Genomic DNA, 121,896 nt, shown 5'->3' with positions numbered 1-121,896 from the left:
GCGTGGTTGAGTCATTATAAAAAAATAGTTTTAATGACAGTAGTTGGCGCAAAAATAATTTATTTATAATAATTTTTTTGTACTTCATCGGGTGAAAGGGGTTTCAAATGTTAGTATGAAAATTCGGATGTTAGGCCTGCTATATACGTGTGCCTCTAGCGGTGAGACTCGCCACTAGCAAACCGTTAATCCAAACCAATCCCTGCTTGCCGTATCTTATATAAATACAATGTGGACGAATGTTATTGATTGCTGTGTCTGTTCATTCAGCGTAGTGTGATTTATCTTCGAAGGGATTGTTAATTGCTGATATTTTTCACTTTTACAGTGAGCATTGCAAGTTTATTTCTTTCTCGTAAATCATTTAAGTGAATGCAGTTTTCTAGTTGTTTGCTGCGATCTTTGTTAGTGCAGTGTTGATGTTTTCGTTGTCGATTGAATTGGTTTGAAGATAAATAGAATTCTTGAAATTAAAGAATGAGTCGAACCACCGTGATTGTCTCGGATTCTTTAGAAATGAATTCAGAGAGTACTCTTTGTAGACTTTGTATCAAGAATAATGAAAGTTGTTTCAGCATATTCACTTCAAATGTAACATGCGAAATGCCAGTGAAAGATGTTCTACAGGATTTAGTCGGTTTACAAGTAAGTGGCAAGTTCCATTTATCGATCTTCTGAAAGCATATTTTCAATATATTCCGTGTTATGGACATAGTTTCCAATATTATTGCGAAATATGTTGAGGCATAGTGTGTTCATTAACATCTCAGGTTGCTTTGGGAGATGGCCTGCCTGGCGTTATATGTCCATTATGTTTGAAAAAGCTCATGGAATTCCGTGATTTCAAAAGGATTTGTTTTGAATCGGATGCAGAACTGAGGAAATGTCCGTCGAGAAATTGCTTCAAGGTAAGCACTTTTAATTTTATCGCATTTGACATCTGGGGCATGATTAGTTCCGGAGAATGATATAATAGTGATTAAGAAGTTAATTATGGGTTGCCTCTACTAGACATGGGAAAATTTTTATGAAAATAACTCAATAGTGTGATTGATCAATCGCTTGATGCCACGAGAAGAGAAATACAGTGAGTTATGATTGCGTGAAACTAGTAAATCCGACATTTAAGAAACAGCACTGAGATTGACAGCGATTACAGATAAAAGTTAATAGCCCTTTGTTTGTCTACAATTTTGCGAATTTCCAACACAATCTGCCTGCTTGTGACTCAAAAACCCCGAATTCACTTCCTATTCTGCAGAAAGAATCGGTCAATCGCACTTCGATCACATTTTTTTTAACACAACGCCTTGGTGTCAATAACTTACCTTTGTAATTAAGGCCTTCCTAAAGCAGCATTACAATATGAATATTCTCCGGCCTGAAAGGCTCTCGGACTAGGTCGACGAAATAGAGAAACAAGTCCAATTTCCAACGATGTGTTTCCCTCTCTGTGAGTCCTCGACGAGGTGCTTTGTAATCTCGCAGTTTTCGTTTCAGTCGCGTCAAATGAAGGAATTTCGCCTTTTGGTACAGTAATGTATTTCCAAATCAATGATGGCTAATAATTAAACCAATGATCTATTCGTAAAGCCAATCCATTACCCAAATTATAGCACCATGCTAAAGTATTCGCTTTGTAAGGTGGAGCATTTTAAAATGAACGCAAAAATTCATTATCATTTGCTGCTAAATAATTAAGTAGTGGAGTTGTTGATTATTCGTTTATTGGCTGCCGAGAATGTACACGAAAACGTATTTTTTTCTGGACCCCCTTTTTTTATTTGTAATTATGGACTGCGGGGATGTAGGTCATTTATTAATAAACGTATATTGCTGATGCTTCTTATGTTTATTTTCCATTTTCAAGGCTTATTATATGAGAAGGTGAGAGGAACAATAATTTCGAAGGTAACCAAATATTTACATGAAGTTGCAGTGCAAAAAATATCCTAGGAAACATTCGATCTAGTAGCTTTTAAAAGAAATACAAATTTATTTTTCATATCATTAATGTAAATATGTATTTAGCTTTTTGTTAGAATGTGAAACTTAATTTTTTTATTTGCATTCCAATATTAACTAAAACACACTCAAATGAAAGAGGCGAGGTTAATAGAGCATACATTTTTTGTGTGAGCTACTAACTTTGGCTCTCTAATGAATGCATGTGGAGCCACGACGTGTACAACTAAACGCCTCTTTTTCCATTACATGACACACTTTTATATTTCTGTTTCGTCACAACTGCCATTACCTCTACGTTTCAGTACAAATATCTTGGATATCCGTGAGATGCTACAGGAAATGAAAGAAAGTCAGAGAATGCTAAAATGAATAAACAAATCCCTTACTCCTAAATTATTAAGTGAAGAGACCTGTAAAGTTTTTGATGTTTTTGAGTAGTATGCAAAAACCTATAACATTTCATTTGCTTTTTATCTAGCTCCTTTGCATATAAATTTGAATTACATATTTAAAAAAAACATTTTGCCTTCTGAAGGGTTATTCTATAAATGGAAGATTGGTGCATGAAATGGAAAAGTGGCCCAGTATTAAAAATAATTTTTATAATGCAAAATATATCCTGTAAAATCAAAAGATACATTGATAAGAAAACATTTTTTAAATTTATGTGGTGTATTATTTTTGCAGCTGTTTCGTTTATTTGTTATTTGCCACATTAGGATAATAAATTTGCATCATTTTTGATCAAATTGCTATACATTTTGCTAACACCATCTATATCACTTCTTGAATTATAATTTTTAGTTTTTTTTCACACATAAAAACCATTTATAAATTTTTTTATGATTTATATTCTGTTTCTTAAGTTTTGGTGTTATTATTTGGGAAGTTTGGTTTTTAATACTGTCATAGCAAAAAAAACACCGAAATATATGTTATTATTTAAAGAGGATTTGTGTGGTGAATTTCTTTTGTTAGGTATTGAGATGTTTGTTGATGAAATATGTATTGTGAGCATCAATAAGGGTCCCAATTGTGAAGTTACCTTTTTCAAACAGTTTAATGAGAGGATGCATGTACAATAGAGCTTACACTTTTTATATTCAATTCCAACTAAATTTAAATCCAACTGGTTAGGAAAAAAATCATAAATGACCAATAGGGTAGTTTCCTTCATCAAAGAAAACGAAAGTCATTGATTGCGATTCGTTACCCACCATTACTGTATTCATAATATACAAATTATTTCGTTTTAGAAATACCAGTTTAGACGAATGGCAATGGTCCATTTTTATCCTCATTTGAAAAGGGCCAGATTGGCGCCCATGCAATGCCACTCCACGTGACGTCACAGGGACCTAGTTTCTACACAAGAAGATAGGAGTTATACGTCGTCTGAGGTTACCAATGCATGCATGAGGCGCAGAGCTCAGGGAAACATGTCTTAATAATCACTTATTAAAACTGGCTATGGTCGGAAAGTTTTCTTCATTTGATAAGGTATTAATAATCCTTATTTAAGCCAAGCGCTACCAGCCAGCAGGGTACTCAGCTACCCACTAGCAGCCTGCGTTGTATCAGCGCTCAACTCGCCTCAAGGTCACCTCACAGGGCGGCAGCGGGAACCAGAAATACGTCACATGGAGAGATTTCCCGGCATTCATACTTACGAGTCACGTTTTCGCACGCTAAAAAATTTTCACTTTTCATTTAATCGCGAAAAATAGATATCGTCATTTAAAAATCTAAAAGCGTGAAATACGTACTCCAGGAGTGATAATCTTTCGATTTAGGCAGTAAAAAAATAATAGGAAACCACCCTATTGTGTGACAACCAACTAATTGCAAATTGCTATATTGACATCCTCCCAACTTGGCAATTCTTGTGACTAATTTAGGGAGTAAACATATCAGCCTTTTGTTGTATCAGTTTCACATATTTTGCATTAAAAGTCATTTTCTGAAATAGATCCAAGAGAAAATATTACTTCACCACTACATATATTTTTCATTCTACAGTGCTTATGTTTCAACAATTTGTGAAAACAGGACTGTTATCCTCGTATATGGTTGTTAGCTTTTTTATATCTATACACAAGTCTTCTAAAAGTCATTTTCTGAAATAGATCCAAGAGAAAATATTACTTCACCACTACATATATTTTTCATTCTACAGTGCTTATGTTTCAACAATTTGTGAAAACAGGACTGTTATCCTCGTATATGGTTGTTAGCTTTTTTATATCTATACACAAGTCTTCTAAAACTGGAATTGTCCACTGTATCTCACAAAAACCTTCGCTGATAAGTTTCACTTCTGTTGAGGATATTGATGCAATTGACTGTTTTCTTGTACTCCGTGACACAGTGCAGTGAAATGCTTCCACTTCAAAACCCAATGTAGACTTTTCATCTTATGAAACTGTATTCAGCCCATTCGGTATCAGCAAAAACTCAGGGCTGAATCATTCCTTGGAAAAAACTTGCAATCAAGTGCACCTTTAATATACCAAAGTGCTCTTTGAACACATTCACTAGGGCTGATGCCGATTGGTGTCACGCTGGTGTTGTTCCCAGAGATCCCTGGTACTACTTGGCGTAAACCGAAGAGACAAAAAAAAGAACGTGAATGTGTTAAGATCTCTCCATAGTCCTACACTGGGTCTTTTCTGATACTTTCTAAATGAAGCAACACCCAGAGACAATTAACTTCTAGAAATAGACATCAAGTACGTATAACATCCAATGAGGTCATTTTGTGGTTTGTCAGTTATTGTAGGCTCATTCTCAAAATCAGTAGCACAAAATTTTTCTTCAATTGGCGATTTGCCATCAGACATATTAAATCTACTCAGCATATCTCCCAGGCACTTCTATTAAGATAAGTACGCACTAGGTTTATTCATGTCTATCTTAATTCCTAGGTAGAATTTTAAATTCTACAGATCAGTCATCTTAAATATTCCAGTAGTTTCCTTTTCGCAAGACTAAACTCTTCATCACTCTTTCAGCCGATAAGCAAATCATCAGCATGAAGTAGAATATAAATCACAATACGTAGCTACCTCAGTGTAGACAAGAAGACATTTATCATGCTTTGAGTGAACCAAACCAAGGCTTTGTACTTAGTTATCAATGCAGCTATTCCATGCCTTGGGGGCTGGCTTTTGTCCTTACAATGGTTCATGGAGTTAGCACACCAAGTTTCCTTTGACAGAAACTCCTGCTGGCGGTTTCATGAATATTTCATTCTTTGAATTCCTTTGCAAAAATGCATTCTTGATATCCATTTGACGTGAAACCAATGATGTGTGGTTAACCTTTAGTCTGCAGGATCATTTGTAATTGTGTCATATGCTGACCTCTGGGAAAACGTTTTTTAAGGTTTGACCATTGCTCGACTGCCTATGGCAATTTCCCAAAAATTTTATTGCTGCCTAGGTGGAGCGGAAATGCACTTTTCCTCACCCTAGGGTTCGCTAATGCCACTTAACTCTCCCCAGCCATCCCCAAAGGTGCAGAATGCCTCCAAGCATTTCCTATCTTACTGCCCATTTCGTATCGTTTCCTTCCTGTTCCATGCTGTTAATACGCCTATGACAAGTGCCTTAATGAAGGCCCATTCTTAGGTAAGAAAGAAAGAAGGGTTTGCCTGAATTTTAAGAGTTCATTCCTCGCGAGACACTCGGGCAGGCTAGAGGGAAGGATATTTATCGGTTCTCTACTGCATAGGGTGTTAGTTAAAATCATGTACTACTGCAGCTAAAAGAGTAATTACAGACAGTTACATAAAAACTGTAGATGTTGAAAGTCAAGGAAAAGGGGCATATGTTTCATCATAATCAAGTCCTTGTCATTAGCACATCCCATGATGACTGATCGTGCTTTGTATCTTGATTTTTTTTTAATTTTTATCTTTTTTCATTTTCAAGAACCATTTTGCATCAATAGGTAGTCTTACTTCAGGCATTTCACATAGTTTCCAAGTTTTATTTTCTTCCAGTAATGATAATTTCTCTTTGTTGGCTTCCTTACACAGTTTTGCATCATTCTTCTGCTCCACATCTTCAAGTTTGGCTGGTAAATGACTAACATACTCTTCAGTTGTTAGCATATTGGGTAGCGCAATATAGCATATTGCTCCCCTGTTGCAATACAATATTCTAATTGGGTGTAATCTGTGTTTCAATTGCATCGGAAGGTGTAATTATAAGTATATATATATATGTATAAAAATATCTACTGCACTGGTGCAATTCAGTGTTCTGAACGGTAAATTGCATGCAGTAGGGGTGAAATGATGTTACACTGTTCCCCGAAGCAGGCTATTCCGTATTACACCCTGTATAACGTGCACATTGTGTTGTCGAATTGTTTTTTCTGAGATTGAAGTAACCTAATCACACGTTAAAAACATGGAATAATATCTAAGAATAAAATGAAATCTGCTTTATTTTAATTAAACAATTGCAGCCTGCGTGATGAATATTTAATTAGTTTAGAGAATAGGGTAGTTTCCTTCATCAAAGAAAACGAAAGGCATTGATTATGATTTGTTACCCACCATTAGTGCATTCATAATACACAAATTATTTGGTTTTTGAAATACCGGTTTAGACGAATGGCAAGGGTCAAATTTTATCCTCATTTGAAAAAGGCCAGATTGGCGCCCATGCGATGCCACTCCACGTGACGTCACAGGGACCTAGTTTCTACACGAGAGGATAGGAGTTATACATCGTCTGAGGTTACAAATTCATGCATGAGGCACAGAGCTCAGGGAAACATGTCTTAATAATCACCTATTAAAACTGCCTATGGTCGGAAATATTCCTTCGTTTGATAAGGTATTAATAATCTTTATTTAAGCCAAGCGCTACCAGCCAGCAAGGTACTCAGCTACCCGCTAGCATCCTGCGTCCTATCAGCGCTCAGAGTCTCGATCAAGGTCACCTCACAAGGCGGGAGGGGGAACCAGGAATGCGTCGTACGACTTTTTCCCATCATTCCTCCTTATGTGTCGCGTTTTCGCGCGCTTGAAATTTTTCACTTTTCATTTAATCGCGAAAAATAGATATCGTCATTTAAAAATCTAAAAGCATGACATACGTACTCCAGGAGTAATAATCTTTCGATTTAGGCAATAAAAAATAATGGGAAACCACCCTATTGTGTAGACGTTAACATTCAAGCTTAATATGTGGAGCACAAGCTTGGTTCATCAACAGTACATAAAGAATAACAATTATTGCAAAGGATTACTACAAATAGTTTAAACTTTCAGCGGTGCATTCATATCAACCATTTATTTCAACACTTTGTGTGCGAGGAAAACATCCTCTATGTGGTCAATTCCCGCCAATTCTTGAATTTTTTTAAGCTTGTGTTAACCTGAAGAATGATCGTAGGCTTTCCCGGCATATAAAACTGTGGAAGGTTATGCGGGATTCCCCGATCTGGTGGTTTATAAAACTTCGAAACCAGTGAGTCAATTAAATTGATTTTTCGAGACTTAACTTAAGTTAGCAGAGGTTTGCGTTGTTTACAACAACTTAGTTAATTTTTGTGGTATAAAAAATTTGTTTTCAACAAACTGCTAGTAATAGATGTGGCTTCTTTACATCAAAATTGTAAGTTATAGGAACAAAAACTGCGGAAATCCAAGCGCTCAAAGTTGGGCACCTTGATTTTACGCGCAAAAAACGGGTACTTTTTTGAGAAAAAATTAAGTACAGGAAATACTATTTAGCGGAAGAATTTTTAAAGTACATGATATAACATAGAACTAAATTCTCTTTGGTATGCTTTTTATTGCACTGAAATCGATTGCTTCGTCTAGATGCTAGAGCTCCTCAAACTCGAGTATCTTGCTTTTTTTTACAGACAGTAAATTAATCATCACCTGCTCCTGCTTTTTCCTCATCTACGACTGAAACATAAATATTATTCCATCACAATACAAGAAAGCATGGCTGTAACGTCGTAACCTACTAAATTTCCTAAACAAAAATAAATACTGAAATTTAGCGAGTCATAAAATATAAAGCTTTCATAAGAAAGGAAAGCTAGTTCATCCAGTAAGCTATATCCTCAGGAGCAACACAAGAAAAGTTGACATATATTTATTTTGACATGCAAAAATAAACAAGACTTAGAAAGCTAACACAATCACAAAGAGCTTCAAGCATATATAGCTTCCAATGATTACTTGGCATAGTATACACCTTACATCAGACAAACTGATTTGGGTAAGATGTTCATTATTTATTCCCAATAAATCATTATTATTACTATGAAACAATGACATAACCCATAACTGTATGTATTGTGAAATATGTCCAAACCAACAACAAAAAGCCGATATCCTGAATGAAATTTGTAAAGCATATAATATGTGTCCAAGGTTATGAATAAAAAATTTAATCGTAAATAAAACCATATCTTATATTTGCAAGTCACTGTTCCATAGAAAACAGATAAATGTATAAAATTTCCTATCCCTAATTGGTTGAGAAAACTGTTCAGAAATTTTTTCATACGGGAAAAGGCTGAGCTTCAAAATTCAAGAAAAAGCACGGTGCAATTCAGAAGAAAATTATTATACCCCATCATTCAGAACTCAGGGTTGGTGTAATTATGACTTGCAGAATAGCATCCAATATTTATTACACCCCTAATTTAGAACAGCAGCCTTGAGTTCCTTGGGCCTCTCCTAGAAGCTCTTTGTAAAAATTTGTCCAGGGATTTATATATCTTTTGGCTCTGCATTGGGTCATTTCATCTATCTTGTCATTGTTTCTTTTTTCGTGCCGTCTTAATAATTTTCAGAGCCAGTTTCGATGCATGGCATATTGAGTATCCCGTGTCGCAGTTGAAAATTTTGTCTGTCTGCCTTCACGCAATAGCCTTCTTCCTCAACTGGTCCCCGTATCCTCTCAATCTTCAAAGGAGTTTTGCATCGTCAAAAACAATATTTTTTGACCGCTGACTCCTGGGGGTGAGTCAGTCTAATGCAATTCTTGTGCTCCTTAATGCAGGCTTTCATGGTCCGACCAATAGTCTCCCCAATACAGACTTCACCACACTCGCAGGGGTTTAGTTGTACTCCTGGAGTCTTCAGTCCAAGATTGTCCTTGACTCTAATTAATGTACTGATTAGTTTCAAAGGTATCTTATTGTCTCAATTTGATTTCTTTCCCAGAATCCTCGATATGTTCCTTGATACATATAGTGTAGATGAATGGGAGGCAAGCCCTCACGACTGGTTTCCTTTTTTATCCACTGTCCAACTAAGGACGGCCATGTTTTCGTGATAGGGTTTCTTAAGAGCACGGTGGATGTCTCTTTCACATCACCCATTCTGCCAAAATGATTTATGCAGGTGTTTCAATACACTGGGCAGGCTTTCTTCATTGGCTTAGGCATGCTGTACTAAGTTTTTCAGGATCCCTTTTTTTTCGGCTGGATGGTAATGAGTCCGCCCATTCAAATAGAGATCTGTATGAGTGGGTTTATGGTATTATCAGCCTTGTTGATGTGTGTAGAATGTTTTCTTTGGGTGGGAAAGTTTTGGGTGAATGCTGCAGTCAGCGTACAAAATGTACAAAAATGTTCCCGCACTCTATGAGTTAAAAAATGTGCTATGGCACCATAGATGTTTAGACTTTATTCCAAGGGGATTCCTTCCTTCTGCACAAATAATTTTCTATCGCTCGTAAAGTATGATGTTGTCAGTACATGATGTAATAATTCTACGATATTGTGGTAAAAAGTCACTCTCAGGAGCTGAACCATGTCATTAAGGGGGAATGGTTTGAAGAGGTACACAACGTCAAAGCTCATCGTGATGTCCCTCTTTTGATGACCGTGCGGACAATTGTTTGGTCCATCAGTCAATGCTCTGAGGATGATGGCAGAGCCAGCTGTTGAAATGTGGGCTCCGACTGAACGGTTCATCTGGTTGGAATGACTTATTTGTTTATTTTGAAGAAGGAGACTTGTTAATAACTTTTACTTTCTGCACAGAGTATCAAAGAAGAGAGGACAGCTGATGACAATATGGGGTCATCTGCTGAGACAAAAGAATGCATTCAAGATACGATTGAAGGAACTTCACAGTTTGCATGCTCAGTTCAAAGGACTGAAATATTCATTCCTTTGGAAAACTGCCAATTACCCCAAGCCAACATGTTGGTAAGTTTTATTCTCATCTGCAATTATACGGTAATGTAATTGCCTTCAGTTGAACAAAATTATGGGTTGCACTACAGAAGTGGGTTTTCCTAGAGTATACTTATGCATTGGTAAGGGAAGTCACCCTCAAATGTACGAAGACCAGTTGCACAACTTTTCCAGTGGTACAATATATAGCAAAACCCTTGATATCTTTATTTGTTTGCGTGTAAGTCAATTTCTTTTGTATGACATCACTATTCTTCTGACAGATATGTCATTCATTCAATTGAGTAGGCCTGTGGTTAACTTGATTTTGTCTACTGTCTAAGTAATAGTCTTTGCTAGGCTAGAAAGCCTAAACAACGAGTATTTTTTCATGTAATTCGATCCTCGCTGTACAATCCTGCTAATCTTCTCACAGAAAGGTCGTTTATCCCATTCCTCAAATAATGGGAGTCCATGTTTTGCTCAGGTTGAAGCCTGCATCTCTATTAATTTTATTTTTTGAGAGTCCTATTTCAATCACCTCTTTGTTAAGACGATCCCAATATCCATTTGCCTAGCACACGAATATTGATTCATTAAACTGAGTGGCCTGATCGTATGCCTCACAATTGTTGGCTTCGTTACATCTCCCAGGGTATCTAAGTCTAATGCAACGTTTGTGCTCTGTGATCTTGGCTTCAATAGGTCTTCCAGCTACTCCTATATATATATGTCTCCACACTCATGAGGCATATGATAGTCACCAGAGGTCTTGAGTCCTTAAACGTCACACGTTTCCTCCGTAGATTTTCAGATTTCCTCAGGAGATTTTCATTTTTGTGTATTGTCTCAATGTTGTAATTTTTGTAGAATGCATGACAACTTCCCAGAAACGGTGGAAATAAATGGAAGAGCATAAAGAGAATTAGAGTCAAAACCTCCAGCATCTTTTGCATACCTTGTGATGTTGAGACATCTAAATTGATGAAACAATTGAAGAGCAAAATCTACCACCTCTGAGTTCCAGGTGAGGATGTTTGCTAGTTGTTACTGAGTCAAGCAAATACTGAGCCATTCCAATCCAAATTAGACAAAAAGCACCTATCAAATAAACAAGTGTATTAAAGAAGCCATAAAAATCTCAGGCATACGTTTCGACTGGGTTGTGTGGTCTCCATTGAAAGACAGGGTTTTGTTTTTTATCATTAAAAAGGTTATAATTATTTATAATATTGCTGTTATTGATTGACACTCAACATTCTTTTTTAGAGTAATGTGAAAGAGGAAAACGAACAGCTCTTCAGTGAAGGGAATTATCCTGCATTTAACTCACCGAATACAGCTGGCATTTCAAGTGAGGCTTCAGACCCTCTGGCAACTCATGACTTGGTAAGTGTACTTTTGCATTGTTAAGTGATTCAGTTGTACTCTGATACAAACCTATCCTTGATGGAACATTGCTAACATTATTTAGCAGAAGCTCATATCTGTTGTCCCACAAGTTAGTGTAATCTGCTCCATTTTCTTCATTACATTCATGTATGACCTCTGGTCCGGAATCAGCAGTAAAATACATTTATTTGATGATGGAGATGTCATAAATTGCAAAATAATGCTCACTCTAACTTTTAAACTAAGTCGTTGGAATTAAAATACTTTCATTTAAGGAGATAAGAGTGGGGCATAGAACTTAATCTGAGCAAATCCCACGTAACTGATTGAGCTGGGTCAGTGAAAGCTTGCAAGGTTGGCACATTATCAACCTGCATCCTTTGCCTTCAGAGCACCAGGAGCTAACGAGGACAGATGAGACTGAAATAGAGGTCTGAAGCTATAGTTGCACTCTTGTGACAAATGAAGCTCAAGAGAAAATTGCATAACTTTATCAATAATTTAACTTTTATTGCTTAAATTTAAATTCTCTTGATTATTATATTGCTTTTATTGATTGACACTCAACATTCTCTTTTAGTGCACTGTGAAAGAGGAAAACGAACAGCTCCTCAGTGAAGGGAATTATCCTGCATTTAACTCGCCGAATACAGTTGGAATTTCAAGTGAGGCTTCAGACCCTCTGGCAACTCATGACTTGGTAAGTGAGCTTTTTCCATGTTATGTGCAGGTTTGCTATCACAAAAAATTCAGTCCTCCCTGGAACTTTCCAAACATCATTCATCAGAAACATGCATCTTTTGTCCTGCAGGGTAGTGCAATCAGCTCCTTTTTGTTCATTGTATACATCTCTGACCTTTGCTCTGGATTTAGCAGTAAAATACACTTATTTGCTAATGAAGATATCATAGATATCAAAATAGTTTTCGCTCTGACGTTTAGGTTCTATCATTAGATTTAAACAACTTTCATGTGAGGAGAAAGGTGGAACTTAATCTGGGCAAATGCCTGGCGGTGCATTTATATCATGTGTTGTCCAATTATCCTTTGCCTTTAGAGCACCAAGAGCTGACGAGGATAGATGCGACTGAAATAGAGTTCTGAAGCTGCAGTCGCAATCTACTGACAAATGAAGCCCAAGAGGAAATTGCATAACTTTGTCAATAACTTAACTTATCTTGCTGGAAAATCTCCTCTTATATATGCAGAAGCTTCTATGGTGTGCATTATCACTCTCATTGTTGCAAAATGATCATTTTATTCTGTTCTTCACACTCCATCTAATCATATCCTCACCAAAAGTGCCTACCGTAATTTGGTGGTAGCATTACTAACTACTGTTATATGTATAGGTAATCAATTCTTGTTCAGCTGATGGTGTAGGGCTAATGTGTTACTGATCTTGATTAGGTCTGAGTTTGGGTGAACAATTAATGAATCATGAGGTAGTTACAACTTTTTTGATGAATGAAGGACCTAAATTAGTCATCCATGTGTAATTTACGTTTACTTAAGTTAACTTGGTTTTAAATAAAAGATAATATTTTTCTCTACTTTTGGGTGGTTATTGATTTTTAATAATGTAAAATTTACTGCAATGTATATAATTATTTCTTCTTAATCTTTTTACATTTGTCTAAAGTATAAATTCTTTTAAAGTAAAATATTTTCTTTTGAAGATGTTGCTATTTAACTTGTTAGGCCATTGACTTGTAAATGAATGATTTTATTTATAATGATAGCTTTTTCCAGTTGTATCGAGGGCCAAATTGTAAGAGTTGTTGCTTTTTTTTTACTCTGAGATTTAATTTGTTGGCTGTGATGTGTTACTTTATTAAAAGATTACCTTGTTATTATGAATAAAAACTTTTGGGACATGTCACTGTGTCCCTTCTTGGGTGGCCCCAACGTTTGCTGACTGATGTTGGTCGCTTTCTCAAGGGATTCTGAAGAGTTGGGAATTTAAATTCTTGTATATAGGTATCCATGTCATGTAGCGGGGGAAGAGGAGCGGGAGGTTTGAGGAGTGGGTTGCTGATTGTTTTTCCTCACTATGGGTTGCCAAGTACGGCTAATTTTAATGCCGGTGTCCGTGTTGAAATTTTTCTTTTCTTCTTTGGATATTTCAATGGCTTCTCTGACGAGTCTCTGTTTAAAACCTTTAACTTTGGCAAGGATTTTGGCTTCCTTGAGGTTAGTACAAAAGGATGGTGACAGAAATAATAAAGACTTATGTATGGAATCCCGCCGAAAGATGAAGAATCAACCCACAGGATCCGAAAACTCCTTGCATCTACGGCCTGCCAAAAATTCATAAGGAAGGAGTGCCCCTTAGGCCAATTGTCAGCGCCATTGACTCACCAACATATAAATTAGCAAAAGTACCTGGCACCGATTTTACGGCCTGCAGTAGAAGAGGCAAAGTCACACGTGAAAAACTTGCAACATTTTCTTTGGAATAGTAGTGGCATCAAGGTCAAAAAAGAAGACCTCCTAGTCAGTTTTGACATGGCATCGCTCTTCACAAATATTCCTTGTGAGGAGGCGGTAAATGTCATCAAAGACAGATTTGGAGAAAAAATCGCAAAACTGGCAGAGATTTGCCTTGAGAGCAATTTCTTCTGGTGGAGGAATAATTTTTATCTACAGGTGTCTGAAGGAGCGATAGGTTCCCCTCTCTCCCCAGCAATTGCAAACATATTTATGGAACACGTAGAAGAAACAGTAATCCACAAGCCTAAGATTTGGGTCAGATATATCGACGACACTTATAATTTGGACACAGGGAAAGGAAAAGCTTCAATAATTTTAACTTATTTAAGCAGGATTAAAGACAACATTTTTACAATGGAGGTAGAGGAAGACGGAAAACTTCTAGACTAGTCGGAAGACTAAAAGGTTTTAAACTGAGACTCATCAGAGAAGCCATGGAAATATCCCAAAGAAGAAAAGAACAATTTCGACAGTGACATCAGCATTAGAATTAGCCGTATTTGGCAACCTGTAGTGAGAAAACATAATCAACAACGCACTCCTCCAACCTCCCTCGCCCTTTCCCCCACCACCTAACACAGTTACCTGTATAAAAGAATTTAAAGTCCCAACTTTTCAGAATCCCTTGAAAAAGCGACTAGCATCGGTCGGGAAATGTGGGGCCACCCAAGAATTGACGTGGCGATATAGCCCAATAGTTTTTATTCATAATGACAAGCACCCGCAAAAGTTTTAAGGAAGGATCACCTTGTTCTTGAATGTGTGGAAGATAGTTCTATTTTGTAAAACAAAATATTTCTGTGGAAAAATTCTAATTTTAATATTATATGGTTTTAAATTCAGTAGCAGTTGATAATTTCCTTTAATAATGTTAAAAATCCTGTGCCATCATGATAAATATGCTGATTCTTAATTTCAGCCTACGTTTACCAAGGATGAAAATCTGATTGATGATTGGAAAATGACCAATGACTCCACGGCCGAGGCTACAGGTGAGTGCATTTAAAGGATTACAATTAAATGTGTGGAGAAGTTGTCGGAACTTTTTTGAAGGATTAAGGACCTAAGTTAGTCATCCATGTGTAATTTTTGTTTACTTTAGTTAACTTGGTTTTAAATAAAAGAGAATATTTTTCTTCACTTCTGGGTAATTATTGATTTCTAATAATGTAAAATTTAATGCATTGTTTATAATTACACTGTTCTGAAAATAAATAGTTCAAAAAATGCCTGGCTACAATTTAAGGTGTTTCTGGTTAATTTTGGGTCGCTGAATCCGAAAATGACCTCCGCTTTTTCTGTCACCCTCCATTTTTACGGGCAACCCCTAAATTGGGGAAAACAACCCCTTATCTAAACTTATCGCTTTTCAAGGGACTTTTACAAATTTTATATTTATATTTTAATATATATATTAATGTTTTAAGGGTCATGAGAGAGATGAACTTGACTGGAGTTGAAAAGATTTAGAGGGTGAAAATTGAAAAAAAAAGCTTTAAAAACATTGAAATAACCATTTTTCTTCGCTTTTTATTGCATATGATATAGTAGCTATTAGAAAAGATTTTAAGGGACAAATACACTCTTCATCCCCCCATTTTGTAAAGGATTAATGTAACATAAAATATAAGAGGGGTTTACGAGTGGTATAGGAGGGGGTTTAGGAGGTGGTATAAAGAGCTGCCACAAAAATCTAGAATATGGGTTTCCTTTTAAACAGTGGCATATCCAACAGGAACCAAAGGTAAATCGTGGCCGTTGTTCAGTAAAACAACCATTAAACTTGTCTTCGACGAGTCGATGAATAGCTTCCATTGGTCTGGATCATTCGTAATCGCTTATTCCCTCATCAGTCCTTCAATATCAGTGTAGAAAATCAGATCTTCATTTTCATCATCTGTTGAAAAAAATTGAGTAAGATTTGACTGTCTGCCTCTGTAGTAAGAAACATTCACCCTATCGGCTAAAAGATTCCACTGCTGCAAATGCAAGCCAAGAAGTTGTGCTTTACTCTTTGTTAAGTTTGAATCTTGTATTAGATCACTTAGGTCCTCGTGTTATGGGATGAGGTGCCCTTTTTGACTAGTTTGGGGTTCTTCTACATCAGGGCTGTAATATTCATCTCGGTGGCTAACACCTGCTTCCACTTCCAGTGTAGCTTCGTTCACTAAGGCATCAGAATCATCGAGGGTGCTTGTTGCTGGAGCTTTAGGGATAGGAATATCATCACTATGCTTCAGCAGGCGAATTGCTGACGGCAAATTCAGATAAATCATTTCAGGATTGTTTTTTTTTAAACCCATGGTGTCAGTTTGGCAAAAATAGCAATCCGTTAAACGGTAAGTGGGTTCAACTCAAACCATTGGCACTCCAAGATTTAGGGAACGATTTCCCCAGTTAAGCCATTCACAAATACTTCTATGACAACCACTTCAAACAGAATTTAGGGGCCCACGATTTGTCGAGGTCACCAATTTTACACCCGAAATAAAGGTCATTAGATTTCTACACAGTTGCAGTTATCGCTTTCCTTTCGTCTTTAAACACTAAATCTCTACAGGTGTTACAAAATAATTGGGGTGATTTTTGCAAGATCGTGGAATGATCGTGAGAAAACACTTTATCGCTTGCAAAATAACATGCTAAATCAAACACACGCAAGAAAAATAAAGAAAGAACTTGGAACATTATAATCTGACATGCAGGAAAAAGTGTGACGTACTGATTAGACCACTGGTTTATTTAATAGATGAACATCAGCAAGTGCGACTGCCAAGACACATGAAAACATGTTAAAACGTGTCAAAGCGTGTCAAAACATGTGGTGAGTAACTTTTACTGTGTATTTCCCAATTTTTCCCATGGTATTTCCGAGCATTTTTCAATGTATTTAATGGAAAGGTGTCAGCTCTTACTTCAAAAGTAAGGAGGACAACGAAGTCAAATCATGAACCCCCAAACGCTGTTACAATAATATGTTGACAAATCTGATTTGTATTCAGATTTTTTTGGCAGCTCTTTATACCACTTTCTATGCCACTCGTATACCCCCCTTCCCCTCTTATATTTTATGCTGTATTAATCCTTTACAAAATGGGGTGTATTCATCTCTTAAAAACTTTTCTAATAGCTACCATATCATATGTCATAAAAAGCGAAGATAAATGGTTATTTTTATGTTTTGTTAAGGTTTTTTTTTTCAATTTTCACCCCCTATATCTTTTCAACCCCAAACCCTTTCAAGTTTATCTCTTTCCTGACCCTGATAGCCTTAAAACGTCAGTTTTTTTTCAATCAGAAGCAGATAACATTAGTGAACATCCCTTGAAAAGCGATAAGTTTAGATAAGGGGTTGTTTTCCCCAATTTAGGGGTTGCTCGAAAGAATGGAGGGTGATAGAAAAAATCGGAGGTCATTTTCGAATTCAGCAACACAAAATTAGCCAGAAACACCCTAAATTGTAGCCAGGCATTTTTTGAACAATTTTTTTGCAGAACTGTGCTATTATAATATCTTTTTACATTTGTCTAAAGTATAAGTTCTTTTAAAGTAAAATATTTTCTTTTGAAGTCTATTGCTATTTAACTTGTTTGGCCATTGACTAGTAAAATTTCATTTATGATTTAGTGACATACAGTATTCATGGCTGTGAAGGATTCATATGCGATTCCATAATTTTGTTCATTCATTTATTTTTTCGGGCTTAACAACTGTACTTGGCTAGGTTGAAGAGTGAATCATGTCAGAAAATATTTAGGAATTAGAAACGAATAGGATGTAATATGGAATACAGAATTAAACTCTATAAAAGAAATAAATACAGCTAAGATACAGCACAACTCAATTTTAACATGTTATGTGGGACAGTTTGATGTTGTAGTTCTAAAGAATTATGATAGTGGGCATCCAGGCCACGCTAGTTTTTCTAATTATTGAAGGTTTCAGGCCTGTAGTTTTATGCACCGCTTCATGAGTGGTGAAACCTTGCCATTATTTTTTTCCATGATTGTAAGTATTTTGCCGCTCAACCCAAATTGAGTGCAGAAATTATAAGTTTGAATAAATTGGGTTATGGCTGGGTTAATATTGGGTTAATATGGTATGGCTGTAAGTAATTTATTTTCCATAAGAATAATCTTGTGGCTTTACACTTCAACCCTTTGCTCTCAGCCCGTGTACCAGTAGTTCGTTGAGAATTTATTGTTTTAATTTTTGAACGGAAAAGTATGTTAGTGGGACGTTACTCGACACTTAGGTGATAGTGATAAGTCAACCTGGAAAAATGTTAATGTTACCCTTATAACATTCTTTTACAATGGTGGTCCCAAATGGACAATATAAGGGAATAATTTAGATTTTTTAAGAAATTTACTTTTTAATCATACTTGAATCATCTCAGACTTGATTCATGGTGGTTTTATTCCTTCTTTTTCACTGAAAATATGTTGTGAATTTGGAGATAAAAATGCAAGAATTGTCACCTCTTCCATGGAATATGTGATATCAGTTGCTACGTAACTAATTAAAAATTATTTCCTTATTGGTGTCACAATTAGTACCCACCAAAGCAAAATCATACTGAAATTCTGTAGCAATTTCATCATTCAAGGATTAATAATACTTACAGATTTTGTAATGGGGCCTCTCGTCTGGCAATACTTACTAGTCTTATTCGACCAGAGTCCCATCCACCACTTGGGCTCACAGATAGCCAACAGTGGAGAAATTAAGATAAGGATGAAAGAAAAAAACTGTTCTCCAGACTTCCTCCTGTCCATCAATAAAATACACAATTTTGGTGATACGCAGTAACAAAATTGAGGAAATTTATTTATCTTTAATGTGATGCAGAACAAAAAACACCACAATAATGCATTTTTTCCACATCAGACCATTAATAATCCAACCCACAGGCAAAAGAAATAGCTCTTGCATAAAAGACACGTGGCCCTACGGACCTTGCACAAATGCCAATGAATTGGAAGCAATTCAGACAAAAATGTGCAAAGAATTGAATATCCCACATTCGGGTACTCCAAAAGAAATTGCGAATAGGAAAATTCAAGAATGAATTCACAATAGCCTCTAGCCACATACCTCAAACCAAATCACACTTGTATCGGCACACACAAACCACCACACAATGACTTTCAGTATCAGAGCACATTTTAAGGAGAGATGTTGTTCCTTGGAACTTCAAAGGCAAAGAGAGCAACGGCTTACCAAGCTCTTCCCTCCTGCAGTTTTCCCAGATGGCAGCAGCAACGTTATACTAGCAGACGACGCATTCCGGCTGCAACAAGGGAGTACTGCTCTCCGGCGGGAATCCAAATCGGTCAGGCTGGCAGTCTGCACATCACACAAACACCCATCCTTTATTTCCTATGTGGTCAGACATTGGATGCAAAGGCAGGTTCCTTCTAGCCCACGGCCAGGGATGACCAGCCCCTCTAATGCAGACCTGCGGTTCACCAATCGATCCTTTGTGTTCAAAAGTCTCTACACATTCACTCCATAATAAAGAAACAAAACGCAAGATTACATTCATACACTCGATGTACGTGGCTATCAATACTTATCTCCCCAATTGTGGGGACAACGAACAAAGGTATAAAAAAGAATATGGGATTTTTAGAACCTTTTGTGGATTGGATTACGGATTTATACATTCATCATTCAAAAATACGCTCCAAGAATACCCCAAAAATAGCAACACTATAAATGGCAACAAAAAAATTCACATTACTTCATGATTTACTTACTAAAAGGATCTTATTATTATTACAAACAATAAAAATTGTTGAGTTTTTATTAGCCCTATTACCTCCCTCCTGCTCTCATCTCCAAACTTCCAGGAGTCATTCTCCAATCTAAATACCCGTTACAATTTAAATTTACTGTTGTGCTCTTGTGTAGGAGGATGAAAAAACTCAATATTTTTATTGATGCACACCTGAATACTTCTACTTCTACTAAAGCTTATCATTTAAATGGATACTAATGTATTTACCATCAAAAACATTGGTCTATCCTAGAGTATTCTGTAAGTGAAAAATTATTTGCCATTTTTAAATATCAACTTAAGGAACATAACAGTATGTGTAATACAAAATCACTAAACAAACATTTTTTGTCTTTTAAATGAGCAAATCTTTTAAAGGGCCTGATTTGGTTTTTCTTCAGCAACTTTAAGCTAGATGTGTGATAATTATTGATGACTGCATTTCATGTTAGACAAAATTGTAACAATATTTAAATGACCAGAAAAGACTGACTCCTTTTCTGCTTGCATAGTAGTCAGCTTAAAGGTTTTTTGAAAGGTCTAAGTCTTTATGTATCAAATGTTTTTTTTAATTAGGTAAATGAGTCCTAGATTTCCTTTTTGACTCAGAAATTCGTAATAGGAATTTCTTTTCCAGGGCTGTCAACTCCTGACAAAGTGCTGATGGAAACAACACCAACTTCATGTATGCTGAAGGGAAGAAATGTAAGAATTGATGTTAGCAATGACTGCATTGCTCCATCCATCTCAGTGAAGCAATTTCAATCAAAGGCTGTAGGATTCCATGTGGAGAATGGAAGGAATGTGATAGATAGAGATTTTGAAGAAAGGAATACTCTTCATGCTGATGAGATAACATATAACTCAATTCCTGACTATGCACAAAGTTATAAGAATCACATTCCAGCATCTAAAAACAGTGGAAACAGTGGAGCCACAATGACTGTTGTTGGGGGTATAGGTGACGCACCAAATATCACAGATAGCCTGAGGTTAATCAGAATAGGTGAAAGCAGAAGAAGTGGCATTGAGGCAGTCATGGAAGACAAAGAAGAGATAAGTAATTGCCAGATCAAAAATCCTAGTAGTAGTTTCAAATCAAACGAAAAGTTATATCATTGCTCCCACTGCAGATATAGATTCAACACCAATGATGATCTGATCAAACACATGGAAATTCATTTTGGTGCCAGCAATTTAAATCTTAATGATGAATCATTTATTGGAAAAGATGAGTCTTTAACAGTCCCTGCATCAAGAGAAGAAAGTAGTAATTCTTGTGAGTCATCAACCACCTCTGAGACATTAATAGGATTGAAAAGGAAAAGAGAAGGGCCGATGCAAAAAGTAAAAACGCCTGTCACAAGAATCTCTGGTGGAATGGGAGAGAAGAAAACTGTGGAACGAATGAGAAGTTCTGGTGGAGATGGGAAACAACACACAAAAAATAAGTCCTCAAAGTCCACCTCTTGTGCTAGTAACCTCCAAAATCACGAAGTAGGAGGCACAAAAGGATGGCCTTTCAATTGCCGTTTGTGCAATAAGTCGTTCACACTGAGAGGTAGTTTTGCCAATCACATGTATACGCACACGGGGAAAAAACATCCGTGTGGAATATGCAGCAAGTCTTTTGCCACAAAAGCTCACCTCACTCAGCATATGCCTACGCACACGGGAGAGAAACCTTACTCATGCAGGATATGTAGTAAACCTTTCCGTCAAAGATCACATCTCACCGACCACATACGCTCTCACTCCGGAGAGAAACCGTTTACGTGTAATGATTGCAACAAGTCTTTCACTAGAAAAAGCATACTGATCCGGCACTTGCGCACGCACACTGGAGAGAAACGTTTCTCGTGCAAGACATGTCGCAAATGTTTCATTCAGAGTGCGCATCTCGCCTCCCACTTGCAAACACACTCGGGAGAAAGCCCCTTTTCGTGCAGTGATTGCGCCAAGTCTTTCTCCACTAAAAGCACACTCATGGTGCACCAGCGTTTGCACAAAAAGGAGAAACCTTATTCTTGCAGTTATTGCGCAAAATCTTTCCCTACTAAAAGCAGACTCACTGTACACTTGCGCTCACACACGGGAGAGAAGCCTTTTTCGTGCGATTATTGCGCAAATTCTTTCACTAGAAAGGACACACTCATCCAACACTTGCCTGTACACACCGGAGAGAAGCCATTTTCTTGTAATATCTGTGATAAGTCTTTCTCTAGAAAGAACATCCTTACCAAACACGTACGCACACATGCAGAAGAGAAACCTTATTCTTAATTAATATGATCAGATATCTCTCCCTCTACCAGGAGTCCATACACTGTCATGCACACTAGGCCGGACCTTATTTTTCATAATTCAGAAAAGTTTTGTTTTCCTGGTCTCAAAATGATCCAAATGAGGTTTATATTCACGTGCTAAAATTTGGTTACTTTAAAATGAAGGGAACGCGTGCCCCAAGGGCCCTAAGTACTGAGGACCCTCAGTTGGGTTTTTTGGGGTCAAAAAAGTGCTATCCTAATGTAAAACGTAAAAGTCAATTCTTCTGGGCCCGATTTTCTGTTTTTTTCACCTATCTCTAAGCGTTTACGAGATATCGTCGGTCGTAATGCAATCCACCCCCAATGCACCACAGAGTTTAAACACAATCACACAAAAACGCAGTTTAGTCCAGTTACAGCACAGATTTAGTGCAGTCACAGATAGATTTTTTTGAATGGGTTGGTTTTGTTGCATTTGGTATGCTCTCACCGAATGGTCATCATATCATGATCAATTAATCTATGCACCCAATGATTGGTATTATCAGTCCGAGATGCAATTGTTCAATATGAAGAAAATCATTCATGATGAACGATTAATTCGACTCCAGTTGTGTTTGTTTGCATGTCCAGAGAACCAAGTGATGCAGCTGATGGCTGAATCCATCGAAAATTAGTCGTGCCTAATTATAGATTTATATTCAACAGGCTCATCTTGTACTTCATTTGATTGTACCAACAACAGCAGTACTTTACGTGACCACTGGTAAATAGATCAAAGCTTTGAGTGATTAATAGTCCCTGACTATTTAATGGTTGCATGAAACCAATAAAGGTGGGCTTGCCACTTCCCAAAATCTTCCGTAGCCATTCCAGCATAATAACAACAGGACCAACTACGAATGTCATTTCTCAGAAAAAAAGGCATCGTGTCTGCTCCCCTTTCGTTTTTTCGAGAAGGGTACACTGCGTTCCACATCCTGTTGACAGTGTGGGCTCTTATGGAGATTCGTTTCCCTCTCTCCATCTGTCTAACAGCCATTCTATGTTAATCCCCATAAGGCCGGGAACGCAGTGTTGTCTACAGCAGCATGAAAACTATTTTTGCGCTATGCACTGTTTCGATAAAAATTATAGCATTGGGCGAATAAAAACATTTTCTTAAATTTCTGTTACCAAGTTGTGTTTTTTTTTTACTTTATCTTCTTCTCGTAATTGTCGCCTAACCATTGTTTATGATTGAATCTTCTACGAAATATTCTTCATACTCTTTTCTCTTTGAAGGTCTTCGCCATTTTTACAAGAATTATGTTAAAATGTTGTTATTACGACGTACCTCCCTCAAGGACAAGAAAATTTGGATGTTCGCAAGGTAAAAAGCAGTCGGTTACTAACTTACGTTTCTTTACGTCATAGGTTTCTTTATGCTGCGTATCGTATTTGATAAAATGCAAATTTATTTTTAGTGAAACAATCATTAACTATAACAATTCTGAAGGGAGTTACAAGGTTTTGATCTTAAGAAAATAACTATGGCGCCTCTGGGACGAGGAAAAAATTTCAGAAGATAAAATTGTTGCATCGTCGAATACAGTGAATCGAGATATGTGTGATAGAGGTGTTTGTTGTATAGAGATATGTTGTGGAGAGTTGTTTCAAAAAGGAAACAATATTTTTTGATCGGAAAGCATATTAATAATGCCATACGACAATCTAAAAGACATTAATAGAATCCTTTGAATATACATTGCAGATAATTTAAAGAGTATAGATTAAAATGTGTATAATAAGTTATTAATTCAGGATTCCCTGTGCTCTCCTCCCCTTCTTCCTTATTTGTGCCTCTGTAAATAAGAGTGGTATCTTTGGAACCATTTTAAGTGGGAATTTTTGTTATTAAGAAATGTCTATAAGCGAGTAAATAATACCAGTCCCTTGATCTCTCATTTCCAGAGGTGTTCGACTGAACTTACATTTTTCTCGTTATGACTGTAAAAAATAAACCACTGATTTGCTGCATATTAAAAAAAACCTGATGAAATACAGTAGATTCCGTTTAATGGGTCTACCTGTTACAAGGGTCAGCCGCTTAATTTGGGCAGATCTTGAAGAACAGAACCCGATAGAGGAATATCCCAAAGTACTTTCCGCTTAATTGGGACAGCATGCCGCTTTATTGGGCCATGAGTCGGCGACATAGACTCTATACTCGCGACGAATTAAAAAAAAATTCCTACGTTTTTTTTAACGTTTTATTTTTGTCGCCAGAGCCTCTGAAAAATATTTTCAGCTAAATTGTTATAATTCTTAAAAATGAAAATAAGTTAACTAAACTCGCTCAATTAATCAAACTAATAATTTACTAAACTTAGGTGGCATTATAAACATTCTTCTGTCTTCTTTCATCCATTTCAAAGTTTTTTTATGCCCATATATGTCCATACGAGAGAGTTCGCCTAATTGGGGCGAAGTGCGTAAGTCCCGATACGTCCCAATTAACCGGAATCTACAAAGCGTATCCTGAATGCTATGCAGACAAGCATTGCCTACGAATATAAGTGTGTTGCGTTTTATAAGGATGACCACTCATGGCTGGAAATAGGGTGGTTTCCTATTATTTTTTTATTGCCTAAATCGAAAGATTATTACTCATGGAGTGCGTATTTCACGCTTTTAGATTCTTAAATGACGATATCTATTTTTCGCGATTAAATGAAAAGTGAACATTTTTAAGCGCGCGAAAACGCGACGCGTAAGTAGGAATGATGGGAAAAAGTCCGTGTGACGCATTTCTGGTTCCCCCCCGCCTGCTGAGGTGACCTTGGGTGAGACTCTGAGCGCTGATACGACGCAGGATGCTAGCGGGTAGCAGAGTACCATGCTATCTGGTAGCACTTGGCTTGAAAAAGGTTTATTATTACATTATCAAACGAAGAAAACTTTGCGACCTTAGCCAGTTGTGCGCGCCGATTCTGCAGTTTTGCAAATGGAACCAGTATCTCGGAATACGCTCGAATATTTTAAGGATTAGTATTCTGTGGTTGAGATAATCGAAATAATTTCACTTAATTATAAAACAACTAAGTATATTCGTGGTATAAAGATACAAATTGACAAAGCATTACAACAAAGAGCTTTTTCACATGTGGCCGGATCGACGCCTTCTCCTTGGAGTAGTCGAGGCCACAGGTAAGTCTCTCGCTCCACACAACCTTATCCACGGAGCGATCGTAAGCAAGTGAGAGCTGCTCAGTCAGTCAGTCGTCGAGCAGCATGTGACGTGCCTCGAACAGTTGCGCAGTGATATTCGAACACCAGTTTTAATAGGTGATCATTATGACATTATTCCCTGAGCTCTGTGCCTCATGCATGCATTGGTAACTTTAGACGATGTAAAACTCATATCCTATCGCATAGAAACTAGGTTCCTGTGACGTCACGTGGAGTGGCATCGCATGGGCGCCAATCTGGCCTTTTTTCAAATGAGGATAAAATTTGACCCTTGCCATTCGTGTAAAACGGTATTTCTAAAACCAAATAATTTGTGTATTATGAATACACTAATGGTGGGTAACAAATCGCAATCAATGCCTTTCGTTTTCTTTGATGAAGGAAACTACCCTATTGCAGGTCTGTTTGTACTTGTATTTTTTTCAATAAAATGCTACACATACAGAAGGACTCACCATTTGATCCTTCAACGCTGTGATGCATACCCAGTACTCTAACTGATGTTCTTCATGCAAACATTTTGAAGGAATGGTTTTATTTCCCATAAAATATTCGTTGTGATTTCATTTCTTCAAGTTTTTGGTAATGCTTCGATTAAATTCCGTTTTATACCGGCGAGTTGACGAATTTGGCGCCAAAAATAAACTACATCTGGTGCGGTGAATTAAATTATCTGCTTCGTGTTCTATAGCTCTTAAGAATTAAAATTAGTGCCTCCTGTCCGACACTCAGTCGACGATCACTTGTCACTGCGGGAAGAATATTTTAGATGCAAAATTGTTCCCCATTTGAATTTTTAAGCCATGGATAATGCAGGAAAGATTCATTGGTAAAGCACCGATGTTTCTATTATCGTGCTAATAAATGTGAGGAATACATCAAATGAATAAATTGTTGATAACTGTCTCTTCCTGAGAATTCTTCGCCAAAACAGTAATTCGCCGTATGCCAAGCAGTGGCAGTGGAACGGAAAGTGAACCTAGTCTCCGAAGCGGCTAAACATGCACGCGGCATTAACGCCAGTGATTGCGTCGTCAGATCCCCTTTGATTTCGCGGCAAGTTAGGCCAAAATTTCAATCGAAATACCACAAATAAACCCATTTTCTGACCGCAGGCGAGGTGAATTTGATCCTTTAGGGACATAAAACCGTCATAGGGAATCCCGAATCATAATTTAAGCAATTATATAGCATGAAAATTTTCAAATTATAGTAATAGAACGACAAATCATTTTTGTTAAAATTATTTCAACAATTAAGTGAATTTTTATTATAATTTTTCATGGTCTAGAAGTCATTTAAGAAGACTCCATTGCTAAAATTGATTACATATATCCATCAAATAAAATTTTAATCAGAAGGATGAGCTTGACGACATGATACAAGTTTTCCAACGTCCAGTTTAATGCCACTTGGCAGAAGTCTTAAATCACCGCGTTCGCAAACCTCAAGTCTGTTTCTCTGCTTGGAATAAGGTGAGTGACTGCACTAAAACCACGTTCCACCAAATACGAAGTCGGAAATGCAAGGAGTGTTTTAACCACCATCCATAATGCAGGATAACGATTGAAAATCTCCTTCCGTAGCCAAAACTCTTGATAATTTATCTTTAACTTTGGTTTCAATTCAATGTCATTTTTTTGTCCAATTAATTCTTCCTTTAATACCCCACCTTGAAGAAAGGCTTGGAAATATTTTCAACCCTTCTTAATTTAAAATGTAAGAAAACACATGGTTTAAATGACTTCCATATGCGGGAAACAAAGTAAACTTTAGAAGCGAAGACAAAAGATAGGTTGCGGTACCTTCGGATTTTTCACATTATCAGGACCCTCCGGCGCCCTCCTGTCGCCCCCTTGGTACTTTTCGCCCCCATAGACTACAGCAACGCCCCCAGGGGGCGGTAGCGACCACTTTTGGAACCACTGGTCTATAAAAGTGATCATGTCTGAAGTTGTCAAGGGTAGTCACTAGGATGAGTGCTTGCTCTTTTATGCCATTTTAAATGACGATATCTATTTTTCGCGATTAAACGAAAAGTGATAATTTTCAAGCGCGCGAAAACGCGACGGCTAAGTAGGAATTATGGGAAAAGCCCCTGTGACTTATTTCTGGTTCCTGCTGCCGCAAAGTGAGGTGACCTTGGGGGGAGGCTTGAGCGCTGATACGACGCAGGCTGCTAGCAGGTAGCGCTTGGCTCAAATATGCATTATTACTTACTTATCAAACGAAGGAAACATTCCGACCTTAGACAATTTTAATAGGTGATTATTAATACACGTTTCCCTGAGCTCTGTGCCTCATGCATGCATTGATAATCTCAGACGATGTAAAACTCCTATCTACTCGTGTAGAAACCAGGTCCCTGTGATGTCATGTGGAGTGGAATCGCGTGGGCGCCAACCTGGCTTTTCTCAAATGAGGTTAAAATTTACCATTGTCATTCGTTTAAACTGGGATTTCTAAAACCAAATAATTTATAAAATGTGAAAACCCTAATGGTGGGTAACGAATAGCAATCAATGCATTTCGTTTTCTTTGATGAAGGAAACTACCCTATTCATGCTGTGTGGTGTTCTTTCAGGGAGTTTGTTGTAATTGTGGTCGGGTGTACTTCCTGTGCGTGCATATTTTTACAATTGGAGTTCCGTGCAATGGCTTCAACAAGTATAAAAATATTGCAATTTCCAATTTACAACAAAATACTGGAGAATTACTAACAAGTGAGGAGTCGAAATCGTAAGTTCGGGAATTGATGGAGAGAATTATATGAAAGATCGCTCTGAAATTGACCCAATACGGCCGAAACATCTATCAATCAATATATCAATGGCGCCTTGTTGTAATGTTCAACGTTTATAGTTCTCCTGCTCAGGGGCGAAGCTAGGAATCAAGGCGCAACTAATACTGGGGGGTCTGGGGGCATGGTAAGCGGGAGTTTTTGGGACCCACCCCCAGTACTTTTTTTCAAGATAAATGATGAGTTTAACGGCTTTCTTAGAGAATTTTTAATGATACTTAAAATGTTCTGTAAATAGTATTAATCCAATTAAGTATCTCGTCTCGCTCACCCCAAACATTTGTATGAGTGAATGAATGAATGAGTGGTCATTAAGGGGCTTTATAGTATAAAGATTGAAGTTTAACCTAAAAAAATCTACAATTCTTCCATAAGTTTCATTGACGCACTAATATTTTTTACATAAAAGAGATTAAACTTAAAAATTTCTCTCAGCTCTGGGGGGGATATCCCACAAAACCACCCCCTCGCTGTTCTCCTGCTCTTTCAAGACTTAAGAAATGTAAATACAAGACTGTTGAGACGTTGATGTTGATCCGAAAGGATGTCCCAAAATATGTAAATGAGAAGAAACTGCATTGGTACGAAATATGCTAACATCAATCTGGGACTTTTTGTTTTCAAATAAAAATTTTATCCATGACGTCCATATTCCACAACGGCGCAATGGGAATAGTATTTAAAGACAAATAAGATACTCTGTAAGAATTACGACCGCTTCTGGTCCGTCAGAGGAAGTAAAGGGACCAAGGGAAAGACCATTCTTTTATTTATCCCAATTAAATGTTGCAGTCTACATCCCGCTGTCGACTGCCCGCTGCCAAGCTGCTTGCTCTACCTTAGGCGTCCCCACGTGACCGGCATTCACCTCTCCGATTCGTTGCCATTGCCGTGGCGTGTGAGGCTGATGTTGCAGTACCTATTGGTGGGAAAGGAGCGACCGGAAACCAGAGGGATGTGCAGGTAAGGTGCAAGCAGAGGAAAAGAACGGAGAGAGCGTGGGATACTTAGGTAGGTACTTTGGAACATGACGAGCCAGCATCCGGCCTCTTACATCTCGCAAGTTTTTTTGTGAGTAGAATAAATTAATCGGTGTGGTGGATATCAAGGGCCTGTTATTGTATTCGTGCTTAATGGAACGAAAATAAAATAAAATGTGGTGTATGATGTTATTTAGAAGGCATTGCGTTGTTTTCAGGGATAACGCGTTGAAAAATTGGCCCTCTTGTTATTTCGCCTGCAGCTAGTCGAGGTAATATTTTTAAAAATTTCAACGACTTACGGACATTTTGGTATTGAACAGGCATTTTGGACACTCATTAAACAATTTAGTGCCATGACTTACCGAAATATATTTCCTGAGAGAGCTCCTGCATTTGGGATAAATGAAAAGCTGCAGAGGAGGTGTGCACTTCGTACCAAGCTTGGGATAAGAGGGGACGGCATCTACTAGCACTTACAACATGATTATATGTATGATACAGTAATATCACAGAAACCGACATATTTTTGACAAAACATAATATAATATTTACCAGATACTACTGTGGAATTGAAACGAGGTACACAGCATTTCATGGCATCATAGCGTCCCACCATGTCATTCGCTCATTTGTACACCTTTCTAAATCATGTGTAACATATTTTGCACTGCTTTTGATTTTCATTGCAAACTGCAATGGAACAAATTTTTAGATTTGGAAGAGGGTAGTTTCCTTCATAAAAAAAACGAAAGGCATTGATTGCGATTCCTTACCCACCATTAGTGTATTCATAATACACAAATTATTTGGTTTTTGAAATACCGTTTTAGACGAATGGCAAGGGTCAAATTTTATCCTCATTTGGAAAAGGCCAGATTAGCGCCCATGCGATGCCACTCTACGTGACGTCACAGGGACCTAGTTTCTATACGAGTAGATAGGAGTTCTACTTCGTCTGAGATTACCAATGCATGCATGAGGCGCAGAGCTCAGGGAAACATGTCATAATGATCACCTATTAAAACTGGCTAAGGTCGGAAAGTTTTCTTCGTTTGATAAGGTATTAATAAACCTTTTTTAAGCCAAGCGCTACTAGATAGCATGGTACTCAGCTATCCGCTAGCATCCTGCGTCGTATCAGCGCTCAGAGCCTCGCCCAAGGTCACCTCAGTAGGCGGGGGGGGGGAGCCAGAAATGCGTCACACGGACTTTTTCCCATCATTCCTACTTACGCGTCGCGTTTTCGCTTGCTTAAAAATATTCACTTTTCATTTAATCGCGAAAAATAGATATCGTCATTTAAGAATCTAAAAGCGTGAAATACGCACTCCAGGAGTAATAATCTTTTGATTTAGGCAATAAAAAAATTATAGGAAACCACCCTACTGAATACCAAATTTATCGCAATCAATATTCTCGGCACGTAGTGAAGATATTTTGTCGCATTCCAAAACGGCCCCAAAAATACGATTTAAGCTACAAAGAAAATAGAATTATTATTATTATTTAAACTCATTCGAGTGAACATTTTGAAGATCCGTTTCCTTAACTTACTTACGATTATTTCGTCAATCGATGATGGATTTCTTTGCAAATACATATTAGAGAATTTTCGTTTTCTCGAGCAAAAAAATCACTTGGCCGTGGTATGTCGTCGCGTAGGAGACAGCTCCAAAACAAATGATGATGTCTATAAATCGCATTGGAATTGTTCACAAAGAATTGCAAACGTATGGAAAGCAGTTAAAAATCAATCTTCTTAGTACACAGCAGTTACAGTACGAATAATGACGTCTGGAAATCCTGTTGAATCGTTCAAAAGGAAGTCCAAATGTGTAAAAAGTTCTGCACGAACACACTCGGTACGAAGGAGTTCGTAAGGGGATTACAAATGTGTTACAAATTTCTTCATATTTCCAATTTTTAGAACAAATGAGTGGAAATAAGTCCCATACTAGTTCTATGACAGATTTTTGTGTTTCAAAAGAGTTCCAGAGCAGTTGGAAAGCAATTATTTTTCCCAGAGATGATAAACTAATATCACGGAATCCGACAAATGATTTGACAAAATGTAACAAAATATTTATCAGGTAGGAAAAAGCCTGAAAAACATCTATTTTTGTTAACTGTAGCACAATATTTAGCTCACTTACCAAACGTAATTCACTTGTAACAATATTTCAGTATATTTTTAATAGAGTGGTTTCATATTTTTTATTGCCTAGATCGAAAGATTATTATTCGTGGAGTACGTATTTCACGATTTTAGATTTTAAATAACCACATTTATTTTTCGCGTTTCAATGAAAAGTGAAAATTTTCAAGCGGGCGAAACCGCGACGGTTTAGTATGAATGCTAGGAAAAGCCCTTGTGACATCATTCTGGTTCTTGCTGCCGAGCTTGACGGTAGCGTAGAGTACCCTGCTAGGAGGTAGTGCTTGGCTAAATAAGGATTATAAATGCCCTATCTAAGAAAGGAAACTTTCGGACCATAGGCAATTTTAATAGGTGATTATTAAGACATGTTTCCCTGAGCTCTGTGCCTCATGCATGAATTGGTAATCTCAGACGATGCAAAACTCCTGACAACTCGCATCCTAGGGTGCGGTCCATTGAACGCTAACTTAGTTTCGAAGCGGGCAGACCCTAGTTTTCACGGGAGCGTCCGGAGCGATGCGGGAAACGTGACGTTTTCCGTGACGTCACACCTTAACATGCTGCGATGCTCCCAATAGCTCGATAGCTCCGCCCCAAGTACGCAACGCCGAGCTGTGAAGGCACCATGGTGCCTCACATGTACTGGCCTGTATTAAAGGTGGCCATGGCCTAGGCTTTGAGTAGATGACAGTTCCAAATAGATTTCATAGCATACGCGTTTCCCTAAGCTGATATTACAGATTTAAATGGAATATTACTAAAGAATATTGAAAATTTCATACCCTTAATTTTTACCAATAATATTCTACATGAACAAATAAGATTTCTACTTCCATTATTTGTGCTGGCAACCTTTGTTACGATATCTTCAGAATTTTTGATCACCAAGTGTGAATGGCTGTGAGCTGACGTCATATTTCCGTCAGCCAATGGAAATACGTATTGAGGTGGGAGTGTCTGCTGATGAGAAAAGCTTCCTTTTATTGCGATTAAAAAACATTCCATGGAAAATTATTACATATGATAAACGTTTTACGTATATATTTATCCTTGTTGATTTTTTTGAGCATATTTGAAGGCAAATTAAAATTTTGTCCAGAGGTCTATTGTAGTTTTTTTTATTCATAATAAATGCGTTTTCGTTTTTCAAACATGCCATCATCATTGCACCATTTTACTCCAGAATTTTTCGTTCATCAAATAATGCTATTACTTGTTTGCATTTGTATTTTCGCCTGCGTAGGTATGTGTGTTTTATAATTTATGCAATCCTTCCAATTTCGCCACTTCACTTGAGATTTTTTGCAAGTTCAGTTTTACCACCTTTTGCTATTGCAGTTCAACAAGTCAATTCCAGTGAAGTAAATTCAAATTATGGGCTCCACAGATAGCTATTTACTAACATCTATTTCGTCGTGTGCGCGGAAGGAAAATTGACAAATTTTTACATTCGCGACGATAACTTTCATATTTATTATTATAGTATTCTACCGATTAAGGTAGGTTTCCATGGAGTACTAAAGAGGTGATCTGGGAGCCTCCCTTTCCTTCCAGCACTGCCTTCCTTAATTCACTGTAATGCCTACTCTCTTTCAATCTATCTAAAAACCCTATTCTTTTCCTTCCCCTCCTTCGTTTCCCCAACATTCTACCCTCCAACACCATTTTCAACATCCCCTCACCGCTAAGCACTAACTCCATCCAAACCTTCTGTCTCCTGCGTATCTCATCTAAAAGCTTTCTCTCCTCGCCAACCATATCCAGCACTTCGCCGTTCCTTTTCCTCTCTGTCCATTTCACCCTCTCCATTCTTCTCCATACCCACATCTCGAACGCCTCCAATCTTCTCTCGTCTTCTTTCCTCAGTGTCCACGTTTCTGCACCGTAGAGAGCTACACTCCAAACCAAACTCTTCACTAACCTTTTCTTTAAACTCTTACACAACGATCCTCTCAGAAGCTCCTTCCTGCTTATGAACGCCTCCTTCGCTAATGCTATTCTCTTCCTGATGTCCTTACTACTGTATCCGTTTTCCTCTAACGTACTGCCTAAATAGTTGAATTGCTGAACCTGCTCAAGTTTTTCACCACCCACCTTTATCTTGAGTCTCACATTCCTGGCTCGTGATGCTTTACAAAACCGCATTACCTTAGTTTTCTTGTGATTAATCCTCATCCCAAACTCCTCGCAACGTTCGTATAACGCATCCACTAGGGCCTGAAGCCCCCTTGCTGACTGACTGATCAACGCCTGGTCATCCGCGAATCTCACTGATTTGAACATCATTCCTCCCACTTTTATCCCAGCTTCTAACGAATCCCACGCTTCCCTTACCATCTCTTCAGCATACACGTTAAAGAGCAGTGGCGATAGAGGACATCCTTGCCTCACACCTCTGCCAATGGTTGCCCACCCAGATTCTCCGTCCGCTATCCTCACTTGCGCAGTCTGGGCCATATACAGATTACAAATCAGTCGTCTATCCCTCCAGTCTACACCTATTCTCTTGAGAATATCCATTAACTTTACCCAGTTCACCCTATCAAACGCTTTTTCAAAATCCACGAAACACACATATACGTCCTGCTCACATTCTAGGTTCCTCTCCACGAGGGCCCTCATTATTGCTATTGCATCACGAGTTGACTTCCCTTTTCTGAAACCAAACTGATACTCGTTTGCCCTCGCCTCCATTCGTCTGTTCAATATCCTCAGCACTAATTTAGCCGCATGGGATATTAGGCTGATAGTCCTATAATCTCCGCATTCCACAGCTTTCTTCTTTTTCGGAAGCGGAATTAAAACCGTCTTCACGAAATCCTCCGGCCAACATCCCTCCTCATAGATCTTGCGCACTACATCGAAAAACCTTTTCTTACCTTCCTTCCCTAGATTCTTCAGAAGCTCACACGGGATGTTGTCCACGCCTACGGCTTTCCTAGCCTTCATATCACGGAGTGCTCTCTCTATTTCTGAATCTTATATCTCCGGCCCAAGATTATCCTCCTCCACTGCACTTTCCTCCTCTAGAGTCAATCTCTCTGGTCTGTTCGTTCCGTCATACAGGTCCTCCACGTATTCCTTCCACCTACCCTGTACCTCTTCTCGCTCGGTTAGCATCCTCCCATCTTTAGCCTTAATTTTAGACAGGTCTTGTCCTCTTTTGCCGCCCGATAGCGACTTAACTTTGGCGTACAACGCGCCTACTTCTCCATCCTTCTGGAACTTTTCCATTTCCTCGCACTGTCTTTTCCACCAAGCCTCCCTTGCCCTCTTAGTTTCACGTCGTAATCGATTATTCAATTCCCTATACATTCTTTTGCCCTGTTCTGTGTCCACGTTCTTCCACTTCCTCCTCTCCTCCATTTCATTTACCATTGCCTCCGTTATCCACGGCTTCTTTATCCTTCTACTGTCAACGTAACCAATTGACTTCTCCGCCGCTTTGACTATTCCCGTTTTTATATTATCCCATCTTTCCTCTACCGTCTTGGTACTTTCAATCTCCCGTATACTAATGTCCACTAGCTCCTGATATTCTCTCCTCATACTCCCTTTCAGGGCTTCTACGTTCCATTTCTTCGCCTTCCTAACTTTCATAAGTCTTTTGAATCTTACGTTGCATTTCATGAGCACTAGATTGTGGTCCGAATCCGCATCCGCTGCAGGGAAGCTGCGCGAGTTTTTCACACTGTTCCTAAACCTCTGTCTTACCATAATGTAGTCTATTTGATATCTCCCCGCATCCCCTGGACTTTTCCACGTATACCTTCGCCCTTTATGATGATTGAACCACGTGTTTGTGATGAATAATTTGTTTCTCCTACAAAATTCTGCTGCTTTCTCTCCCCTGTCGTTCCGTATTCCTAGACCAAAATCTCCTATTTCGTTTCCATCCCTCCCTTCCCCGACTGAGGCGTTCCAGTCCCCCATCACTACCAGAATTCTTACCCGGTGTGTCTCTAATTATTTCCTCGAGCTGTTCATACACCTCGTCTACTTCTTCCTCCCTATGATTGCTAGTGGGCATGTAAACCTGGACCACCACAAGGTTGGTGGGCCGCGCCTCAATTTCTACCACCAGAATCCTATCGCTTACCTGGTCTATACCTACCACACGCTTACCCATCTTCCCGTTTAATACTAAAGCTACCCCTCGCTGGCTTTCTTCCCCTCCACTATATATAACCCTATACCCATCACTCCAATAGTCCCCCCCATCCCTCCACCTCACCTCGCATAATCCTAAGACGTCTATCTTCCCTTTATCCATTTCCCTTTTGATATTTTCTAATTTCCCCGCCCTCATCATAGTCCTCACATTCCACGTCCCTACATTTAAAGCCGACTTCTTCTTCTCCATCTTCTTGGTCTTCTTTTCTTCCTTCTTCATTGCTGCTGTTGATGATGATGATGATGATGATAAGTCTCTGCAAGGATTTCGCATGTTGACGACCCCGAGGACCTTGCCGACCTCGCTAACGTGCCCGACACCCGCCCTTTGCGGACGGGTCCCGGGCGATGAGATTCCGAGGCTCATTTGGTTGTACTCCATGTTTACAGGGAAGAGATAGTTGGTAGGGTTTCCCACTTCCATTCCAACAGTGTTTTTCACGTGACACCATCACGTGGACTACCTTTCGTCTGGCTCCTACCCTTCGACCTATCTGGCATGGGTGGCCCTACCGGGAATAATTTAGAATTAATCCCGCCAGTGCAGCTCTAGGGGTCATAGGAGCGCGCAAGCCTTTCCACCGCGACAAGGTTGTAGCCCAAGGGAAAGGAACTTTCATATTATTGACCTTTATTACAAAACAATTAGTATATTCGTGTTTGGTAGTATTAGTATATATAAACCTTTTTTCACAGTAAACATTAAGGTAAGTTTAATTCTTATTTATTACAGTAAGACAATAGAGTAGTTTCCTATTATTTTTTTATTGCCTAAATCGATAGATTATTACTCCTGGAATACGTATTTCACACTTTTAGATTTTTAAATGACGATATCTATTTTTCGCAATTTTATGAAAAGTGAAAATTTCAAGCGCGCGAAAACGCGATGGTAAGTATGAATGCCGGGAAAACTCCCGTGTGACTTATTTCTGGTTCTCGCTGCCGCAAGTGAGGCGACCTTGGGGCGAGGCTCTGAGCGCTGATACGACCCAGGATGCTAGCAGATAGCAGAGTACCATGCTAGCTGGTAGCGCTTCGCTTACATAAGTATTAACGCTTACTTAAAGGATTAACATGAAAATATCTCTCCTACCTTAATAAATGCCCTTGCGAGCATTGTATCAGACAGCACCGCTGCAATTGAAAATGCATACTAATATTAACTAATAAGTACGTACCGTGATTTCCAACGGAAGAAAGGGGCAAATAAACAGAATGATTGCTCGAAACAAGGAAACATTTAATGAATTATTCATCATAAAACTGCATATACTTCATTTCAACATCATTCCTCTTGCGGCATATCACAAATTTACACTGTACTAGTATATTTAGTCCGAGTTGTTTGAATAGTAGTTTAGCTAATAGTTGTTTGAAGTAACATGGAAATGGTATCCAAATGCAAACATGATAACACTTCCATAATCATTGCTCGAGGAATTGGTATTAGAAACCGTAAAGTATGTCACACGAGTTCACAATCACAACACTCGCGATGATTCCTTCCATGACATCCGCGTAATCTAGAAAACATCTGTAAACAGATGTATTTAAAATGGCCTAAAATGTGATTTCAAGTGACAAAAATGTTTTATAATTAAATAATTACCCATGTGGACAACTGTGGATTAACTGTGGACATCGTAGAATTACGGTGAGCAATGAGACAAACGATGTAAACAAGCCGTGGCTGAAGATGAACGTACTAGTAAAAATAATTTCGTCACCAGTAATCATAAGAGTATAATCATTACAGGCGTAGGTGAACGAATAGTGCGTAGCGGACGAAGTCCTCTTCAAGACAATTATACTTGTAAATTCCGATATATTAAGCTCAAAAATTGGCGATATTCTTCCGTCGTCGACTGTTGAACCCTTGAATATAGACGCTTATTAGTTAGGCTAGAAAATATCCGATAGAAAAAGAGCAAAATCTCCAAGCACAAGCCACATCGTATTTTTAACTTCTTCCCGGGCTCCCGAGTATCCTGCTGCGTTTTCGGAGTGTCTCATTTGTTTATTGCAAAGAATCGAGAAATATGATTGGACGTGTACAAAACTCCGCCCCTGGTAGGGGCCGCTATCGGAATAACGCGAGCCAAATGCTGGCGTTATTGTCGATGCTATAAAGCGACCCCAAATTCCGCTTAGGGGCCGCTACTTTGAGATAGTGAATCGGGAGGGCGTAATATTGCGCCAGAAATAGCATCTTCGTCGTGATAGCGGAGCCGCTATCTGTTACAGAATAGCCCTGTAAGTGATTTCAAAAGGATTTGTTTTGAATCGGATGCAGAATTGAGAAAATGTTCGTCGAGATATTATTTCAATGTGAGTACCTACTTTTTATTTTTTCGTATTTGAGAGTTGGAGCATGATAAGTTCCGGGGGAGAAAGGTTATTATATGTGGCCTCAACTAGTAAGTGCAAAGTGTTGAAGTGAATAACTCAGTATTGTAATTCATCAATCGCTTGATGTTGCAGGTGGAGAAATATTTTGAACCATGACTGCGTAAAACTAGCAAATCAAATATTTAAAACAGCACTTAGATTTGCAGCGATTAGAGATAAAAGTTAATAACCCTTTTTTTAGCCTACAGCATTAGGGGATTTGAAAGGCCGTCACACATGGTCGACGAAAAAGTGAAACAAGTCCAATTTCCAGCGAACAGTTTCCATTTTATTTTAAATAAAACCTTTGTGAAATTCTACTTATGACATTACTAACGACCAGTTTCGTCGCTTTGCGACATTACCCAATCCTCTAGTTACCGGTTTCCGGTTGGTAAAGTCACATGTGGAATTTTACAAAGTTTTTTTTATTTAAAATGAAGAAATTCAATTTAGTCACACCTCAAACCATCAATTGATCTGTTTCACAATCCGTGAGTCCATTGCAAGGTGCTGGAAAAAACTGGCAGTTGGGGTTTCATTGGAGTCGACTGAAGGAATTTTGTTCTTCAGTCTTCTGGTGCGAGTATGTTTTTCCAAATCAGCCATAGCTAACAATTTCACCAATTATCAATGCATAAAGGCATTGTACCCTATACATTGTACCACCTAGTAGGAGCCTGTCTTCATTGGCTATGGTTAACACCCTGTGTACGGATGACCAGAATTCTCGTCATTTTTTCCACGAACGCTCTGGACGGATGACGAAGATTCTCGTCATTTAGGCGCGTCAATCAAAACAATTTTAAAGAGTACAATACGTATTCGTTAGTACGTTTTCAGTTGTTCGTTATTCATAATCAATTGATTCATCACAACATTTGAATGGGTAGTTTTATATACTAAACATTAGCTTTTTAACCATGTTTAAACCATAGGCATTACGCCCTAATCGGCACATATTTCCTATCTCAACACCACCTAGAATTCCTAGGAATTTAAATACCCCGGTGCACAACGTGTTAAGGCGTGCTGTACTAAATGTACCAGTTAAACTCTTCGTTGGGTGGTTTGGTGGTGACCCCGACCATTCAAATAGAGATCTTTATGAGTGGGCTTATGGCACACCCAGTGTCTCAAAGATCAGCCTTCTTCTCGAATGTCAAGGAACGGCAGATATCCATTTCTCTTCTGCTCCATCGTAAACTTGATTTTGTGGTTTTCGCCACTCATGTGGTGGGGGAATTCCTCGAGAGCCTCCACCAAATTTCACAAAAAAAATAGCAAAAACGTGACGTCAGGGGTCTACTCTGCACATCGCCTGGGGTCCGGTGGATCGGCCTCTCAGCTGTTGACGTTGTGTGATGTTAATACGGATGGACCTCCGTTCACCTTCCCTAAATTTAAGCTAAAAACTACGGTATGGTTGAGTTATTCGAGTGGTTATATTTCGTATTATAATAGCTATTTATTAAAGTAACTGTGATAACAAATAACAAGGCAAAGGATACAAGAGATTAAGCACGGAAATAATTTTAAGTGCTTATGGTGACCCAGAAGTTCAGACCAAGAAGGAAATACCGTTTAGTGTACTAAGCCATTGGTTCATTTTTATATAGAAGAGCACCCTATAAAATTTATTGACTTAAAAATAAAGAGCGGATTTAACCCTTTCGCTGCTGTTCAATCTCCGAAAACCTTCTCCTCACATGCGGCGAAAAGGTTAAAATGCGTTACGTGGGCCCATGGAGCAGGTGCTTAGATAATAGGTTTGGTACACTCTCCAAAGTTTCGCTAATCCAGGACCCTATACTCGACGAGCTAACACATGCAGGACCATCTCATCTACCCCACCAGCCTCCCTCCTGAAAAGTGACCACTCAGACTGCAATTTGAAAATCAATCAATCCATATCTTACCAAACGATTAATGTGTCATTAATGTAGCAGTTTCAGCATTTAGGTTTTAGTGGGCACTGGTTAGTAGGGTGGTGCGAAAAAACTCAAGTTCCAAATTTCGTTTCGTAATAGTGCGGAAAAGTTGCGATACGTTATTACAAGAAAAACAAAAAAAGAATTATTAAAATCAGACATCATCTTCCGATCCCGCAAAGCACCTGAAAAAATGGCAAAAATGAAAAAAATGTTTTTTTTTCGTTGTAAAAAATTAAATTAAATTAATACCTTTTAACGCTGGAGCAAAAAATGATTACAAATAGCATAGGTTATTATTTATATATGCATATTTATGGCTTTTAACTGTTATTACCGATCACACAAGATCTTTAAAAATGTATAAAGTTTGCAATTTCGCCTATTTTTCAGAGTTGTGTAATAATTACTTGAGGATGATTTTTGAGAAGTTTTAATTAGCTCTTTAGATAAAAAATGACAATAAAACTGACCACTAGAATTGAAAGGCAAAATTGCACTTTAAAAAGGCAGCATGTTAACCCTATTGAAACCGAAAGTGAAGATGTTGAGGTTTTAAATGACGCAACGCAAAGTTCAACAATCAAGGAGAAATTTGTTGACTAGGAAGATTATATGCCTAGTACATCCAAAAATACATAAATCGCCATGGCAAATGAGGGTAAAATTCCAAAGTACAGCTTTTCATTGTAATCAATACGGGGTGTCTCACCGTACAGCTGCTGCTATAGCATCAAGTGTACTAGTAGACATTGGTGTTACAACTGAAGAATATACTTCTAAGTTCATTGACCGATGTGGAATTGAAAGGGAAAAGAAAAATATTATAAGCGATTTACAGCAAATCCATCTTGATTTAGGTGAGCTACACGGTTATACTTTGACGGAAGGTTAGACAATGCCATAGTAATAGAAATTATTGAATCGAAGGAGTACTGTCGGACAGTTATAGCGGAACACCATTCTCTACTAAAAGAACCGGCTTTTGTGTATTTGAGTTATGTTTCTCCAAGCTCCGGGTCTGCTAAAGATATAGTGGTCTCCATACTATCTTATCTCTCTGATCAAGGAGTATCATTAGAGTTCTGAGAGTTAGTTTGCTGTGATGGCATGAACATCAACATTAGATGGAAAGGTTGCACTATTAGAAAGCTCGTAAAACGCCAATGATACCCGCTGCAGTGGGCAGTTGGGTTACTTCATTTCATTGAATTACTTTCGTCATATTTTTCAGTATTTATCTGGTGAAACAAGTGGCCAAAAATCATTTAGTGGGCCAATTGGACTAATATGAATGGTTATGGAAAGCTTCCAAACTGCATTTCCAAACAATTGAATGTGAAATTCTACAAGTTGATAGATAAATTTTGAGCAAGGACCAAAGATACCTTATAGACATTAGTCAAGCAATCGCAAGTGGCGACTTTCCAAATGACTTAGCAAACCGGGATACTGGACCATTTTCACATGCTAGATGGCTCGTGTGAACAGAGCAAAGGAAACCTCTCGATACATACCTGGATATTAAAAAAAAGTAGTTTTCTCTGTTATTGAACGGAACTCTAACTTTGATCACGAAGAGAATGTATTGATGGCGATGGTTTTTGATTACAGAAGGCACATTAGAGAGCTAGGGCTAAAAAGAGTATTTAAAGCCAGACAGACTTAACCAAAGGGCAAACCTATCGTAAACTTCATTATTCCTACCATGAACTTCGGATTAACTGACCATATAGAATTGATTGACATGAATGTAGTCAAGCTATCTACTCCACCTCTTCTTATGAGAATAATTACTAATGAAGAAATAGCTTCCTTCATTGAATCTGGCGATAAACAAGATTGGGATATTATAACTTCCCATATCACCCGCAAGCAATGGAGCCGTGTGTGAAATTGGTAACGGAGGTATCCCTTAAGCTTTGTGGCTATCGATATAGAGATGGATTTTTAGGGCTAATTCAAATCAAGGTCCATTATGCCAGACCTTACCACTAAATCGCAGTACAAAGTAGTTTTCAAAAGTTAAAATTTAAAAGTAGGACAAAAAATGTAAATATTGTAGAAGCAGTAACCTTCATTGGTTGGATGGATGGAGGGTGTGGGTAGAACTCAAATTGCAGCCACCTCTCAGCGTTGAGTTCTGGGTTGTTTAAATATTATTAAATCATATATAAACAAAGGAAGAGCTATGCATAATCAAACATGTATTTTAGACTAAAATATTACCTTAAGTTATTATGACACAACTCTGAAAAACCGGCTAAATTGCAAAATTTATACATTTTTAATGATCTTGTGCGATCGGTAGTAACAGTTAAAAACCATAAATATGCATATATAAATAATAACCTATGCAATTTGTAATCATTTTTTGCTACAGCGTTAAAAGATATTAATTTAATTTAATTTTTTACAACTAAAAAAAAACAATATTTTTCATTTTTGTCATTTTTTCAGGTGCTTTGCGGGATCGGAAGATGACGTCCGATTTTAATAATTCTTTTTTGTTTTTCTTGTACTAACGTATCGCAACTTTTCCGCACTATTACGACACGAAATTTGGAACTTGAGTTTTTTCGCACCACCCTACTGGTTAGTCTCCTCAAAATCCTCCATTAACCCTTGGGCATTGGGATTGCACGATTTCAGCCGCCAGCCAGTGCAAAAGAGGCCACCAGTGCCAGAGGTAACTCCTGTTACGAGGGCCGGTCTGGTAGAATTGTGAACCTTAGTAGTCCTTATGGTGAGGGAAAGTGCCCAAGTGCAAGATATTCAGGTTGCCACAAAAGTTTTGCGTAAATGCTTCAGTCGGCGTGCAAAATGTATGAAAATGGTCCCTCACTCTAATGGTCAAAAATTGTGCCATGGCACCAGAGACATTCAGACTTAATCCCATGGGGGTGCCTCCGTCTGCTCAAAGTATTTACAATTGTGCGAAAGATCCACAGAGAAAAAATCATTCGCCTTCACCAGGGCGGTGATTCTCGTTCTCCCTTCGCTCGGGTCCTCGCTTCGCTACGGCAACTCGAAGCGTAGCTAAAATTTTCTCCGCGATTATTCTCGTTCTTTTCGCTCCTCCTATCGCTACAGTTCGGGTAACTTCGTTCTCTTAGCGAAATACTGTGACGTAGGTAATAAAGAATACCCTAATGCCGGTCTAAGTCATCCTAATGCCGGGTCTACACTAGTAACTTAAGTGACTACTTAAGTTGGCTCTGTATTTAAGTTGGTAGTGTAGGTGTCACCAGCTTCATAAGTACACCTCCACTTAAGTCATCTTAGAACCCAACTTAAATTGCGTAGGCAACTGTTTCCGCACGGTTGAAGCTCTTCATGTGTTGTAAATGGCACATAGGGCACATAATACCCATCTCACATAATCCCGTTGATTATGTTCTAAGTTGTGCAGTATTGTATGATGTGGTTATTATGCGTTCTATTTCGTTAGTTAATTTCTAGTGTTGGGGATATTAATTCGACGAATTTATTTTGTAGTGTTTCTCATCTTATTGTTGGTTTTATTTCCGTGAAAACTAATTGCTATGCCTGTTGCTCACGGTGAAACTCGATTCATAAAACTTAGAAACGTTTTAAGGAATTTTAAGACTGACAATGAGACGACGGCAGAGGATCCGGTAAAACAGTTTATATTCCATGGTGTCATAATCGAAAATAACGTAAACGAATGCACTCAGTAACTTTCCACACACTGTTATTGAAACTATTGCATAGGGCTTTAATGTTAGTCCTAGGGATGCCGAGGGAGATAAGATGTGGCGATTTCATTGGACGTGGGAGGAATTAATGGTTGAAATTTAACATCAATGGTTTTAATAAAGCAGTGGAATTTGACTAGCAATAAGTGCTTTTGTTTACGTTATGAATATGTCATTCCACGAAACCACGCTTAGTAATTCTAAATTCCTCTGGCTCCATCACCTCTCGCCATATAGCGTTCCCTCAGGAACTGAAATCGGTCTTTCCTTTTAACCTTCTGAATCCAAAATGGTTAATTCACGGAGTTTGGAAGTTTATTTCAAATAACAGTCGCTTTGGATCAAAGAATCACTAATTGCTCTCCTAGACCTTCATCTGTCAACATAACTGTTTCCCGATATAGACAATCACGGTGCTGAAGTCAACTTAAAGCTCAAGTGTAGCTACCGCACCACATTTAAGATTATATTGAAGTGAAGTCACTTAAGTTAAGTGTATAGTGTAGACAAGGCATGCGTCGATAATTCTCATACCAACAATTGAACGCGAAAAGTGAAACAAACGAAAGTCGGAATTGGAAAATCGAGTGTGGAGTATGGTGAAAGGTTTGTTTACGTTTGTTATGAAGTGATGGTTAGCCTTAAAAATGAAGATGAAGCCAATATTTTCGGTTTTAATCGTTGACGATTAATATGGTCAATCATCTGTGTGTCGTTAAATAAAAGTACTCGCGTCGATTTGTGAATATTTAGTAAGTAAAAGTGTTAATTTTATGAGTGCTGCGATACGAGTAAACCATAAATTACACGGAGATAATGAATGACTATTTGTGGATCGAATGAAATTGGAGTTCCTTTGCAAGAAATAGTGGTAAATTAACCCTGTTTGTGCTTATTACACGGGAACGAAGATTCTCATTTGTATTGTGAAACCAATTGAAATGGCTTTCTATTGAGTAGACCACCAGAGCGATTTTAGGAACATTTTGTGGCTACAATGTAATCAATGACGATAAATTTTAATCATACTTTTGCAGTAAGATATATCTTCTTAGCGTTAGTTTGGCCCCTACGCTATCATATCATCATCTCTGCGTTCCTTACGGAATTAAGAACACCTTGCAAGTTGTGAATAATCAAAGCCTTTCCTGTTTTCAAAGTACTCACCATGGCCATAATTTCAATAACAGAATTTATAACCAACCACCGTCTAATAGACAAATTAATCTGTGTTCATTATAAATGATAACGTGCAGAATGACTTCTGTCACACTGAAGATGTCATTGTTATGAATAATTAATTCATAAATAATTCATTGTAATTCCTTTGATTATTTTTGTGTTTTTATAGAAGCATTTTCAGTTTTATTAAAATGTTCACAATAAGGAGGTATCTTCAGGCATATGCCACTCATGTAACAGACACAAAAAGAATTGAGCCATATAATTGTCAGCTAGCAGCAGATATTTCATAACTTTAAATTATCTCATCTTATTTATTACTGTTGATATACTGTTGAGAAGCAATATGTTTCATGAAATCCATAATCTCTGGCAAATAAAATTTCAATAAGGGACAGAACTAAGTTTAAATTTATTCATTAGAGATACAAAAACCTATTGCATGACACCAATTAGCCCTTACCATCGAAATATAAGGTGAAACATATTGTGATACTGGCTATCAATAGTGTAGTTGATATTGTAATAGGGAGGACTGAGTCTTAAAGGTAATGCCGTTGAGAATGTATTCATTGACATCATAAAATTGAATTAATGTTCAGAAATCACTTATTATGAACATAACTTCACTGTCTAAAATTAAAATTAGAGAAGATTGAATATAGTTTGAATACTTATGCATAACCCTACAGCAGTTACTTCAAGGGCTCATGGCCTAGTAAACTTGCCATCCAATTATTAAATAAATGTAAATTTTGCAGCAAACCTTTCATACTTTACAAGTAGGCTGCATGTTGTTACAACAATATGCTTCTGTAACAAAATATTGCTACTCTTTTTGGCTCATAGCTTGGGATGGGGGATCTATTGTTTATGTAAAGACTATTTTTGCAAACCTTGTGTTAGAATATGTTTTAAGTGCTATCGTAACTAGACTTCATATCTTATCAACAGCAAAGGCTTGTATTCTATTAAAGATTTAAGGAAAAGAGATGGGGTGCAAAGATATTAAATATAAGACACGGTCTCTGGTGTTATTTTGTGGAATTGCTTCATTGCAGAATAAATTAAATAACTTTGTTTTATTCCACACTTTATTTTAAATAGCATGACCCCGGTTCCAGCATCTAATGTTATCATCAGGTGAAAGTACCTGCTTTCATCTGATGATAGCATGAGATGCTGGAACCCGGGTGGTGCTATTTAAAATAAAGTGTGGAATAAAACAAAGTTATTTAATTTATACTATAAGATATTAAAGTTGCTGGGTTCAATTTATTAAAAAATCTGTTGAAAAACATATCTAATCAGAATGAAAGCATGAAATTTCAATTCTCAGTGGTGTTTATGGATACTATACTATACATGTGATCCATATTTTCTTTTATTCTCAGCCCAAATATATGAAGCTTTCATTGAGCATGTTTGAAATATTTAGCTGAGTACTAAATTATACAAAGACAGTAGTGGATCCAGGATAGGGACAACAGGGGGAGGGTCTAGGTGAGGTTAAAATCCAGCTGTAGCGGGGGTCAGAAAAAATCACCATTCCCTCTAGTGCAAATTGGATACCCAAGTGGAGTAAATTGGATAGCCCCCCCTCCCCCCATAGATCCGCCTCTGTACAAAGATACAGTTATTTATATAGCATTTGAAGAATTTATTCGTATCAAATGTAAAGCATAAGGATTCCATCATGATGACTCCTTCATTGCACCTGTCCTTTTGGGATGTGGGTTTTCAAAGGAATTATGTTGTTACCTGGTGTTACAGTAAATAATTTTTTTTACTACCCTTCCCTTCTGGGGTCATTCTTTCAAATGCTGCACCAAGTAATCTCTGAATGCATCACATTGACATCACTCACTTATAATTAATGTATGTGCCTCCATTATCATAAATGCGATAATATGAATTCCTCAAACAATTTTATCGCAACATGTTCTATTTATGAAGTGATTATAGAAGCAATTTCCCTCACATCCACTCCACTTTCATAAATCTATTAAGAAAATTTGCCTTTTATGTGACATGATCATAGACTGATTCTCATTACATGCATTGCAGCTATGCATGTTAAAATATATCTCTAGCAATGCAGATCAGAGCGAGACAGATAGGGAATAAATAAAAAGAGGAGAATCACAGGGAAAATAACAGCACCAAAGTGCAAAAAGAAGTTGATTAAGAGATATGGAGTACGGTTTAGTATGAAACTGGTACTTTTGACCCAGAAGAAGGATAAGAATAGAGGTATACAGGAATGTATAGATAACATTGACATAGGAAAAGAAAGAAGAAAGTGATAGTAGAAAACCTGATAAGTGAGGAAAGGGAATAATTGCAGGAGATAAATTAGATATAAATTATGTAGATGAAGTGTGCATCAAGCTTGAAATGCAGACAAAAGTGATTAAGGTAAGGATTTTGAGTAACAAGCAAGGGCAGGGAGACAATAGTTCTGGAATTAATGGAAGAACTATGTATGTTACAAAGAACTATGTCAACCTTAATGAGTAGATCACTTCTAACAGTATGTAATGGAATGAGATATCTTGTCATACATTGTTATAAGTGTTGAAGATATTATACCTAATGGATTTTTGAAATTTTGCTCTCATTAGTGATAGTCCAATGGATGGAAAATGAAAAAAATTAATAAAAGCTATGTATGGGATTGAAATCCCAAGAAACTAACATGTGTACCAGATATGTGATGTAAAATGACTTATAGGAATATGTCTTCACTTATCCTTTTGAAACTTATTAAACATATTAATTAGTAAAATGTCGACAAGTAGTAGTAAAGGTTAATATTTTAGGAAAAAACCACGCCAAGAATTCCATTCAAGACTTTGAAAGAGTTATTAGTGAAATTAGAAATTGCAATATTTCCACTGACAATGAGTTTATTATGCTAAAACTCAGAAGAAATATTGCAAACTCTAATTTTACTAATATGAAGAACTTCCACCATATCTTGCCCAACGCCATACAACATACTTTGAAAGAGCTTATCGATGAAAAATTTTCAGTGGTCACTGATGAGCATGGAAAATAATGGGTGGTGAATGCAGTCATTTCCTGTAAATTCAGCCTCATTAGCAAATACATAGGTATACGGACAACAGCTTCACCCAATTTTCCAGCTGGCTCAATATTATAAGAAATACAACTGACTCTGATTGTTTCAAACATTCCATTAGCAGACGAGGATTGAGAAACTTAATATAGTATTTCTTTGATTAATCTGGCTTTGATGTTCTATGATTCTTCAGGTGTAAGGGTCCACATTCTCTCCTTGAATTAAGGCTCAATTATGTGGAATAAAATCAAACTTTTTCAGGATAAAGTATCATTTTGTTTACTTTCACTATATTAAAATATTCAAACCTGAAATAAGATAACTAAGTATTGGTAACCAAACTGGCACTCTTATGTATTAATCTGAGGTATCTAGATAGGCACCACTGATTCTATGACTCGGAAGCTACTTTTCATGGTAGATAATTTGCTAGGAGATTTTAACAGTAGTACATAACCTGTGTTTGGCTACGAACAACACTTAGGTTATGAATTTACTATTTTTCCGTTGAAGGCAATGCATTGGAACAGAAAATTTGCATAGAAGGGAAGACTTCTTTTGCTTAAGGTTCATCAAAAGGATGAGAGGTCATTACTTAGTCACAAAAATTACAATAATTAGTAAACTTCCACACTCTAAATGCTCATTTGCCAAACGAGTTCATTTATAATTAATATGTCAAACCATCTTGTGAGCAAATCAGTCATTCTTACTTTTTTTACCCACACGAGCTGTATTGACTGCATCAATTTGCATTTCTCAACTTCCAAGGAAAACTCAAACAGTATCTACTATAAACTACGTACGAAATGTGCAAATTCCTTTCTTTTTCACGCAATCTTTCACTAGCCCCACTCATTCCCATATATTTATCACCAAGAAATACCAAGCCGTACGCCACATATTGCTATTGGATTATTGTTATGGACCTGTAATTTTTATTTTAGTACTTTGACAAACATATCTGTTGGATATATGTGTGGTACATCTATATTGCGCAAAACTGTTGATGCGCATGCGCACGTTGGTGTGCGCACGTTGGTTACGCACGTTAGTTGGCGGGAGAGCCAGACTCAGTCAGTCTCTCGCAGTCACTCTGTATGTGTTGGTATGTGAGCCTGGTGTGTTACCATGGGCCCAGGGGGCCATGGTGTGTAGCAAGGGAATGTATTTTCTTTGTTGGCAATAAAGCCCAATTACTTAATCAATTAAGTTTTACTCAAATCTGTTAACCCGAGAAACCTGAACATGGTAGCAGAAGTCCGTGGTTCACGTGGTGGTTTCTTGGTTGTTGTACGAGTGACGGTAAAATGGCGAAGTACGGTGATTTGGTTATACCGGTGTTTGACGGAGAAGAATACGGTATGTGGAAGAAACGTGTGACATTATTTTTGAAACTTAAAAAGTGTGACAATGTCATAATGAGAGGAAAAGTTTCATCGGACAAAGAGGATTGGGATGAAAATGATTTAAAGGCAATGAACTATATATACGGCGCTATTTCAAATAAGCAATTGGAATTTGTATGTGATAAAACGACGGCGTACGATATAATTAAGAAGTTCGATAGTTTATATCTGAAAGAGTCAACAGCACTGCAGATTGTGTGTAGAAATAAATTGGAAAGACTGAGACTTAGAGATTACAGTGACTCGGCGAAATTTTTCAGTGACTTTGAAAAATTGGTAAATGAGTTGAAAACCGCTGGCGCGAGTGTTTCAGAGAAGGAAAAATTAAATTATATGTTGAACACGTTGCCTGACTCGTACAGTTACATTGGTGATTTAATTGACACGTTAAAAGTAGAGGATCAAACAGCTGACTATGTGAGGAATAAAATTCAAATGGCCGAGTTGAAAAATCAAAGATGCGAGACTTCGGCTAGGAAAAGCAACGCATTCGCGGCGGATAGAAATAGGCAAGAGCGAACATGCTTCCAATGTGGTGAAGTGGGACATATACGAAGAGATTGCAGAAGTAGTGGACAAATGACAAGTAGCAGAGGCACATGGCGTTCATCACGATGCAGACAAGGATCCGGAAGAAGAGGCTTTGTAAGGGGGCGTGGCAGCTTTCATCGCGGGCAGCGCGGTGTATGGCACGGAGCATGCGCAGACCAAGGACAGAAGAATGAAGAATACAGCGCATGGCTTACAACGGTTGCTCATCGTGCGGTGCATAACACTGAGATAAGTAATGTAGATCGTAATGAAATAAAGTGGCTTCTTGATAGTGGCTGTACAGACCACATCATTAATGATGATAGATATTTTGATAAATGTATTGTTCTGAAGCAACCCATAAATGTTCATTTGGGTAATAATGAAATTCTAAAAGCCACAAAAATCGGAAATGTGTTAAGTTATTTTGATGCATTTGGCAAGAAGAATTTAGTTAATATGAAGAATGTATTGTATGTTAAAGATATGCAATCAAACCTGATTAGCTACAGCAAAATAACTGTGGGTAATACAATTGTTTCTAAAGGCAAAATGACCAAAATTATTGATTTTAAAGGTAATGTTACAGCAGTAGCTTTGGAAGTGAATGGTTTATACATTATGAAAAGCAAAGTAAAATCAGGAACTTTGGTAAATGTTGCAAATAAAAGTGTTGATTCTATGACTCTAAAGGAAAAATGGCATCGTTTATTGGGACATGTAAATTTTAAATATTTAAATACTTTGGTGAAAAATCAGTTGCTGGACGGTATTCCGAGTGAACTTGAATCAGATTTTTTGAAATGTAAATTATGTATTGAAAACAAAATGAGTAATGTTCCATTTAAGAATAATAGGAACAGAGCAAAAGATATTTTAGAAATTGTTCATACTGATGTTTGTGGACCTTTCCAAACCACAGGTCTTAAAGGTGAAAAATATTTTGTTTCTTTCATTGATGATTATAGTAAGATTGCTAAAGTTTATACGATGAAATCTAAAACTGAAGTGTTTGACTGTCTTGTTGAATTTGTGAATGAATGTGAAAATCTTACAGGTAAAAGGGTAAAATTTTTGAGATGTGATAATGGGAAGGAGTATTTGAATGGTGACATTTATAATTTTACCAGAGAGAGAGGTATTGTAATTAACAATTGTCCATCATATGTACATGAACTGAATGGAACAGCGGAACGGTTTAACAGGACCATAATGAATATGGCGCGTTGTTTGTTAGCAGAAGCAAATGTGCACAAGAGGTATTGGCCAGAAATTATATTTACTGCAACGTATTTGAAAAATCGTACATTAGCCAATACTATTGAAAGAAAAACTCCCTATGAGATATTTTTCGGTAAGAAACCAGATGTTTCCAATTTACGTTTGTACGGAAGTACTGTTTTTGTTAGAGTTCCAGAACAGAAAAGATCTTCAAAATGGGATAAAAAGGCAGATATGGGTATTTTAATTGGTTATAGTAATGTTGGATACAGGGTACTAATAAATGGTACAGTCATAGTAGCACGGCATGTAGATATTGTAGAAGAAAATGTTGTATGTATTGGATTAAATGAGAATGAATCTGATCATGAGGACAATGAAAACAGTGATTTGAAAGATGAAATTAACGATAGTTCTGAAAATGAATCATTAGAGTCAGACACTAAGAGGGAAGCTGAAATTCGTAGATCTCAACGAGACAGGAATCCTCCTAAGAAACTTGATGATTATTATGTGTACAATAGTGGTATATTTGTAAATATGTGCAGAACGGATGTACCAAATACATTTGAGGAGGCGATTGAGTCCAACGAGAGTAAATTATGGAAAAAGGCAATGGATAAAGAGATTGATTGTTTAATTAAAAATAACACTTGGAAATTGGTCAAAAATATTAAAAATAAAGTTTTAGATGTTAAATGGGTGTATACAAAAAAAACTGATGGTACTTATAAAGCCAGATTAGTTGTGAGAGGTTTCCAGCAAACCGATGAAATTGATGATATTTATTCTCCCGTAGCAAAAATGCAGACTTTAAAAATTCTTTTGTCATATTGTTGTCAGATGGGTTTAGAAGTTGACCAAATGGATGTGGAAACTGCTTTTTTAAATGGCAAGGTCACTTCTGAAGTTTATGTTAAACAACCAAAAGGCTATGAAGATGGTACAAAAAGAGTATGTAAATTGTTCAAAGCTTTATATGGTTTAAGAGAAAGTCCAAGAGCTTGGTATGAATGCCTTGATGAATTTTTGGCAAATTTAGGTTTTAAAAGAAGTGATATTGATTCCTGCTTATATTCTCTTAGAAATGGAAAAGATTCTATTTATTTATTAATTTTTGTTGATGATTTATTAATTTGTGGTGCAAATAAGAAAGAAATACAGAAAGTTAAAGTCTTACTATCTGAAAAATTTAAAATGAAAGATCTTGGGAAAGTTAAAGAGTATCTTGGGATTACCATTGAATATGAGTCCCACAAGCATGAATTGAAATTAAATCAAACCAAGTATATTGAATCATTGGTTAAGAAATATAATTTAGAAAATAGTAAATTGTACAATACACCAATGGAAGTAAACTTAAAAATTGAGAAGGCGGATATCTGTGACAAAAACATTAAATTCAGAAATTTAATTGGTGCCTTATTATATATAAGTTCAGCTACAAGGCCTGACATAAGTTTCAGCGTTAATTACTTAAGTAGATATCAAAATTGTTATAATGAAACGCATTTTAAGTATGCTTTAAGAATTTTGAAATATTTAATTTTAACAAAGGATTTGAAATTATGTTACAAAATGAATGATTGTGCAAATATTATTGATTGTTATGTTGATGCTGATTGGGCAGGTGATTATTTGGATAGGAAATCCACAACAGGTTATGTTATAAGATTATTTGGGAATGTTGTATATTGGAAATCGAAAAAGCAAAAGTCTGTGACGAAAGCTTCAACTTTTGCAGAGTATGTAGCTTTGTCAGAAGCAGTGAGTGAATTAAAATTTATAAAAGAGTTATTGAGTACATTTGATGTACAATTAATAAAGCCAATGAAGGTTTATGAAGATAATTCAGGTGCAATTGATATTGCAAAGCATGGTAATTTTACTAAAAATTCAAAGCATATTGAGGTACACTACCATTATGTGCATGAATGTGTTAGGGAAGGTATGATTGATATTGTCAAGGTAAATTCAGAGGATAATGTTGCTGATGTATTTACTAAATCATTGTGTCGTCAAAAGTTTGAAAGTTTTCGAAATGTGTTGGGTTTGAATTAGTGTAAGTGCAATATAGATGTAAGGAGGTGTGTTGGATATATGTGTGGTACATCTATATTGCGCAAAACTGTTGATGCGCATGCGCACGTTGGTGTGCGCACGTTGGTTACGCACGTTAGTTGGCGGGAGAGCCAGACTCAGTCAGTCTCTCGCAGTCACTCTGTATGTGTTGGTATGTGAGCCTGGTGTGTTACCATGGGCCCAGGGGGCCATGGTGTGTAGCAAGGGAATGTATTTTCTTTGTTGGCAATAAAGCCCAATTACTTAATCAATTAAGTTTTACTCAAATCTGTTAACCCGAGAAACCTGAACAATATCCTTCGGAAAAGGCATAACGAAAACATTCAACATCTTACCCCCTATCACTTCATAATATATATACTCACAATTAATTATGAATTCTCATCAATATAGTTACATCTCATGCTAGTAAATCAGAATGCAAATAGTGGGTACGATCTTTTTCTCACTTTCGATTGCCAATACGAAACTTGGCTGTTCTTCTAATTCAAACTGTCTTCGTAAACACCGTCACATTTTGAATTCATTGATGAAGTCAGCAAAACCAAGTAATAATAGATTTATAAACCTACACTCCTGTTTCACCTCCTAGCTTTCCTCTCGGCTGGCACAAATCATAACAAACGCCTCGTTCGGCACAAATATTGCATAACTTCAACATTTTCAGGGGTTGAGCACACGATCTCCGACTGCAGTCCACAAAATAGGCAATTATTTATTGGACGGTGATTATTATCAAAGTTGAGAGGCTTGTAAGGATCTAGTAGCGTATAACCGTAGCCACCGATACGGTATAACCCACTTAATATCCCATTTATTGAATTACGTAGAACGACAAGACGGGTTAAACAACACACAGGCTGTATGCCGAGCATTTGAATAACAATTAAACTAATTGGGATCAAAAATATTACATAATAATGGTGTATGGCTGAAATTAAATCACGAGTCGTTCTCTCACCAATTCCTTCGCCGAGTCGCTAGAGCGAGTTCATTGTCGTCGCTAGCAAAATTCGCTCTTGGCGAAATAGCTAACGAATGCAAACGAGAATATGAGTTCAGTCACCGTACGCCAATTTTTTTCGACAAATCGCTGTTGCTATAGCCAGAAAGAACCAGAATAGACCCCCAGGATTCGAACCCGGATACCCCAATTTCCGGTCGAGTGCTTTAGCCAGTTAAGCTATCAAGGCGTCATTCTTCCCTGAGGATATTTTCGGACACTACCGGACAAGATGTTGCTGGACTGCTGAGCATATGATGCCACAAGTAGTCCAAATGGTGCACAAAGCGCCACAGCCGGAGAGCAGGCCCGGACATAGAACACAAAGAGGTGTTCGCTCTAGACTAGTTTAAAGTATACCAGGACTAAAGTATACCGGGACTTTAGCCATGGTGATAACTTTTACGGGAGTCACCTGCTAGCGGCTAGTCCCGGTATACTTTAAACTATTTACAATTGTTAATGAAGTATGTTGTAGTGCTGACATGATGAAATAGTTCTAATATATTGTGGTTGAAGGGCGTGCTCAGGAGCTGAAGCATGTCCCTAAAGGGAAATCCTTTAAAGAAGTAGGCTCACGCCGTCAAAGCTCATCATGATGACCCTCTTTTGATGATCACAGGGACAAACTTTGGATCCCTCATTCAATGCCCTGAGGACGATGGCAGCACTAGCCATTGAAACGTCAGCTTTGACTGTATGGGTCACCTGGAGGGCAAGTCGGTAACTTGGGGCGCCTCGTTTGGGAGAGAGAGTTGTCGCCCAAAATTGTCTCCCCACCCAAGTCCGTAACTCGGTAGAGAGAACTGTTTCTCCCGTTCGGATGGGAGAAAACTCGCTCCGATGGGTAGTATGAAAAATTTCTAAGGCGAATCTGATATTGGAGCTTGATTTATCGAGAAATTAACCGTGTGCAATTTTAAAATGTTTTTAATTTTATGTCAAACTCATCCATGCAAATATTTTCTAAATTGAATGCATAATAACCTCATTATGACTTACTAAAGTCGGGACTACTTTTTTGACCGCGCGCAGTGATTCCTCGCTTGCAAGCGGCTGCAAGGCTAAATCCAAGTGCCGGTATATTTTGCTTGTCACCATGTAAATTCTTCATTTCGTATCAATTACAACCTCACCAAAGTTGAAAATTAAGAGTATATTTCTAATGTGAATACAGCTTTTGCTCGCTGCTTGCAGATTTGTGCAAACATCTTTTGTGCCAAAATTGTGTTATTGTCAATGTGACAACTCCCGTAAATCTTCTGCTGATAATCACAGTGCCAGTGGTTGCAATGTACAAAGTTTGGAAAGGTTGAAAAATATCGGCTAAGAGTTGTAATTATCAGTGCTCCATCGTGATTGAATTGTAAGCAGTGTTATTACCATATCGATTAATGTCTGACAGCAATGTAAACATTGTCAGTGGCGTGTTCACCTCCGTTGTTCATCGTATAGGTACATTGACATTTCACGATCAAGCTATCAAGATCAAAGCTGTGTGTGAAGTTTCTTTTTCTAGTATATTAACGAATAATAGTCAGAAAAGTCACCTGTGCCTCTTTCGTGGGCTAATTTCTGGCTTTAAATCAGTGAATTAATAGTTGTTTTTATCATAACGAGCTTAGTGATTGTAAGTTGTTCGTGATGAATAAAAGAGTGGAAGTGATTTCCAGTTTTTTTATATTTTATTTGCCTATGTCTCACTTTATATTTACGGTGTGTGCTAGTACTTAGTTTGTGGATATTCATTTATTATTGAAGTACATTTATAGCTTCTGTATGTGTTGACAGCGAAACCGATTCGCGATCTCATGTTGTGTGCACACGGTTATGCTGAGCAGTCGTATTCGTGAAACCAATGAAATGGTGAAACTCTATTACATCGTCGTGGAATAAGTTCTTTTAACAATAAGGGCATGTCTTGTGTTTCATTAACTATCTGTTGCTTTTCATAGGTAACTGTTTAGAAGTTATTTTCCATTATTTAAAGTGCTTTTCTTGCGCTCTCTGAATTAGCATTAGCTTTCTAAACCCCGCTACTTACACGAAAAGAATTCAGAGCTACAGATAATTGTTATTTCATAGGATTGCGGTGTTTTTGTCTGCTATTGAGGGTGATGGATTTTCAGCAGGAAGAGAATCGGACCATCGAAGGACGGATAGGACAACCTTCTCCGCTAATGCGGCCGGAAATCTTCCTCCCTCGCCTCAAACGGTTTATTAATATCCCGCAACAATTTCTCACTGGTGTTAATTGCCCCACTTCTCTTAAATGCACCTCATATACGAGTAATAATATTCTATGGTTTGAAAGAAAACGCGCCATATTGAGAAAATACAACAAAACACTGTCGAGATACGCACTTTCTCCATGGGAGAAAGAGATACGTCGGGCTCTTGAGGGGGACGTAACTGAAGCGCCCGTCTGGGGCGCCAAAGGCGCTTGAGGAGGCTTACGGACTTGGGTCGAGAGACTAGTACTCTCCCAGGCGACAAATAGTCTCCTTTCTCCGGCGGGGCGCCCTAGAGACTTGGGGCGGGCGACAACTCTCGCGCAGGCGCTTCACGAATCTCCTTTCTCCCATTTTCGGGAGAGAACAGAGTTACAGACTTGCCCTCCTGGTGGGAATGACTTGTTTGTTAATTTTAAAGGAGGGAAGACGTTTATCACTTTTTCTTTCTGCACAGAGAATCAAACAAGAGGAGACAGCTGATGACAATGCAGGATCTTCTGCTGAGACAAAAGAATGCATTCCAGATATGATTGAAGGAACTTCGCAGTGTGCATGCTCAGTTCAAATGACTGAAATATTCATTCCTTTGGAAGACTGCCAATTACCCCAAGCTGATATGATGGTAAGTTTTATTCGCATTTGCAATTATACGTTAGTGTAATTGCCTTCAGTTGAAAAAAAAATTGGGTTGTACTACAGAAGTGGGTTTTCCTAGAGTATATGTTTGCATTTGTATAAGAAGTCAACCTTGACCTTCAATTGTACGAATTTCTGGCTGTTTATTATATAGCAAAACCTTCGAGAGCTTTATCTATTTGCATGTAAGTCAATCTTCGTTGTGCATCATTGCTAATCTTCTGACAGTAATGTCATTCATTCCATTGAGTAGGCCTGTGGTTAACTTGATTTTGTCTACTGTCTAAGTAATCGTCTTTGCTAGGCTAGAAAGCCTAAAAACAAGAATGTTTTTTCACGTTATTCGATCCTTGCTGTACAATCCTGCTAATCTTCTCACATAAAGTTCAGTTATCCCATTCTTTAAATAATGGGAGTCCAATTTTTGCTCAGGTTGAAACCTGTTTGTCTACTAATTCTACTCTTTGAGAGTCCTGTTCCAATCACCTCTTTGTTAAGCCGATCCATTTGCTTAGCAGACAAACATGGTTTTTTTAATATACTGAATGGCATGGCTGTTGTGGTTGGTTGCATTAGATCTCTCAGGATATCTATGTCTTATGCAACGTTTGTGCTTTGGGTGGACGAGGCAGATACTTTGTGGAGATCCATTATGATATATGAAGTGAAACACTTTGCTTTTTCCACATTTATTAAATTACAGTCGACATGTTTTGCTGCACTGCAGCATTATCAAGAAATATAAACCAAGAAATTAATCATAGCCATATAAATACAAAATTACGCTCTCGCAAACATTTGAGAAGGTGGGGGTGGAAGGTGACTATTTTCAGGTGCTCGGAGGGTTTTTTCCCCATTAGCTGAGGGAGGTCAAGGAGCGGAGAATGGAAGGGAAATGCATGGTCATTAGTAATAATGTCTTTCCTACTAATGGCGGAAACGATGTACAATTGTTCCCAAATGTCCATTTTTTTCCCTTTATTAACCCGTTGCAGCATTCCTGGGATGAAGTCAGCCTGGTGTCCATCTTCTAGGAGGTGAGCCATTTTCCATAATTCCCTTCCCTGTTTTCAAAGTCCCTCTTATGCTCTTCTACTCTGACCTGCAGACTTCTCCACGTCTGTCTAATGTAAGATGCCATTCAATCTCCGCACTTTAGCCTATAAATTCCACTTTGGTCCCTGATATTGACAGGGTCTTTTACACTGGGGAGCAAATATCTTCGGTTCCTTCTATTGTGGAAGGCTGGTTTGATGCCAAGATGATTTAGAAAATTACCTTCTCTTAGGGAAGCACTACCCATACAATTTATTTTTCACCAGCATTGAGCTTTTACAGGTTCAAATGAATAAATCTCCCTAAGGTAAATTTCTTTTTTCTTTTTTGCTGCCCTGTTGTCTATCATAGCCTCCGTGAAACCATTAGCTGTAGCTACAGATTTAATGATGGTTAACTCTTTACAGTATTCCTCATTTGTGAGGGGAATGGCTACAGCTCTGTGGACCATATTGCGGAAGGCTGCTAGCTTCTGACTCGGTGGATGTTTTGACTTTGCATGGATCACATGATTGGTACATGTTGGTTTCCAATAAATACCAAACATATGTTTACCATTCTGAATGGATATAGTTAAATCAAGAAAATTTATTTTATCACTGCCCTGGAATTCCACTGTAAACTTAATGCTTTCATTTATCGTACTTAACATTTTCAAGAACTTTCTCACTTGGTATTTGGTTCCGTTCCATAAACAGAAAACATCATCCATGTAACGGTACCAATAGTGCACATTCTTTATGAGCAAGTGATTGCATTGATACAAATCTTTTTCCAAAGTAAGTAAATATTTCAGGTAGTAAGAGCGATAGAGGGGATCCTGTAGCCAACCCATTATCCTGTTGATAACGGTTACCATTGAACACAAAGTAATTCTGGTTAACACAGAGTTTAATGAGATGCATCATTTCCTTAACTATATTTTGGGGGGCTTGGGATTGAGTTAATGCTTCCTCTGCAAGCTCAACTGCTTTCTCTTTCTGGGCACTAGGAAACAGTCTCACTGTGTCAAATAACACTAACACACATTTCTTCGGAGTTTTCACTTCCTGTAGTTTAGTTGCTTGTCAAAGGAATTTTTAACACGATAAGTGATATTGGAATTAGAATACTCCAAAAATTTACACTTTTGCACTCTGGCTAGAATGTGCACCAGGGATGAAATTCCAGAAATCACCGGGCGGATAGGGATATCCAGCTTGTGCACTTTCGGCATACCGTAAAAACTAGGGGCTAGCGGATTCATCACTATCACTCTCCAAATTTCCACTGGTGAAAAGAGCATTTGGACATTTGAAAGGGCTTTTTTTTACTTTAGCCGTGGGGTCATCCTTCAGTAACACAATGTCATTAGCCTTAATGAAGTCCATGCTCTTACCGACATAGCTCTGCCTGTCCATTATCACTACAGAATTCCCTTTATCCGCTTTCATTGCTAATAGACCATTATCAAGCAAGGATCTTCTCGAAGAGGAGACAATAGCTGCTTCACCCATGCGCCGGCCAACCCTCCCTCCTTCCACCCCACCTTCTCAAATGTTTGCGAGTGTGTAATTTTGTATTTTCTCAAGGTTTGCGCTCTGATATCTTGGTTTCAATAGTTCTTCCCGTTCAACCAATATGTGTATGTTTCCACACTCATGAGGCATGTGACAGTCAGATGAGGCTATGGTGTACCAAGGATTAGAACTAGAGGGTGGCAAGCGGTAGTTGTTCAAGTTGTAACACAATAGGTTATGAAACCAAACTTTCAAGAAAATTATTAGAGTGCTTTGTTTTTTTTTTATTTGCTTGGAAAAATTATTTTTATTTTTATTATATATTTTCTACTATTATCAGTTTTCTTAGACTGAAAGAATTTTATATTTTAAATTTCGTTTTGAACTCGGTTGACTTTTGTGTCTAGAGGAAGGGCGTGCAGCTGCCATCCACTGGGTATACTCATGGCTAGAGGTCTTTCAACTCTACACATTGGCTGTGTAGTTTTTCAGGCAGGCATGTGGATTGTCTCAATGTTACCATTTTTTGGAATGCATGACAATTTCCCAGCAATTGTGGAAATAAATGGAAGAGCTAAGAGATAAATGGAGTCAAGACCTCTGGTGTCTTTCACATACCTTGTGAATGTTGTGACATCTACATAGGTGAAACAAAGAGCAAAATCTATAACCCCTGGGTTGCTAGGCGAGGATGTTTGCTAGCTGCCACCAAGTCTAGCGAATATGGAGTCATTCTATTCCAAGTTGGATGGAAAAATGCATGGCAAATTAGCAAGTATATTTAAGTTTGTCATAAGGATCTCAGGCATACACACTTCTGATCAGCTAGAGTGGTCTCCGCTTAAGGACAAGGCTTTATTATTATAAATTTCAAAGGTTATATTATATATTGCTTTATTCACTGTCACTCAGCATTCTCTTCTAGTGTAATGTGAAAGAGGAGAATGAACAGCTCCTGAGTGGTGTAAATTATCCTGCGTTTAACTCGCCGAATACAGCTGGAATTTCAAGTGAGGCTTCAGACCCTCTGGCAACCGATGACTTTGTAAGTGTACTTTTGCCGTATTAAGTTTAGTTTTGCTGTCACAAAAAAACCCTTCCTCCCTGGAACTTTACAGCACAGTTTTACTGTCTTAAGACTTCTATCCTCAATGGTACATTGATGACATCATTCAGAAGAAACATAAATCTTTTGTTCCACAAGGTAGAGCAATCAGATCTCTTTTCCTTTTATTAGGTACATGTGTGACTTATGCTTCGAAATTAGCGGTAAAATAAATACATTTGCTGATGGAGATTTCATAAATTGTTAAATAGTTTTTGCTCTGATTTTTAAAGTCTGTCATTGGCATTAAACAACGTTCATGTGGGGAGATAAGAGTGGGTCATGGAATTTAATCTGAGCATTTGGCTGGCGGTACATTTCTTCCATGGGTTGTCAAATTGCCCAAATGTGCTATCGTTTTCAATAATATGAGACAGCCACAAGTCCCAGCTAAATGATTGGGCTGGGTCAGTGAAAACTTGCAAGGTTGGCACATGAAGCAACCTGCATCCGTTGCATTCACAGCTCCAAGAGGTGACGAGGACAGATGAGACTGAAATGGAGTTGTGAAGCTGTAGTCACTCTCTAGTTAGGAATGAGGCCCTGTAGGGAATTGCATAACTTAACTAATGATAAAATTATCTTCCTTGAAAATCTCCACCTCTCTGCTGAAGATTCTTTGGTGTGCAATATCACTCTCAATGTTCCAAAATGATCATTCGATTCTTCATACCTCCATCTAATTATGGCCTAACCAGCATATCTTACCATAATCTGGTGGTAGCATTATGAACTATTGTTAAATGTATTGGTAACTAATTCCTGTTCAGATGATTGTGCTGACCTTGGTTAAGACCAAGGTTGGGTGAACAGTTAATTGAATGGTTTTTTTAATAAGTATAATAGGTATGAATTCTTCCATTTGTATCATGAGCCAAATAGATGAGCTATTGCTTTTTTGCGCAGAGATATACTTGGTTGACTGTGATGTGTTACTTCACAAAAATATTGCCTCGTTCCAAAATTTAGCCTTATTCTTTGCAGCTCAGGAATGATGACCTTAGTAGGGTTGGTAATATTTTAAATTTATCTCTCTTCTCATGGCATTGACTAATTTTCCACTGGGTAATGGAATTACTATCTGCCATAATAATAATTTTCTATATTATTTCTACTGTATATATACCTTTTTCTCAACTTATACACAACCAAACTCTACACATCAGGTACCAAAATACACAGAATTTATCAGAGAACATGCAACGGCATATCTTACTTCCTAAATATTGCTATTGTTTCCTAAAATTGGTTTTTAAATAATAAAAAAAAACAAAAACCGGTAAATATTCCTGACGTTAACGGTGCACAAACTGATACATTTGTTCATTTGCAACAATATCTCACATTCTTTAAATAACTTTGATCAAAATGCGGCTGATTCCACATTCAAGTCTCCTGTTGATACGTGAGTATGAGTCATCATGTGCGTTTAACAGAGGATAGTGTAATTACTTCCAATGTTGTGTTTAAAGAGGTTCTCTGACCTCAATTTTCACATGAACATTCCAATTAAATTTGTGCATAAGACCCTGCCTTTTTTTTTACATTTTAAAATAAGAAACGCGTCTATTCCTCTGTGGACCTGCACTGAAAAGAGCGGGGGAAGCCCGCTTGGAGTGGGCGCAGCTCGCTCGTATTTCTAATTTTTGTAAGAATCATTACAATAATTAGGTAATGATTACAAATGGTAAAAGGAATGAACATAGTTCAAAGGCTGTGTCTTTGTTGAAAGAAATGAGAAAGTGTTGATGATGTGAATGTGAGGAAGAAGGTTCTATTTTTTGAAACAAGTGTTTTTGCGGAAAAATTCTAATTTTGATTCAATATGGTTTTGAATTAAATTGAATTCATCATTGGCTAAAATAATGTTCATTCTCCTGTGCATTCATGATTGACATGCTGATTCTTAATTTCAGCCTACGTTTACCAAGGATGAAAAAATGATTGATGATTGGAAAATTACCAATAACTCCACGGCCGAGGCTACGGGTGAGTAAAGTCTAAGGCTTACAATTACATAAATGCATGTAGAGGTTGTTGCAACTTTTTTACGGATGAAGGACCTAAGATAGTCATCCATGTGTAATATTTGTGAGTTTACATCACATTTGAATAGGAGAGAATCTTTTTTTACTTTCATGTAGTTATTGATCTCTTTTAATGTAACATGAATTCTGTATGATTATTATAATTTCTTTTTACATTTATATAAAGTTTAACTTCTTTTAATAGAGAATACTTTGGCCGTTTTTTCAATTATTCACCCTTCGTGCACTTTCCATTCGTCAACTCACGGACGGACAAGGGAGACGCCAACTATCGGCCAAATTCGAAAGTAGAGCTTCGAGGGAACCATAGGTGGCTAGGCATTTACCGCAGGAAGCCATGTTGATCAAGTATTGGTATTGCTCGGTGTTTTCTGATTTCTGTAGATATTTTGTTGACATTTAGCTATCATTGCGTCGTAAGCAATATATTTTATCCATTAATATTTTGTTTGAGGCTTTTTAAGTTTCTTTTCATTGCTACAATCGTCACTCTACTGTGACATAGGTAATATAGAAACCCCGTTGCGAAATCATAGACATTGAAGGGTAGGTATATTCAGGTTTATCTGAATTAATTGTTGGTATTACTCTGTGATAACTTCGTAAGTTATGTTTTATATGCATTTATATATATATATATATATATATATATATATATATATATGTGTGTGAGGTCTATAAATTGATGTTGATCACTGCAATTCATCATTCCCCTCGATGGTAAACCCCGACAATGGGAAACCATGTTGAGAAATCTTTGGCATTTTTGGGTATAATGAGTTTTCTGTAATTACACTGGATGGCAAAAATAATTTTTTTGAGCCCTGATACCATTCCTGGTAATTCTTGTGTAAAATGACCTGAATCCGAACATGACATCCTCTTTCCTCCATCACCCACCATTTTCAGGAGGAAGCCCCTCTCTAATTTTCATCACTTTGCAATGACTTGGAGGAATGAAAAGGATTGTATAAGCATTTATATGGAATTGGCCTCTGCAAGAAAGCTTCACTCATGGTTATAAAAATGTTGCTCATGTTTCCCTAGTTTCGACGGAAAACATTCACTTGCCACCATTGCACATCAAATTAAGACAGAGTAAATAATTCGCGAAAGCAATCAACAAGACAGGAGCTGAATTTCAATTTTTAACTTAATTTCCTCGTCTTACAATTAGTTAGGCTAAAACCAAGGAAGGAACTCGTGGGCTCCAGATTAGGAAACTTTTCCAAGATTCGATGTATATGAAACACCTGAATTATAAAGAAAATCCAGCTTTGCTTGGATTCTAAAAAGTGTTTTAGAACTTTGTGGGTAAAAAAGAAGTGATGATTAAATCGCTCATGTCGAGGAATTGCTCTTAGCGTATTGGGCCATGGGGTGTAACGTGTCACTAAAAATGCATTTCCTACATTCACACCTGGACCTTTTCATAGATTATTTAGGAGCAGTTTCAGATTAACACTAGGAATGGTTCCATGAAGGCATATCCAAATTTGTGAGGAGATTTTCAGGGAAATTGAATGCGGGCATGTTGATATATTAGGCCTACTGCTGTTTTTGCATGAGAAACTTCTACCTCAGTGTATAAAGGGAAATGAAATACCAAATTACTTACTTTATTCATCGTTCTTAACATTTGTTATTTTTCTCTTTGTTGATGTGCGTGTGGTGTAGAGGGCGCCAGCGTGGTAGTGTAGGTACCTTCTGAACTGTTGGCACAAATTTTCATTATTTTTTCTATGCCATGTTCTTAAATATTTTTATTATTGCTGATATAAGCTCTTGATATGTATATTTTTCCATCATTCTGGGATATTTGGGGCATGGGAAAATAGAATGGGAGCTGAAATATGAAGAAAATAAGTGAAAATGTACACAAAAAAAAGGAAAGGTTGATAATTTTTAATGTGCTTTTTTTAATCATTAACGGAAACTAATCCCCCCAAATCTACAACCTTACCATAAATATTAAATTTAGAATTTTGCACCCCTCAAAACCTTGAGAAAAAATTGAAATGCTAAAATAATCGTTTTAATTCCTCCAAATGACTGAGAAGTGATAAATATTGGAGGGGGGGAGCTCCCCCGAAAGTGGTGGGTGATGGGGAAAAACGGAGTCCATGTTCAGATTTAGGAGGTCATTTTACAGATGAAGCAGTAGGAATGTGTCAGGGCCAATAATCATGCCATCCAGTGTTATTTTGTTAGTACTGTGATAATGTTGTAAGTAATATATGTTATGCATTATCAATAGTCAATACTTTCCAAAGCCAATACTTTCAATCCACCGCCTTGCTTGCTAAGGCTACCAACGAAATTAACAAGTCCCGTATTTAAAATACTCCCTCCCTCCGTGGCACAGCAGCTACTCGTTTTTGCCCCTAGGTATCTAAATACCTCTTCATAACCAAGAAAAATCTTCCTCGACATATTTGCAACATATAGGGGGATGCCTCAACGATACTTCCTACCACAGAGTGATGCTCCTACTACGCCTATGCTATTGTCAGAACACTAACCTCGCTGCGTTGGCCATATTGTCAGTGCCTTCTGCGCCGCCATTGGTGATTTGAGTCTCTGATGGTAGGAAAAGTTTATATTTACCATTAGCAATAAAGCAATATTTTCAAAATTAAAAGATATTGTTTGTCATTTGTTCGCAAAAACAAAGTCAAAGAAAATCACAGCACTGGGTTATTTTGTGTGCATGTTATAACCTGAGATAAAGGCTATAGGGCCATTTGACCCTCCTTGCCCGGATAAGGTTAAATGAACAAATGTTAAAAGGGGCCTGATATCGTTTTTCTTCAGCAATTTTGCGCTAGATATGTATGTGATATTTATTGATACCTGCTTTTCCATTCCAGATAGTATTGTAGAGTTATTTCAATGATCAAAAAAGACTGACTCATTTTCTACTTGAATAGCAACCAGCAAAAAGATGGGCTAGGTTTCTATCTGTCAAACGTCCTTTAAGAATTAGATCTGTGAATGATAGATTTCCTGTCTGACTCTGAAAATTGTAATTGTAATTTCTTTTCTAGGGCTGTCTACTCGTGACGAAGTGCTGATGGAAACAACATCAACTTCATGTATGCTGAAGGAAAGTAATGGAAGGATCAGTCTTAGCCATGACTCTATTGCTCCGGCAGTCTCAGTGACTAACAGTCAGTCCACGGCTGTAACATCCCACGTAGGTAAAGGAAGGAATGATGTGGTAGAAGAAGATTTGGAAGAAGGCAGTGCTCCTCATGCTGATAACATATTGTCTAACTTAATTCCTGATGATGGACCCAGTTATATGAAACACATTCCAGCGTCTAAAAACAGTGAAAACGGAGCCACTATGAATGTTGTTGGGGGTAGAGGTGATGCACTGAATATCACAGATAGTCTTAGGTTAATCAGAATCAGTGAAAACAGAAGAAGTGGCATTGAGGCAATCAGGGAAGACCAAGAAGATATAAGTAATTGCCAGATCAAAAATCCTAGTAGTAGTTACAAATCAAACGAAAAGTTATATCATTGCTTCAACTGCAAATGTGGATTCAACGCAAAAAATGATCTGATCAAACACATGGAAATTCATTTTGGTGACAGCAATTTGTATCTTAATGATGAATCATCAATGGGAAAAGATGAGTCTTTAACAGTCCCTGCATCAAGTAAAGATAGTAATAAATCTTGTGAGTCATCCACCTCTGAGACATTAAAAGAGTCGAAAAGGAAAAGACAAGGGCCGATGCAAAAAGTAAAAACGCCTGTTTTAAAAATCTCTGGTGGAATGAAAGAGAAGGAAACCGTGGGACGAGTGAGAAGTTCTGGTGGAGATGGGAAACCAAACACAAAGAATAAGTCCTCAAAGTCCACCTCTTGTGCCAGAAACCTCCCAAATCACACTCTAGGAGGCACAAAAGGAGGGCCTTTCAATTGCAGTTTGTGCAATAAGTCTTTTGCTGTGAGTAGCAGTCTTAGCAGTCACATGGGTATGCACACAGGAAGAAAACAATATCCATGTACAGTATGCAGCAAGTCTTTCCCTAGGAGTTCTCAACTCTCTTCACACATGCCAACACACACAAAGGAGAAACCTTATTCATGTTATGACTGTGCAAGGTCTTTTTCTTGGAAGAGCGACCTCGTGGTACACTTGCGAACTCACACAGGAGAGAAACCATTCTCATGCAAGATATGTCTTAAATCTTTTGTTCGGACTTCTCATCTCACCAGCCATATGCAAATGCACTCTGGAGAGAGACCTCATTCGTGTAATTACTGTTCAAAGTCCTTCACAAGAAGGGACAGACTCATCCTACACTTGCGTTCCCACACTGGAGAGAAACCCTTTCCATGCGATAATTGCTCAAAGTCTTTTGCAAGAAAGGACAGACTCATCCTACACATGAATACACACACAGGAGAGAAACCTTTTTCCTGCAAAATGTGTTCCAAAAGATATGCTGACAGTAGTAACCTTTACGCACACCTGCGTACACATGTAGAAGTGAAACTTGTTTAATGTAATGATTGTGCTAAGTCTTTCTCTAGTAAGAGGGAACTCATGGTACCCTTGCGAACACACACAGCAGACGGACCATTTAAATGCAAGATATGCTGTAAACCTTTCTTTAAGAGTTCTAATCTCACCAATCACATATGAACACACTCAATGCAGAAACATTAACCATGTTATTATTGTGAAAAATTTATACTCAAAGGGTGCACCGCATCAGGCATATGCGGACACTCACAGAGGAGAACGTAATCATGAAATTATTGTGCAAATTCTTTTCATTGAAAGTTCTACATTCAATTGACACGTGCGTATTGACACAGGATGAAACCCCCATTCTTGCAGCATGTGAGCTATTCATGTAATAATTACGCAAAGTCTTTCTCTGATAAGTGTGGCATCACCCAACATACATGCACACACGCATTACAGAAACCTTATTCATGATATGCTCTTTCTCTACAAGGAGTCAGGCACTGCTATGCACACACAGGAATGAGACCTTTGCCTTTCAGAATTTGATCTTGGTGTTGCACTATTTTTACCAAGTGGGTGAGATTTCTGTAAGGATGATGCGTGTACGTTATGGAACATCAGTGCCATCTACATTGAGGGTTCAGTGCTGCTGTGAAGATAGAACAAAGATATCGACAGTTTTGTTCTTACGTGTTGCATAATTTAGCCTAAATAATGCTACTCCAACTGAAAGAAACTATGTTCATGAATCTACCCTTATGACAAACTTGCTCATTGTATTTAATAATATTATCATTTCGCATGTTTGCCTTACGTAAATCAATTGGCACTATAGTAGTTTATGACATTTATAATCTTGGTAACTCCTATTTCTATGGACATAGATATTTATTATAAAATAATTGAAAACAGATGCAAAAATATCAAATTAAATATGATATATTCTAGCTGACCCGGCGAACTTCGTACCGCCTAACAATCAATGGACTTACAGTTTACTTACACCATTTATAAATCAAGAGCGGCTGTATCGTTTTTAATCATGTTTAATTTATTATAATAAAATAAGGATACAAATTATATAAAAATACGTAAATGAGTACCAAAATCGCTTGTCAGAAAGACATTTTCTTTATTGAATCTACAGAGGGTGAATCGGAGCACAGAGTACGTTTACGCAGTGCATTTTTTCCAAACAGAGATACTAAAACTGGTGCACTTTAAGTCATTTAATGCGAATGCTGATTCATAGGGGCTTTTCTTGCATGATTTTGAGCATCAGTCAAGCGTCGGTCTGGGGTCGTGTCAACCTGCCCCCTGAATGGGCCAAGTGTATGCAACAGACTTGGACCTAAAAACATTTTTTTACAGCTAATAACGCAAATAGCCAACAACTGAATGCGTATAATTGTTATTTCATGAACTGCGTTATTAAACCATAATGCCCAAAATTTCTTAAGCTAAAACGTAAGAAAATTTGTTGAAAAAAATCCGCGTAAACGTGCTCCGATTCACCCTCTGTAGATTCAATAAAGAAAATGTCTTTCTGACAAGCGATTTTGGTACTCATTTACGTATTTTTATATAATTTGTATCCTTATTTTATTATAATAAATTAAACATGATTAAAAACGATACAGCCGCTCTTGATTTATAAATGGTGTAAGTAAACTGTAAGTCCATTGATTGTTAGGCGGTACGAAGTTCGCCGGGTCAGTTAGTATATATAGTAGCAATTGATATCTATACAATATCCATACAATATCTATAATATCCAACTATAATATCCAAAGGATATCCAATTTTCATCCAACAACATTGCTTAGATATCCACATAATATCCGAAGTTGCCGCCAAATGCCATCCATATAATCTCCAACTTGGATATTACCTAATATCTAATTTTCATCCAATAACATTGTATGAACATCCACATAATATCGAAGTTACCACCAAAAGCCATCCATATAATATCCAACTTGGATATTAATCCGATATCTAATTCTTATCCCTCATGGATATTAACCAGATTGGGGTCCCCATCCTCCTCTTAGGAGAATTTGAAATCAGGATTAAAACGATCAGTAACATGTGATCACTGTGCCAAATATTTTTAGCCTAAGCTTTTAAAGAACATGAACAGAGTTGCTGACCTATAAAAAATATTGGGGGCCCATTCTGGGGGTCTTGCCCCCCTGATGAACTCCTATTGTTGCAATCAATATTCAACCATACAAATTGTGCATATAATTGCTCTACCTAATTTTTAAAGTCTAAATTATTTACAGCGAGTGTGTAATGCATTTTCAAGAGGGAGATTGAAAATATGTATTTCACTCTCTCACTAGAAAGAATTTGACAGGAAATACTGAGGACAGTAATTATATGCACATAATTTATATACGGTTTCATATTCAAATGAGAAATTCACTATAAATTAAGTAATGAACCCAATCAAGAGAATATAAAGACCAATTTCTTTGAAAAAGTCATGAGAAACTGGCATGGTTAATTTTAGACAGACTCATTTGGTTATTAACACAAAAATAAATTCTCGTATTTTTATGCATTTCTGTAATCACAAATCTATTTATTTTCTAATGTATCTCAATTCCCAAAATGGAACAACCAAAGAAATAAATTTTCTAACAGAATTTTAAAACAAGCTAGACTAATAAACAGCACACTAAAGAATACTTCCACAAAGATATAAAATTTAACATTAAAAAGGAAATTTAATATTGTCATTCAATATAACTTAAAAGTTAAAACACCAATTGACGTAATATGGGAAAATTAATTCCACACTATTGCCACTAATAAGTGAGAACTGCAATATTGATTAGGATGATTAATATGATGGCCTTTCCTCTAGGCATCCCTAAATTTGGCAATCATTTATGTAATTTTCTGGTTCCTTAGATGAAGCACTTAGGTGGTAACGTCAAACTTTATCTGTAAAAGAAGAGGTATTCCCTATGACAATGATATCAACAACATGTAGTCCAATTAATCATCACAGGTAATTTATAAATTTTTTGGAGGAACAATGTATTGGAAAATAAGGAAGAGATAAGTAAAACAATAACTTATGTAGTGGGGATGAAGAGCTAAAGAAATAGGCCTTACTGAAGAAAGGGATAGATGTTTGTTCGGGCGTTTTCACAAATAAACATCCTTTTGATTTAGAATTGCCCCTGCACTATCTACCCTCTCATCTAATGATGAAAAAAATGTTATATAAAACTTACCAAAAATTATTGCTTTCAGGCCAAGCTCAGAAAATTCTCGTTTCTTTTTGTAGCCTATCCGGCTATAGTTTGCTGACAAGTTGTCTTTCATGACATACCGGAAAGTTCGTATAATCATTTCCTTAAAGTGTTGCCTCCAATGAGGGCCAACTCTGAAATCTGCAATGAAATTAACAAAGTAAATACATGTTAATCTTCATTTTCAAAGGTAGATGTGTCAAGTCTTTCACAGAATGGCAAATATTCATGATGATACAATTTTATAGGAATCTGTCGCATGAGACATTTAACCTAACAATAGTTTCACCAGCATTATTGCTAGTTTCTTCAGGTTTTATTGGCAATTCAGTTATGTCCTGTTTATTGCACATTGCATTCACAAACTGATATCCAATATATATTAAAACCAGTTGAGATATTATTTTTCGAAGATATTATTTTTTCCTCAATTCCAACTTCTACAGAAATTGCCAGCAAATTGTGAAAATTGATGACGATATAATCTCTTTATGACTTCCCTTGCAATTTAGGCATTTGTGAAAAATGAACTGAAGCACAAATCAATACCTAGATGATAATGATCGGAGAGAGTTAAATTGATGGCTATGTTATATGAACAGCTTATTAATTACTATAATTATTCGACATATTTTTATTGGTTATTCATTTTCATGAAAAAAAACCTTCGTATACAAGTTAATTGAGATTGAGACTGATACTTTAATACCATAACGAACTGCTAACAAAGTGGATTCTTCTGCGAGAAACCTGATATTTCAACTTAATCGGTGAATGGATTGTATTTTTACTATGGCCGCGAAAGCAAAGATCATGCTTAGTTGTGATTACACTGTGAACATAGTTATTAATAATCTTAAGTACTTATTGGATATAAATTAGCGGTTCATTAATCGTATTATTACATACGAAAGGGTACATGGGCACAAGTACGGTGATTCACTGACGAATCGAAAAAATGTTCCATTTACTTACAGGGTCAGCTCAGCAGATATGTGTTGATGATGACAAAGGTATCTTCTTATATCTCTTCGTGCCACTAAGATGCACTTTATCCGGTAATTCAAAATACAGAAACTTAATCCGGCGTTGATTTCAAAGTAGTTGTGTTGGTTGGGAAAACTGTGGGCCAAGGTAACACAACTTTTCAAAGTGCCTGAAATAGTATTTTTCCAATTCCTTTTTGCCAGTCTTCACAGCGAAACACGGATTATATTCGTCTTCCTTAGCATACTTCAACGTAAATTTGCTTGCAAGATAAGATTCTACTGCATAGCTAAATTCGCAAAGTCAAAAAACGCAGTAACTACGAATGTAAACAGTTTCAGCTGTGGTTTCAGGAACATTTGCGATGGCCTTGGCGATGGCAGTTTGGTCACGTGCAATGCAAGATGGCCGCCGGTCTTTATGGCGCAAGTTTCAAAATACGATATTTAATTCGTTATATTAAAAAATAATTACGCAATATAATATGCAAAATATGTAACTTAGGTATTTATAACGCCAAATATATATTTCTCATGGTTACCAAAAGTTACGAAAATACTTGCTTGTCCCTGTTTTCACTTTTTGGTGCCTAAATTATATTTGCATTCCTTTTTCATTGCAACCATAGCACAGTTTAGACTGTGACCATAGTATGCATCACTAGCGCAGCGAGGGGGGTTTGGGGGATAAACCTCCCTACCCTTAGAGCTTAGGGAAATTTTAAAGTTTAATCCATTTCTTTTAATTTGATTAATATTACTGATAGAATATATAGTGTGAGCGATCAATAAAATATCCCTCAGAAAGCCGTAAAACTCACCTTTTGAGACATTTATCTGAAAATTAATCTAGGGGAGGGCCCTTGCATATCCCACTTACCCTAGCGGGTATTCCAGACCCTTGGACCCCCCAGTGTTAGTTGCGCCTAAAACCATTTATTCCCGGCTGCTCCCCTGGTGCACAATGTATTCACCAATTATGTTCAGGTATGTTTGAATGGAATTAAAGAAATGTCTATCATTCCCATTAATATCCAAAAGTCAATAGAAAATTAACATCATTACAATATCCACACAATATTACTTTTGGATATTATGCTTTTTCAAAAAGCCGGCACATATCAATATCCTCACAATATCCATACAATATTACTTTTAGATATAATGCTTATTGGATATTGGTAACCATCTATGGATATTATATGGATATCGATTGCTACTAGGGAAGTCTTCCCCCTTTTTCGTTTCTTTTTTTTCTGCTAAAACCAGTCGTAATTGGCGCCTGCTGATATCATGCAGGGCAATATCCTACACATTTTTATGTATAAGTGGTTTTACATCATAAATAGAACTTACACTCATGTAATGAATACCTTGAGTCAGTCTTACGTGCGAACAAATGCTGATCATATTCCCACTGACACTAAACTACGCACGCATAATATTCATCCGATAAAAATATACCGTGTTGGGTACCTAATGACTATTGCTGCATTATTAATACAAATTAAACTTATGAGCTGCCAAATATACTGCTTGGGATGTAGCGTTTGACAGTGTGGAAACTTAGGCGACGACAAAAGAGGGACAAGAAAAGAATGAAGGCATCCGAGATGTGAGTATAAAAAAGAAAGGAAAAGGTGAGAAGGATGGAGAGGAAAAAAAGAAGAAGTGCTATCCATGGTCGAGAGATTTTTTGGTAAGGGGGAGGGGAAGGATGAAAGTAAGGATATGGTTAGAATGAAAGGGCCTAATGCGAATGGGCGTCACTTTTAATTAAAGGAGTAAGTTCAAGTTGGGAGGGGCGCAGGCACGGTGATTCGTAAAATCTTCAATTCAGAAAGGCAGGTAAATGATGTTTTTCTATGACCACCATAACTATGGTTGACTCACCATCATAACTCCACGCACATGTTGCATGTACTGTTTTTCTTAAAAAAATGAACAATATTAATGTAAGAGTATTTCCCATAAACAAAAGGACAACACTTCCTACGACGCACAGTGGGCTAGAATAGAAAAAAGCTGGCCAAAAGTCGCTAGAGTCTAAGTTATTAGTAAATTAAAGAAACATTTTACAAATTGTGTATTGTAAATGTGCAATTTAACTTATTTAGGATTATGTAGGCCAAAATATTGTTTAGAAGGGCGATAACAATTAAAATAGGCGAATGTGATGCGGGAAGCAAACTCTACAGGGGCACGCCTATCTTCTGCTCAGGAAATATCAAGGGAAAAATAGAATTTTTTCTACTGCTAACAACGTTAAAGCTATCAAATAGTTTTGCATAAGGTAAATTTTGAGTCAAAAAGTCAACTTTTCTGGTATGTTTACCCGATTTTTTCTAATCTTCTAATGTTCTAATCCTTGTGTCGGGCTTCCAATGCCTCTTCGGAAAGCTGCCCAATAGGAAGAATGTCATATTTCACGATTCCCGCTCCATGTATAAAAACTTTGTGAATAGTTCCCTCTCTATTTGCCAAGACGACACTATGTAAATCTTGACTAGTCACTGTCGTTGTATCCATAGCTGAGCAACTACTCTGTGGACGTCCTTCGGCAATTCGACGAGGAATACCTACTGAAAGGAAACTGACTCGGCTAGAAATGAGCGAGCCAATCGCTTAGACGGCTTATTTTGGGAAAATTAAACTTCTAGATTGGAAAAATTTGCACGTGTTCAAAGTAAAAGAACAAATCTGGGGACACAAGTGGGCAGCCGCCGAGTGAAAAGGGCTAGGAAAGCGCGCGAACCGTTAGGTTTATTACCGTCCGCACGCGGCCTCCGCGCGAAGACCCAAGGGTAAAACCGTCAGATAAGGGTACATACCATAAAGTCACCGCAAATAATAAGTAGTTGAGTGCAATGCAACATAAATATAAACCAGTAACAGAGACCATAATAATTTATAATTTTAATATTGAAGAAATACTAGCTAATAATTTCACTGTCAAAAACTTGAATCAAAAAGACATTAAAAAATATCAGGTAATCAGTTCCATCGAAAACCGAACTATCATCATTCTTACATGGGTAGCAAAAAAAATTGCGGACTACAACTAGGAATCATTTTAAAAATTTTGCTTAACTTCGAACTGCTTCTCGCTACAATGGAAAGTAAAATCTTTTTCGATGGATGCGACGAACACTTATTGAAGTCACAACGAAACGGAGGTGGGTGCAAGGAGGCTTTGGTTCCCAGGAACAAGTAGGTAACTAAATCCTCTTTTAAAGCGCTTCTGACGTTGAACAGATCAATCCAGTGTTATAGTGGATGTTCACTCGACACTCTCTCTAGGACAACTGATGGATGTGGTACGCAAAAACAACCGAAAAACCCTAACTAAGAATTCCATTTGTCGGAACAAGTGGCGGTAAGGGTCGGCAAAAAGAGACAAAAAAGTGTAAAAAGCATAACATGGGATAGCTACCGATGAATTAGGGGAAGTAGAAAAGAGTCATTACTGGTAAGGTTGTAAAACCAGCATTGTCGGGCCAGTAAGTACGGAGGGTCGCAAATCCTCAACCATTCGGCGTGGGCGCCTGTCGCTGCACGTGCATGACCTTCCCAAACCCCTCGACCGCAGCCTGCCCATGATGCTTTAGGGAAATCCGAAATTCTGAGAAAATCCTTTCAAATATATTTTAGCCATAACTCTGCCGAGGAACCTTCCAATGACCTAATCGTAGAATTGCCAGTCACCAATATAGCAAGAAATTGTTATTTGCGACAAGATATTCGTTGAATTTAGCCATTTACAGTATAATGTGCAAAAACAATATGACAATTATTCATAAAATATGTATTCAAGTGACAAATGTCATTGGACTTTTAGTATTCCGTAGTCTTTATGCACGGATATCATATCCTTTCTTCGCTTAGTCCCGCCGCCGTTTCGTGGCCGCCACAGTGGACCGTGCGGCCGGGGTTGATTCACAGAAATAAGGTTGTTAAAATTAGGATCGCAAGTTATCGCAAAAACTGCATTCTGGACATTATTCTATATGCTTTTGTCTATCTCACAGTGCAAATAACTCCGTGTATTCTGATGTATAAACAAACGATAATTGCCGTTAAAAATGTAATTCAATGAAAAATCAACACAGTTTTTGAAAAATTATAAAAATATGAATTAACAAGTAAAATCAAACAAACACTGTCCATATTCATTTTATGAAGACCAATTTTATGGATAAAAATACATTTAAACCAATATTCGTAACAACGACACTGTAATGAAACTACAAATTTAGCTATTTTCAACGGAAAAAATTTGGTCGCTAAAATCACTCCGACATGCTCTACTTTAAACAGCTGTAAAAATTATATTAACGTATTCCATGCTCTGTATGGTATCCTATATTATAGAGTACATGCTTAATAATGAATATCAACTGTTTTTGGTTGAATTGCGCTAACTTCATTTTTCGACTTTTGGCCAGCTTTTTTGGATTTTGGCCCACTGTGCGACGCATTATAGTCTAACAGCCTGCCATTTCACTTGATGCCAATAAACATCTCGCTGCTTCTTTTAGTGAAAATTTATGTTTACCTTAAAAGCAATTCAATAAAATTTAAAGACAATCCAATTGCTTATTCGAAAAAATAATGCAAAATTATCTTCTCCCATAAAAAATTGCCGTACCGGTAGTTTTGACCGGTAAAAATTTAAAAACTTCTTCTGATTTTCTATTCACAGTATGGGAATAAGTTGCGTTAATCAAAATGTAGGCACTACTTGTAGTCCGAATAACCTACTACTTGGGGAGTGACTGCTATTTAACTTGTAAACATTGAAAAAATGTCTGAAAATCTTTAACCGCCGGCATGGATGAACGCGATGACGGATGGTAACCGTGACGCAGATGACAATATTTACATAGGCGTATATATTTACGTATTTTTCACCAGGCGAAGTGAAGAAAAAATATTGGAGTAACATGCTCGAAATGCTCCGAAAATTTATTTGCACAGTATGTTTTGTATAAGTTTACCAAACTACACAGATGTCTCCTCTCTTCCTCGTGCGATGGGTTACTTGCCGGAAAAACCCATATATTCTTCTCCGCTTTCTTCGGTGGTGGAATTGTTTGGCTGTGTGGGGGGGGGGGAAGGTTCACGCGGCCTTCCTACCTCTGAAGTCGTGCGTGGGGCTCTTGACGACGGTTAAAGTAGTCAAGTTGCACCATTTGTACTACCTGATCAAGTCGAATCGATCCCCAGTGGACAAGGAACGTGTAAGCAATACGCGAAGGTCGACTTCGGAGAATAACGGAGACGGCTGCGCCAGGTATGGGGACCGACTTTTGAAAGTGATTGTACATATATATTGTGACGTACCGACCATATGTCACGTATTTTCTTTCGCTGAGTAATGACCCGAGTAGGGGATGATCACATATGTGTGGATGAGCGTGCGTATGACTGAGTGTGTGCGTGAATAGTTTGTCATGCCCCGGGCATGAGGTACAAGTGACTCGCAAGTGTTTTGTGTTGGTCAGCACGGACCGGTGGTTGCCCCACTCAACACTGAGGCACGAGTGAAACCCCTCTTGTCCCAAAAAACCCCATCCCCTGTGTATCATCCCCCTCCAGATCAGTATAAATCCGCGGGGAGAGAGAGCCTTGGGGCGAGAAACGCTAGCCTGATCGACGGAGAGAGAACGGGATTGGTGACGTGCCTGATGGTCGTCATTTTTCTGGGTGTAACCAGAGAGTGCTGTTTAGCGGGACGAGATTGTTCTACGGAGGTAGCCAGCAGCGGAAAGCAAGATTGCAGACGAGCGACAGACAGGACCAACGCCCAGAGGTCGGGAGGAAGACAGCCCTCGATCCCGCGGACATTTGGGGTCCAACGCGTCGCATCATCGACGGCTCCCACTGCTCAAGGCTCCGACGAAACCGTAAGAACGTCGCAGTTAGCGACCCGTCCCCGTGCTTGTTCGCCCAGACCCGATTTAATCCCCAAACTGTGTAGCCAAAATATTAGGGTTCTTTCTCTCTATCCCGGTGCGCCGTATCTAATCACCAAACTGTTGACTCCTTGTCAGAAATCTGATTCAGTGTTACCTCGAAAGCAGCCTAAAAACTTAATTTGGGCAAATTGTAAACTCAGCCCACGAATTCTACAAATCACAAATTGTTTCTTTTTGTATTCTTTTGGAGGGGGGGCAATTTAATCATATCATATTGTGCATTTTTCGTTCACCTCATCTTCATCAGGGTATTTAATTTCGATAAATGTGTGTGTATGCTATGTTTGAAGTGGAAAATATATTTTTTGTGTCTCAAAGTACTCAATAATGGTTCGATCATTCCGTACTCGGGACTAATGATGCCCTCCCAACCCAGTAAAATATGTGGCGTTCTCATGATCCGTCACAATATATATATACATTTCACATTCACACAGGTCGCCACAGGCGAATATACAATCATAATAACATATAATAGAAATTGAAACAAAGAGATAGAAACAAATACAGGACGATGACACTCTCTCACAGCTCTAATTTTTCCCTCCGCCCTCCGCCCCCGAAAGCATATTCCTAGTTACGCCACTGCGAATGAGTTCCACGAGTGGATGAGTGGTAAAAATCTATTAAATGTGTATTTGAAAAAAGTTTTAAAGGTGGGAGACGGAAGGACATTTGTTCCATATCATTTTTCATGACAAGCCCAAAGCGCAGTTCTTTGTGTGTTAAGTATAAGTTTGACAGATGTGCCTATCCGCAAATGAGTTGATGACATGGCAGGATGGTATGACTTTATGAGCCATACTGTCAGTGCTGTAGTAGGGAAAGAATTTAGGCGGTAGGTACTCGACAAAAATCACTTGAGGAGGTTTCAGATCGACTCGAAGTGTACTCCAACGAGTTTTGATCTTCGGAGGTACGCCGTGCCGGCCCAACCACAGCACTGCATGCTGTATATCATGTTTCACATCCACTGAAGTTCGACAGTGTACTATCTCTATGTTGGTAGCACTGCAAATAAGTGAGTAGTACGGTGCGCAATGTAAAATGTAAGAGTGTAAAGTAACATTGGTTAATAAACAGTTATTAAGTACCATGTGACCATGTCTGAACACAACAGTGGCGACGAGGATGGGATACACAACGATTCATTAACTGTAATGGCTAATCAAAAGTTTTCCATCAACATTAAGCCTTTTAATGAATCTGAAGTGTCATGGTCAACTTATGTTACGGTACTAAAACATCAGTTTCGCGCGCAAAATGTTCCTCCAGAGAAGCAAGTGGATTTATTCCTTGGACATGTAGGATTTAACACTGTGGAGTCGCTGATAAATATTTTACATCCAGTAGAACCAGGTACGAGAACATTTGACGAGTTATGTCGTGAGTTGGGGCGCAGATTGGAACCCGAACCATCATCAATTCGCTCTCGAACGGTGTTTGGTCAGAGGATGCAGCAACAGGGGGAAACAGTAATGGAATACATAAGCGCTTTAAAAGTGTTGACCAAGCATTGTAAGTTCAATGAAACTTTAGAAGATCGCCTCAGAGATCAGTTGGTGGTAGGTTTGAAGTCAGAACGTATCAGGCAGAGATTGTTTGAAGAAGGTGATAATTTGAGCTGGGCCAGGGCTTCTGAGATAGCACTTTCCGTGGAAGCAGCAGTGAGATATGCTTCTGAAGTGAATCAGAACCAAAGTGTGAATAAAGTTCAATTTAAACCTAAGTCAGCCGCTCGACGGCAAGATGGAGTGGTACGTGAGAAGGCTGCAACTATGATCAATCAACTGACGTGTTATTGTTGTGGTGAAAAGGGGCATACCAGACCTAGATGTCCCAAGAGGAAATCTACCTGTGAAAAGTGTGGGAAAAAAGGTCACATTTCTAAGGTGTGCTATGATCGCAACGATACCCGGAACAATAAGGCGATAGTGAACTCCCTGGAGGAACAAGGAAGTTCGGATTCAGAAGAAGATGACAAGGACAGCTTATTTTGTGATTATGTGGTGGTAACTAATTCTGGTAATAAGAAAACCACTTCAAAAGGAAACCACGTGAAAGGTATTTCTAATTGCTGTAAAGCTTCCAAGGTTGGTCTTGTTTCTGAAAGTACCCAGGTAAAAATATTTGGTCTGTAACTGAGCTGGAACAGGTCTGGAACAGGGGTGGAGCTAAAGGTCTGTAGCTGGTCTGGAACTGGGAAGAAATTGAAACATTGCTCCAGACCAGTTTGGTCTGCAACTGGTCTGGACAACGGGTGGGTAAACTGGTCTGGACCCAGGTATAGCTTGGTCTGTAACTGGTCTGTATATTGCTCTGGAACTGGGCTGTTCTCAGGGAGACTATGTGGTCTGGAACTAATCTGTTCTAGTGACTAGTTGGTTTATACTACTTAGCCTGAGACTCAGGATAACTAAAAGATCAGTCAATCTCATTGATCTGACTGGTTCAGTTCAGCTAGTAAGGAAAAGGGAACAGCCTAAACAAATAAATCTGAGAAGCATACTGAAGGTATTTCCCAGCCAGCCAAATATGACTGAGATAAAGGCATACTGGATAGCAGTAATCTTCAATGGTTACAATGGCATTCTTACATAATCAATTTAATACTTTGTAAATTTTGAAAAGCGATGATACATCTCTATGGATGTCTTCAGCTGTAAGGGGCAAGAAAGTTAAGTAATTCTTACTACAATCAAAAGCTCAGAGTTAATGTATCCCCAGATTATGCCAGTATGAGTGCAAATGGAATTCAGAATTTAACAAATGTCAACCCGATCGTAAGATATTCATTGTACTCACACATGGCAACTGCATTTCAGCTGTGAACTCCCATCTAAGTTGATAAAACATGTTAGCATATTTTTAATAATAAAACGTTATTGTTAAACGTTATTAAGAATGGATTTTCACAAAGTAAAGCCAGAAACAATCAAGTTTATGTTAGCATGACTTTTGACAAACCATCAATAACATATCCCCTGCAACGGGAAATTTTGGATTCGTATGGAGGTGGATGATTTTCTATGCAATAAAATAAATCCATACAGGCAATTTAACATTTATTGATGTACTCAAAACATTCTCTAGTACTAGTAACACAGTTAACATGTATTGTAGTAGGGAAAATGTCTAGTGTCCATCGCCATCAATCCTGGAAAATGAGAATTGTAACATTTAATAACCAGCTAAGTAATAAGTACTTAAGGTAACTTAAAATTGTTCCACATATTCTCTAATATGGTTATTCAATTTCAAGAGAAACCCTTCATGCACGAATGAATTTATAGTGAGACTTAATACTTTTATGCCATGAAAAACTGATAACAATGTGGTTTCTAACGCGAGAACAGTAATTTGAAATATTTCAACTTAATCGATCTAAATGAATAGTATTTATAATATACAAGTTAAGCCAAAGATCAACCTAAATTGTAACCACAGTGAGAACGTAGTAATAAATAATCTTATATAACTATTGGGTTGAAAGAAGTAGTTCATTAATTGCATTAGTCCTAAAAATTGTTGATACTCAAGTTCGTTGATTTACTATCGATTGTAAAAATATGTTCCATGTACTTACATTAAAATAGTCAGCGCAGCAGAGATGGGTTGATGCTGACCAAGGCATCTTCTTTAAATCTCTACGTGCTGCAAGGAGCCACTTTTTCCGCAAAACCGGTAAATAAAAACTTTATCCGGCGTTGATTTCATTGTGATAGTATGCAATTGGCATGAAACAGTATTTTTTTCGATTCCTTTTTGGAAGTTTTCACTTTGAAAAACGTAATATTTTCCTCATCCATACGTTTTTAAACATACAGTTACTTGTAAAATGCGGTTTTAAGACAGATTAATTCACAAAGTCGGAAACTACTGTATCTACGAGTGTAAACATTCCAGCATTCCATTCCAGTGCCAATGGCTGTTGGGTCACGTGGTATAGAAGATGGCCGTCGGTTGTTTTGGCGCAAGTTTCAAAATACGATTTTTAATACGTTATATAATGGGAAAAAATTGTAACTCAAGTTTTTAATCCGCAAAATATGTATTTACCGCTGTTACTACATTCTTTTACAGAACTAAATTTCTCTGGAGCAGGTGCACCTGCTTCTTATAGGTGCGAGGTGTACCTTCACGAAGGTACCTGAGGGACTTTTCAGATATTTTCCTCTTCAACAAATGCTTTAATTTTAATGGGTTACTGAAATGATGCACTACGTTCACCTTATTACCATTTTATACACGGTGTTCTGAATTGAGATCCTTTTGCATTTGAGGGGGCAAATAGATACTTTAGTATATTATTTAATGCTTCCATAGCCCAAATAAAGTGCGTAAGCGCTACTATATATAGTAGTCTATAGTATACTACTTCCAGCTATAGCTGGAAGATATTAAATTTTTCTTACAATCAGCTCATTAACTGCACCCCTTCCCTACAGAAATGCAATGTAATTTTTTGAAAGAAGATAGGTATGTTAGTATGTAACATATGTAAGTGTAGATGTTTGGTGATAGTGAAGGAGATCTAAGGAAAGGATAGTGCCATGGAAGAATCCTTCTTCCATGGTAGTGCTACCCTTGCCTTACCCTCCCTGGAATGTAGAGCATGGGTTGATGGAGGGTTAACTACACACCATGGAGGGTACTAGCCTTCATTTACCCTATGTCTACCCACCATGGAGGAGTTCATTTTTATTACAGTGGAAGTTGTGGGCAAAACGTTTTGCCTGAAATTGGTAAATACATTGGAATTAGAATAAACCATTGCAAATTATTTTATTGACTGCTAACTACTTTCTAAAACCCTATTTGATATTTCAACCTTCATTTCTTATGCAATCATTTAGAAGTAATATTTATTTTTACCTCGCATATTCATTTTTTACTATCTTACCAAGCTTGCTTAAATGCTTAAAGTTTGCATCATAAATTGAGACTAATATCATAAGTACTTCTGATATTAGTCTCAATTTATGATGCAGCCCTTTCTAATGCCATCCAAATAACGCAACTCTCCACAAGCCATGATTGTGGGCAGTGGGTACCTTTGAACCCATGTGAAATTCATCTATGAAATAACAAATATAAAATTGCTTAACCTTTCTTGAAAAAAAAATAATGGGCATTAAAAATTGACCGCTCCATGGCCCAGGATTCCTAATTCCATTAAGTATCAATGCCTGATATACATTATAATCATTTCACTGTTACAAATAAATTTAAGAGCAATTGCAGATGACCGAATAAAATATCAGATCTCATGTCACATCAGAATCCAGACCAGTTGACTCACTTGGAATATTTCCAGAATAGTTCCAGACCAGTTGAAACTCATAGAATATTTCAGCATAGTTACAGAATAGATCCAGACTAGATGCAGACCATCGAAAATTACAGTACAGTTACAGACAGTTGATCCAGATCAGTTACACACCATCGAATATTACAGCACAGTTACAGACCAGGATTCCAGACTAGTTACAGACCATTTTCCTTTGCCTCTCTGAAATCCAGACCAGTCCAGTTCTGTTACAGACCAGTTACAGAACAAAATTTAGCCTTTCAGACCAGATCCAGATTAGTTACAGACGAAATATTTTTACCTGGGTAAGGTAAATCCAAACATTCGAAATCGATAGAAACGGAAAATTAAACAAAAGGATGCGTGGTATCTAGCCATAATTGTTGAGGGAAAGCATGTTCCATTTGAAATTGATACTGGTTCCGCAGTTACCCTAATGTCAAACTCTCAGTTTTATGAAACATTTCCTGACAAACTCTTGAAACACAGTAATGTGCATCTGAAAACCTACACAGGAGAAAGAATAATTCTTGTGGGGGAATGTCTGGTAGATGTTAGAGTTAAAAATATCAAGAAAACCCTAATGCTATATGTTGTAGAAAATGATTGTAAACCCATTGTGGGTAGAGATTGGTTAAAAGAAATTCCTGTGGAATGGGAAATAGTGCAAGGAAGGGTAAAGAAAATTGAGAGGGTTGGAAACAATCTGGCTTCATTGCTGGAAGAGTATGAAACATTGTTTGACATTAAACCAGGGGTTTTAAAAGGTATTGAGGGGAAACTCTGGCTAAAAGAGGATGCCAAACCAAAAGCAATGAAGTTCAGACATCCACCCTATGCGTACAAACCCCTCATTGAAAAAGAAATAGATCTAATGGTAAAACAGAACATCTTAGTGAAAGTAGATAACAGTGAATGGGCTACCCCAATTGTTCCAAGACCTAAGGAAGTGGATAGAGTAAGAATATGTGGGTATTTTAAGGTAACTGTTAACCCAAATTTAGTGGTTCCCCAATATCCATTACCAAGAATAGAGGACATTTTCAGTCATCTTGAGGGTGGGAAGAAGTTTACCAAGTTAGATCTAAACTCAGCATATCATCATCTAAAGATGAACAAGGATTCACAAGAAATTCTAACAATCGCAACCCACAAAGGACTGTATCAGTATACAAGGCTAGCGTTTGGTATTGCTCCTGCTCCTGCCATATGGCAACAATGTATGGATCAGATACTTACAGGGATACCGAATTGTTTCTGTTTTCAAGATGATATATTAATAACTGGTAGTTCCGATTCTGAGCACTTGAAAAATTTAGAGTTACTCTTTCAAAGACTACTAGAAAAGGGATTGACCATAATGTGGCATTTTTTAGTGTCCCCCCCCCCCCCAAAAATTTCTGGTCCCCCCCCCCCCCCCCAGAAATTCCTCGAACTTCCTCGAACTTCCTCCGAACTTATCCGCAGAACTTCTCCCGCCAAGAACTTTTCGCGCTAAGGTTTTTTCGCGCAAAGGATTTTTCGCGCAAAGGGGCCCTGTAGCAAAGTGTCCTGTCTCGCAAAATCCTGTCTCTGGAAAATCCTGTCTCTGAAAACCCTGCCTCTGGAAACAGCCTCTGAAACAGCCTCCGAAACAGCCTCCGAACCAGCCCCGAACCAGCCTACCTGCAATGCAAGACTTATATAGGACTACTGCGGAGAAATACTTCTCCTTGGCAAGCAAGGGGAAATCGGTGCTAAGGCCTTAGTATTGCACTTGGAGTGAGAAGTTTTACCATTGTCCTATCACAATTCTCTCTCCCTCCAACACCTCACCCCAGTATCTCCTTCCCCTCCATGTGTTCCAATGAACTATCCCTCTGATTCCTCTGATGTCTCCAACCCAGAAGTTGAGGGGAAAATTCTGGGTGCTGGCTGTTGTCTCAAAACCAGGGAATGGTGTTTTGGTGGAGCGGCCGTTTCTGCAGGGGCAGTGACGCATCAGTGGGCGGTTGTTGAATTCGCCTGGCTACCCCTCCACTCCCTGGAAGAAGCCCTCCCCTCAAATGCTGTCTCGCTTTGCATAGGCAAGCCCTCTTTTGATCGTGACCTGCTGGGAGACACATGTCTAGTGAGACATGGCAAATTTTGAGCAATTATTCTGCTGGTATTTAGCTGGTAATGTTTTCTTGGGATCATGAATTACTATCATTGTTTTCTGTAATACTTCTGATTTTTTGAATACTCTACTTTGAATAGATATCGTACGGTCATAACTCGTAAATTATTTTTGGCTACCTTTTTCTTGTGAGCTGTTTTTCTTGTTTGTGGAGTCTTTCGCTGATCCAGCATGTGACCGACGGTTGGAGTATTTCCCTTGTCTGGACTTACGTGAAAAATCAACCAGATTTTACGACGTAACGTTACATATTGGTAGCAGAGTTGAGGTTCGATTTCCTTTCGAGGTTCCTGTCCTTTCGTCGAGGTCTCAGAGTACTGGACAATGGTGACAATTCTCCACTATTTCTCCACTTTTTGCAGTTTCTGGTTGTTTCTCCTCTTAAAAGTGAGTTATTTTATGTTCCATTAAGTGCTTTTTGGTTCGTGTGGGATTACGTGACTAGTGTTGCCGACTTTTCCTCGTGGTCATATGCCATTTGACATTAATGTTCGTAATGCTCGTAATTTTCTTGATAGTTTGGATAGCAACTAGTTATTCTTGCACTATTTTTGGTGATTGGACTCTTCTAGCAGAGATAGATAGTTTTATTTCTTGCTCTTTCTCTCTCCTTTTCTCGTTGTCGTCACTTCACTTTTCAAAATGCCTGGAGGTACTGACAACCCGTACGAAAAAACTTATTTAACCACGGGCGAGGATCGTAAGGCCAGGGGTACGGCTAATGTGTCCGTAGGAAGTGAAGTTTCTAATAATGAACGGGAATCTTCTTTAGAAGTGGTTCCACCTCGCCCAACGCACGAGGAAAGTAGTGATGTTCACGTCTCTCACGAAATGTCTGCTTCTCAGACATTGCCAGTTTCTGAAGGGTTAGTAATTGTCAAACAATTACTCAGTGATTTTCCGCCATTTGAAGTGTCAAACAGTGAGAATTGGTTTAATTTCATGTTAAAAGTTAATGAAATCGTTTCTTTGTCTTTGGTTCCTCTGTCAACGTTATTGTACCTTGTAGTATCTAAACTACCTGCCAGCTCTCGTCATTTTTGGTTGTCTATGTTAAACTTGAATCTCGCATGGTCTCAAATCACAGAAAAAGTTTGGGCTAGAATTGTTAGTGACAGAGAGTTTGATCGCTTGATCACTACGAAAGTTAAGAGATTTCAGTTCCCTCGCGAAACGCCCCACGATTTCGTGTGTTCTGTGCGTAATGCCACTCAGGTGCTGGGTTTGCAGTATTCAGAGTCTTCTATTGTGCGACTCATTATTCAAGGGTTAAATCCTTTAACAAAATCTGCAATTATGTTCTCAAATCAGCCTAACACATTTGTAGAATTGGACTCTGTTATCACGCAGGCTTCTAAACATTTAATGGATTGTGCTGAATATTCCAACACTTTCCATCGTATCTCTAGGAATCCGTCTTCTGTTGCCTCTTCCAGTGCGCCTAGGGAAGTTTCTTTTCCTATTAATTGTTCTTACTGTCATAAACCTGGCCACAAAGTGAACGAGTGTCGCAAAAGATGACGATTTACTCAGCCTGCCGTGAGTTTGATGAGTGTCCGTGACAAGTGTTCGACTCGATTGCCAATATTATCTATTAATCTTCATTCTATGCCATGCCAGGCTCTAATTGACACTGGGTGTTCAGTTTCACTGTGTGATGAAGATTTCTTTGCTTCTCTGAAATGTTGCCGGAGAAAGGTTATTCGTAAGAATGTTGACGTCGATTTAATCACTGTGTCGGGGCAGCCTTTTCATATTAATTCCTCTGTCTCACTCAAGGTTCAAATAGGCAAGTTTTCTTGGAACCACGTGTTTTATTTAGCTAAAATCCCGTTTCCCGTGTTACTGGGTGTGGATTTCATTTGTAATTCAAAGATGATTATTCGTCCGGCGAACGTCAGTTTTGAAATTGCCCCGAATTCTCTTTTTTCTTTTACGGACAATTGCGAAGCGTTTAAATCGGCGCCAGTTAGTAACTCGTCCGAATCACATGTTCTGTCGTCCACTGAAATCACGTTGTGTGATAAGTTGAAGGGTTTATTGTCAAAGTTTCCTGATGTGATTTCTCAAGAATTGGGGGTCACATCTGTTATGACCTACGAAATTGAACTGCTAGATTCTACTCCGATTCGATCCCATCCTTATTCGTTGTCACCTCCAAAGGCTAATTTAATGAAGAAGCACATCCAATCTTTACTTGATAAGAAAGTGATTGAGGTTTCCAATTCAAACTGGTGTTCGCCAGCTTTTCTAGTGCCTAAAAAGGATGGATCTGAAAGATTAGTGGTTGATTACCGTAAGTTGAACAAAGTTGTTAAATCAGACGGTTATCCAACACCTTCTGCTGAACATGCATTCCAATATCTTGCTGATGCTAAATATTTCACTGTTCTTGATCTCAATTCTGCCTTTCATCAAATACCATTATCTGAGAATTCTAAGAAATTAACTGCTTTTGTGACGCCGTTCGGAGTGTATCAGTATAATAAATTGCCATTTGGTTTTGTAAATTCTCCTCAAATATTCACTCGTCTCATTAATTAAGTATTGGGCGATTTGAAATATTCCTGTGTCTATCCATATATTGATGACTTGTGTATCTATTCCAAGTCTGCTGAAGACCATGTATCTCATGTTAATGCTGTTCTCAACAAACTACGCAGGGCCGGTTTGACGGTGTGCGAGGACAAGGTTAAGCTTGGTGTGGAATCACTCACTTTTCTGGGCCATGTCATCAAAAATGGAACCTTGCAAGTTGATCCTGAGAGAGTGAGACCAATTGAACAATTTCCAGTTCCCAGAAACGTGAAGGAAGTGGCCAGATTCATTGGACTTTGTGGGTTTTACTGCAAGTTTATTCCAAGGTATTCTGAAATTTCTATGCCACTGAATCGCTTGAAACGTAAAAATGTTCCTTTTCAATGGACAGCCGTTGAAAATGAGGCTTTCTGCCAGTTGAAGAAAGCTCTCACCAATCCACCAGTATTATCTTTCCCTCGATTTGACGAGGAATTTCATTTATTTGTCGATGCCAGTAATTTGGCGGTTGGTGCCGTTCTGAATCACAAAGTAAATGGTGATTTTGTCCCTGTGGCTTTCGCTAGTAAGGCACTCTTGGAACATGAACGTAAATTTTCTTCTTATGAATTGGAGTGTCACGCAATTCATTTTGGAATTCAAAAATTCAGTGTTTACTTACAAGTAAAACCATTTCACTTGTACACTGATAATGGTGCCTTGACATGGCTTTTCTCTCATCCTAAGCAGTTGGGCAAATTAGGGAGGATGGTTCTTAAATTATCCTCTTATAAATTCACTGTGCATCATGTTCGAGGATCATCTAATTCTGTCGCAGATTGTCTTTCTTGCATTCAGCCATCCTCATCTACTAATAGTCAATCAGATGTGGAATCTAACACTCATAAGGAGTCAGCTGTTCCTTATTCTTGTGTGTTACATAAATTGCCTTTGTCATTTTTCGACATTCGAAAACACCAAGAAACTGATCTCGTTCTAAAGGATATTTTCAATCAGATTAATAATAATTCCTTGAACGACAAAAACTATTTTCTGAAGGGACAGCTATTATGTTATGGGAATTCTAAAATTAAGCGAGGAAGAGCTGTTTTGCCTACGGTCTTGAGGCCTATGATTTTTCAATATTTTCACTGCTCTAGTATGTCTGCTCACTTGGGCATGGCTAAAACTTATGATAAGATTAGCAGACATTTTTGGTGGAAGGATATGAAAAAAGAGGTTTATGACATGGTCAGAAAATGCCATCTGTGTCAAACTTGTAAACCCAGAAATGCTCCACCTCCTGGCATGCTATCGTCGCACAGTCCTTCTGAAGTTTGGGAAAGACTTTATATTGATTTTGTGGGACCTTTACCTTTGACTAAAGGTGGACACCAATATATACTTTCTCTTATTGATGGTTTTTCTAAATTCTGTTTTCTTGAGCCAGTTCGCAAGGCTACGGCCGGTTCGGTTGTTTCAATACTCACTCAAAGAGTGTTTCCAAAATTCGGTTTTCCAAAATATTTGGTTTCTGATAATGCACAAGTTTTTAAATCTCATGCCGTTAATGAGATGTGTTTGCAACTGGGGGTTAAGCAAATTTTTGTTTCTCCATACTATCCCTGTTCTAATCAGGTAGAGAGATTGCATAGAAATCTAAAATCTGCACTTGCTATTTTGTGCAATAATGCTCACCATATGTGGGACACTATGCTGGCTGACTTAAATTTTGCCCTGAACACTGCCTTACATGAGAGCAGTGGATATTCTCCTGCCAAAATAATTTTCGGCAGAGAACTAAAGCATCCTTTAATTAATCAGTGGGACATTCCAAAATCTTTATTCGAGAATGATCTCAGCGATAATGACAGACAAGCATGTCTGAATCATGTTATTGCTAATTTAAAAAAGGCCAGAAATAGGCATAAAGAATTCTATGATAAATCTCACTCCCAAATCACTTTCTGTGTGGGAGATCTTGTTCTCTGCAAAAACCATCCTGTCAGTTCTAAAGGTGAACAGAAAATGGCAAAACTGGAACCTTTGTGGAACGGACCTTTCGTCCTTAAAAAGTATCTCTCTCCTGTAACAGTTATTCTGGAAGTTTCTCCTGGGAAAGAGAAAATTTGTCATGTTTCTCATTTAAAGGCATATCATGGTGGCATTGCTAATTCCAGTAATTAAAAGGAATGAAATATCATTGATTTTTTTTTTTTTTTATTTTTTTTTTCTCAATGAATGCTAATGTTTGCTTTGTCAAATACTATTTGATGCTTGATTTCGGTGTTAACTTTCTCTTGATTCCTAATAATATTGTTTTGAATAATGAATAATAAGTCTATTTCTATGCTTGTAATTGAAATTGTTCTGAAATATTGTATTGTACATGCTTATTCTCACTTTTAAATCACTCATGTTATTTAGTGTCGGTCTACCGTGGTTGTGAGATGGGGTAAGGTGGAGGATTATGGGTGCTTGGAGGGAGAGGACGGGAGAATAACTTGGGGATAAATCCCCGAGATGGCTCGTTTCCAGATAAGCTGTGGAGGTGGCCCCAGTTATTAAGATTCAATTGTGTTTTTGTGTCACCTTTCCTCCACCAAGACGTTTTGGATATTCTCACAATTCTGGACAGTGATAAGTGTCGTGATTTTGCAGTGTTCGATATTCTATCGATGGCTGAGTGATTGAATTGATCAGCTGATCTTAAGACTGCCTACTGTGTTTTAGTGTGGCTTTGGCGTTGAGTTGCGACCTTCATCGCCCGACAAGTATGAACTTTCATCTTGTCGCAACCAGCATGTAGCTCTCATTTCTATTGTTAATTGAAGAGTGAAATTTAGAGTGATTTCTTTTGTTGATGCAATTTGCAGTTCTCATTTTGTTAGCATCGCCTATGATTCTTTTTTGAATTGTTTAATTAATACTGAGAGATATATATACACATCTTGATTAAATTTAGTCAGTACTTGATCAATAGCTGACATGAATACCATATGCCTTGTAAATTGTTAATAATTATTGGAAAATCGAGGAAATTAGTGCAATCTATTGTCATTTATGTAAATCTTGTTGAATTTTGGAGGATTCTTTATTGATAATTAATTATGGACTGATAATATTTACAAACATGGAGGGTTTAAAGGGAGAAATACTAATGCCAATGTATATTAATTAAGTGAGACACATATTATGCTGAATATTTTTGCTGCTATTTTGATAACTAATAATTATTTAGTGAATAACCGTATATTTGAATAACCTTGTATTTATTGTTTATATAAATTGGGATATATATTTTGTTGGTCGACCCTAACTTTCTCTTGGGTTGCAATATGAATTTTGGGTAGAAGTTAAAACCCATTTTTGTCAATCGTTGATTTTTGATAAGGTGGTTGAACCCAACTAATGGGACAACCCAGGGTTCTCATGAACCCAACTGCTTTACCAACCCAATCTTGCCCATTTACTAAGTGGTTGGTTATTGTATTGCCTTACTTGGTTTTAAAAACCACAAAATATCTCTGATGAGAGAAGGAACATTTTAGTTTGGTAAAGATATCCTGGTGTTATACCAATAAAAATCTTCCCAGTTCCTTCTAGTCGCTGATGATAATTATTTGTAATTTTGATTCACTGTACACCGAAACAAGCATCACTTTATGACATATTGATTATTAATTTTATTTTCTTGCTATGTAATACTAAATAATCTACTCTATATCAATTCAGCAATATTTCTTGTCTCACTCTTGTAATTATGCCATGTTACTCACTTAAGAATTCTGTTGAATTCCAAACATCACTCCTGAGGTTATTATTTACAGAGTGATAAAAATGTATGTTCTTGTCAAAACTGTTTTTTGAGTGATATTTCTTGAAAACTATTGTCTCAATCAATAAACTTTTTATATTCAGTTCAATTCTAACCACTGAATAATGGTTTTTGTGAAATTCATGGGGGTTAAACAGTGAGGGTTCATCCAGTGAAAACCAGTGGACCTGTGATGCCTCGATAAGTTTTCTAGGCATTATCAGTTCTTGGTGGACGTGTCTTGGTCCCCAAGTTCAAGCATTTTTGTGGTCATTTTCCCACAGAGGATGTGGCATTTTTTAGTGTCCCCCCCCCCAAAAAATTTCTGGTACCCCCCCCCCCAGAAATTCCTCGAACTTCCTCGAACTTCCTCCGAACTTATCCGCAGAACTTCTCCCGCCAAGAACTTTTCGCGCTAAGGTTTTTTCGCGCAAAGGATTTTTCGCGCAAAGGGGCCCTGTAGCAAAGTGTCCTGTCTCGCAAAATCCTGTCTCTGGAAAATCCTGTCTCTGAAAACCCTGCCTCTGGAAACAGCCTCTGAAACAGCCTCCGAAACAGCCTCCGAACCAGCCCCGAACCAGCCTACCTGCAATGCAAGACTTATATAGGACTACTGCGGAGAAATACTTCTCCTTGGCAAGCAAGGGGAAATCGGTGCTAAGGCCTTAGTATTGCACTTGGAGTGAGAAGTTTTACCATTGTCCTATCACAATTCTCTCTCCCTCCAACACCTCACCCCAGTATCTCCTTCCCCTCCATGTGTTCCAATGAACTATCCCTCTGATTCCTCTGACGTCTCCAACCCAGAAGTTGAGGGGAAAATTCTGGGTGCTGGCTGTTGTCTCAAAACCAGGGAATGGTGTTTTGGTGGAGCGGCCGTTTCTGCAGGGGCAGTGACGCATCAGTGGGCGGTTGTTGAATTCGCCTGGCTACCCCTCCACTCCCTGGAAGAAGCCCTCCCCTCAAATGCTGTCTCGCTTTGCATAGGCAAGCCCTCTTTTGATCGTGACCTGCTGGGAGACACATGTCTAGTGAGACATGGCAAATTTTGAGCAATTATTCTGCTGGTATTTAGCTGGTAATGTTTTCTTGGGATCATGAATTACTATCATTGTTTTCTGTAATACTTCTGATTTTTTGAATACTCTACTTTGAATAGATATCGTACGGTAATAACTCGTAAATTATTTTTGGCTACCTTTTTCTTGTGAGCTGTTTTTCTTGTTTGTGGAGTCTTTCGCTGATCCAGCATGTGACCGACGGTTGGAGTATTTCCCTTGTCTGGACTTACGTGAAAAATCAACCAGATTTTACGACGTAACGTTACAATAAACAGAAACAAATGTATTTTTATGGCTTAGTCTGTAGAATACTGTGGACACATTATCGATGCCAAGGGGATACACAAAACAAATAAAAGAATCAAATTAGTAACAGATTGTCCTCGACCACAGAATGTATCATAGGTAAAAGCATTTTGTGGTTTTGTTAACTACTACAATAGATTTCTGCCTAAAATTGCAGAGGTTTTGACTCCCATGTATAAACTCTTAAAAAAAGGAACCAAATGGCATTGGTCTCATGAATGTGATAAGGCTTTTAAGAAGGCAAAACAATTGGTGGCATCTGACAAATTTTTAGTACACTACAACCCAAATTTAAATGTAGAATTAGCATGTGATGCCTCAAGTTATGGCATTTCAGGGACATTATCGCATGTATTTGAATCAGGGGACGATAAACCCATCTCTTTTGCATCAAGGTTACTAAGTGACAGTGAAAAAAAATATGCCCACATTCATAAGGAGGCTTTGGCCATCATATGGGCGATAAAAAAAATATGATCGCTACCTCAGAGGTAGGCACTTTACAATTTTAACAGATAGCAAACCGCTTGCTTCTATGTTTAATCCTGCTAAAGCTGCTTCTACCATTGCGGCAGACAGGCTGCAGAGGTGGGCATTGTTTCTAGCCAACTATGATTACAGTGTGAAATACAAACCAACACACAAACACGCCAATGCAGATGGGCCATCGAGGTTACCAGCAATGGATGAGGAGGATGATATTAATTGTGATGTTGAGGACATGTGTAAAGTAAATCTGTTGGAAATGGATTTAAGTCCTGTAACCTGTGAGGAAATTAATAGGGAAACTAAGAAAGACAGGGTATTGTCCAAAATATTCCATTATGTTATTTCAGGATGGCCTGAGACCATTTCAGAGGAAACTAAACCTTATGCCAGGAATAAGCATAATTACTCAATAACAGATGGTTGTATTACAATGCATGGAAAAACTGTAATTCCAAAAGTATTACAGGGCAAAATTTTGAATGAATTACATGAGGGGCATATGGGGGTAGTAAAAATGAAAGCGGTGGCAAGAGATTTTGTATGGTGGCCTGAGCTTAGAAAAGACTTAGAGAATATTACAAAAACATGCACAGGTTGTCAAATCACGCAAAATTCTCCGAGTTACTCAAAAAAACATCACTGGGAATGGCCAGAATATCCTGGAATAAGATGGCATTTGGATTTTGCAGGTCCTTTCCAGGGTAGTATGTATTTAATTGTCATTGATGCGCATTCCAAGTGGCCTGAAGTAATTAAGATGAAAAATATAAGAACAGGTAGCACAATAGATGTACTGCACACACTCATTGCTAGGTGGGGCATTCCAAAAACTATTGTCACTGATAATGGGCCTCAGCTAACTTCCAGCGAATTTAAGAAATTTTGTCATGAAAATGGTATTCGTCATTTATTTACAGCACCTTATAATCCATCCTCCAATGGATTGGCTGAAAGAGGGGTGCAAACTTTCAAAAAGGCTCTCACTGCAGCAACTAATGATAAAGGGTCAAATAATCAGAAGCTGCAGAGATGGCTTCTCAAGTATCGTTCTACCCCACACTGTTTCACTGGGAAACCACCTGCAGAATTGCAAGTGGGGAGACAACTTCGAACAAAATTAACTATGTTGAAACAAAGTTTCTCTGAGGTATTGAGTAATAAGAAACACACAGATGTATGTACTTATAAAGTATATCATCCTGGTGATTTAAGCCCGTATGACACTTGCCAATTTATTGGCCAATAAATTGGCCCAATATTGGTAAAAATATTGGGCTTTACGCATCGTATGACACGTACCAATATTTACACCAATATTGGCCGTTATAGTGTTCTAATACCCCACTAGAGAACGCCACATAACACAAAATGACAAAAGAGCATCTCAAGACGCAGGTTAATTGCCAATGAGCTACAGAATGGGAGGTGGCATAATAATTGTAAATTTAATAACTATTTCGGGTGGCTGCTAAGATATTCTCGAATTGCTCGAAATTTCATTCGGGTGAGTTCCTTGAATGATGAGAGATAGGCAATATGGTGATCTCATAGGTGAGCCAAGATAACGTAGCGGCTCGTTTTGGCTGGAATATGTTCATCGAATAAACAGAGATTGTGTCATCAATTGGGACTTTCACCCGAAACTTTAGCGCTCAAATCATGAAAAATAGTTTAATAATTGTAAAATAAACAAAATATAGACGCTATCGAGGAGAAACACGACGTTTTTATTCATTAAATATCCGAAATGTTATTTCCGAATTACCCACTTTAGACAGTTGATGTTTGTGAATTTATATTCTCTCAAAGTACACATTAATTATTTGAGCTATGTCATGGGTTGCTATGCTTGTAAAGTTTTTATATATGATATTAAAATTCCGAGGTGAAATGTTTTGCAAAGAGCTTCTAGTTTTGGCCACTAGGAGTCGACAAGACTGAGTTCTGATTGGAGATTGGCCTCGAGAAAATAGAACCTGTTCTAAATTGTAGATTGGCCAAGAAATTGTGCCCAATATTGTGAAACTGAGATTGGGCTAGAAATTGGCGTGTGTCAGTGGGTACACAATCCAATATCCAATGGATTGGCCAATAAATTGGCAAGTGTCATACGGGCTTAAGTGAACATCTTAAACTATGGAAAAGGGGACAAATGGATAAATGGAGTGGTTGTGAAACCCATTGGTAATAAGATGTATGTAATAAGTACTAGTGAAGATGTATATTGTGTTAGGAATTTAAAACAGATCCTCTCCAGAGAGGAAGGTGACGGTAGAACCCCTATGAAGAACTTAATAGACTCAAAGACTGCTCATACTAGTGGAAGTCAGGTTTCAGATCGTGAGAACTATCTAAAAGGGGATGGAGTTATAGATTTAGGTTGTGAACATCTACTCAAATCGGCTGTGAGTCCACAGCCATCAGCTGGTGATAGTGGTTTCAAGGAATGCATGGATACATCAATAAAACAGGCTGATTCATGTATGGATTCTGAATGTAAGAGCTCCCAAAGTGATCTAGTGACCCCTAAAACTCCTGAAGGTGGGACTACCCAAATTTCACTCAGACGTAGTCAAAGAGTGAAGAAACCCAAGATAGTGTTTGATTTGTGACTTTAATTTTTGTTTATGCTGGTATTTGTAACCAAATTTTGTTTGAAGGTATGACATTAATGTTTTTCTTTTTTTTGCAAGGAGGGAGGTGTACTATCTCTATGTTGGTAGCACTGCAAATAAGTGAGTAGTACGGTGCGCAATGTAAAATGTAAGAGTGTAAAGTAACATTGGTTAATGAACAGTTATTAAGTACCATGCAGGGCTGGGCAAAATACAGGCCGAGGAGTATTTGAAATACAAAATACAAAATACTGCACAAAATGTATTTGAAATGCAAAATACCAAATACCTTGGACTTCAGTATTTGAAATACAAAATAGTATTTTAAATACTTTTTAAAATACAAAATACACTTGTAAGGAAACTAAGACATCTTTTAAAAACTTCTAACACATAAATAAACATAAAAATTATAACATACACATATAAATTTGAGATTTTTCAATATAAAAATTATCAAATGTTGCTCTCTATGAATGAATTATTCCCCTTGAGGAATACAAGTTTTTCAAAAAGTTTGTCTGATAGAGATCCCCTCACAGGGGAATGGATAAACCCAGCAAGTGAGAATAGTCTTTCCACTGGTGAAGATGAGCATAGGCTTGCATTATATCTGATGAACATTTTCTTAATATTCGGATAATTTTGTAAACTCGACAGCGATTTGTTCTTGTCATTGAAATAGCTGACAACTTCCAATTTCCACTCCGAGAAATTTCATTTATTGAGTTCCGAAATTTATATTTTGATTGGAGACAAATTGAAGACGTAATACAGGATGTTTCAAAAAGGACTTTACAACTGAAATGTTGCAACAATTTTTAATACCACAGATTGATGAGGATGACCGGGAACGAAATGTTTTCTTTATGCGAGATGGCGCACCACCACACTATCTGACTGACGTCCGGGATTTTCTAAATGACCGTTTCCCAGGTCAATGGATTGGCCCTGATGCGCCAATTGCATGGCTCCCCATGGTTCCCCAGACCTGACACCACTCGATTTTTTCTTCTGGGGTTTCACAAAAGATATGGTGTATGTACCTCCTTTGCCAGCCACTCTAGCTGAACTTAGAGCAAGAATTTACGCTGCTGCTGAGCAAGTTACACCTGAAATGCTAGTGAGAGTCTGGGAAGAAATCGACTACCGATGGGATGTCTGCAGAATAACCAATGGAAGCCACATAGAACATCTTTAGTTTAAGGTAAAAAAAACTTGGTTTTTTCCTTTAAAATAACACCAAAACCAGCTCTGTACCTTGTTTAATAAAATTTATATGAATTTTCAAAGTTGTAAAGTCCTTTTTGAAACACCCTGTACATTGTCGTTGTGAGCTAGAGGTACCACATTCCAAGATTTTAATCTTAAATAACTTTCTAGACAGGACTTTTACATCTGAAGAGCATTTATTCTTCGACACAAAAAAGTCTCAAAATTCAACAGCATCAGGTGGTGATGTCAAGTTTTTGATTAACCTTGGTTGAAAATCATATACTTTCCTTGGATTGATTTTTTTCTTGCAAGGTAGAAGTTTCCGCAATGTCCTAAATAATTTCATTAATTTTGAGAAAATTCTTCATTTTGAATCTGGATTAGACATTGCGTAGCCCCTAGGCCACGAATAGCTTACCCTAGAGCCTGATGAAATAAAATGTTTTTAATGAAAATTGCTGGTGAAACATACCATCATTAACACATTGCTATTATTACGCTCCAAGTCGTCAAAATGCAAGCAAAATTTTACGTATAGTTCAGCATCAGCCACTAAAACGTACCCATACCAGGCATTAAACAACTTTTGCAAATTATTAGGGATGAGCTAAGTCTCAATGCCACTTCAGTAAATGTTTTAATGCATAGTGTTACAAAGCTACTTCAAAAGTATTTTACAAATGTATTTTGTATTTTAGAAAAGTAAAATACCAAAAATTTGTATTTGAAATACAAAATACAAGATACATTCAGGCCGTGTATTTGAAATACCAAGCACAAAATACAAATGTATTTCAAATACGTATTTTAAAATACTTGTATTTGAAATACTGCCCAGCCCTGGTACCATGTGACCATGTCTGAACACAACAGTGGCGACGAGGATGGGATACACAACGATTCATTAACTGTAATGGCTAATCAAAAGTTTTCCATCAACATTAAGCCTTTTAATGAATCTGAAGTGTCATGGTCAACTTATGTTACGAGTGTAAAGTAACATTGGTTAATAAACAGTTATTAAGTACCATGTGACCATGTCTGAACACAACAGACAGCAACCTAGAAATCGGTTGCTGCAAAGCAGGTAGATGGCAGTTCCGCATTGCTTTCATAGCATATACGTTTCTCCGAGCTGCTTTAACAGATTTTTTAGGAATATTCCGGATGAATATCGAAAACCTTTCTTTTGATGTTTTTCATACCATTCTACATGGGAACATAAAATATTTACATTCATGATTCTTTATAGCAACCGTGTTTTTCTCTTTGGAATATGAAATATAATCTGTATTTTTCATCGTATATGATGGTATTTAAATTGTAATTTTTATATAACATTTATTAAAAATCAATTGTGTTTTCATTTTTCAATCATGTCATCATCATGATACCGCTTTTATTCCAGAATCTAATGTTTTTCATATGATGCTCGTAACGGATTATATTAGTACTTTCGCCTTAGTAGGTACGTGTATTTTATAATTTAATTATTCGTCCCAACTTTGCCACTCTACTTGAGACTTCTTGCGACTTCATTGACAATTAACTACCTTTTTGCTACTGCAGTTCACCCAAATGACGAAAAATGGAAGAATTTTACATTCGCGATGATAACTTAAATATTATTAGCCTTCATTACATGAAAATTAGTACATGTATTTTTTGTAGTATAGTATATATAAACCTTTTTTGGCAGTACACATTAAGGTAAGTTCAATTCTTATATATAGTCACAGCAAGACCGTTAATGCTTATTGTTAGCATCCAAAGTGCGCGAAAATTCTGTTTCCAACCGCATCATCAAGCCTTTATATAAATCGTTTTAATGCCATCAGCAAATCAAAAATAATATAAATTCAAGAAAATGTTTAGATTTTTCACGTCATCGAATGAGAGGTATTTTTGTTGCTAATATTTGAACTCGTATAAAAAGCCTGCTATATACCTGTGCCTCTGGCGGTGAGAACCCCAACTAGCTAACATTTAATCTAAACCAAACTCTGCTCTCATCACCCGATCTTAGATAAACAGTAGAACTACGGATAAACATTCTGCTGATGTCTTCGAGGTGATTGTTAATTGCTAGCACATGTTGTCTTTTATCGGGAGTATACCAAATTTATTTCATTTTCATGCATCAAATAAGTGAATTTAGTTTCGTGGTAAGGTTTTGAGAACTCTGTCAGTGCAGCGTTGACGTTTTCATTGTCCAACGAACTGATTTGAAGATTAAATGAGTTTCGGAAATTGAAGCATGAGTCGTACCACCGTGATTCTCTCGGATTCGTCAGGAAGTAATTCAGAGGCTACTCTGTGCAGACTTTGTATGAAGAATAATGATAGTTATTACAACATATTCACTTCGAATGTAACATGCGAAATCACTGTGAAGGATGGTCTACATGATTTAGTCGGTTTACAAGTAAGTGGCAAATTTCCTTTTTATCGATTTTCTTAACGTAACTTCTCAATTTATTCTGTGTTATGGACATCGTTTCCAATATTATTGGGAAATATGCTGAGGCATAGCGTCTTCATTAATATCTCAGGTTGCCTTGGGAGATGGCCTGCCTGCCACCATTTGTCCACTATGTTTGAAAAAGCTCATGGAATTAAGTGATTATAAAAGGATTTGTTTTGAATCGGATGCAGAACTGAGAAAATGTTCGTCGAGAAATTTATCCAAGGTGAGTACTCTTCATTTATTTCTGATAAGTTGCGGATGATGCAAAGTGATGAGGAAGATTATTATAGTATACTACTAGTTATAGTAAAATGTCGAAGGGAATAACTCGATATTGTAATTGATCAATCGCTTGATGATAAAGTGGAGAAATATCGTGAGCTATGACTGCATACAACTAGTAAATCAAATATTTACAACATAACTTATATTGACCGCGATTAGAGATAAAAGTTAATAACCCGTTGTTAGTCTACAATATTAGGGCATTGAAAAGGCTCTCATGCATCTCAAGTAAAAATTTCTCCCTTGAGACTTGACTGAAACTGGGCTGAAACTACCTAGAAACTCACTGCCTTGCTTCTATGCTGAAACTGCATTGAAATTGAAACAAACCAGTGGAGTTTGGAAGAGGGATGGCAGTGCAGTAGCAGTGCAATTAAGAACTCCAGCTACTCCAATGAAACTCCCTTGGCCGACTAAACTGAAACACCCTTGGCTAGCTACACTGAAACTCCCTTGGCCAGCTACACTGAAACTCCATTGGATAGCTAGGCTGAAACTCCCTTGTATGCCAGGCTGAAACTCCCTTGTTTGGCTGAATACATTTCCTCTACCCAATCCATTAAAATTCCCTCGTCAAATCATATGAAACACAGTAAATTAACAACTTGCGCAACCCAGCCAACAGTGGATGATCACATAACAGATTTCTCCCACAATTTTGCATGCATGATAAGAGATAAAGGGTGGATAGGTGATTGCGATCAACAATAGTTATTATAACTGCAATGACCACAACATTTTTCAAGACACAATTTATTAGAACATGAAAATACGTCAATAAATTGATAACTGTTAAAAGCACATACAAAAATATTCCAAATGAAAGAAGTCATGGAAGTTAGATGCTCCTGAAAAAGAGAAGAAACATGACTGATGAGAGTCACAAACGACTTAACTCAAAATCAAATTTGCAAAATTGCACATGAAAAACTCTCCTTTACTTGGCTTATTAGTTATATGGTGCATTAATGTGAACCATTCAAATTATAGAAAGCAAAACTTAAATTATCACCGAGGAAGCATGCGCTTTGCATCATAGTTAAATGAAAAACGAAGCGATGACTCGTTACTTAGGCTATGTGTGAACTCCAAACGAAAACCACGTAACATTCCAAAACATTCAGCAGTAACTAATAAGTATATGCAGTAAATATACATTGCACTATAGCGAAACATACCCGCATTCCTTATTTCTTCGAAAGCCCGCACGAGCTCACCGAGTCCGGTTCTCCGCAGGATGACAAACGGACGTAAGATTCCAAAACATTCAGCAGTAACTAATAAGTATATGCAGTAAATATACATTGCACTATAGCGAAACATACCCGCATTCCTTATTTCTTCGAAAGCCCGCTCGAGCTCACCGAGTCCGGTCATCTGCAGGATGACAAATGGACAGCGCGGCATCCGCAGCATTGATGACCGGTCGGTGTATTATCCTCCTCGTACGGGACAGTCCGGGGTATCCATGAGGCAGGAAAAGTGGACGGCAGTCGCCAACGCGCCGAAAGAAGAATTCGTTATTGGCTGCATGACCCCCGAAAAAGGAGCTTGAAATCCTTAAACGTGCCTGGATTAAAACACGAATTCAATGTCAACGTTCTCATGGCTAAACATGGAAGGAATAAACATGCCATCAGAGAAGTTAAAACGCTTACCTCCAGTTATGACTGCAGTCACCACCACCGACCTCGTTCTCCCCTTCACCTTAATTTCGATTAATTCTTGCCGTTAACAAACGTCGAAGTACCGGGAAAATATTCATGCCATCAATCTTTTCATGCCAAAACCCACGCTCATCACTCGTCTTTCGCTCCTAGCAACTTGAGAGAAATAACGGCAACCGACAGCTTGACGCGCAGGAAAGGATATACAGGTTGCCAAAAGCTAAATTTAAAAAATTCATTGCCGCTGAAAACAGGGGTCGCATATATGTCCGGTAGAAGGGTTCCGTATGTTGGCAAAACTTACGGTGGGTAGCACACGCGCAGCAAGGGAGAAGCAGTTCAAATTCATGAGGGAGAGGGGATACCCAAATGCTGCAGCAGCTCTGTGGCAGGACAGTAAAGGCATACGGCAAGAGAGAATCAGTGGAGTTATTAAGTTGGCCTGGCCTACGAACCTACCGTCCAGTTCAGTGTCAGTGGAGCTCATGTGCAGCAAGGGAGAAGCAGTTCAAATTCTGGGGGAGAGGGGATACGCAAATGCTGCAGCAGCTCTGTGGCATGGCAGTAAAGACATTCAGCAAGAGAGATGCAGTGGAGCCATAAATTCGACCTGGCCTGAGGCTATTGTCCAGCTCAGTATCAGTGGAGCACACATGCAGCAAGGGAGAAGCAGTTCAAATGCAATGGACTCGCAAGGGAGAATGGCATCAGAGTTTCAGTTGAGTGCTCTTTTTCTTGTTGAGGACAAGGCAGTGCAGTTCAGTGACAAGGTTGTTTCAAGGCAGTTTGAGTGCATTCAGTGGAGTTTCAGCCCAGAATCAGCTCTGTTTCAAGGGAGAAATTTTTACTTGAGATGGTCGATGGAATGGTGAAACAAGTCCAATTACCAACAAACTGTTTCCCAATCCGTGAGTCCTTGCAGGGTACTAGAAAACTTGCAGTTGGCGATTCGATGGTGTCGACTGAAGGAATTTTGTCTTCTGGCGCAAGTATGTGTTTACAAATCAGCCATAGCTAGCAATTTCACCAATGATCTATGCATAAAGGCATGCTACCCTATGTATTGTACCACTATCCCTCATAAAATAATGGCTCAGCAAGCCGGAGCATTGTAAAATGAACGTACAAATGCATTACCAAAAGCTGCTAAATAATGAATTGTGGTGTAGTTGTAGAGTAGTTTATTTATTGGTTGCCGAAGATGTGCATGAATACATTTTTTTCTTGACCTTTGTTTTACACATAATTATGGACTGCTGAGGTTACTATGTTTCTGAGATACTATGTTATGTTCACTTTTACTCATCAAAAAAACAAAATTACTAGTACAATTGTTCTGGGTTGTAACTCACAAAGAAAATTCGGGAGCCAGGATTCGTACAAATGAACACCACTAATTCCATTACATGGCTAGCTTTTTTATTTTTGAGTCATTACAGTTACGTATCATCTCAACTATATTGGGTACCCATAGACATTCTACAGGGAATGAAAGAAAGGCAGAGAATGAAACATTAATCAAACAAATCCCTTACTCTCAAATAATGAACTGTGATAGCCCTATAGGTTGATTTTTTTTTGTTTTCAAGTATAGTCTCAAGTGTCCGAAAAATAAGCTCATACATTTCGTTTGTTTTTGACCTCTCTTTTTTTTATATAAATTTGAGCTATCGAGGTTTACGTCATGCATAAAAAGTGTATTTGCTGATATTACAGAAAATATTTTGCATTCTCAAAGGTTATTGTGTAAACAGAAGAGTGATACTTGAAATTGAAAAGTGGTGTAGGATTAAAACTTAAATTTATAATACAAAATATCCAGTAAAATCAAAAGAGAAATTATAAATTAAAAAAACACTTTATGAAAATTAAGCGGCACATCATTCATTGCAGCTGTTAATTTTATGTGTTAGTTGCTATGTTAGAGCAATATATTTGCATCATCTTTCATTGATGTTGTTACTAAATTTATATTTTGCTTATACTATCTATGTCACTTCTTTAATTACAATTTTTAATGTGTTTGCATATAAAACCATGTAGTAAGATAATTTTTTTGATAAATTATATTTGATTTCTTAAAGTTGGGTGATATCATTTGGGAAGTTTGGTTTCTACGAATTTCATGGTCAACTAGTGCAAAGAATTGTTTGTTATCCTTGAAAAATTATTTGTGTTGTGAAATTCTATTTGTAAGGTACTGATATGTTTGTTAATCACATTTATATTTATAATGTCCTTAGTCCAAGTTGTGATTTTTCCTTTTTCAAACAGTTAAATGAAAGGATATGTATACATCATGGCTTACACTTTTTGTATTAAATTACAAGAAAATATAAATCCAACCGGTTAGGGAAAAAATAAGAGGAATTGCATGGCAATCAACTAATTGCAAATTGCTGCATTAATCCCCCTCCCCCTACATTTGACAATTATTGTACCTAATGTAGGAAGTAAACATATCAGCCTTTTCTTCTATGGATTGACCATATTTTGCATTAAAAATCTTTTTCTGCATTAGATCCAAGCGAAAATAATGCTTAACCCCGATATGTTTCATTCTACTGTACTATGTTTCAACAAAAAATGAATTCGGGACTGTTGTCCTCAAACATGGCTACTGGCTTTTTTATATCTACACACGAGCCTTTTAAAATTGGAATTATCCACTGGGTCTCACAAGCACCTTCAAATACAGCTAAAAATTTCACTTCTGTTGAGGATAGTGATACATGTGACTGTTTTATTGTACTCCACGATACAGTGCAGCCAAATACTTCCACTTCAAAACCAGGTGTAGGCTTCCTGTCTTATGAATCATTATCCTGCCCAATCAGCCTCAGCAAAACATACAACTGAATAATGCAAATCGTTCACTTGGAAAAAAGTTGTAATCGGGTGTACCTGTGATATACCAAAGTAGGTACTATTTTAACAGATTCACTAGGGCTGATGCTAATTGATGTCACGCCAGTGTTATTCGCAGAGCTGCCTGACTTAATTCTACATCACTACTGCAGGCAAAATCATCAACATAAAGTAGAATATAAATCACAATAGGATCCTTCATTTAGACATGGAGACGATTATTTTGTTTTCTTTTGTACCACTATTCTGCTTGAATGGAATTTTAGAGGCTAGCATGGGACATTTTTTTATAGTATAAACTGCCGAATCAACTGCTTCTGATCAAAAATCTTGTCTGTAGTTCAGAATCTGAGAGAATACATTTCCTGTTGATTCTTTCAGTGATGCCATTTTGGGATGGCGTGTATCTCTTGGTATATCCGCCTTTATTCCTTTTTTTAGCAGAAAATTCTTTCACCCTATTTGAGATAGACTCTCCTGCAAGGGGTACAAATGATTTTATTTCCTAACCCTTTCGAGACGGCAGAGTTTTCCTCTTAGCATGACTGCTGTACTGAGCCCCAAGAGACTCTTCTTTCTCGTGGTAAGGAACATTTTTGAGGGACATTCGTTAAGAAGGGTCTTGCGGATAATCACATACTCTCAGCTCCAACCTTTTTCAACCCCTCCCAGCGGGGACTCCACATTATCTCGGACTCCGAGAGATTTTGTGCTCCCTCCTTTCCGGATTTACGACCCTACCTGCGGCATTGCCTCCCAGTCAACTTATGGATCGCTCATATGTATTTGGCATATGGGTATTTGTTGCTTGCACATAGATTATAGACTTTAAATTGAATTCCTCATTTTTATCTGAGCATTGTCAAATTTTAAACGAAGTTCTAAAGTCAATGTTAATGCATTTAATGCAGCAACAATTTCCATGTTGACGTTTTTACCGAACTCGAGATATAAGTTAATATTTATCGTAGGATTTCATTTAAAAATTGTAAACAATGCTCAAAAGACAAATAATTCAATTCTTAGTTTATATTTCTTGAGAATAGGGTAGTTTCCTTCATCAAAGAAAACGAAAGGCATTGATTGCGATTCGTTACCCACCATTAGTGTATTCATAATACACAAATTATTTGGTTTTTGAAATACCGGTTTAGACGAATGGCAAGGGTCAAATTTTATCCTCATTTGAAAAAGGCCAGATTGGCGTCCATGCGATTCCACTCCGCATGACGTCACAGGGACCTAGTTTCTATACGAGAGGATAGGAGTTATACATCGTCTGAGGTTACCAATGCATGCATGAGGTACAGAGCTCAGGAAAACATGTCTTAATAATTACCTATTAAAACTGGCTAAGTTCGGAAAGTTTCCTTCGTTTGATAAGGTATTAATAAACCTTTTTTAAGCCAAGCGCTACCATCCAGCAAGGTACTCAGCTATCCGCTAGCATCCTGCGACGTATCAGCGCTAAGCCTCGCCTCAAGGTCACCTCACCGGGCGGGAGGGGGAACCAGAAATACGACGTACGGAGATATTTCCCGGCATTCATACTTAAGCGTCGCGTTTTCACGCGCTTGAAAATTTTCACTTTTCATTTAATGGCGAAAAATAGATGTTGTCATTTAAAAATCTAAAAGCGTGAAATACGTACTCCAGGAGTAATAATCTTTCGATTAAAGCAATAAAAAAATAATAGGAAACCACCCTATTGAACAAATTTTTATTTCGAAAACTGACTGGATTAACAATTGCATGACCCTTACCGCTAAGAGGGGGGGCAATAAAAGATGATGGGTCAGGGCACCTGCTCCCGGATTTTGAGGGTAAAGCCTAAACCCCACAGGGTTGGGTCCGGAAACAAAGAGGTTGTGCACCTGCGAGTGTCATAAAAGGGGGAGAGCTAGGAAACCTATGTATTCGGCATTCGTTCACTTGTGTAGAAAAATCTCCGACAAAAATATGTGGCTCTTGTCTCCCGAGTCAAGAAACGTCCACACGTATATTTACATCTTTAGTTGGGAAAAGGTTAAGAGAGTTAGGTTCAGAAATTAAAAAAGGGATTTACGAAAACTTGGTGGCCATTGGATATGAATGAGTCTCTGTTCTGTGCTGACATAGAGTAGAAAATAAAATTCACGACTAAATAACTAGTTGATCTTGTTTGTTGTCTGTGCCTAATTTCTGTACCTAAACCTGTTTAGAAAAGAAAGCACTCAAGCCCCTTGGCTTATCCCCCCCTAATATGTAATTGTATGCATTAGATTAAAAAAAAAACTATTTCATCGAACCTATGAGCATCACTTATAAGACTTGGTGCTTTCCTGGTGCAGGATATGGATGAATTCGTTGCAGGATTCCATCCAGGTGGGCTGTTCAGCCAGATTCGACGTTTCAATGGCTAACTGTTCCACCATCTGCTGGGCATGGATGCCTGGGTCAAAAATTAGTCTAGGTTTATGTACCTTCTCTGATTTCTGATTGGCCTTTGTCTATCTTGCCTAGTTATTTTTCTCACCATCTTAATAATATTGGGAACAAGTTTTCATGCATGGCGGATTGAGTATCCTGTATCATAGTTGAAGATTTTGTCTGCCAACGGTATCTCGTAGTCACCTTACTCAATTGGTCTCGGTATCCCCTTGATCCTCAAAGAAGTTTTGCATGGTCAAAAGCAATTTCATTTTACTATGTGCTTTGATGGCTGGCTTCTGTAGGTGAGGCAGTCTAATGCAAATCTTGTGCTTCTTAATGTGGGCTTCCATAGTCGGACCAGTCTTTCCAATAGGGTGGTTTCCTATTATTTTTTTATTGCCTAAATCGAAAGATTATTACTCCTGGAGTACGTATTTCATGCTTTTAGATTTTTAAATGATGATATCTATTTTTCACGATTAAATGAAAAGTGAAAATTTTAAAGCGCGCGAATACGCGACGGGTAAGGACATCTCTTCGTGTGACGTATTTCTGGTTTCCCCTCCCACCTTGTGAGGTGACCTTAATCGAGGCTCTGAGCGCTGATAGGACGCAGGATGCTAGCAGGTAGCTGAGTACCTTGCTGGCTGGTAGCGCTTGGCTTAAAAAAGGTTTAGGAGGATGGCAGAGCTAGCCATTGAAAGGTTGGCTCTGACTGAATAGCTCACCTGGTGGGAATGACTTATTTGTTGATTGTATTGGAGGTGAGCTGTTTATCACTTTTACTTTCTCCACAGAGTATCAAGGAAGAGAAGACAGCTGATGACAATGCAGGATCTTCTGCTGACACAAAGGAATGTATTCCAGATGCAATTGAAGGAACTCCGCAGTTCGCATGCTCAGTTCAAATGACTGAAATATACATTCCTGTGCAAGACTGCCAATCACCCAGAGCAAATGTTATGGTTAGTTTTATTCTCATCTGTGGTGAAACCAAATTAGAATAACTATCAGTTTAGGAAACTTCTAAGTGGTATGAGAAAAGTATGTTTGCCTTTAGTATATATGCATGCATTTGTGTGAGAAGTCACCATCAAATGTGCAAGCTTCTGTTGTACAACTTTACCAGTTCTACAATACATATATAGCAAAACCTTTGAGATCTTAATCTTTTGCCATGTAAGTCAATCTTCATTGTACGACATCACTAATCTTCTGACAGAAATGTTGTGCGTCTCCGGTATAGGACAATTTTTTCTTTATTATCAATTTAAAAAGTATTTAAAGGTTATTATATTGCTTTTATATATTGACACTCAACATTCTCTTCTAGCTTAATGTGAAAGAGGAGAATGAACAGCTCCTCTGTGGAGGGAATTATCCTGCATTTAACTCACCGAACACAGCTGGCATCATAAGTGAGGCTTCGGACCCTCTGGCAAATGATGACTTGGTAAGTGTACTTTTGCATTGTTTAGTGATTCAGTTGTACTCTGATACAAATTTATCCTTGGTGGAAAATTGCTAGCATCATTTAGCTGAAGCATATATCTTTTGTCCCACAAAGTGGTGTAATCAGCTCCATTTTCTTCATTACATGTATGTTTGTCCTTTTCTCCAGAATTAGCAGTGAAATACATTTTTTTTATGATGGAGATGTCATAAATTGCAAATTATGCTCACTCTAACTTTTAAACTAAGTCGTTGGAATTGAAAAACTTTTATGTGTGGAGATAAGAGTGGGGTGTAGAACTTAATGTCAGCAAAACCCACTTAACTGATTGAGCTGGGTCAGTGAAAACTTGCAAGGTTGGCACATTATCAACCTGCATCCTTTGCCTTCAGAGCACCAGATGACAAGGATAGATGTGAACACAATAGGTAGTTCTGTAGCTGTGCTACGCACTACAGTAACAAATGAAGCCAAAGGGGAAATTGCATAACTTTACCAATAATTTAACTTATCTTCCTTGAATATCTCCTCCTCTCTGCCGAAGCTTTTTGGGTGTGCATTATCACTCTCACTGCTCCAAAATGATCATTTCATTCTTTCTTCCTACCCCCATCAAATTATGGCCTCAACAACAGTGCTTTCTGTAATCTGGTGGTAGCATAACTGACCACTGTTGTATGCATAGGTAACCAATTCCTGTTCAGATGATGGTCCAGACCCAACGTGGTACTCACTCTGGTTAATTTATTGAATGATTTCTTAAATAAGAACGACTTATCCCACTTGTATGATGGGCCAAAGCAAAAGAGTCGTTGTTTTGTTTACACTGAGATTTACTTTGTTGACTGTGATGTGTTACTTTAAAAAAATGACTGCCTTGTTTCAAAATTTTGCCTTAATTCTTTGCAGCACAGGAATTATTACCTTTTCAGGGTTGTTAATATTTTAAATGGATCTCCATTCTCTGGAGAGAGACAAATTTTCAACTGGGAAATGGAACCACGATAAGATATAAAAAATTTCTACATTTTGAATGAATCGTTGGAATACTAAGTTGATGATAACAATTGTCGAAAAAAATTACATCAATGGTAGAGTAATTGCTCAATTTAGAATGAACGTAATTCAAAGGCTCTCTCTTTGTTGAAGGAAATGAGAAAGTGCAGTTGATTGCTGTGACTGTGTAGAAGAAATTTCAATTTTGTAATACTAATTATTTCTGTGGAATTGTTTAGGACCAAGGTTGGGAGAACAATGAATTAAATGTTTCCTTTTAAATGAGTACGGCTTCTTCCAGTTTTATGTTGGGCCAAAACAGAAGAGTGTTGTTTTGTTTACTCTGAGATTTACTTTGCTTGGAGCGATGTTTTGCTTTACGAAAAGATTGCCTCGTTCTTAAATGCATAGAAGAAAGTTCCATTTTGTAAAACAAAATATTTCTGGGGAAAAATCAAATTTTGATCTAATATGGTTTTTTATTCAGTTGTAGTTGTTAATTTCCTAAAATAATGCTAATTCTCTTGTGCAGTCATGATTAATATGTTGATTCTTCCTTTCAGCCTGCATTTACCGAGGATGAAAAACTTTTTAATAGCTGTAAAATGACCATTGACTCTATGACTCTAGGGCCTCCGGGTGAGTACACTTAAGGGATTGCAATGATATATGCACATGAAATAGTTTTTTGAACTTTTTTGAAGGATGAAGAACATAAGTTAGTAATCCACGCATAATTTTTGTTTACTTAAGTGTACATGTCTTTGAATGGGAGAATTTTTTTCTTTATAAAGATATAAGTACACTTTTGCATAGTTATTGATTTCTAATAATGTAAAATTTAATGTATTTTTATAATTATTTTCATTTCTTTTTACATTTGTGTATAGTTTAAGTTTTTTTGTGTAAAATATTTTCTTCTGAAGTCAATCGCTATTTAACTAGTTTGGCCATTGGCTTGTAAAATTTCATATAGGATTTAGTGACATACAGCATTTATGGCAGTGAAGGATTCGTATGAGGTCTCCTCCTTAATTTAGTCAATGTTTATCCTATACAACCAGTGTTTAGGAATAAATTTCTAATTATTAATCATCCATCAAGGGTGCTTAGCATGTGATACCAGTGCCTGTACATCTAGGGGCTGTGTATGTATGAAACCTTTGGGTGGAATTCGGTGAAATGACTATATGAAATTGTTTCCGGCTTCGTTTGGTATAAATACGGCATGTCCATATTATAATATTCAACACCAAATGGAATATTCACAATTTTATTCACAACTCCACCACCAACTTTATTTTCGACACTGGTATGTCATTCTTAACGTGATGAAACAGACCATATCACATGCAGTTATAACAGAGCTATGATTTGAGGAGGGGTGTATGAATGTATTTTACAATTCCTCTCAGTGAAATGAGTGCAAACATTAGCTTCGGTTCCGAAAATTATTTATCTTACAGAATTAGCACTAAACTTTGAAACTCCCACTGCCTTATTTGTTTATTTTTGTGGGCTTAACAACTGTACTTGGCTAAGCTTGGTTTAAGACTGAATTATGTCAGAAAATACTTTGGAATTTGAAAAGAATAGGATGTAATATGGAATTCAGAATTAAACTCTATAAAAGAAATCAATGCAGCTAAGTTACAGCACAACTCAATTTTAGCACCTTAAGGGGGACAGTTTGATGTTGTACTTCTGAAGAATTATGATAGTGGGCATCCTGTCCACGCTAGCTTTTTTCTAGTTAATGAAGGTTTCAGGCCTATCTATGGGCTGTGTTTTTATGAAACGTTTTGGTGGAATTCGGTGAAATGACTGTATGAAATCGTTTTTGGCATGGTTTGGTAGAAATATGATGCTCATGTCAAAATATTCAACGGCAATAGTAATTTTTACGCTTTTATACAGTATTCCAGCACCAATTTTATTTTCGACACTCAAATGTCATTCTCAACATGATGAAACGGATGCTATCACATGCAGTTACACCAGAGCTAAGATAGGAGGAGGGGTGTAAGATTGTATTTTATACTTAACCTCTGTGAAGTGAGTGCAAACATTAGCTTGGGTTCTGATCGAAATTTAATACAGAATAGAATAATACAGAATTGGTGCTATACCTTGAAATACGTACTGTCTTATTCGTTTATTTTTGTGGGCTTAGCAACTTTGCTTGGTTAGGTTTAACAGTGAATCATGTCATAATATACATAGTAACAGATAAAAACGGGATATGATATGGTATTGAGAAGTAAACTCTATAAAGGAAATCAATGCGGCTTAGATACAGCGCAACTAAACTTTAATACCTCTTGTGTTGCAATTTGCTGTTGTAGTTCTGAAGAGTGATGACAGATAGTGGGCATCCAGATCACACTAGTTTTTTTTCTGGTTATCAAAGATTTCATGCCGATATTTTTATCCACCACTTCAGAAGTGGTAAAACCATGCCACTTCTTTTTTCCTTGAATATGAGTATTTTGCAGCCCAACCGTAATTTAGGGAAGAAATTGGAAGTGTGAATCATTTGGTAACAGAATATCTTATGACTGTATAGAATATATTTTTTATTAGGATATTCCTGTGACTTTTTGCCTATACCTTTATACATTAACCATTCAGTTGGAAGTTAGCAGACGGTATAGCAATAGTCCACTGGGAATTTAATTTTTATATACCTTCAGCTATATTCATAGATTTCCACTAAAGCATGCTAGTAGGGTGACTAACTTAGTCGGCTAGTAAGACCTTAAAGTCATCTACTAAGGATATGGTATTCATTGATTCTATTAATGGGCTGAATTAATTACTAATGGGCTGAAACAATATGGTAGTTTCCTTCATCAAAGAAAACTAAATGCATTGATTGCGATTCGTTACCCACCATTAGTGTATTCATAATATACAAGTTATTTGGTTTTATAATTCCCAGTTTAGACGCATAGAAATGGTCAATTTTAACCTCATTTGAAAAAGGCCAAATTGTCGCCCTTGCAATTCCACTCTACGTGACGTCACAGGGACCTAGTTTCTATACGAGTAGATAGGAGTTTTACATTGTCTGAGATAGCCAATGCATGCATGAGACACAGAGCTCAGGGAAACGTGTCTCAATAATCACACATTAAAAATACCTAAGTTCGGAAAGTTTCCTTCGTTTGATAGGGGAATAATAATCCGAAATAGTTTAATTGCGAAAAATAGATATTGTCAATCTTTGAATTTGTTGATTTGAAAATCCAAGAGCGTGAAATGCTTACTTCAGGAGTAATAATATTTCGATTTAGGCAATAAAAAAATAATAGGAAACCACCCTATTGCCAAACCAGTTATTGTAACGTCAACAAACTTCGAATCCTGCTACCTATTAATTACGAAACCCCAATTATACTTGGAGATAAGGCTTTTTGCTTGCTTCTTAAACGTCATTGCTCATTGCAATATTTCTTCAGCAGACCCTTGCTCGCTCTCTGACACATATTTTCTAATTTTACATTGCAAGATTCGGTGTCTCTTCTTGAGGAAGTTGGAAGTCTGCATTTTACATGCAAGCAACAATCATCAATGTAGCTAATTCATATAAACAAAGCATGAGTCAAGAACGAACCAATGCCACTGGTTCGGGTTATAAACTGCGAAAGGAGGGAGACCAACTACCCTCGGAGCATAAGATAATGCGAAATCCCCACTAGGAAGGATCAAAAAAGGTTGGTGTTGAGAGTGTGTGATTATCCGCAAGACCCTTCTTAACAAATTTCCAGCATAAATGCTCCATACAGAGAAGACTGAAGAGTCTCTTAGGGCACAGTCCTGAATTCATGCTAAGGAGAGAACTCCACCGTTTTGAAAGGGTTAAGGAAGTTAAAAATGAGCCTCCAGAATATTCATAAGAGTACTTTTTTGATAAAACCACTTATTACATCTGCAAAACAAGACAACCTCTAAAGCAGCTGCTGTAAAGTTAATACCTATGCAGATGGCTGAAAAGGCATCAACCAAACTTAGTTCTCTTATGGTAGAAGATCTAAACAGAAACATAGGTACATATTTGAAAAGATCTCAGTTTTTGATCCCCAAAAAGTGCTGACTAAAGACATGAACCCTGACTTACAGACAAAAAATTCATGGCCTCAGGTCAATGGAGACAGAGAAGTTGATGTTGGGGTTGGGAGAATTGCAGACATTACTACAAAAGCCAAATTCCCAGGGTTCAGTTGATATAATTAAAGCAAATTGTCAAGAGCTCAAATTGTCTGAGACATCGTTTGCATCTAAGCGCCTTTTAGTAATTTGGATCCCCTCTGCAAACGTGGACTGAGAAAGATTTCTTTCCTGCTATGGCACGGTGTTAACAGATAAGAGAACAAATGTAAAAGATGACAACTTGATCACAATAGCAGTATTTCATTTGATATTAGAGATAATTTAAAAGTAATTCCTCTCTATGTGAGCTGGATATATGGATAAGCGAAGGATAAAATATGTAAAATAGGTGAATTCAGTCAATGCTCCATGTATATTATTACTTAAATTATTCCTGGTCAACAATATCCTAAATTTAGGGCAATGGGTGGGCCACTGGAATGATGGCTCTCAATCAGCATCAATTATTTTGCCGTTAAAATAACACCGATTTCAGGGCAAAATAACATCGCTTTTGTAAAAAAAAATAACACCACTTTTGGCTGTAAAATAAACCCACCTTTTGCATGTCCCTACCCATGAAGCACTAGCAGGGAATACAAATTCAGGAGATATGTGCTGAAATCACGCATAAATAGCATATTCTTGTAAAGTCCGGGTCATCACCGGTTCATTCCTGTTCCTGGCTTCGATAAAGCGATCGTATACCCATCTGTCGACCATTTCAAGCTTGTCGAGTTTCATTCCCCCTGATTTTATACATTTCTTCCACATGGAATCTGGGAAAATCTTGAAAGACGGTATGTTTAAAATCTTTTGCTTTGAAAATAAGTTCCCTTCACTTCGATGCCAGCACCACAGTTTTATCACTCCTTCTTGGATGAACCTTGGCAACGCAAAGAATAATTCGAAGCAAGGGTTCGCGAGCGACATGAATCTCAATGTTGGGCTTATTCTCAAAAAGCGGTCAAGGAAAAAAAATGTTAAAAGTATGAAACCAACAAATCTGAAGAAGATGGAGCAGCTTACAAAAAATGGAGAAAGTGGCAGACTGGAAAAATTTGCTCTCTCCGAGTCTCGAACCTCGGTCTTTCGAAACAAAAATGCGTTAAGCTACATCTAGGCCAAATCGACCTTGAAACTATAGGTGACATTTTTAATTAAATTCGACGTGACCTTATTTTTCCGGGCGTATATGGAAAACCCTTCAACAGTATTCCTAAGGGGGAACTTGCATGGGTCGTCAATTGCTCTAAAAACTATTTTGAATAAGTAAAATGGATTTATTAGCTTGCAAAAATATCTATTGTTTCTCTATTCAACATCAAAAGAAATAAAAAAATTGACTTAAGAATAGAGAAAAATTTCTCTGAGCCGACCACTGCGCGAAGACACCCGAGCATTGCCGAGGCTTGGCGTGACGTCATAGGTGCCTAAACAACCTTAGGGAGTAGGGAAATACGCTTAGTGCATGCTGCAAAATGAAATACATCTGAAATTCATCTACATCTATATAATACCCGGCAAGCTGCCTAAAAGAGGCGTGTGGCAGGGGGTGTTACGACAGCAAAAATTGATGCTACGACCCTCATGTGGGGAATAGGCAAATACTCTAATAAAAAACTGAAAGTCACTGTCACATTCTTTTACTCATCACGTACAACTTACAATAACGGAGCTCGTTATGATGATAATACTATTTATTCACTGATTTAAAGCATTAAATTAGCCGACACAGGTGACTTTTCTCACTACTATTTGTTGAAATAATAGAATAACAAACTTCACACACAGTTTTGATCTTGATAGCTTTATTGAGAAATGTAATATCTACGGTGAACAATGGAGGTTAACACGCCACTGACAATTTTTTCACTACTATTAGACATTTATCGATAGCGTAATAGCACTTATTCCAATTCAATCACGATGGAACACTGATAACTCTTCACCGATATTTTTCAGCCTTGTCAAACTTTGTGCATTACAACCACTGGCACTGTGATTATTAGCAGTAGCTTAACGGGAGATGTCACGTTGAAAATGACACTATTTTGGCACAAAAAATGTTCCTAGATGTCTCCAATCAGCGAGCAAAAGTTGCATTGACTGGAATTTACCCCATAATACAAGCACAGGCAGTCCTAAATGACTAATTCTCTGGTACCTACAAATAAATGGATGAAATTATTGTACTTTAAAGCAAATCAGACAACAAAATCACACAATAAACATCAAAATTGTTCTAATTACATACTGAAATGAATGATATGCCATCGATAACATCAACTTACAATTAACATACACCCATGTCTCGTATAACGCAATTTCAATTAGCGCAAATTCGTTCCTCGGGGAAACATTGCAGTGTAGCAGTGTAGCCTAATCAAAAATCTTAAATGCTCTCGTGATAAAACGTGAACTTGCGCTAACAAGGAGACTTTGCCTAACTGATGTCAAGAAAGAAGATGAAACCTTTTTTATTTGAAAGTAGACACTTAGATAGGAATACAGTTGAAGGGTTTTGTCCAAATACGCCCGGGTTTGAGAGAAAAAAGCATTTAAATATTGAAAAATGTGGTCACCTTGAATTTAATTTTAAAAATTTCGCCTATTGTTTAAAAGCGAGTTGGCCGAGTGGTAGCGTGCCGCGCTTCTGATGTGAAAGTTCAGGGTTCGAGACTCGGTGAGAGTAAATTTTTCCAGCCTGCCACCTCCTCCATTTTTTGTAATCCGTTCCATCCTCTTCTAATTTGTTCATTTAGGACGTTTTACATTTTTTTTACTTGACTGTTGTTTGAGAATAAGCCCTAAACTGACAGTTTTGTCGCTAGCTAACCCTTACTTCGAATTATTCTTTCCGTGCCAAGATTCATGAAAGCAGGAGTGGTAAAACTGTGGTGCTGGCTTCGAAGTGAAGGGAACTCATTTCCAAAGCAAAAGATTTTAAGCATGTTGTCTCTGGAGAGTCTCCCAGGTTCCTGCTGTTGTAGTATTTAGAATATACAACAATTTTCACTCGTCTACCTGTATGATCAATTTGGAGTATTCCAAGTGCTAAACGTCGCTATTCTAACTGTTGTTGCTCTCCTGTAGTCTATATTTTTACCTTGGTAATCGTCAGGAAAAGTCATTGCCCTTATAACTTAATTTATTTTTCTGAATAACTTTTGCCGCATGTATTTTGTTGCCAAGAACCTATTCAAGCGATTTCGAAATACCGGAGATATTGAGTTCAAAGTTAAAAGGCCAAAATTTTTGTGTATAATAGGATTTTGGAAAGGAAGAAAGAAATTTTGTCCTCGACACCTGAATAGTTAAAGGGCTAGACGATTAGAACGAAGTTTTTCAACACATAGTAACCTGAATAGGAGGTTGAAGTACCATCTATATTTTTTGTTGGAATAGTAAGTCTCCATAAAGCCATTTTTGGGCACCCTGCCGACCATTATTCCCTACTCCTCTTGCCCTAACCGATCGATGTGCGAGATATGCTTTCCTCCCACAAACTTACTCTCCTCTCATTGTCAGAGTCCTTATTTCCGCGTATTTAGGTGCCTAGAGATTTTAAACAAGCTGTATAAGCTGGGGAACGAATTGTCGTTACATGTGAACTTTTAATTACCTGGAATATACTACTCGGCCAACTTAAAATTGGTTCATTGCCTGCACCTGTTGAGGTCGATGTCCATATGATAGCACTGTTTTTAGTTTGGCTTGTCGGCTCGTCCCTTCCCTTTTCTTTTTTCATGGCCTCGCCAGACTCCCATTTTCCTACACTTATTTTGCTTTTTCCCGTAGCACGATATTATTCGGTTTTCTCTTGCTTTCATTAGATCTTATGCCCACGAGAAATCTCTGTCGCGTAAAGGACCATGAATTGGAGGAAATACCTCCATAAGATAAAGCACAAATATATAAAATTGAATAATCTGCAATTGTCACTGCCTTATCCAATTTTTCATTATTTATTTATTACTTCGCCTCTTTACAGTAATTTGGATGATAATTGTAATAAAACAAGAAAAGCAATTAATTGAAAAGCACCATGCTCTTTCTATAAAACTGCTACCTGAGCATTCGCCATTGTGTTTCTTTATATCTTCAAGGAAACATATTCCCCTTAACTTTTTTAAACAATTCAATTCTCTACTAACTTCGAGGCATATCATGCATACCTCAGCATATCATTGAACGCTGGTTAGGACAACTGATGATGCACGATTGAATGGATTTTTATTCCATCCTCATGTGAGAATATCTCTCTTTTCCCTTGAAGGAGGAAGGTGCAGTTCTGGTTTCGTGCAATAAACTGCTTTACTTTCTTGTAAAAATATACATAGCACGGTTGGCTTACGGATGTGCACTTCGGTGGTATAGTTTTTACGCTGTATATCGGTTCTCCTTCCCCGTCGATAAATAGTTCATCATAAATGACACTATTTTTTTGTCCCCCACAAATCAATAAGCAATAAAAATGTATTGTTTTTAACACATGGCCGGAGAATATTTTTGAAAAATTTGAAATACAACACAGTCGTAAGTTTTCCAGATTTAGAATACACAACAGAAGCATTTAAAAATTCACTCTCCAGTTTCTTGGCTCACTTGCGGACCAAAATCACCTCCAGGTTCTGATAAGCACAATAAAAACTTTAGGAATCAGCTTTCCTGCGCTATATATGAGTGTATTACTTTGATCACGCTCCCAAGAGCAACCTGAACAATATTCTCTCTTTCTTGATCGCGTTCTCTTTATATCCACCTCTCCGGACACCCGGTCTGATCTGTATTAATTACGAAATCTATTACATTTGGAGATTGGGCTTTTTGTTTGCCTCTGAAACGTCATTGCCGATTGCAATATTTCTTCAGCACACGCTTGCTCGCCCGCTGATACATATTTTGTTAATTTACGTTGCACGATTCTTTGTCTCTTCTTAAAAGATGCAACCCATGAAGCACCAGCAGGGAATTCAAATCCTGGAAATATGTGCTGAAATCACGCATAAATAGGATATTCTTGTAAAGTCCGAATTATCAGCGGCTCATTGCTGTTCCTGGCTTCGACAAAGTGATCGTATACCCATCTGTCGATCATTTCAAGCTTGTCGTGTTTCGTTCCCCCTGATTTTATATCTTTCTCCCGTATGTAACCGGGAAACTCTCCGGAGACAACATGCTTAAAATCTTTTGCTTTGGAAATGAGTTCCCTTCACTTCGAAGCCAGCACCACAGTTTTACCACTCCTGCTTTCATGAATCTTGGCACGGAAAGAATAATTCGAAGTAAGGGTTAGCTAGCGACAAAAATGTCAGTTTAGGGCTTATTCTCAAACAACAGTCAAGTAAAAAAAATGTAAAACGTCCTAAATGAACAAATTAGAAGAGGATGGAACGGATTACAAAAAATGGAGGAGGTGGCAGGCTGGAAAAATTTACTCTCACCGAGTCTCGAACCCTGAACTTTCACATCAGAAGCGCGGCACGCTACCACTCGGCCAACTCGCTTTTAAACAATAGGCGAAATTTTTAAAATTAAATTCAAGGTGACCACATTTTTCAATATTTAAATGCTTTTTTCTCTCAAACCCGGGCGGATTTGGACAAAACCCTTCAACTGTATTCCTATCTACAGTCCGGCCGCCGAGAGTTGTCCGATGACAGTTAGAAGGAGTAGGGGGCAAGGTTGCCAGGTAAGAAATGGAAACGCCCACACCACACGTAAACAAAAGGGTTCCCTTAAGAAAGGAACCAGAAGGGACGACGAGCGTGAAGGACCCAAAGGAAGATTCCTTTGTTTTGGCGATTCGCAGAAAGGGCTTGTTTTGGTGGCTCAGGCTTGTTTCAGTGCTTCATATCCATGAGACAACGTTGTATGACTGGGCGAGGGTATGAGGTGCGTTTGGGGGACAGCAATTGGCTGCAAACCGTGCAGGCGCAGGGTTCTCCGCCCCTCCTTTTGAACTGTCATCGGACAACTCTCGACGGCCGGACTGTAAGTGTCTACTTTCAAATAAAAAAGGTTTCATCTTCTTTTTTGACATCAGTTAGGCAAAGTCTCCTTGTAAGTACACACGAAATGTTTATCATTTTACGCATACTAATATTATTGCTTGCCTCAAATCTTTTTTGTTTATGTATTAATCGAAATCCATTGCTGTGCAATGGCCAAAAGTATTACTCGTCATTGGGTCCAGATAACCGGCCTACCGAAGTAATTTATCTCGTCTCCTTAACAGAATGAGTTAATTTAGATCATTAATTAAGCGTGGGGCTAGTGGAAATGAGTTTTTTTTTAAGCAATACTGGTTGAGACGTAATTTTTGCCGTCATAGGTTATCGGGCGATTGACTTCCAGGTAGAGGGTGTACGCTAAAGCCTTCAAGGTCATCGGTATTCACGGGGGAGAAATGGAGCGGTGGCCGAGTTGCGCATGAATAGCATCAACACATAAAAGGGTCCGCTATAGAGTCAAACACAATGGCTTCGTTCCCTCCCCGCAGTCGTAGGCCTTCTGCGTCTCAGGAATACAGTTCAGCAGTGGAAGGTGATATAGATAGAGCCATACAAAGTAAAAATCAAGAGAATATGCCAAAAAATAGGAATGCGTATAGAAAAATCAAGAATTTATCAAGAAAAACTATAAACCTAGAAGAGAAATTGAAAGAGGTCAATTGCTTTGAAAATGGAGAACGTCAAAGTGATATTGCGCGGAAGTTTAAACACACGATGCCTTATTCTGACTAAAGACGAAGTTAAAACATCAGTGACCTCAGCCGCACCAACTTCAACCAAGCGGTCTACAAATACGGAAAGTTCATAGTGAATCAGTGCAAAAAGACGAGAGTGGTAATCGCTCCGAGACTTTTAGTGAAAGCTCCGGGTGGTTCCAGAATTTTAAACGGCAAGCAGGTATTTTCAGTGCGGCGATATCAGGTGAATCTGCAAGTGTTGATAGCGCAGTCACCGCAACACTTTCTTATGAACTCCAAGCTGTGATTGAAAGTGGCTCCTTTCCCCCTCAACCAGTTTTTAGTGTTGACGAGACGATATTGTTTTGGAAAAGAATACAATCTCGTTCATTCATTTTCAGGGAAAACCTGGGTGAGGTTTCAAGGCATTTAAAGGCTGTTTCAAGTAGCTGCTAATGACTCGGAGGACTTCAAATTAAAATGATTTATCATTCATAAACTCCGCTAGCTATGAAATGGCATTCAAAGTAGCATTTTCCTGTCATTTTGATGAGCGACAAAAGGGCCTGAGTGACACAATAGTTGTTTTTAGACTATTTTGAAAAATCGTCAACTGCCGGCAATGCATTACGATCCCCTGAGATAGCAGATGTCAGCCCACCCGCACGACAGGAGGGAATTTCAAAAGCACGTAAGAATTTTTTAAAATGTGAATATAAGTCTTTGAATGCGTGCATACTATCTTTAAAGATGTTTTTAACTATAAACATTTATATAAATAATGTTTTCTAAGCCTTTTTATGGGAATATAGATGTTTTAGAGGAAATTCAATACCCAAGACCTATGCTACCAGGAACGCATCCCTATCTTCCCAATGTTAAAACGCTCTCGTATAACGCAAATTCGTATAGCGCAAAGACCCCAAGGAAGGCATCCCTTGCGCTATACGAGACATGGGTGTATCCCCGTTCCAATGGCCGTGGCTCAGACTGCTACAATGATGTTGCTTAGATATTATAAAATGTTTGGTTTCACTGCTCCAGTTTTATATTTTATGCCCTTACTTAGATATTAATATTATAAATAATACAAAATATGAGGGCTTCCGAGCCTCTATCATCGGATATTTATCTTTAAATAGAAAATAATCAACACGTCTTACAAACGAAGCTCTCGCAACTGCTGGCAACTATTACAAACAATCACAAAAATAGCTTCGTGTGATGTTTAGGCACCTTTGACGTCATCGAGGCTTCCTCAGCAGTGGCTCGGGGGATGAGGGAGTTTTTCCCGCGCTTTAAAATTCGTTTGATTTATCATTGAATATCTCGCGAAGGAAAACTCAGATATACATGCGGTTTTCTTTGTTGTATGTATTCAGAAAATAATTTTCTGTCCGCTTGTGCAATAAAAAAAGCATACAAGTTCCCCACTAAGTGTCTACTTTCAAGTAAAAAATGTTTCGTCTTCTTTCTTGACATCACTTAGGCAAAGTCTCCCTGTAAGCTTGGTAGCCCGTAGTAACAATCTTTGAATACCATTGTGCTAGTATGCTATTACTTAGAACCTACATAGGCTTACTAAGGAAACTATGAATACGGCTGCTTGAATGGAAAAGGAAAACTTGGTGAAAGTGGTTAAATGTCTTCTTAGTTTTATGAAAATTGATTCATAAAGAATTTGAATCCCTAATATTGCTACATGCTTGTGTAGTACTAATCAGGAACTTCGAAAATAATCTGGATGGATATCATAGTCAACCTCGACAAGAGCAATTGCTCCCTTACAACCTTTTTTTAACTCTGGTCCACAAATGAATGAAATGAGGGTACAGTTGAGATTTTTTACAAATTTTATTTTTTAATAACACTTACCTGTGATTGTTGACTGGACTTGATTCATGTATGATAAATTACTTCTGTTTCAACAAAAATGTGCTGTGAATTTGGAAATAAAACTATCCATTGTGGCCTCTTCCACGGGATATATGATATCAGCTGATCAGTTATTAAGTGAAAAAATTGTCCTTGTTTGTATCTCAAGTAGTAGCTGCTAAAAGCAAACTCATATTAAAATCCGGAGCAATTTTATCATTCAAGGAACCATTCCTTACCATTTTACCATTCCTTAAAGTTTGCAGTGTTTGCT

General features: G+C 37.7%; 4 protein-coding genes and 2 long non-coding RNA genes across 6 annotated transcripts in view; 5 read left to right on the top strand and 1 right to left on the bottom strand.

The window, feature by feature from the left end:
• The first annotated feature begins 242 nt into the window (after positions 1–242).
• Positions 243–22,216, top strand: LOC124172761 (zinc finger protein 235-like). The gene is made up of 7 exons (XM_046552249.1): positions 243–645; positions 771–908; positions 9,994–10,161; positions 11,398–11,517; positions 12,101–12,220; positions 14,933–15,005; positions 20,433–22,216. The coding sequence occupies exons 1-7, from the start codon at positions 478–480 to the stop codon at positions 22,076–22,078; spliced, it is 2,433 nt and encodes an 810-aa protein (XP_046408205.1). The 5' UTR covers positions 243–477; the 3' UTR covers positions 22,079–22,216.
• Positions 22,217–37,664: 15,448 nt separating this feature from the next.
• Positions 37,665–60,425, top strand: LOC124172729. Its single transcript, XR_006868261.1, has 3 exons — positions 37,665–37,738; positions 56,650–56,817; positions 60,312–60,425. It is a non-coding gene; the product is annotated as an uncharacterized LOC124172729 (long non-coding RNA).
• Positions 60,426–62,413: 1,988 nt separating this feature from the next.
• On the top strand, positions 62,414–67,905 carry LOC124172725 (gastrula zinc finger protein XlCGF57.1-like). The gene is made up of 2 exons (XM_046552197.1): positions 62,414–62,480; positions 65,587–67,905. The coding sequence occupies exons 1-2, from the start codon at positions 62,432–62,434 to the stop codon at positions 67,059–67,061; spliced, it is 1,524 nt and encodes a 507-aa protein (XP_046408153.1). The 5' UTR covers positions 62,414–62,431; the 3' UTR covers positions 67,062–67,905.
• Positions 67,906–78,256: 10,351 nt separating this feature from the next.
• Positions 78,257–82,912, top strand: LOC124172760. The gene is made up of 2 exons (XM_046552248.1): positions 78,257–79,376; positions 82,881–82,912. Exons 1-2 carry the CDS (start codon positions 78,368–78,370, stop codon positions 82,910–82,912), a joined length of 1,041 nt encoding a protein of 346 aa, XP_046408204.1. The 5' UTR covers positions 78,257–78,367.
• On the bottom strand, positions 80,313–81,093 carry LOC124172728. Its single transcript, XR_006868260.1, has 2 exons — positions 80,851–81,093; positions 80,313–80,421 (listed from the first exon to the last, which is right to left on the bottom strand). It is a non-coding gene; the product is annotated as an uncharacterized LOC124172728 (long non-coding RNA).
• A 15,896-nt stretch (positions 82,913–98,808) lies between the features above and the next one.
• LOC124172727 overlaps positions 98,809–121,896 on the top strand; it is a 24,029-nt gene continuing 941 nt past the window's right edge. Inside the window, exons 1-5 of the mRNA XM_046552200.1 lie at positions 98,809–99,178; positions 99,306–99,443; positions 107,250–107,417; positions 107,786–107,905; positions 109,465–109,540. Of these exons, the coding sequence (XP_046408156.1) occupies positions 99,011–99,178; positions 99,306–99,443; positions 107,250–107,417; positions 107,786–107,905; positions 109,465–109,540 (670 nt within the window). The 5' untranslated portion in view covers positions 98,809–99,010. The remainder of the gene's footprint in view (positions 99,179–99,305; positions 99,444–107,249; positions 107,418–107,785; positions 107,906–109,464; positions 109,541–121,896) is intronic.

This window comes from Ischnura elegans (assembly GCF_921293095.1).
Source record: "Ischnura elegans chromosome 13 unlocalized genomic scaffold, ioIscEleg1.1 SUPER_13_unloc_2, whole genome shotgun sequence".
NCBI lineage: Eukaryota > Metazoa > Arthropoda > Insecta > Odonata > Coenagrionidae > Ischnura > Ischnura elegans.
The sequence above is the reverse complement of the archived record's forward strand: the minus strand, read 5'-3'. Positions and strand labels throughout refer to the sequence as shown.

What these genes read in the sequence shown, in the direction of transcription:
- LOC124172761 (XM_046552249.1), top strand. Translation starts at nt 478, where the DNA reads ATGAGTCGAACCACCGTGATTGTCTCGGATTCTTTAGAAATGAATTCA. An exon ending in AGGATTTAGTCGGTTTACAA is followed by an intron (nt 646 to 770) that starts GTAAGTGGCAAG and finishes TTAACATCTCAG; the next exon opens with GTTGCTTTGGGAGATGGCCT. An exon ending in TACCCCAAGCCAACATGTTG is followed by an intron (nt 10,162 to 11,397) that starts GTAAGTTTTATT and finishes ATTCTTTTTTAG; the next exon opens with AGTAATGTGAAAGAGGAAAA.
- LOC124172760 (XM_046552248.1), top strand. Translation starts at nt 78,368, where the DNA reads ATGTCTGAACACAACAGTGGCGACGAGGATGGGATACACAACGATTCA. An exon ending in GGTTGGTCTTGTTTCTGAAA is followed by an intron (nt 79,377 to 82,880) that starts GTACCCAGGTAA and finishes ATTTTTACCTGG; the next exon opens with GTAAGGTAAATCCAAACATT.
- LOC124172725 (XM_046552197.1), top strand. Translation starts at nt 62,432, where the DNA reads ATGATTGATGATTGGAAAATTACCAATAACTCCACGGCCGAGGCTACG. An exon ending in CTCCACGGCCGAGGCTACGG is followed by an intron (nt 62,481 to 65,586) that starts GTGAGTAAAGTC and finishes TTTCTTTTCTAG; the next exon opens with GGCTGTCTACTCGTGACGAA.